The sequence below is a fragment of the Gymnoscopelus braueri genome (genome assembly GCF_963280865.1).
Source record: "Gymnoscopelus braueri genome assembly, chromosome: 8".
Classification (NCBI taxonomy): domain Eukaryota; kingdom Metazoa; phylum Chordata; class Actinopteri; order Myctophiformes; family Myctophidae; genus Gymnoscopelus; species Gymnoscopelus braueri.
In genome coordinates, this window is record NC_137609.1 from 4,866,140 (window position 1) to 5,010,318 (window position 144,179).

Consider the following 144,179-nt stretch of genomic DNA (forward strand, 5'->3'; position numbering starts at 1 on the left):
CAGCAGAGGGTAGACAGCAGACAGACAAGTTGTCGAATTTCAGTGACATCACTGTCTTTACGAGCGCCGAGCGCCGACCAGTGGGGTACCCACTGTAGAGGCAGGAGAGGCGGTCGCCTGCCCAACTAAGATCTCGCCTCCCCTAAAAAAAAAAAAAAAAAACGAAAATGTGTCATTGCGTGCTTAATGTCCTCAAAGTCACGCATCCAACAAGCTTTGAACTGAGCAGATTGGACCTTCTGTTCTCATAGAGATTGCATTGAGAGCTGCAGTTCATCGTTCTAACGGACCCCGAGTGTCAAAAGTGGGCGTGGATTTGTAGGCCTTCCGCTTCCGGCCGTGTGTCTCTATGGCAGGTCATGTCTGCCAGACAGGAAATCAGCTGACTGCCAGCACTTGTAGTTCTGTGTCAAGTGTGAAGCAGGGCGTTCCTGAAAAAGAGAAATGTCATGTTCTTTCTCAGTTATTTTCCACTAGTTGGCAAGCATTCTTACTGCAGCTGTTAGACTTAAGAAATTAAGCAGGTCATTACAACCTCTGTCAATTACTCTGTTTTGCCTTATGTGTTTTCTATAAAACAAGCCCAGCACTGAGCCTTAAGCCCAAATGCTTTCATGCCTTGAAGTTCATCGCTTTTTTACTATCCTGCTCTCATCACATGTCTGAATACAAATGAACAGGTAGCGAACAAGACTAAGAGAAGTTTACTGTACATTTTTTGTGATATCTCCCTTTTTGATGTTTGTATTTCAGTTTTACAAATGATTGTGGAGAGAAAACAGACAACAGTAGAAAAACAGTCAACTTTACTCCAGCTTCTGCGTTTCTCTTCAAGTCTTGTTTGCTACCTGTTCATTTGTATTCAGACATATGATGAGAGCAGGATAAGAAAGGTAAACAAAACAAAAAAAGGTGCGGCCAGGTTGATGCACTGCCAGGGATAACGCTGTCCCAGTCCATTTTGAAGCAATGAAGAATATCAGGCAGCAGGTCAGCCCATTAAGACAAAAAACCCATGCTGTTGGCTGCCAAAGGCCCCCCGCCCCATCTCAGCAATATTTTGTTCCAGGGACCCCCCAGAAGCAAAGATTTGAGTTAAAAATGTTAGCTCAAAAAAAAAATATATATATACATACTGTATATAGCTACATCGACTGACAGACTATTTAGTTTATTTTTAGTTTAATTTCTCTTGGTTAAATTTCCTCATGGTGTCCATGCAGCACCATCGATGGGGAGGTTGTAAACAACTATACATGCTTATCTGGGAATGTACCTGTAGAGGTCGTTGGAACTGGGTTTTTTTTTCTGTTCTGGCCCCACAGTGGTATAATGAACTCCCCACTCATGTCAAGACAGCAGAGTCACTGCCCGTCTTTCACCGCAGGCTGAAAACCCACCTCTTCAGGAAACACGACCCCCCTGACCCTTCCTCTTAGCCTTGTCTACCTGTTGTCAATTATTTGTACGAGCTCTTGTTTTATTGGATCTTGTTTACTTGATACAAATATTTGTTTTAGCTCTTGCTCATTTGATTTTCCTATTTGTCTCATCTGTTTAAGAAAGTAGGTAGCTGATATATTGCACTTTTACCTTAGCGCTAGGTATACTCTTAGTTGCTTGTTTTAGAAAAGAATGCACTTAAGACTTCACAACATAGCGGGTGACACTGGCAACCGGAACAAGCTGGACGAGGTGAGGAAAGCGGGCTCCGTCACAAGGGACCACACTGGAGGGGGTGGAGGAGGTGACTAAGGTGTCTTCAGCGAGGGCGCTGGACGCCATCATGGAAATCTAACCCCTGTGCGTTACAAATTAGATGTATTGTTATTATTATTATTATGGGGCCAGAGCTCAGCTCTGGACCTGTATTAATGTTCCCCTCTTTTTTCTTCTGCCACTTTTCGCTGTTCTGGCTGAACCGTGCATACGCTTTTTACGAAACTTGGCCATATGGTAGATGGTCATGAAAAACTATCAAGAAATAATTCTCACAATCTTTCGTCAAAAGGTGGCGCTATAGCAAAATGCCAACTTTGAACAGGTACAACTCATGCCCTGTTTGACCTACAGCCATGAAACTTCAATACACATATGCGTCTACTCATGTTGAACAACTTTCACACTCTGACTTTTGACCTCTGACCTTTAGATCTCCCACCATTTTGAATTATATGAAAAACATTTAAAACCTATCTCCTCCTGGGATTTTTTAGTAATCTGCACGAAACGTTTTACACATGAACTTTGGACCTATGCCGACAAACTGATGCAAAAGATTTTCCATAAGTGAAAAAATGAAGCTTTAATGAGCCAATGAATATTGCAGTTTTATGACAATTATTCATCTGCCCCTAACACATACATGCAGACTCACATTTCTTTGAAAAATTGCAATAATGTAGAGGGTCATTCCAAATATCACTGAAACCAATCTTACTCCAATTGGTCAAACGGGGGCGCTATAGCAATTAAAAAAAAATGCAAACTTTAAACAGGCAAAAGTCATGCCTCGTTTGGCCGACAACCATTAAACCTGCTTACACATGTGCCTTGACTCATGAGGAACACATGTATCACGTTGACCAGTAAGCTCCGCCCTTAGATTGTCCGCAATTTTGAGCAGTTTGAAAAACACTTAAACCCAGGATTTTTCAGCTATTTGCGTGAAACTGTATCATCTCTCTGATCTCTTTTTCCACAGATCTTGTCTGTTGGTCCAATGGCTTCTCCCTTAAGCGAGTGCCTCACGGCCGCAAGGTTGCCGGTTCAAGCCTCACTTGATGCAGACTCATTTAAATTGAATTGCAAAAAACATGACTGTATCAATGAATACATGTGCAAACGGTAAAGTTAACATGAAATGCTTGAATGCTATTTGCGTGAAACTGTATCATCTCTCTGATCTCTTTTTCCACAGATCTTGTCTGTTGGTCCAATGGCTTCCCGCTTAAGTGAATGTTTCACAACATCAAGGTTGCCGGTTCAAGCCTCACTTTGTGGAGTCTTCATTTAAAGTGCATTGCAAACAACAAGACTCTATTAATGAATACATATGCAATTGATAAAGATAACATGAAATGCTTATCTGAGAAGGTATGTTTTTGCAATGTATGACATACTTCATTCTGAAAATAGCCAATCTACAATCTCAAAACCTTTCAGATAACGTGTTTCTGAGCTTGTAGATCGGCTGCTTTCACTGGTTCACTTTTATATTCAACAGACAACCTCAGCCTGGACAAAGCTATAGCACTATAGGTATTGTTGCAGCCTGTCAATCCGAAGGTTAAGGGTTCGATTCCTGTTAATGGCAATAGGTTGAGATGTCCAATAAATCCATTCTGCTTCCATCTCTCTCTCTCTTCAATCTATTATGTTTCCATGTCTCTCTCTCTCTTCAATCTATTCTGTTTCCATGTCTCTCTCTCTCTCTCTCTCTCTTCAATCTATTCCGTTTCCATGTCTCTCTCTTCAATCTATTCCGTTTCTATGTCTCTCTCTCTCTCTCTCTCTCTCTCTCTCTCTCTCTATCTCTCTTGAGGGGCGGCCATAGCTGAGTGGTTAGTGAGCCCGCCTAGGGAGCCAGAGGCTCTAGTTGCCCCAGGTACGATTCCAGGCCAGGCCAGCAGATGCGTCGATGAAATGAAATTTGTCCTTGAGCAAGCCTCTTAACCCCTAATTGCTCACAGTAGGCCGTGGGCTGAGTGCCTCTATCTGCTTTAGTTTTTGAGTTGGTTGATCCCCATCAAGGAACTGGCAATTTTTTTTGTATTATGTAGATTAATTGTTTATGAACACATTATCAAATGTTTCCAACCTGAAAAGTTGCACCAGAATAATAAAACTTAGATATAATATCACTAACTAAACATTACTTATTTTCAAAAACCTGGCAACCCCATCTGAAGTATAAACCAATCAAAGCTCGCCTACTGTATTGTGCAATTCAGTTGGCCAATCACGTTCTTCGTGCCACTTGAAAAGCAGAACCAGGAAATACAGCTCAGATCAAAACAACAGAGGTAGAGGTAATATTTGTTTTGGGATGATTGTTGGACTTATTCTTATGAAAATGTGTACAATGGATGTAGACAACAGAATGAGCCGTGTTGATGACGGCACATTATGATATTAAGCATCAATATTATATCATTATAACGTTAGTTTTGCCAACAGAAGGATGGTTTGCAGATGCAAATTTCGTTTTAACAACTGCTGCAAATACTTAAGATACTATTAAGCAGTGACCAATCAATATGTACCCCTTTATAAATCTCACTATCATAAATTGGCTCTGCTACACTATTTAGCCTCATTATTTTATTCATTCCCATCTCGTATAATTTCTGTTAAGATCTCATCACTGTGCATCCATTTGTTCTGTCTCTCTTGACAAGTTCTAAGCTAAAGTTACCAGTTGTTGATGTATTTAGTTGGGTTAAATTACCTTGTCTGTCATGTAAGTGTGTGTGCACTCATGCTGCATTCGTTATTTTGTACAGTGTTTGTTATCTATCTTATGTTTGTGTGCAATAACCACAAATGATGTTTGTGTGTTGCAGGCTGTATGGAGTGGCTCAATTGCAGAGGTGCAAAAGGTGACAAACTGGATCTGGGAAATTATTGTGACATGTTTGAAGAAGAGTGGATTGTGTGTCACGTTTGCAGTCTATGAGAGATGAATCGACATGATTATGAAGATCTATGTGTTAATGATTGTGTAGAAAGTATAAAGATATATTCATAAGCTGATAGAAACTGCTCTCATTGACTTCAATGCATTCGCATGAACTTCAGGTGCCAGTTTTCCTCACAGTGAGTCTATGACACATGCTATGTTATAGTACATCTGTCCTAGTGGTTATAGGGGAAGTTCAAGGCTGATCTGATATCCACTCAAATGCAGAAAATGTACATATATGAAGTAATGTAGCTGGGCCACAGACAAGGACCTCATGGCATGTCATCCATCAATGCCACAGTTTGCTGCTGCAATGTGATACTATGTAATATCTTAACTTTGAATAAATCACTTTAAAAAAGTAACTTTTTGTACTACCTCTACTGGTTACCATACCCTACTGAATATATGCTTTTTGATGCAGTTCAAGTACTTCTTTTTAGTACAAATATTGAGATGCAAAGTGTTCAGAATATATCCATGAAATTCGCAATGTCGAATTCAAGGTTACTGGTAGTGAGTAGGTTTATTGAACCTCAGTGTAATGGACTGCATTTGATACAAACCATTTATTTGGCTACCTTTTCTAGTCTTGCATGCTCTTGAAATGTGCTCTTTATTGGTCAAGAGAATGTAAAAAAAATGCAATTTTAAACAGGCAAATATGCAAGGCTACTAAGAATCTCCATGGCAACCAGGAAGAAAACATTCTGCAAAACCATACTAATAGTTATTAATGAACTATTAGTAGCCTATGGTATAGCTGTTGCAAGTTCGTTATGAAAATCTATATTTTACGCTCATTTTAGTCTTTTTGGACCAGAAGTTTCGGTTTTACAGAATGTTTTCTTCCTGGTTGCCATGGAGATTCTTAGTAGCCCTGCATATTTGCCTGTTTAAAAGTGCATATTTTAAAATCGGTCTCTTTCATTCTGGTGCATGAATCGAAGCTGGAAACATTCGTTACAGTACTTATAAGAATTTTATATGACTACCCTGAAAAAAGAATGTAGTTCCTGAGTGGGGATCAATGCAAGTCAGAATTGGAGCACTCGGCCCACGGCCTAGGCCCTCATTGGAAACAAGACCGCAAGGACTTTCATGAACGGACCTGTTAAAGGAATTATCCTTATCTCTTCAATCTATTCCGTTTCCATCTCTCTCTCTCTCTCTCTGAGGGTGAGAGGTGGCATTGCAAAAAACATGACCTTAAGCTCAGTCTTCTATGTTTCTATGGCTTATTGTGCATATTACTTATAGTTTTGTCTCTCTTTTAATGTATGACATACTTCATTGTGAAAATAGCCGATCTACAATCTCACAACTTTTCAGATAGCAACGTTTTGTTTGCCTTTATTGGTAAATGGTTTGTGAACCAGTGATATAGAGTAGTTCGAGACACAGAGGCCTGGTTCAAAATGGACGGAAATAGTTATAAATATCATCAGACACTATCAGGGAGGCCATAGCCATATATCTAGCTCAATGAGAAGAAAGGCAGTCTTGGAGTCCGTAGGTCGCTGGTTCGATCCCTGTCCACGACAATGTATTGAGGTGATCATGATTTGGCACTATTCAGATAACACATAGTGTTTCTTGAGGATAGGCTTAGGCGTTGTTTTACTGAGGTTAGGGTTAGTGAAGGTTTAAAATGCTCATGTTAATTGCATGGTCTTCTTTCTCTCAAGTTCAGTCTTCTATGTTTCAATGGCTTATTGTGCATATTACTTATCATTGCTTCTTTCTTTTTTCTCTCTTCATTCCCTGGCCCCGCTTATCGCTGCTTGCAGCTATATTTATTATTATTATTACCCCCTCCATCTGGATATAGTGTGGCATTTGAGCAGGAGAGGAAACAACAGATTCACCTATACCCCTCACCGGGTGGAACTGTATAATGGTGCTTTTATCCAAAGTGCTTTACGTACAGTAGACTGTGCATTATATTCACCCATTCACACACACATTCACACACCGATGGCAGAGGAAACCATGCAAGGCACCAACCTGCTCATCTGGAGCATTTAGGGGTTCAATGTCTTGCCCAAGGACACTTCCACACTTACTCTGGGGGAGCCCGGGATCGAACTGGGAACCGTTCCCATCCGGCCGCTCTACCGGCCACTCTGCCAAGAATGCTAAGACTTGGCATGTACTTTGTTCAGGTAGCTATGAGGATTTTCAACGAGACACACGTTGGTCACTCTGCCAGGTCAACGGCAGTGGTGGAAAAAGTACTAAAACCTTTTGTTAAAGTACCAATACAGCAATGTAGAAATACTCTGTTAGGGCACGGCCACACCACACTTTTGTTCTACCTGTTATTGGAGTGGGATCTGCCAATGCTTTTCCAATGGGAATGGCGTGGTTTGTATATTCCAAAATGTAAACATGTTGCACAAAATCATAGGTTTAGTACGATGTACTGTAGACATTGGTCAAATATTACTCAACTACAAGTGAAAGTTGCTCTGTCAAATTTGTACTTGAGTTAAAGTATTGGAGTAGGCCTACATGCTTCTAAAAATAGTACTGAACACTACATGCTTTTGTTCTGTCTGCCTAATAGTTTATTAATGTATTGCTAAACCTTTATCCCATTTCCCTTGGCACTCTCAATAACACTGATGTGTAACATTTTGCTTTGGCCTTCCTTAAAAAAATATATAACCTGATTTCTAACGTGTGTAACTTGCTGTCTATCTGTGGTCAGGCCACTGAGGCCAGACTTTAATGATTGCTTCAATAACTGGTCTCTACTCTTTATCAGGTTTCTACAGTTTTCTAGCCTGGTAAACCACCCCGAGTGCCGAATTCAATTTCAATTTCATTCAGCTGCTGAATGAAAATGAAATTGAATTCTGTGGATTGTTTACAGGCTAACAGGTCTTCATCCATCCAGGGAGCAAGGAAACTACTTTCCCTTTCCTATGCTGTCCTCTAGTGGTGAAGGAATCCATGACCTCATTAAATTTAATGCCAGACACTTTTATAAATGTATAGAATGAATTAATATATTTTATTTTATTTTCCATTATAATAATACAATACAAGCGCATACAGTATTAAAAGAACACCAGGATAGCACTAGACTTATTTCCATTACGGCCCACAATAATAAATCCATGATAATAGACAATCCCATCAATCACTTCACCCAATCAAACATTCTCCATTTTTTTTTAAATCTCTGGGACAGCAATCTACACTGTAAAATCCTCAGTGTTAATTTAACTCTGAAAGTGTACAAATGGAACTAAATCAATGTGTACACTTTCAGACATTTGGTCCCCCGGTGGTCCACAGACCTGATATTGAGAACCAGTAAAGCTATTACTAACCTATAACTAATCATATTTATCAGTTGATTTTTTTCCCAACCCATTCTGATACTGGAGTCCCGGGAACACACAGGGAACCATTTCAGACTACTTAGTAGACGTAGTCGTCATCTGGGGAGGGCGTGGTCAACGCCTTGTCACTGATGATTGGATCACTCAAAGCTGTAACGAAACAGGTGCATTGTCAGAAATAGCAAAATTTAAACAAAGCAGACGATATGTAAAATTATCAGATATTTTATATATTATCCACAGAACTCATCATGGTCATTTAATTCTACAATCAGCAAGTCATTGATTCATTCTGTAGCCATGATGTGAACAACATGATGGAATGAAAATAAAGCTACAAATCATGTCAACATGCTTCAGAATTCATGAAGTCTATTAGTCAAGACGGCCATTCTGTGTATTCTGACATCCCGGTGAAAGTGACTGAACGTTCTCAAGATGCATTAAACTGGAATGCATGGAATGCATGCACAGGAATGCAATCAAGATGAATCTCAATTCTCTATATTTTTCTAAAGGCCTATTACTGTGTGTGTGTGTGTGTGTGTGTGTGTGTGTGTGTGTGTGTGTGTGTGTGTGTGTGTGTGTGTGTGTGTGTGTGTGTGTGTGTGTGTGTGTGTGTGTGTGTGTGTGCCCAAAGCATAACTTTAGACAATGTAGAACAGTTTTTATCTACACGTTATGGTAGATTATGCATTTTATTCACTGGTCATTAACTAAATTATGTAATATTTCCCTCGTTATTTATTCATATTTAGTCAATGAAGATGTAGGTTTGGGAGAAGAGGGGAGGCGCCAGGCCCAGTCAGGGCCGCATTAAGGCCCCTCAGGGCCGTGGAACTACACCAAATCAAAGGCCCCCCTCAACATTAATCGGACAATATTTGGTGCGTTCACGCGCACGTGCGTTTGGTGCACGTGCCACCGCCAGCACGATCGGTGCCGACACAGGCACTCGGCACAGCCTTTCCAACTTCAGTCTATGCTATAACTACAGTGTCTATCATTACAAATTACATTTATTATTAAGGAGGTTACTTTATGGTCATTACAGTCGTAGGCTACTAGACATATGGTGATGAGATGGGTAACAAATGTTTCATATTTATTTTCTTATTCTTCATAAGAAATTCAACAATTCAAGTTTAGAATTGAGAAAACAATACTCAGCAGAGATGGGAAACGTACTACTCACTTTCTTTACTTAAAACGACTTTAGTAAAAGTACTCATTCAACTAATTACTCAAGTAAAAGTACAGGCTCTGAAATGTACTTGAAAAGTTAAAGTAAAAAGATCCCCACCAAACATGTGACAATCATGCAAGTAGACCCACCTCTTTAAGTCTACCGCAGTGGTTCAACCTTTTTACCACCTCAGAAAATAATATTATGGCTCACCATTATGACTGACTGATGTTAAAATACAGTAGCGTAGACCTACTACTCCATCCTATTCAGCTATTTGCACAGTACAAATGTATTAACAATATGTCATTTAGATTTTCACAGTGTACATTATGGTAGCACTAAGACAGACAGACAGAGTCACAGAGATGACATTAACAACCGTGAGCTACATTATTCAAACACAGCACGTGAGATACAGTCTAAGCCTACTTCAAACAAACACACACACACACACACACACACATCTTCATTGTAAGATTAACTCACCATGCTGCGCCGGGGTTCAAAGAGTTTAACACACGGCACTTCCAAAGTTTGTACAATGTTTAAGTCACAGGAGCTGGTTTTCATATCGTAAATATGAACGTTGGCCCAAATCTTGCGTTTAATCCACATGGTTCTTGTTTATTTGTGTTGCTGTCACAGACCATGATAGCAGAGTCATAGCCTACTGGTTAACAGAAACAAACTTAAGCTAAAAGCGGAGGATTTCAAAATAAGAGCCGCTTCTAAAGATTAGTCGACAGTAGTTTTATTTTTTTGTCTACTTACAGGAAGTAGAAGTGACACATCAGTACCAGCCACGGTATGCAAGAGGTTTGCGTCTGTTCTGCAGCGCAAGGCGCAACATTAAAACTAAAGCAACATATGTTTCTAAATATATATAATTCACACAGCAGGGCCCGAATGTATACATTTTTATAAATAGTAATAGTAAAAATATATATAATATTATAATAAAATAATATAAATTTAAAAAAAAATAAAAATAATTTATATATTTTTTTAATACATAATTCACACAGGGCCCCTGCAGGCTCAGGCCGTGGAACACAAGTTCCACTAAGTTCCGCGGTTAATGCGGCCCTGGGCCCAGTACCCCCCCCCCACCTCTCTCTCTCTCTCTCTCTTTCTTTATTATTCCTTCTCAGCCCTTCAAGGAGTCATGCCCTCTTTTCTTCCTCCCTTCACTATCACCTCATGTCTCTGTCATCACGTCATCCCCCTTTGTGCCTTTCATTCTCTGCAGAGCCCCCCCCCCCCTCTTATCCACAGTGGCTGGGAGTTAGCATGTGGAGTCAGTGCCATGAACATTGTGCTACGATGGATAGGAAACTAGCAGGTCAAGTAGAATATAAGCCACCTGTCTTTCTCTCTTTATCAATAATTCTAACTTTGCCACTCTCTTAAAGACAAATATGTCACAGATATTTAACATGCATTGTATTGTTTTATTGTGAAGACAATCTGACCAATTGCTCCCGATGCGTTAATTAACCCTCATATTCTAAAGTTGCCCGGGGTTGACTGGGTAAAGGTAAGGCCGACGGAAAAGTGGATGCTGGATGCTAGCCTGGTTCCAGACAAATCTGCCATTGCAACAAAAAAAAAATGCCCTCGGCAGATTAGGTCTGGCCCCTCTCAATAAAGTTTGGATTTCTCTCCCACCGAAGTTGTGAGGGACCAATCAGGGCCCAGTATGCAAATATGGGGCGGGTATATCACCAGAGGCATTTTTTTTATTTGCCCCTCACGTAAATGCAGTTTCCACACAGATTCCAGACTGTCTGATATCTACACAGTGATATTAGTCTGGTCATGCCAGACTAGCTGGATGCCGCTCAAAGTGAATGTTACTCTGGTATCTAGTTTGTCGCTTGTCGGGCCGGCCCAGTAGGGCCCAGTTAGGGCCGGGCCTTAATTTTCAGGCCCAGTGAGAACTGTAAGGTGCACAGTGTGTGAGCGCAGTCTTACCAGGAGGACAGCTGCAGGCAGACAGCAGATCTCTGGCCGTCCTCACTTTAGGAAGCACCTCACTCAGCTTCTATAAGGAGACATGAACACACATGGTTACATTACTATAGTCTTCAACCCCTATAGGGGTCCTCAGAGTTAACTGCAGGGGGGGTTGCCAAATTTTTGTGTGAAAGTTTTCTTTTAAAATATACATTAATCACTTGAACCCAAGCATCCCTATTCTGAGGATAATTGTATCCATAAATAGCAGATCTACAAGCTCACAACGCCGTGCACTGCGAGGCTATTTTTGGCAAAGAGGTTTGGTGTAGAGAGGGGAAAATAGACCAAGTACAGAGTGAAAGGTCATGACATAGTTCACTAAGTATTGATGGTTTAAGTGGTTAATCCCGACATGAATGGATGACTGAATACGTGACCAAGTGGATGAATTAATCAATGGAAGGACTGGGCACTATTTGGGGGGGGAGAACTGGGCCCATTCCCTGTGTTACCGTTTAGAAAGCACATATTGTAACGGACCTGAAGGGGGGTTTCCTTGAGCACAAATATGTTGTCCCTTAGACTTTTATTTTGAAAGGCTTCCTGCCAAAACATCAGGTCTGCGAGGCTTTTACTTGAAGAGTTTCCTGCCCACAGGAACAAATCAGCTGCAATTAGAAGAATCAAGTTCACCTGGTGCTGATGCCCAGTATGGGGCTGCAGGCATAGATATATATAAAGGCTAGATGGCTCAAGGGGGCGTCGCAAGCGTAGCTCAACCGCGGCCATCTTGCAACTGTCATTCATAACATTATGTCTATGGTGCATGTACTTTGAAATAACCATAGCGTGCTCAATTTTCATCCGATTTTCAAACGGTTTGGTGTTTTGTAAACACCAAAGATGTAGTTATGATACTGCATACTTATAATTATAATCATGTTATTTTTATTTTTATAACATTACATGTATGTATATGTATATCATAAATACATCTTTGGTGTTTACAACACACCAAACCGTTTGAAAATCGGATGAAAATTGAGCACGCTATGGTTATTTCAAAGTATATGCACCAGACATAATGTTATGAATGACCGTCCCAAGATGGCCGCCATGTGGCAACGTCGTACTCCATTGGCCAGCAGCGCGGGTGAGTCATCTAGCCTTTATATATATCTGCAGGTGCCTGGCAGCAAACTATAAAATGGGCTCGGTGGTAGAGGAGCATTAAGGACTGCAGTGTTTCAAATGTTTGTTTTAAACCAATGGACCCTGGAAGGATGGGTTAAGGACGGACGGAAGGTTAAATGACAAACTATGGAACGAATGGACGCGACCTACCATGCCACTGTCTACAACTTATAATAGCCAGTGTTGTAGTGCTAATTTTTGAAGGGGGGAGCGCACCTCTGAAGCCCCCCCCCCTCCCTGCCTCGCTGCGCTGCGCTAGGTGTATGTATTTGACCTGTATTTGTTAAATGAGGTGAGATTAGCTTTATAAACCCCACAGGGTTTTCTAAATCTCACCTGCACTACACCCCTGATAATAGGGCATAGCAGTGGCGGCCATTTTCTGGTTCCACTTCAAAATATTCAATGCATTTTTCCCATTGACATTTCCAAAAATATTTATATCAATTCATTTAAGCCTAGAATCAAGCCATCCAGGGTCCTGGTGAATCATGACCATAAAACATTTTTTTCTGTGATTGTTTTTACATTTTATATTTAATTATATGATATACTATATTTAATAAATACACTTTGCCGTTTTCAAAAAAGTTTTTTCACATAATCAAACGTTTTATGGTCATGATTCACCAGGACCCTGGATGGCTTGATTCTAGGCTTAAAATAATTGATATAAATATTTTTGGAAATGTCAATGGGAAAAATGCATTGAGTATTTTGAAGTGGAACCAGAAAATGGCCGCCACTGCTATGCCCTATAGCATCTAGCTGGAAGGGGAACAAGGTATATGTCTCTGTTTAATGGTTTTGTTGCACTGTTTTCATGGTCTTATTGTTATCTGAGTGATCTTATTGTTGGTTTTTATTGTCTGAGGGTTATTGCTATAGTTGGTACCTTTTTTATGTTTTTTTCTAATAAGATGGTTTATGTAAGTTAATTTTGTGATATAGGCCCATGGGTTTTATGGGAAAATGTATTGTGCCTTTTGAGATTTGATTACCTTTATGGATTATTGTATTGATTTATGTTATGTATTTTATGTTTTCTTTGTAGTTTCTACATTGATTTAATAAAGAACCATCACAAAATCATCAGTCAGACTTCTTTTAATGTCCAGCCGGGACCACTACACTTAATCACTCTTGAACAATGAGAGGTGCATTGTAAGCATTCAGTGTGTAGCTGCAACCTTTACATCGACAGCAGGAGGCATACCCTCCATAATGGTTCCTATTTACACAATAGAGCCTATATCAGTGGCTCGATGATCAGCTTAATGTGCAACATTGTTTTCTCACGTAAACAAACCAACATACAGTATAAGTGTGTACAGGGTATCTGCACATGAGTAATACCTCTAAAATGAAAATAAACAAATAAAACCATTACTGCATAAAAAGTAATCAACCAACTATACTATAAGAAATGGCCTAACATTGGCCAAAATGTCAAATATTACCTAAGAATGAAGCAAAAAGTGTGAAAACATTTAGAAAACTTGTGAAATGGGACATTCTGCATAATGAGTACTTTAACTTTTGGTAGGCTACTTAAGTACATTTTGATGCCAATACTTTTGTACTTTTACTCAAGTAAATTTTGAATACGGGACTTTTACTTGTAACAGAGCATTTCTACATTGCAGTATTGATACTTACACTTAAGTAAAACATTTGAGTACTTTTCCCACTCACCTCTTGTTGCACAACTAGAGGGTCTCTCTTTGCGTTTCGGTGGACCCCCAGCAGCAGCAGGGTCTCCAGTCCAGCGCGCGGACCCTCGTCTCCAGACGCGCCGTGGTGCTTCTGACGTTCACGCACATCACGCACATCACGCACAACGATGCGATGCACACCACCGACAACAAGACGCACAAATTAATGGACAATAAACTGACGCTCACCGCTGACGCTGTTGACTTGTTGTTATTATCGTCTGATTTGACAGACGGCACCGACGTCCCCATGGTCTGAGAAGAAAAGAAAAGTCCTCTCCAGCTCTTTTTGTACAAAAAGGTACGAAAAAATGTCCAAAGAGTCAAAAAAGAAAAAAGAAAAAAATCAAAAATGGAAAAAAAAGTCAAAAAGAAAGAGAAGAAAAGAGAGAAAAAAAATCTAATGTCAAAAAAGTCACCTATTTTAGTTTTTACAATTTTTCATGTCCCTTAGCTCCGACGGAACCTCTCCCTCCGCTTTATAGCTCCGAGATGAGGTTCCTCGTTGTTTCCTGCCGTTTGCGGTCGACATTGTCGCACATTTTCCACTTTACATGTTTCTTACCCCTTTCTGCACATCGTATCCAAAAAGTAAAACATTTGCGCCACTCTCTCAGATGTTTTAAGTTCTAGCGGAACATAACAGCTTCCAACGAGTTGAAGAAAGTATTTAATTTGCCTCGGTTTTCATCCGGTTACATGTTTTTAAGATATTGCGCAAGAGTTGCGCCCGTAGAGATAACATTACTGATTACCCTACTGGTCAAATGTTGAATTGCATCTTCTAATGCAAAATATTATGGAACCGGATGAAAACCGAGGCAAATTAAATACTTTCTTGAACTCGTTGGAAGCTGTTATGTTCCGCTAGAACTTAAAACATCTGAGAGAGTAGCGCAAATGCTTTACTTTTTGGATACGATGTGCAGAAAGGGGTAAGAAACATGTAAAGTGGAAAATGTGCGACAATGTCGACCGCAAACGGCAGGAAACAACGAGGAACCTCATCTCGGAGCTACATAGCGGAGGGAGAGGTTCCGTAGGGGCTACATGTCCCTTTGTTAAGTTATTGTTTATGGGAAATTAGGATGAGTGTCAAAGTTTGTAACAGGAGCAGCAGAAAGTTTGAATGAGTTTATTATCCATCCATCCTCATTGTGATGGTGTCCTCCTCGCCCCCCCCAACATTTTCCCCCCTTCTTTTTGGTCGAGAAAGTGAGTTCTGCTCTAAGACCCCCCCCCCCCCCCCCCCTCTCTCTCTCTCTCTCTCTCTCTCTCTCTCTCTCTCTCTCTCTCTCTCTCTCTCTCTCTGGAGCCCCTGCCCAGGGTTGGGTATTGGCATCAACATGTACTTAAAGTACCAAAAGTATAAGTACTCATTGTGGAGTAATGTCTCATTTCACAAGTTTTCAAAATGTACTACAATTTATGAAATTCCTTTGAAAATAGCAGATCTACAAGCTCACAATTATCTGACACGTTGTGAGCTGGTAGATCGGCTATTTTCAAATAACTATTATTTTAATAGGGCTGAAGTGGTTCATGTATGTTTTGTAGTAATACTAAAACAAAATTTTTCATAGTGATGCAGTATTAAACTACTTTTGCTGGGGCTATGCTATAGGCCTAGGCTAATATCTGGTAACCATCTACATCTCAAATTGTTGTAGGAGAAATAGAATCAGTGAGTAGCATTTAAAAAAAAGATTCAAATAACCTTTATTTATCTCTTATTTCTATCTCTCAATAATTCTGCTCTGTGGAACTCTCCTTTGCATCTTATCAACACCATACATGTAGTGATTGTGTGGTTAATAAGCAATTACAGCAATTATCAACGTCAAAAAGGTTACATTAGTGCACATATAGAACATGTTAAAGAACATTCAGCACAGCACAGAAATACCAGAATGAATAGTTTGCCAATAAAACATGACATTATAACAATAAAGCAGGTCTGATAAATACAGACATAATATGAGTTGATCTACAAGTAGCCTACTGATAGATATGATATTATTGAAATGTTAAATGTCATCAGGACAGACATTAGCTGAAGATCTAACAATAAACTGTCTGCATTCTGAATATATGGACGCATTACAGTAAGAACCTGTGTGCTGGTGACCCCTGGTGGCAGAAAAGGAAACATGCATGAGAATGCATGGAAACATGAAACATGCATGAGCTGATAGAAACTCACAGAGGAAAAGTAGGATTCTCTTTCTCTCTCACACATGCACGCACGCACGCATGTGTGTGTGTGTGTGTGTGTGATTCCATTTAAAATTATTTTTTTCAAGAATGCACAACACATGTAGAAAAGAAAGAACCAAATGTAAGTGAAGCGATAAGATACTAGCTGTTGGACAGAAATCCAAGGTATTTTATACAAACACAATAATAGGCCGGGTTTGATCTTCGTCGCGGCACTAGCAACTCAACCACAGGCTGGGAAGGCGGTGCCTGTCAGCAGATGAGCCCTACAACAGCAGTGGCAACACAGAAGTGTGTGGGGAGGAATTCATTGGCATAATAACTATATTGGGAGTTGAAAAGGCGCTACTCTAAATTAAAAGAAGAATAAAAGGAAAAAGGAAACCCCAAAACAACAAAAAACCAAGAGAGAAGTGAAAACAGATAGCGTGTTCTTCAGTTCAGTGACCTCCTGCTCCACACCCCTCCTCAGTTCTTCAGCGCGACACACTTCACGTCCCTGCTGCTCTCTGATCAGCTCCCTCGCCTCAGATCGCCTTAACTCCATGGAAGAGATGAGCTCAGTAAAGATGGCGTCACTGTCCTCCACTGCTCTGTCAGCACGGTGGTTGATGGACTCCACCTCCTGGTGAAGCACCTTCACGTCCTCCTCTCTCTCCTGGATTCTCTGCCGGATGCCCTGATGAAGACTCACGCCAACGATTTCCGTCCGTCTCGCGATCCTTTGAGCCACGGCCGAGATCACGTCGTGACCCCTGCTGTGAAGCTCGGCGGAGACTGCGACCAGCCTGTGATTCTTTAAGGCAGGGTATCGATAGTGAGGCTGGAGGTGAGCGTCGCAGTAAAAGACCAGACACTGAAGACCAGGCGCGCGGGAAGTCCTTAATACCTAGGGGGGCTGTGCGTCCGGGGGGACTCCTCGCGCCCGCGCTTTGCGCGGGCGCGCGATTTCTTTGCGATTTTTGGGGGGTTTTCTGTGTTTTTCCCCACACAAAAAGGCAGAAAGACAGTGTAAACACCAGGTTGAAGTTCATCCATGACCGTAACAGACTGCTATGATCCATAAAATATATATATATTATAAAAAATAAAATAAAATAAAACTTTTTTTTTTTTTTCTTCCCATCACCAGGGGGGCTGCTCCCATCACCAGGGGGGCTGCAGCCCCCATAGCCCCCCCTTCCCGCGCCACTGCTGAAGACAAGTCTCAGTGTCTGTGCAGAAATCACAGGCCACGTCTCCAGGTCAAGCGTAGCAGTGATCAGGAGGAACATCTTGGAGTGCTGTCTTCTTCAGGCTCTCCACCACCTCAGCCAACATGGTGTTCTTCTTCAGAACGGGTCTTGGGTTAAAAGTGTCTCTGCATTGTGGACAGCTGTATCGCCCTCTCTGATCATCCTGGTTCCAGTATCCCTCGATACACCCACCGCAGTAGCTGTGTCCACAGGGAACAGCCACTGGATCCTTCAGTAGATCCAGACAGATAGAACAGCACAACTGATCCTGATCCAGTTGAACTCCCTGCTGCGCCATTTGAGTATGACTGACCGACCGACCGACCGACTGTGTGAGTGTGAAACAGGGTGTTGCTGAAAAAGAGAATTCCAAAGGTAAAACAAAAAAAGGTGCGGCCAGGTTGATGCACTGCCAGGAAACACTGTCCCAGTCCACTTTACAGTGACCGCGATGAAGAATGTCAGGTATAGGCTTATAGGTCAAACCATTAAGACCTGAGGCCCATTCTGCACATGCCTTCTAAATCCAGGTTTTCTGAAAAACCCATGTTGCTATAATACAGCAACAGTTTCAGTGGTTCTCAAACTATTTCATGTCTAGGACCCCCCCAAAATTATATGTATTTGGCCGCTATCGGTCCAGGGACCCCCCAGAAACAAAGATTTGAGTTTTAAAAAAATCTCTTTTATATTAGCCTACTGATATATATTCAAAGATTTGCTAACATTTTCACAATGTTTCAAAAATAGCAGATCTACAAACGAGCTTGTATATCTGCTATTTTTGAATAGCCAAATATATATAGCAAAAAATCTAAAATGACACAAATGCTTTCCTGGTTTTAATGGGTTAAAGTACAGTCATGAAGGAATAATACAAACACAATACACAAGAGATACACAAACATGTATTCAACTAAAAGACTTGTCAGACCTTATTGTTCAGACACAGAGGAGTAGGATGGAGGCTCTGTACGTCCTCCCGGTTGGGGCTCCTTACTGGCAGGTGAGCCAAATGAGGTACAACAGCAGTGGCAACCGACTGTCTGACCGACTAACACAGGGGTCTTCAACAGGGGGTCCGGGACCCCTAGGGGGTCCTCAGAGTTACTACAGGGGGTCCGCCAAATCTTTGTGTGATATGAAATTTTTGTTTTACCATAACCACTTGAACCCTAGCATCCCTTTTCCAAGGAGAACTTTAGCCAAAAAATAGCCGATCAACGCCTCGCACTGCGAGGCGTTGTGAGCTTAATTGTAGATCGGCTATTTTTTGGCAAAGAGGTGTTTGGTGTACAGGGAAAAAAAGAGCAGACCAAATAAACAAAAAAAGTTTAATCTGAAACACAATTTTACACAATATAGAGGGGTCCCTGCTTCATCTCTCTCTCAGCTAGGGGGTCCTTGGCCTGAAAACGTTGAAGACCCCTGGACTAACAGACTAGTTATTCTACGAAAACGTGCCATTTTGTGTCCCTCAGAACAAAACCGATTTGTAAATTTGAAAAAAAAAAAAACATAAGAACAATAAAGTTTTTGTTTTATTGTTTTAGAGTGTTATTTAAAAACGTAAAAAAAAAAGAGCATGGCCTTGGATTTATGCATAAATGGCCTGTTCCTCTGTATGATTGTTCAACTTTGACCAGATATTGAGCCCAAAGAATGTTTATGATCATAAGAAAATCGTGTCTTGAAAATGTTTTAATTTTAATTTGTTTAAAATTGTGAAAAAATATATATATTTTAGTTCTGTCCCCATGTTTTAGTCAACCCTGTTACTGTTAAAAGAAAACACCACCTTCAGAGGTCTTTTTTTTGGGTTGTTTCATTTCTTTTGGTTACATTTCCTCATGGTGTCCATGCAGCACCATCGATGGGGAGGTTGTTGTGGAGGTTGTAGACAACTATACATGTTTCTCTGGGAATGCACCTGAAGGGGTCGTTGGAACTGGTCTGACGACTCTGATGCGCTCTGAAGCAAAGGGAGGAGCGGGGTCGTTCTTCCTGAAAAGGCTCAGATATTTTGACACATGTTCTACCAGTCTGTTATGGCCTTCTCTGGAATTACGTGCTGGGTGGGGGGCGGGGGGGGGTTGGGGGTCACGCCAACGGAAAAAGCTGGACGAGGTGAGGAAAGCGGGCTCCGTCACAGGGGACCAGGAGGTGGTGGCTAAGGTGTGTACAGCGGGGACGCTGGACGCCATCATGGAAAATCTAGGAAATCTAAACCCTCCCTTGTGCATTACAAATAAAATGCATTGTTATTATTATTACCCCCTCCATCTGGATACAGTGGGGCATCTGAGCAGGAGAGGAAACAACAGATTCACCTATACGCCTCACCGGGTGGAACCGTCTGAGACACAAAGGCATGTCCTTTGTGCAGATAGCTATGAGGGTTTACATGAGACACACGTTGGTCTGGTCTCTGCCAGGTCAACTGTCATATAGTGATAGTCTCGCGTGGCCAGACTGTTGCCTCCCACAATGCTCAAATGCTTCCGGTCAGTGGTGTAAAGTAACTAAGTACATTTACTCAAGTACTGTACTTAAGTACAATTTTGAGGTATACTTTTACTAATTGGAAAGTATTTCCAATTGTCTATACTTTAACTTTTTCTCCACTACATTTCAGAGACAAATATAGTACTTTTACTCCACTACAATTATTCGAAAACTTTAGTTACTAGTTGCTTTGCAGATATAAATTATTACTATTACTATTATCATAGAACATATGAACCACTTTAGCCCTATTTTATACCTAGCCAATTTGAAAAAAGCTACAAAACTAGAAAAAGCGTCTTACAACAACAACGATTTTAGGATCCGAAGATCGGTGTGAGGCTGTGTCTGCATATTCCAAAATGTAAACATGTTGCACAAAATCATAGCTTTAGTACGATGTACTGTAGACATTGGTAAAATATTACTCAACTACAAGTGAAAGTTGCTCTGTCCATTTTGTACTTGAGTTAAAGTACTGGAGTACTTGCTTCTAAAAATAGTACTCAACACTACATGCTTTTGATTGTTCTGTCTGCCTAATAGTTTATTAATGCATTGCCAATCCTTTCTCCCATTTCCCTTGGCACTCTCAATAACACTGATGTAACATTTAGCTTTGGCCTTCCTTAAAAAAAATGTATAACCTGATTTCTGGTGTGTAACTTTCTGTCTATCTAACTTTAATGATTGCTTCAATAACTGGTTTCTACTCTCTACTCTTTATCAGGTTTCTACAGTTTTCTAGCCTGGTAAACCACCCCGGTCGCCAAATTCGGAGAGACAGCGAGATCCCAAAACGGCGTTGGCGGCCGCCACGCCTCCGCCGCGCATCTGGCACGACCGCCGCGCGTCTGGCACGAGTGCCGAGCCTCAGCCACAAGCGCCGAGCCTCTGCCTCTCCGCCACAGACCGTCAGTTCTCCGCCGCACCCGCCGCGGCGGAGACGCCACCGTCACGGCGGAACCTGCCACTGACAGCCACTGACCGCCACGGACCCGCCACAACCCGTCACTGAGCGCCACTGACAGCCACAACCGCCACTGACCGCCGCCCGCCACAAGCGCCGCCTCCCGCCACGAGTTCCGCCTCCCGCCACGAGCGCCGCCTCCCGCCACGAACGCCAAGCCTGCCGCCACGAACCGTCACTGACAGCCACTTTCCGCCACTGACCGCCACTTTCCGCCCCGACCCGCCACTCTCAGTGGCGGTCCGCCACTCTCAGTGGCGGTCCGCCACTGACAGCCACTCCTCCGCCATGACCGTGGCATATTTTGCGCATTGAGACAGAGGAGCAGTTGAGATTTCATTCGGCCAGATCTTTCTCAATTTTACTTGAATTCTTATAATTTTTATGTTTATATGATCTGTCAAGTTTATATTTTCCGGTCTATCAGTCATGAAATGATTATATATTTTTTTATAATTTATTATAATGTAAAACGATATCAAGCCGGAGTTTTCCGTGCGTAATTACGCACGTGGTCTGCTCTCCCCCCCCCCTCTACACCGATAACTCTTTGCCAAAAATAGCCTCTCCAAGCTCACACTCCGCGCATATAGTAAATAAGATGGTTATTATTATTCATATTATTATTATAATGACAAACAGTGAATGTCTGACGGACAGAAAGCCTTCTCGAATGATGCCCCGTTGAAATTATATCAAAACGAAATCAAATTGAGTGTGCTCCAACGGCCTGGGTCTGTCTTTCTGTCTGTCTGTCTGTCTGTCTGTCTGTCTGTCTGTCTATATCTGTCAAGCTCCTTGCCAAAAATAGCCTATCTACAAGCTCACAACGCCTTGCTGCGAGTGACCTTGTAGATCGGCTATTTTTGGTGTGAGTGAGTGTGCTCTAACGGGGGAACACCCTTCCACTTCGAAACACCTCCACATCGACGCACCCCCACTTCGACGCACCTGGGGTCCGACCCACCGGGGGTCCGACACATCGCTAGTCCGACCCGAAATGGATATTTCACCCCCCCACTCCGAAAGTGATTTTTCAAGTCTCTGCATATAAACTCATGCGTAAAATCGTGCGTAATATGCAGCTGTGATGCTCAGATTGACAAGCTCTACAGCTGCTCTACAGCAGATCTACAAGCTCATCGAATATTAATATTTTATTATTATTATTATTATTATTATTACAGCAGATCTACAACCTCATCAAATATTAATATTTTATTATTATTATTATTATTATTATTATTATTATTATTATTATTATTACAGCAGATCTACAAGCTCATCGAATATTAATATATTATTATTATTATTATTATTATTATTATTCAATATGTAATATTTATTATGTATTATGTATGTATTATTTATTATTATTTGGTCCCTGAGTCCTGATGAGAATATAGACGAATCCACACGCCTATATTTATTTTATTATAATGTCAATACAAATATGTATTCTATAAATATTAATATACTAAAATTTCCTGAATGAATGAACTCGGTGAAGTGTCTTGTATAGGGTCGGGGTGACATGTTGCTATAGTTGCTATTAATTACCCCAACCAACATCGAAGCACCTGCGTGCATTAATCCTTCATTAATGTCTGTCTGTCTGTCAAAAGTCCGCGCAGCGGCCGTAACACACACACACACACACACACACACACACACACACACACACACACACACACACACACACACACACACACACACACACACACACACACACACACACACACACACACACACACACACACACACACACACACACACACACACACACAATAATAATTAAATGAATAATACATTGTATTAAAACCCCCGAACCTATCTATCTATCTATCTATCTATCTATCTATCTATCTATCTATCTATCTATCTATCTATGTAAAATAGCCGATCTAAGTTGTGAGCTTTTAGATCGGCTACTTTTGGCTAAACTTCTCCTCACAAAAGGGATGCTAATGTTCAAGTGGTTATAAAGTAAAAAACAATCATATCACACAAAGATTTGGCAGACCGCTGTAGTAACTCTGAGGACCCCCCCTGTGTGTGTGTGTGTGTGTGTGTGTGTGTATGTCTCAAGGTTCATGTAATAATTTATATCTGCAAAGTGTAGGATTATTATTATTAATATTCTTTGCATATTCCAATACAAACCAATGCTTCAGTGCATGCGCCAGCGGTACGCACACAGCCTGGGTGTCTGTCTGTCTGTCTGTCTGTCTGTCTGTTTGTTTGTCTGTCTGTCTGTCTGTCTGTCTGTCTGTCTGTCTGTCTGTCTGTTCACGCCGCGACCGTAACACACACACACCACACACACACACACACACACACACACACACACACACACACACACACACACACACACACACACACACACACACACACACACACACACACACACACACACACACACACACACACACACACACACACACACGCAAGCACAGTTAACCCCGAGACTATGTTCCCCCCAAGGTGAATAAATAATAATTTAAGAAATAAAAAATGATATTAAAACCCCTAAATCTATCTATATATCTATCTATCTACCTAAAATATGTAATATAAGCTCACAACGTAAATCGGCTATTTTTGGCTAAACTTCTCCTCAGAAAAGGGATGCTAGTGTTCAAGTGGTTAAGGTAAAAAAAAAAAAAAATCACACAAAGATTGGGCGGACCCCTTTAGTAACTCTGAGGACCCCCTAGGGGTCCTACACCCCCTGTTGAAGACCCCTGAATGATCTACCTACCACCTCTGTCTGTAGCCAGACAGCTACAGGAGTGTGTGTGTGTGTGTGTGTGTGTGTGTGTGTGTGTGTGTGTGTGTGTGTGTGTGTGTGTGTGTGTGTGTGTGTGTGTGTGTGTGTGTGTGTGTGTGTGTGTGTGTGTGTGTGTGTGTGTGTGTGTGTGTGTGTGTGTGTGTGTGTGGAGCAGACGAGCGTCTCTGAGTCTGTGATGAGTCTGTCTGTTGGAATGCACTCCCCAAAACTTTCAGAGATGCGCCCACCTTCCAATCCTTCAAAACCCAGTGGTAAATTGGACACTAACGCAACAGGTTTTTGCAAACTCTCACTGGCCCATGCAGTCCTAACCGGACTGATGTTTCTCTGGAGTGGAAAGGAGCAGACGAGCATCTCTGAGTCTGTCATTCAACACGCACGCAACAGGTGGTCCCTCATTTTCCTTTGGAATGCACTCCCCAAAACTTTCAGAGATGCGCCCACCTTCCAATCCTTCAAAACCACCATCAAAACCCACCTCTTCAATATCACTAAGCTAAAAGGTGTAAAACATGAATAAATAGACCGCCTATTATTATTTCTTAATATTTCAAGAGGTTATTCAACTCTCTCCAACTATCTTTTAACTGCTCCCCATTTGCGTCATGCATGACTGACAGCAAGGCTTTAATTTGGTTCATTTAATTAGTAAAGACAGACAGGTCAGTACCATAGACAGCTCCTCGTCATCACTACCGACACACAGGCAGTTCAGCACCACAGGCAGCTACTCATCAGTGTATTAATCATACAGAGATATTCACTTTTAAGTCATGAAGTGAGGCCACAGTTCATTGACTATCAAATGATGGTAACATTGTACCTCTAAGAGAAACTGTAGGGTGTTTGAACTACAGTGATTTTTAATATTATCTTCATCTGGCATCTATCATCTAAAGACCGCTGACTGCTCTGTCTGTATATCCATGATGCTTCGGAGCTATGATGTCAGCTATATAGCTGACAGTAGCCATATATAGTATCTGATTATTAGGCAGTGCATTTGGCATGTGCGTAAATATGAATCTGGCAGCTAGGGGATAGGGATACATTAATTGACGTTCATTATATACCATATAGATATAGGTGTTTTAAGAAAATGTATTATTTCTTGAATTATTATTTGTTCACCTGGGGGGGTGGGGGCCTGTGGCAATAAAGCCTGGGTTAACTGCGTGCGTGCGTGCGTGCGTGTGTGTTAGAGCCGCAGACTTTTGATAGGCAGACAGACAGACAGGCAGACAGACAGACAGACAGACAGACAGGCAGACAGACAGACAGACAGGCAGGCAGGCAGGCAGGCAGGCAGGCAGGCTGTGCGCACTGCTGGAGCGCACTCAAGCATTAGTTGGAATTGGACTATGCAACGAATAATAATATAATAATAATCCTACACTTTGCAGATTATTATATTATAACCACTTCAGCCATATTTTATACATAGGATATAAGAAAAATAGCAGATCTACAAGCTCACAATGGGAGCTTAGATGCGCTATTTTCAAACATTGTATTACTTTCATGGGGCGGGGTGGAGGGGGGAAGGGGGGGGGTCGCGGATTGCTTCGGGACCAGTGGCGTTCCCAGGAATTACATTTAAGGCAGGCGAGATCCCCCCCCCCCCCCCCGGGGGAAAACGGAAAAACGTTAATAAAAACAATATGCAAGTATATTCAATGTATGTATTTTTATTCTAAAAAAAGGGCAGCATAACAGAAAAGGCGAACATGATGACCTGCACAAATTATTATATTTGGTAATGAATGGCTAAAGCTGCTCTCAGAGCCCCTTTTATGCCAGGTGAGTACAGGTGATGGCCCAGACCCCCCACACATGGCATTCCTGGCACCCCATGAAAACAAAGGCATACATTTGCATCATAGACGAGGGTCGCTCTACTGACTACGGTAATGATTGGCTGCCTGCCCGCGTGAATGGACGAGGAGGCGGGGGGCTAATGGCTCGACGGCCACTATTTTAATAAAAGGAGGATTAATGAAGGATTAATGCACACAGGTGCTTCGATGTTGGTTGGGGTAATTAATGACTATAGCAACATGTCATCCCGACCCTACGAGACACTTTACCAAGTTCATTCATTCATGAAATATTAGTATATTAATATTTAGAGAATACATATTTGTATTGACATTATAATAAAATAAATATAGGCGTGTGGATTCGTCTATATTCTCATCAGGACTCAGGGACCAAATAATAATAAATAATACATACATAATACATAATACATAATAAATATTACATATTGAATAATAATAATAATAATAATAATAATAATAATAATATATTAATATTCGATGAGCTTGTAGATCTGCTGTAATAATAATAATAATAATAATAATAATAATAATAATAATAATAAAATATTAATATTTGATGAGGTTGTAGATCTGCTGTAATAATAATAATAATAATAATAATAATAATAAAATATTAATATTCGATGAGCTTGTAGATCTGCTGTAGAGCAGCTGTAGAGCTTGTCAATCTGAGCATCACAGCTGCATATTACGCACGATTTTACGCATGAGTTTATATGCAGAGACTTGAAAAATCACTTTCGGAGTGGGGGGGTGAAATATCCATTTCGGGTCGGACTAGCGATGTGTCGGACCCCCGGTGGGTCGGACCCCAGGTGCGTCGAAGTGGGGGTGCGTCGATGTGGAGGTGTTTCGAAGTGGAAGGGTGTTCCCCCGTTAGAGCACACTCACTCACACCAAAAATAGCCGATCTACAAGGTCACTCGCAGCGAGGCGTTGTGAGCTTGTAGATAGGCTATTTTTGGCAAGGAGCTTGACAGATATAGACAGACAGACAGACAGACAGACAGACAGACAGACAGACAGACAGACAGACAGACCCAGGCCGTTGGAGCACACTCACTTTGATTTCGTTTTGATATAATTTCAACGGGGCATCATTCGAGAAGGCTTTCTGTCCGTCAGACATTCACTGTTTGTCATTATAATAATAATATGAATAATAATAACCATCTTATTTACTATATGCGCGGAGTGTGAGCTTGGAGATCGGCTATTTTTGGCAAAGAGTTATCGGTGTAGAGGGGGGGGGGGGAGAGCAGACCACGTGCGTAATTACGCACGGAAAACTCCGGCTTGATATCGTTTTACATTATAATAAATTATAAAAAAATATATAATCATTTCATGACTAATAGACCGGAAAATATAAACTTGACAGATCATATAAACATAAAAATTATAAGAATTCAAGTAAAATTGAGAAAGATCTGGCCGAATGAAATCTCAACTGCTCCTCTGTCTCAATGCGCAAAATATGCCACGGTCATGGCGGAGGAGTGGCTGTCAGTGGCGGACCGCCACTGAGAGTGGCGGACCGCCACTGAGAGTGGCGGGTCGGGGCGGAAAGTGGCGGTCAGTGGCGGAAAGTGGCTGTCAGTGACGGTTTGTGGCGGCAGGCTTGGCGTTCGTGGCGGGAGGCGGCGCTCGTGGCGGGAGGCGGCACTCGTGGCGGGAGGCGGCGCTTGTGGCGGGCGGCGGTCAGTGGCGGTTGTGGCTGTCAGTGGCGCTCAGTGACGGGTTGTGGCGGGTCCGTGGCGGTCAGTGGCTGTCAGTGGCAGGTTCCGCCATGACGGTGGCGTCTCCGCCGCGGCGGGTGCGGCGGAGAACTGACGGTCTGTGGCGGAGAGGCAGAGGCTCGGCGCTTGTGGCTGAGGCTCGGCACTCGTGCCAGACGCGCGGCGGTCGTGCCAGATGCGCGGCGGAGGCGTGGCGGCCGCCAACGCCGTTTTGGGATTTCGCCCCTCCTGCAAATTCGACTGGGATGGTTTACCAGGCTAACAGTTTTCATCCATCCAGGGCAAGGAAACTACTTTCCCTCTCCTACGCTGCCCTCTAGTGGTGAAGGAATCCATGACCTCATTAACTTCAGTTAAAAACACATTGCAACCAGTCTCAATGTCATTGACTAACAAATAAGGACATGTTTGCCCTATAGCCCTAGAATGTCTCTGATCTTACATACATTTCAAGTATTCAAAAAAAAAAATAACTCCGTCTGTACTCACCCAATTATTAATTCCTAAGACTTGGGAGTCATATTTTGTCCTCTAGTTTCATATCCATGTGAAAGTTCTGCCAGAAAACGTGTGTTTAGTCAAATATCTCCACTTTTCCACGAGTTGCACACGGACGACTTTCTGTACGGAGCTAGGGGGGGCGACTTGAGTGATGGACCGTTTGGGTAAATTCGGTCCGTCACTCAAGTCGCGGATTTCATGGATATGAAACTAGAGGACAAAATATGACTCCAAGTCTTAGGAATTAATTATTGGGTGAGTACAGACGGAGTTTAGAGCACTTTTATGGCCGTGCAGATCGTCACTACACAGTGGGTCGACGAGAGCGATCTATGACTGTGTATTTGGAATACTTGAAATGTATGTAAGATCACAGACATTCTAGGGCTAATGTTTGCCCCAGCAATTGCGGGGGCAAACATGTCCTTATTTGTCTCAGTGACTCTCATTTAATGCCAGACACTTTATAAATGTATAGAATGAATTAATATATGATTTTATTTCCCATTATAATAATACAATATACAAGACACTTTATAAATGTATAGAATGAATGAATATATTATTTAATTTGCCATTATAATAATACAATAAAAGCACATACAGTATTAAAAGAACACCAGGATGGCACTAGACTTATTTCCATTACGGCCCACAATAATAAATCCATGATAATACATAGACAATCCCATCAATCACTTTAGTAGAGGCCCTAGGAGGGGTCCACGCGTACCCTCTTATTTTTTTTTCTAGTTTAGATTTTTGGCATCCATAGGACCTCTAATATAGGGATTTTGATGATCCCAAGAAAAAAAGTGGTCCAAAGTGTGTTTTTTTCAATGTTTTATTACCCCTATGAGACCTGCAGGATTGCTGGCTGAAATGCCAGCGAGACTGTCTTTCGGAGACTGTGGCACGCTCAAATTTAGACGTAGCCCAAAGATAGCGATACCATTTGATTCTAGACAACCTCAGGTTTCCAATGGGACCAACCTTGTCATGCTACCTTGTCGGGAAGGGGGCTAAATACCTAAGGATTCAAAGTTAGACAACATTTTGTCGAGGGAAAAACGGCCATCACTGTTTTCCAAATGGTCCCCTGAGCTGTCACCTTGATATAAGTGAATTGAAATGGATTACATGTATACCTACAAGCCTCCCCTGTACATAAATGCCACATGTATGCCAATCTCATGCAGTTTTGGGCAAGAATCATGCAGTTTATTGCATGCAGTACAAATATGTAATTTCCGCCTATTGTAAAAAGGAGACCACTTTACTGTATCTATAGCTGTATGAGACCACTGTACTGTATCTATAGCTGTATGAGACCACTGTACTGTATCTATAGCTGTATGAGACCACTCTACTGTATCTATAGCTGTATGAGACCACTGTACTGTATCTATAGCTGTATGAGACCACTCTACTGTATCTATAGCTGTATGAGACCACTGTACTGTATCTATAGCTGTATGAGACCACTGTACTGTATCTATAGCTGTATGAGACCACTCTACTGTATCTATAGTTGTATGAGACCACTGTACTGTATCTATAGCTGTATGAGACCACTGTACTGTATCTATAGCTGTATGAGACCACTGTACTGCATCTATAGCTGTATGAGACCACTGTACTGTATCTATAGCTGTATGAGACCACTGCACTGTATCTATAGCTGTATGAGACCACTGCACTGTATCTATAGCTGTATGAGACCACTGCACTGTATCTATAGCTGTATGAGACCACTGCACTGTATCTATAGCTGTATGAGACCACTGCACTGTATCTATAGCTGTATGAGACCACTGTACTGTATCTATAGTTGTATGAGACCACTCTACTGTATCTATAGTTGTATGAGACCACTGTACTGTATCTATAGCTGTATGAGACCACAATCAAACATTCTCCATTGAGAAGTATTACTTTAAAATACAACACAAAAGCATCACTGTCTCTCACTGTTTTTCTGCCCAGACTCACCACTATACCACTGTTTCTCAGCCTCAGGCCCGGGGACCACTAGCGGTCCAAATGGACCCTTAGCGGTCAGTAACTCTCAGAGATACGGGTCCATTTGGTTTTTCCATTTGTAGGCTACACTCTGAAGAGTTAAATAAGCACTGAGGATATTTACTGTGTACATTGGGGGTTCAAATATAGTTTAGATCAGTGATTCTCAACCTTTTTCATTCCAAGGACGCCCAGTTTGAATATGCATCAGGCCACGGACCCCCATTTCATACAATTTATTTAGTTGTTGTTGTTTTTTCATCTCTGGGACTGCAATCTACACTGTAACATCCTCAGTGTTAATTTAACTCTGAAAGTGTCTAAATGGAGCCAAATCCAGTGAGTTACAGACCCCGTGAGGGTCCCTTTGGACACCCGGTGACGCTGAGAACCAGTGAAGCTATACAAACCCAATCTGGGAACCCATTCTGTAAAAAACGAATTTGGCTTAGCGGAATCTGTCTTGAGATCAGTTGTCTCCTCCCCTTTCATTCTGGTTTCCTGTGACAGTGAGAGGGACGTTCTCACTGTAGCGCTTCAAAATATCTCCACCTACAGTGACTTTATAAAAACATGTGTACTCCCCTTGGTGGGTGTGGTCTGCTGCCGGAAACAGGAAGTTGGCAGAGCGATTGACACATGGCTCTGTGTGACTGTATTTGTAGTTATAGGGTATATTAGCAAATTCGAGATAGAAGGAGCAGTTTGGGTGCTGTTGGAAATCTGGGTGCTCTTCCAGGACGAAGGGGCTGAATGGAGGGCGGAGCTTCACGGAGCAGGTGATGGTGAAGTTGGAACCCCTGAGCACCTGCAGCCCCTGCTGCTGGCCCTCAGAAACCCCGTTTATGGAGGGGAAGACACTGAGGATTGGATCACTCAAAGCTGTAACAAAACAGGTGATTGGCTGAGACAGCAGATAGGGTAAACAGAACAGACAATAAGTAGTAAAGTTATCACATAATGTATGGTTTGGGGTTTGGTTCTGTTTGGGTTCTCATCCCCAGAACTCATCCTGGTAGTTCCACTCACAGTAGCTATAGAACATTTATTTAACAAATAATGGTGTTACAAATTACACCACTTAATAAACAAAGGATTTCCTAATTATGTATTTGACTGCTTGTATTAACTGACGAAAAAATAGCTTGTAGCAGTAATAGACCTATAGAAACATATAGAACATTTTGGATGCATCTCGAGATGCATCACGATGCATCGTAGAATCGTATTTTTTATTTTATTTTATTTTACCTTTATTTAATCAGTAAAATCACATTGAGACCATTCTCTTTTACGAGTGTGCACTCGAATCAAATCGTTAAAAAGTGAATATTAATAGCTGATCTACAAGGTCACAACACGTTGCCAGCTGAGCTTGTAGATCTGCTATTTTCAAAAAATCTATTAATTTGAACTATTGTATGGAGGTCCCTGGCACAAAATATTTTCAGACGGTGTTCCGCGGCCAAATCCATTTTAAGTGTCCTTGACATGGAAATGTCTGAGAAGCATTGACTGCTCTACAGCATGTTTGTATTTATCTCCAGTTAATAACAAAAGCTCCTTTGAATTGAATTGATCAATTTGTAACGTTATGTTTGTAATTATATTTCAAGAACATACTGTACCGTTTGTTAAAGTACAAAATCACAATAATTAGGTTTAGGTTCACCAAATCAATGAATCATTTTTACAGTCAAAGAAGAGCGGTGGTGGTCCTTGTCCTGGTGTCCCCAACATGCCCCAGATAAGTCCGTACTGCCCATGGCGGTAGCGCGGTGGTTCAGGTCTACACTTTTCAACCCACACAGCAAGACGCTGAAGGAAAACAAGAGGTGTGTAGTTTGAAGTATGCAATTATAACAATAACAACATCAACAATAATAATAATTATAATAATACTACATTTGAAGACAGTTCGTACTTCATATATATATATATATATATATATATATATATATATATATATATATATATATATATATATATATATATATATATATATATATATATATATGAAGTACTACAATTCCCCTGACTTGGAATTGTAGACATTACATTTAGTTTGACTCATTTCCACAGATAAGCATTGTGAAAATAGCCGAATTACAAGCTCACAACGCCTCGCACTGCGAGCTTTTGTTATTAACTGGAGATAAATACAAACATGCTGTAGAGCAGTCAATGAGCTGGTAGATCGGCTATTTTCACAATGTTTGCCTCTTTCTTACGTAATATTTGTCAAGTTGGCCAGTATGGTATTAAAAGTCGTTAAATTGTAACTTTTGAAATGTGCAGATACCGTGTATATGTTACAGGTAAATTGGCATTCCAGGTAAATTGGAAAAGAGGCGCTTGTTTTCACCGCCCCCCAGGCAATTCTGTAGAACCAACGCTAGAGGGCAATGAATGCACACTGAATCCACACTGAATCCGCACGCATGCACATGCGTGTGTGCGTGTGCATGTGTGCGCATGCACACATGCACACTCATTTGTGCGCACGCGTGTGTGCATGTGCACACATGCACACGCACACATGTGTGTCGTCGTGGACACTGGATAGTAACCATAGACTGTATGATAGTAACCCATAAAAAGATCTATTCTCCCCCTATTGGGTTACAACTCGGACGGCGCTGATTCGACTCAGCAGACCTTCGGCCGGTCGGCGCGGGCACTCGCGCCTGGAGGCGCCTCCTCGGCCTCAAGCTCTGCTGAGTCGGCGCGCCTCCGTCATGGACAATAACTATTATCACGTGCGGTCCACGTCGCATCAAAGCCCCGCATCGCGCCTCCTCCTCCTCCTCCTCCTCGCGCCGCCTCGTATCAAAGCCCCGCTTCGCGCCTCCTCCTCCTCCTCCTCGCGCCGCCTCGTATCAAAGCCCCGCATCGCGCCTCCTCCTCCCCCTCCTCCTCGCGAGCCTCGCGTCAAAAGCCCTGTCTCGAAAAGCCCCGCATCTCAGCCCCGGCCCACGCCTAAAAACAAGCGCTCCCCTTCCAATTTACCTGGAATGCCAATTTACCTGTGACATATACACTATACTGTATGTTGTTTTGTTTAGTGAGAAAACAATGTTGCACATTAAAGGAGAGATCCGGACATTTTAAGTGTTATCTTTGATGTGTCGTTAGTCACTCACTTACGTAGAAAGTGGCGTTGAGTTTTTCCAGCGATTCCCCTGTCGTCATTTTTTCGACCCCCTCCGTTGGCATAATGGGAGCGCGTGCATGAGTGAAATTCGTCTATTATAACCGATGCAAAGTTATTTTTTTCTCTACTACTGCTCATTGTAGAGTCTCATGATACTCAAACATGCACTGAAAGTCCATGAGAAGCTAACGCTAATGCCGAATGAGCTAACACTGGTTGCTTGTTTCTCTACCTGGCACCACCAAGTTGCCAGGTTCTGGGAGAGAAACAAGCAAGTGACTAACGACACATCAAAGATAACACTTAAAATGTCCGGATCTCTCCTTTAAGCTGATCATCTGGGGACCCCCCAAAATAATTTGGGGACTCGCCTGGGGGTCCCGACCCACAGGTTGGGAACCGCTGTTATAGGCAACCACGTATTGTTCTTGTTCCTTTCTTTATTATACACAGCTTAATAAAGAACGTCGTAAATGCAGGCAGATACTGTAGCTACATTAGATAGATACATTTGAAGATTTGTTTTACCGCTCCCTCGTGTCTTCTGCGAACACAGTCGATGTAAGGATGGTCGGTGTGTGAATTCGGGCTACAGACAACACATCGAACCTGGATCTGACAGACAGACAGGATAAAACACAGACAGGTTGGAATATATTCATTTTAGAGCAAGGTTTCTCAAAGTGGGTGCCGTGACATCAGAAATACTTCCTATGTTAAAATTGGCTAATTGGTGGCTGGGGCCGCTGGCGTAGCGGTCCAGGCACCTATAGGCTACAATGTATAGCCTGACAGCGCATCGTGGGTTTGATTCCCGATCCCGATGGCCTTTGCTGCATGTCAGTTGCGTCAGTTCAGCAAAAGCTAAGGTATGGCATGGTTAGGGTTGCCAACTCCCAGAGATTCAAATAAGGGATACCTATCCTGGGCGTGCAGCAAAGCTGCGTGGCCGAAATTCTTTTTAGGGGTCAAACCCTGCATTTCGGGGGTTTTGCAGGGTTTGACCCCCAAAAAGAATTTCGACTCCCCATCTCTCTCTTCCCATATCCTGTCAGCCTACTGTCCTATTTATAATAAAGGCATAAAAAAAAAGGCTATTTGGTATGCCAGTCACTATGACTCGGATCGGAGTAGACGTAGGCCAAACCATGTTCAGTGGTTCTCAGGTCTGTAACTCTGAGAGTGTACAAATTATTTATTGTTATAGCAGGGTAGTAGCACAGCCTAGTGCAGTGAATTGGCCCTTTATGTTATTAATGCATAACCTGTCATTGTATTTGTATTTCACAAACCCTTATGAATGGACACTCAGGGCGTTGTCTGTATGGTGCCTTCTTTATGCAGATTGTTTCCCTCAAAAGCACATCTATTTTCAGATTAGGAGAGAACTACAAGAGAACAAGAAATCAATCAAACATAAACGACACATTTTATCATGTGGTTTTCATTTTTTCTCTCTTCTCAAACCGCTGTGAGATGGAACATGAAGTAAATGACAGTGCTATCCGTGTTCTATATTTATGTATATAAGGCCTAATAATAGATATGAACCAGGTTTTTAATATATGAGACCATCACAACTACACTGTCATTTAATTGCATACTAAACATTTCGTTTCTGATGTATAACAGTTGAACCACTCCACAGCTTTACGTTAGCAGCATTGTAACATTATATATAATATACAGTTGTGATCAAAAGTTTACATACATTTGTAAAGAACAAGTATGTCATGGCAGTTTTGACTTATATACATACAGCATTGCTGTATGTATATTTTGACCCTGCAGATTTGGTCACCTTTTCAGAAACTCCTAAATAAATTAATGAAAATGAAAGAAGTTTTGTGTTTTTTTTGCGTGACAAAGAAGTGTTTGCTCTAATCAACCTATCACAGAAAAACAAGAGTTGTAGAAATGATTGGACAGTCAAAACTGCCATGACATACGTGTTGTTGTTCTTTTACAAATGTATGTAAACTTGTGTTCACAACTGTATAATAACATTATAACATTATAATATATAATATATAATAACAGCTCTGATCAGTTTCAAAACACCCTCATTGTAGCTACATCCATGAAAACAATGCATGAAGAATACTATACTGATTCAAGACACTTCAATACAACGATATAGGATACATGCAACAACGTTACCTGTTCTTTGCCGTCGATGGCTTCGAAATTCAGATGGCGGAATTTAAGTCTTTGATTTGCTTTAATAATGGCCATATCCACATACTTCTTCACGCCCTCATCCAGCCAGTATTGCTGTGCTGTCGCCAGGCAGAGCACAGCCGTCAGGAACAAGGAGGACACAGTAAGTCCCCTCATCTTCTCCAACACGTAGACCTTGAAGAAGAGGAAGAATACAGAGTGTTGTGTATAGTGTAGCTGGTCTTAATATATCGTGGTGCCGACGGTCAGACTTTGGAACCAAAGGAACAAAGAGCTGCAGACGTTGCTGTGATTTCTCTGTCTGCTGGACTTCAGCCAGATGATTCAATGGGTGCTGAGTGGTCCAGAAGCATCTTGTGACAGTTAAGACTCATTGATTGATTCATCATTACTGACAGTGGTGTAAAAAGCACTCAAATGTTTTACTTAAGTAAAAGTATAAATACTGCAATGTAGGAATACTCTGTTTCAAGTAAAAGTCCGGAATTCAAAATGGACTTGAGTAAAAGTACAAAAGTATTGGTATCAAAATATACTTAAAGTACAAAAGTAAAAGTACTCGTTATGCAGAATGTCCCATTTCACAAGGTTTGAAATGTATACAAATATTTTGAAGATAGCAGATCTACAAGCTCACAATGCGTCGCATCGAGACGCATTGCGCGGCGATACTCCTTTATTCTTTATTGTTTGATCCGTGGCACCTAGCAAGGAAGTGCTGTGCACCTTTGTGTGCACCTTTGGTAACCTAAAATGCCAGTAATACCAGTTTTTGTGTGTGTGTGTGTGTGTGTGTGTGTGTGTGTGTGTGTGTGTGTGTGTGTGTGTGTGTGTGTGTGTGTGTGTGTGTGTGTGTGTGTGTGTGTGTGTGTGTGTGTGTGTGTGTGTGTGTGTGTGTGTGTGTGGGAAAAAAAAGAGTTATGTGGGAGTCTGTGTTCATTCTCTCATTCCAAAGCTCCCATAAGGACTGGTTCTCTTTGAAGCGGACAAACATGACGGTCGATAAGTTTAGCGTTGAATTCGATGCCGTCAACGATCGGAACGTCTTCACCAATGGAGATCTGATGACGGGGAGAATCATCGCGGTGACCTCGGGTCAGACCAAGGTCCAGTCCATTTCCTTCACAGCGAAGGGTAAAGCGTCTGTTCATTGGACTGAGCATCATGGACAGAACAACACGGTGCATTACAACGACAAGGAGAAGTACTACAAAGTTGAGCACTCCATGCTGGCAGGTAAAATGATTTATTGTAAAAGTGCTGTAAGTGATGTGTTTTTGGTTGAATCAAAAAAGTGTTTAAGTGATAACCACTTGTGCCCGGGTAGCTCAGTTGATAGAGCTCTTGCTCTCGCTAGGTCATGCGCTCGAACATTAGCCAAATCTTTGTGCCACGTTGTGAGCTTGTATATCTGCTATTTTAAGAGATTTGGTGTAGACAGAAAAAAACATTGGTCCAAGTACAGAGAATTATTCAGATATGCTATTGAGTGTTTGTTCAGTAACAGGGGTCTCCCCATCTCTCCAGCTCTTTAATAAACAGAAAATGCATCTTCAATTTCATCCAATCTGGAGAGAGAAACCCATTTAACAGCTTCAGTTTTATAGTGTTCAAATGTTGTTTGCTAATCTTTTGTTTCATCACTTCCAATTTCACTTGTTTATCCTAGATAGCCTGCATGAGGTCTCTCTCTCTCCTGATTGGATAAAAATGTGCATCCCGACCTGAACATGTGTGTTGTGTTTACTAAAGAGCTGGCTTGACTTTGTTTACAGTTGCCCAGGAGATTGGACCAGGGCGCCACGTGTTCCCTTTCACCTTCCAGATCCCTGACAGGTAAATACTGTAGAGCATGAAGGGTTCCCAGACTTTTACAAAATAATCATATTTGAACTGGGGACCCCCAAAATAAACACATTTGAACTGGGGACCCCCAAAATAATCACATTTGAACAGGGACCCCCCCCCCCCACACACACACACACACACACACACACACACACACACACACAGAGTTGAGGCGTTACATTTAGTTTGACTCGGTTCCACAGATACATATTGTGAAGATGCAAGCTCACAACACCTCGCAATGTGAGGAAAAAACCCCGAAATGCATAGACAACTATGCATTATACTGTACCTATAGCACAATACAAACAAAATGGTCTTCATGCATTAGGCTACTATTCATGATTTTATTCAAGGTATGCCATACCTTGCCAGGTTTATGTTGGAATGTGGCTCATGTTGGTCCACATTCCACAAAACTAATTCCCACATTACGGGTCTGTAAGCTAGTATGTAAATGGTGCATTTATATAGCCAGTGGTGTAAAGTAACTAAGTACATTTACTCAAGTACTGTACTTTTGACGTTTTACTTGAGTATTTCTAATTTTCAGTACGTTTACTTTTACTCCGCGACAGTTATTTGAAAACTTTAGTTAGTTACTTTGTAGATTTTGATTATTTTTACAAAACATACATTAACCACTTCAGCCCTATATAGACCAATTATTTGTTTACCAACATTGAGACTGGATGCACAGGTGATTGTTTCACGCAATAATTCTCAACCTGTTGTTTTGGGGTGCACTGGTTTCAGCACACCCCAACTCCCTCTTGTGTGTTGGCGAGACCTGACAGAATGGGTTTCATTGCGCACATACTGGTTGCACGCATACTTCTTATCAGTGTGACGTCGTCTGTTAAGGGGTCTATACATTTTGGCCATTTGAAAATAGCCGATCTACAAGCTCACGATGTGTCGCGATGCGACACGTTGTGAGCTTGTAGATCTGCTATTTTCAAAAGATTTTTATACATTTGAAAACTTGTGAAATGGGACATTCTGCATAATGAGTACTTCTACTTCTGGTACTTTAAGTACATTTTGATACCGTTACTTTTGTTACACAAGTACATTTTGAATTCCGGACTTTTACTTGTAACAGAGTAATTCTACATTGCAGTATTGATACTTTTACTTGACCAAAGTCGATTCTAAAAACGCCTTCTAAATCCTGTCCTATGTTTTCTGAAAAACTTCAAATATTTATTCAAAAATTACCAAAAATGTATGTTTCTATAATCTATACTGTACATAGCGACAACAACCCCAAAAGGGGTTCTCGTATTGAAAGGTATAGTTACAAATAGGGGTTCCCGCCTTAAATGGGTTAAGTCAAACATTTAAGTACATTTTCCACCACTGAGCTCTTCACAGGGTTACTTATACTGACACTGATGCTATTCATCATTCATTCATCAAAGACTCATCCAAGCGACACATGAATCTATGCATGAAAGACCAGCAGGAGACACAAAAAGTCTCCTTTTGTGTCTCCTACCGGAACCGCTGCCTACCGGTCTGCTGGTCATCAAATTATTGGCTTAGGAATGAGATGAAAAATTCAACAATTCAAGTCTCCATGGGGTGACTAATCAATAGAAAAAAATGTCATTTTGGGGGTGAACTATCCCTTTAAGTTCCAAATTGATTATTATTATTTATTATTATTATTATTATATTTATATTTTCAGGAACCACAGTACGGGTGTAAGGACAAAGACATGGTTTTATTTATTTATATATTTAGTTATATTTCAGGCACCACAGTACGGGTGTAAGGACAAAGACAGTGTTTTATTTATTTATTTATTTATTTATGTATTTAGTTATATTTCAGGCACCACAGTACGGGTGTAAGGAGAAAGACATGGTTTTATTTATTTAATATATATTTATTTATATTTCACAGTACAGGTGTAGGGACAAAGACATGGTTTTAGTTATTTATGTATTTATTTATTATTTCAGGATCCACAGTACGGGACAAAGGACAAAGACGTGGTTTTCTTTGCATCTGGAAATGTCTCTATGAACGTGTTCACGGAGAAGATGGGATACATGCAAGGTAACAATGTTTAGATGGGATACATGCAGGGTAACAATGTTTAGATGGGATATATGCAGGGTAACCATGTTTAGATGGGATACATGCACGATAACAATGTTTAGATGGGATACATGCAAGGTAACAATGTTTAGATGGGATACATGCAGGGTAACCATGTTTAGATGGGCTACATGCAGGGTAACAATGTTTAGATGGGATACATGCAAGGTAACAATGTTTAGATGGGATACATGCAGGGTAACAATGTTTAGATGGGATACATGCAGGGTAACCATGTTTAGATGGGATACATGCACGATAACAATGTTTAGATGGGATACATGCAAGGTAACAATGTTTAGATGGGATACATGCAGGGTAACAATGTTTAGATGGGATACATGCAGGATAACAATGTTTAGATGGGATACATGCAGGGTAACAATGTCTGGTGCACAGTTTGAAATGAGGGATTTGTCTTCATGTTTATTTAATGTGTTTGTAATATGCATGTATTACACATCAAAACAACAAGAACACAGGATTAACCTATTGAATTGCCATCAGTAGTGGGAAACCACGCGAAAGTACATTTAGTTTAGTCAAATACTGTACTTAAGTACAATTTTAAGACACTTTAACTTTACTTCAGTATGTACATTTTTCAATACTTTATACTAATACTCCATAAAGCACCATTCTATACTGCGTCTACTCCAAAAATCTACAAGATTGTTTAGATCTAATATTTTGGGACATTATACATAATGAGTATGGATGTTTGGTACTGTAAGTATATCGTCTCTGTCGAGTGGAAACCTCACATGTCTAACTTACTTACTTTTCAGGATTCAAATAAAGAAATGGCAAAAAGTAGCTATGATCTGCTACTTTTGATACTTTTGTGTGATGCTGTAGTATGATCAAGTAGGGGTGTTCATTTATGGAAAAAAAACAACGATACATTGATGCCAATAATTCCCCCTTCTTCCATCCCTGGAATGTATTGTCATTCTCTCTCTCTCTCTCTCTCTCTCTCTCTCTCTCTCTCTCTCTCTCTCTCTCTCTCTCCATTGACAGGAGAGGCTCTGACCATCACAGCGGAGGTGACCAACAGCTCCAGCCGCGCTGTCAAGCCCAAGTTCGTCCTGTACGAGAAGAAGAGCTTCTTTGGCAACAGCCGCTTCGGCCGCAAGAGGAAAGTGGAGACCAACGACATCCTGAAGGACAAAGACGACGCCGTTGAGTCCTCCAGCAGGAGAACTGTGTCCAAGACCATCTGCATCCCACAGGAGCTGCCCCTCACCATCCTCAACTGCTCCGTCCTCAAGCACGAGTACAGGCTGAAGGTACCTGTCTGTCTGTCTGTCTGTCTGTCTGTCTGTCTGTCTGTTGGATCTTGAATTAGAGATCTACATGGCCTTGGGTTGGGTTTTGACACGCACACACGCACGCACGCACGCACGCACGCACGCACGCACGCACACACACACTTTAACCATTTATGTCCACACAAAGGAGAGCATACAAGGACACAAATATTAGAGGTGCAATAAGGTTACGTTCACTAAATCATGGCATATGTCTTGGCATGTGTGTGTGTGTGTGTGTGTGTGTGTGTGTGTGTGTGTGTGTGTGTGTGTGTGTGTGTGTGTGCGCGTGCGGGTGTGCGCGCGTGCGTGTGGTGGCGCGTGCGTGCTTGTTTTGCAATCACTTTTTGTCTCAACGAATGATCCAGACATTTATTCTTCTTTGATTTAAATTCAAATTATTGAATCAAGGTTCACTATATACATTTCGCTGCAGGTTGTCCTGGATGTAGCGCTCACCAAGGATCCTGTGATCAAACTGCCCATCGTTGTCCTCCCCAATCTGGACGGCTTGTCTTCTCCAAAGGCTTTGGAAGCATACAAGACCAACAGCAAATGTTCTGATCACCGTTTTTAAACTCTGTATTTGAATCTGTATTCATACTGTAGTGTGTACACGTACTATTCTATGTATGTTGCTTAAATGCAGGTCTAAAAAAAAGAGTTTGACGTTAATGTGATGGAGTTTTAATTTTAGGTTACCTCTATTCAATTTCACTATTCTGCCCTGTTCTGTTCCTATTATATTGAAATATAATCCACAAGTGCATGGAGTAAAAGTATAATTTTGGCTTTGTACTTGGTCTGCTCTTTTTTCCCCTCTACACCACAGCTCTTTGCCGAAAATATGCGACACGTTGTGAGCTTGTAGATCGGCTATTTGCGGCAAATGTTCCCCACATAATTTGTATTCAAGTGGTTAAAAAACAGGTTCCTATCACACTAAGAAATTGGTGGCCCCCTGTAGTAACTTTGGGAACTCCCTAGGGGTCGTGGACCTCCTGTTGAAGACCCATGATCTAGTTTAAAGTGGCCTCCATATATTGACATCCACCCACCGTCCACAGAGATCACCGTATATGGGCATGTTACGTTTGTGACGACCTCCGGTCCACCCACAGTCAGCCGTTGATGCTCTGACCACTGTCCAATCACAGCGCTTCTCTATGTGTGACGTAACCTTTGCGTGAGAGAGTGAAGCCTTTATAAGCATGTCTAAACAGTGAATTGGCATCCTTTATTGCAGGCAAGCGAGTCTCTATCCTTTCATTTGACTATCTGTTTCTCATTCGTTGATCGACATCTTCACGATGGCAGCTCCGCATAAAGTGTGCATCATCGGCTCTGGTAACTGGGGCTCCGCCGTCGCCAAGATAGTGGGCGCCAACGCAGCTCGGAATCCAAAGTTTGACGGCACAGTGAAAATGTGGGTGTTCGAGGAGACAATAGACGGCCGTAAGCTGACGGAAATAATCAACGCCGACCACGAAAACGTCAAGTACCTTCCCGGACACAAGCTGCCGTCCAACGTGGTGGCCGTCCCGGACGTGGTGGAGGCGTCCCGCGACGCAGACATCCTGCTGTTTGTGATTCCCCACCAGTTCGTCGGCAGGGTGTGCGGCAGCATGAAGGGGAACGTCAAGGCGGACGCGCTGGGCATGTCCTTCATCAAGGGCGTGGACGAGGGGCCCGACGGTCTGAAGCTCATCTCTGACGTCATCCAGGACGCGCTGGGCATCACCATGAGCGTGCTCATGGGAGCCAACATCGCCAACGAGGTGGCGGACGAGAAGTTCTGCGAGTCGACCATCGGGTGCAAGGATAAGGATCACGGCGCCCTGCTGAAAGAACTCATGCAGACCGACAACTTCCGCATCACGGTGGTGGAGGAATATTACGTGGTGGAAATCTGCGGAGCTCTCAAGAACATCGTGGCGGTGGGCGCGGGTTTCTGTGACGGCCTGGGCTTCGGGGACAACACCAAGGCCGCGGTGATCAGGCTGGGGCTCATGGAGATGATCGCCTTCGCCCGCATGTTCTGCACCGCCGGACCCGTCTCCTCCGACACCTTCCTGGAGAGCTGCGGCGTGGCCGACCTCATCACCACCTGCTACGGCGGGCGCAACCGCAGAGTGGCCGAAGCCTTTGCTAAGACGGGCAAGTCCGTCGAGGAGCTGGAGAGCGAGATGCTGAACGGTCAGAAGCTACAGGGACCGGCGACCGCCGCCGAGGTTCACAGGATCCTGGAGGACAAAAAGCTCACCGACAAGTTCCCGCTGTTCAATGCCGTGTATCAGATCTGCTTCCAGAACCTTCCAGTCTCTGAGTTCATCAGCTGTTTGCAGAACCACCCAGAACACATGTAATGATAGACTGACAACCTTCCGAGCCGTCCGAGTTATGTAACGATAGACACATAATCGTAAATCATGTTTTGGGGTGAGCGAACACCTACTGAGCCCCGTCGGTGGTCAGTATCTCTAGACCAATCAATAGTCTGATTAAACATGATAATGTCCCATTCAGTGCATTGACAGCATCCGAAGCCGGTGATAAAAGAGGCTTTAACTCTCCGAGCTGCTCCAGTGTCTTCTCTACAGTTAGCTTGCCTCGGTTGGCTGAGGCACGCCAGTATAGACTCCCATTCTAAACAAAAGATGTACTCATGATGATCTCAGGCTCCACATGGGAACGGCACGGCTCCAATGATGCATCTCAGACTTCTTGGCCAGCCTGTGACATCAGTCATCTATCTATTGTGTCAGTCATCTTTGATATATTTATGATGAATCTGACTCCAGATTTGGACGACCCATTCGGAAATATTCGGAAATATTAAGAAAAATAAAGCAAAAATAACCAAGCCAAGCCATAAAAACATGGTACAAGTAAAAATATATTCAATGTAGTCAAGACAACATGAAGGAGTGTTAAAAGACATTTTATGAAAATGAGTTTAAAAAAAGAGGACATTGGGGTACCTTGATCGATTCCCAATTTAAAGGTGCTTTAAGTGTTATGTTTTGGTTAAAAAAAAGAAAGAGAAAATAAACTTTTATCCTGAGTTTTCTCTCCTGGTCTCATGAAACTTTAAAGAGCTGGAGCGATGGGGAAGCCCCTGTTACAAAACTCATATCACATCACCTTCAAGAGGGCAAACTGGTGTCATTTGAGACAGTTGATAATGATACGTGACATCAGTGATGTAAATTAACTAAGTACATTTACTCAAGTACTGTACTTAAGTACAATGTTGAGGTATTTTTGAGCGGTGTAGCTGCTCCTATAAGTGGGGTTGGGACCCATGACCCATCCGTCGTGAAAATTTGTCTTTCGCTGTACTGTGATTGGCTGATAAGTATGCAGACCCTTTGCTCAGTACTGTGATTGGATAGCGAGACGCATGATGAAATTCATAACCTATAAATAGCACCACGCACTTCAAAAAAAATTACTTTTTTTTAAAGTGAGCTTCCATCACTGTGATGACCACTGTTCTAAATAACACCGCTCACTTCACACTGGGTGTGATTTTTACTTTATTGGAGTATTTCCTGTTTTCAGTACTTTTACTTCTATTCCACTACATCTCAGAGGCACTTTTACTCCGCTGCAATTATTTGAAAACTTTATAGTTAAGCTAGTTCCTTTTAGATTATTATCTCTCATAGGAATGGCTCATAGGAATAGACTATGTGACAACCAGGAATAGTTTGGTGACCACAGGAGAGACTGTTGACAGCCGGAATGTAGACGGCATCCCGGGAGCAGTATGGGTTAGCGCCCCAGGCTGTGTCTTCCGTGAGGAAGAAGCCCAACAAACCCACGAGGCCTTTAGGAGGGCCATTCAAGCAATCCGCAAGTGGAGCCTGCAGTACCACCACGGCCCAAGGAACCATCACCCCAGAAGGAAATGTTTGGATCGGGGCGGTGCACCGGATCTGGCGCAGCGCTCAGGTCCTGGACCTGGTGAGACGAAGGAGGAGCCCGGCCAGGAGACAACCCACAGAGCCTAGTCCCTCCACGTGCCAGAGCCTCCCCGAGTCCCGGCAGAGTACTTCCGGAGAAGCGGACTGAGTGGCCCTGTCTTTCCCTATAGGACTGACCGTGGGTAGCTACTGGGACGTAAGTCGGGGCTTGATCAACCCTGGCTGGGTCACCTGGGCAAGGGTGTATGTTGTATGTTGCGAGACCCGAAACACCCGATGACCCCAGGCTACAACACTGATGATACGTCCCAGTTGCATCCATGTGATGTTTTCTTTATCTCAAAACAAACCACTTCAGCCCTATACTTTAGCCCAGGGGTGGGCAACTTTGTAAATGGTGAGGGCCACTAAATTTCCACACTCACTCTGGGGGGCCGCATTGAGTGACGGTGTGGGCCGCATGCGGCGCGCGGGCCGCCAGTTGCCCATCCCTGCTTTAGCCCATTTGAAAATAGCAGATCTACAAACTCACACCACGATGCTATGCATTGTGAGTTGTAAGATACATGATGTGATGGTGGCTCCCCCTGCTGGGGCAAGCTGACTCCGTATCTATAATCACCCATGTAGGGTCTATTGATACAGTACCTGCTGTGCTGCTATGTGGACCCCTACCGATGTGTTACCACTGTTGCACCTTATGTTGAACCTCATGTACATACCAGCGTTGATTTTGTCCACTACCTTTTTTCACTGATGAATTAATGCTTAATCAATGCTTAATTAATGCTTAAATAATGTATTAAAGGTAGGGTAAGTGATATTTTTGGGTTAAAACAAAAAGTATTTTGTTAAAAGGTTAAAGCACTATATTCTGATAGTAATCATTGCTGTAGAGTGTTTGTTCAGTAACAGGAGTCTCCTTGTCTCTCCAGCTCTTTAATAAACAGAAAATAAATTTTCCGGTAGGTGTCAAAATCTCAGCCAATCAGGAGAAAGTACCCATTTTTAAGCTTCATTTTTATAGTGTTCCAGTTCCAATTTTTCCTGCTCATTTCTTAGTGTCATCACTTCCAATTTCACTTGTTTAATCTATATCCTGATTGAGTTCTCTATCCTGATTGGATAAAATTGGAAATGAAACTGAAACTGAAACTGAAACGAAAATGCATTTTCTGTTTTATAAAGAGCTGGAGAGACAAGGAGACTCCTTTTACTGAACAAACACTCTATAGCAATGAGTACTATCAGAATATAGAGCTAATTAACACTTATTTTAACCAAAGAAGATCACTTACCCTACCTTTAAGTAATCATACATTAAGCGTGAATTACGGTACCTTATGAGCAAGTGTTACAATGATAATAATATAAGGACACATTCAAGTATCTGACAATGTATAAAAGTCACCATACCAACTTTGATGAGGCAGTCTTGTGTTGTTGTTTTTTCATTTCCTGAAAAGTTAATACTTTGGACATTTGCCCGACAGCAGAGATATACTGTATGTAGATGTCGTTGATTATATGCTCTCCCTCTCCCTGCCCCCTCCATCCTTTTTCTCCTTCTCCCTTTCTGAAAACAACTAAAATTATGGTTCTTATGCAAAAATGTATTTCACCCACTTCTTTACACCTGTAAACTTTGTGATGTGACAATAAAGCTGATTCTAAAATAAACGCTTCTTTAATAATCCATATATTTTAATATTCTGTGATATACTGTACATGGTTATATAATGTGTGTTGTTTTTCTTAAATACTGAATGTGCATAAATAGTATGGGGAAAAACACATCGTTATTGGTTTTCTAGATGTATTATAAAGTCTTAAAAAACTATCAGTAAAACATGCAATAGACAGACAACAGTGCTTTTGAATTATGTGTTTATTGACCGGATGAATATGAGCATTATTGGAGCTCTTTAGTAATGGTACCAGTAGCAGTGTTACATATAATAGGCCAGAACATGCACTGGACCTTATAAAGTAATGTTACCAGTAGCAGTGTTACCTAGAATTGACCAGAACATCACTGGACCTTATAAAGTAATGGTACCAGTAGCAGTGTTACATAGAATAGACCAGAACACCACTGAATGTGTTGTGGTTGGTGCCTGAGTAATCATTGAGCACGTACCCACCACGTAAACCCATGTAAACTCTGTCTCTTGCCACCAGCTCTACCACAATTCCATTAGCTATGTATTCACCGAATCCACGTTCATTGTATGCAGAGTTAAAAATGAGCTGCTGTCCATTTTTATACATGCTTATTCCCACCTCCTTCTTTCCTATCAGGTGACTTGCAGTAAATCTGAATTGATAGACTCCTTTCACTGGTGCGGTGAAGACACCTATGAGAGAACACGCACACGCACACACACGCGCACGCGCACGCACACGCACACGCACACGCACACGCACACACACACACACACACACACAATGCATACGACTGTGTGAATAAACCATCATCATATTGTGCAAAAGAAGACAGTGGTTTCAACCAAAATGTAATTCTATCATCATGTTGACACTTTTAAAACACAGTTAAGACACTGTTAACTACAATTATTAACGGCCACGTTTTTTTTTACAAGTCGACAACATGTCACATTGCAACGCGTTGTGAGTTCGAAGATTGTCAAATTGTTCCATTTTCTTTTATAAATATATTTTTGTTAATGTTTGAAAATGTTTGTCTATAATATTGACGTGCCCAATGATGACATAAAAGTTCCCTCATCCCATCCTGACTATTGATTTCAATAAGAAACACACCGTTGAATATGTATTTACATTACTGTATTTTTTTTAATAATGTTTGTTTTGGTTTCTTTGATACTCTTCCTGGGGTCCACACACAACAATATACAAACGTAATAAATGAATATATAATACATATACAAAAATATAAATACATAGTAAATGTAGCTATTAAAACAATTAAAAAGTGTGAGTGAGCACCACATCTATTCTACATAACACCTATGTACATGTGCTCAAATCATCCTAAACAATACGGTTGTGATGCATTACCAGTGAGTTTGAACTTGTTTTGTGGCCTTATTTGTGTCTGTTTGTACTTCGGAGCTGCACAGCTGGACACACAGCTGGACAGTTAGTCAAGATGAAATAGAACCAGTGTCTGGAGAACCTGGACACACATCTCCTGATAAAGCACCTTCCCAGTATTACTGATGTTTTAAGTATGTCTAACATAATAAGTTGTGTAGTTCGCGAGAGCTAATAGATTCTGTAGAGTTCATTGACATGACTTAATCACCACCACCTACCTGTAGATGAACTGTATGCATTGCCGATGTTAGAGTGGACGGTGGTGTAGACCACAGCGGCAGTGGAAGCAAATGGTCCTACTGTCCTACCCAAACCAGCAGAGAAGGCCACCTTTGGTTTATCTGTCAACACAGGAGGCATTATCAACTTTATCATACATTTCAGGACTTTTAGTTTTTGTTTTACAGTAGGCCTATATGCACATCTGGGGGATATGTTTAACAACATCAGTATTCATTTTTTAGAACATGGGTTCCCAAACTTTTCAGCTTGCGACCCCAAAATAATGCGGCCATTGACTCGCGACCCCACCCAACCCTGGAAGTAATTTATGCACATAAACGTAATACTTGTAATGTATTAAGCCTAGGACTTTTGACTGTAGGCCTACTACTTGTACTGTTAATAATCTTGTTTATATAGAATTCAATCAATCACATTTACAGTACCTAATGAGATGCGTAAAATGTACTATTTGTAATCATGTTTAGATTGTAGTTCATTCATTCTGTAAAAAATAAATAAATATATATATATGTATTTTTTTTTATGACCCTAAATAATTTTGCGACCCCGTCGTCAGTGTCCCGCGACCCCAAGTGGGGTCGTGACCCCAACTTTGGGAACCCCTGTTTTAGAACATGCTGTGTTTAATGAACATACTTACTCTGTAGTTCCTGCACTTGGTCCTCACTAGCGCTTAGCCTGGTCTCTACGGTGGACAGCTGAGCGAGGTGGGCTGGAAATTGTCAATATATTTAGTCTTAGTTTTAGTCATCATAGCTTAGTTTTTATTTAGTTTTTGTTTAGTTTTCGTCAGTTTAAAAAGGTAGTCGACCAACATTTTTCGTCATAGTTGTATTCGACAAAATTAACACTGGACCCAACATACTTCTGTTCAAATTACCTTCACTTTCTTCTTTCAAGTCCTCAACATTGTTGTCAGTGACATTGAGTATTGTCTGAAGGACTCCGACTTGGTCTTCACTGGCACTTAATTTGGCAGCCATTTCTGAAAAATATCGCAGAGAAATTACATGTTAAAGGCCCACACACGGGGCAATATGTTTTTGTTGCCTACCTATGAAAATCCTGGTGTTTCTTTGCACTCTGCAGTACATCTAATATATTATTATTATCTATATATTTTTTTACCACAAAAATCTGGTTTTGAGATCGCCACTCACTGAAAACCGAAAAGGCATACTATTCAGTCGAGGTGCAACATCACTCACCCAACACCAACCAAAGCCTATCATTAAAGACATAAACACCTGATATGCACGTCTTGTCAGCCTCTGATTGGACAACAGACCAGCGTGGGGCTGCCAGACTAACAGGAAGTAAACAAAGCTACATTGTGCACGTGACACAGTGTTGTTGTATCCGCCTGGCCAGACGGCCGAAGGCCGGAGGCTATATGTTTTATATATGTCCGTCCGCGTGTGTGTTTGTGTTTTCTTTCGTCTGTTTGTCTGTGAACAGCCAATCACCGGCAGCGTTGGACCGATCGGTGTGAGACTTTGCATGCACAGTCCCAGGCGAACAGGGAAGAACCTCTGCCCCAAATGCTTCACATCGGCCTGTTATTATTATAGCGTCACCAGGAGGCAGATCTTTGCATAACACTCAATTACGTGTGTGTGTGTGTGTGTGTGTGTGTGTGTGTGTGTGTGTGTGCGCGCGCGCTGCCTGCCTGCCTGTCTGCCTGCCTGTCACACAGACAGACAGGCTGACAGGAGTGAAAACACAATCCCTTGCCAGATAATAAATGTTGAAGCAGATTTTATCAGTAGTTAGTTTCACATCCAACACAAACTGAATGTATAGCGTTCAGTGAGCTGTGTGTATTTACATTAGACCTGTTGTGTAAACACATCTAATGGATATTATCTCCAAATTGTTATTTTTTGTGAAAAAAGTGTTCTCTTTTGGGGGTCTTTGGCATAGCTTTTCAAATGGGGGTCCGTGGGCTAATAAGTGTCAATTGAAAAAGTTTGAGAACCATGCCTTACGTATGTAGGCGAAAGAGTGCCGGCACACACAAATTCACATACCCCCCCCCCCCCCCTTCACTCACTGACTAGTTAGTAAGTGAGTGGCTCGCTGCCCGATCACACACATTACATAAACCAAAGCAAGGAAATCAGCAGTGGTGGAAAAAGTACTCACATGTTTTACTTTTACTTAAAGGTAGGGTAAGTGATATTTTTGGGTTAAAACAAAAAGTATTTTGTTAAAAGGTTAAAGCACTATATTCTGATAGTAATCATTGCTATAGAGTGTTTTTTCAGTAACAGGAGTCTCCCCGTCTCTCCAGCTCTTTAATAAACAGAAAATAAATTTTCCGGTAGGTGTCAAAATCTCAGCCAATCAGGAGAAAGTACCCATTTTTAAGCTTCATTTTTATATTGTTCCAGTTCCCATTTTGCCTGCTCATTTCTTAGTGTCATCACTTCCAATTTCACTTGTTTAATCTATATCCTGATTGAGTTCTCTATCCTGATTGGATAAAATTGGAAATGAAACTGAAACTGAAACGAAAATGCATTTTCTGTTTTATAAAGAGCTGGAGAGACAAGGAGACCCCTTTTACTGAACAAACACTCTATAGCAATGAGTACTATCAGAATATAGAGCTATTTAACACTTATTTTAACCAAAGAAAATCACTTACCCTACCTTTAAGTATCAATACTGCAATATAGAAATACTCTACTATAAGTAAAAGTCCGGAATTCAAAATGTAAAAGTAGAAAAGTATTGGCATCAAAATGTACTTTAAGCACCAAAAGTAAAAGTACTCATTAGGCAGAAATTATGTCCCATTGCAAGTTTTCAAATGTATACTCATCTTTTTAAAATAGCTGATCTACAATCTCACAATGCATCGCGACGCATTGTGAGCTTGTAGATCGGCTATTTTCAAATGGCCGAATTGTATACAGGGCAGAAGTGGTTCATGTATGTTTTGTAATAATAATCAAACTCTACAAAGTAACTAGTAACTAAAGTTTTCAAATAATTGTAGTGGAGTGAAAGTACAATATTTGCCTCTGAGATGTACTGAAGTAAAAGAAAAAGTATTGGAAATTGGAAATACTCAAGCAAAGTAAAATACCTCAAAATCTTACTTAAGTACAGCACTTAAGTACTTTGTTACTTTCCACCACTGACAATACCTTCCATCTCATGTTTGGTGGTGGTCAGCTCTGCCCGAAGCTCAGCCACTAAGTTCCTCTGCTCCTGGGCTTCTTCCTCGCTGGCTGCCACCCTGGCCTCCATGTCCCCCAGCCTGTTTGATTGATTGAATATTTTATTAGGCAAACAATGTAAAACAGCACAATTACATTTATAATACTTTGTCTAAAAGGTCCGTCCAAAAAAGTCCTTGCGGTCTTGTTTCCATTGAGGTCCTTGGTATTCAATTCATAGTCATATATAGTAGCAACCAAACAGTTCAAATATCAACACAAAAATAAAGAACAAATAATAATAAATAAAATGTACAAACAAAAAAAAAATGCAGGAAAAAAAGGGGGGTCGTCTGTCTAACGGGAAAATGGTACTACCTCCTCTTTTGGCCTCCAGAAAGGTGCATTTTTAGGGCTGTTTTAAATGAGGATGGGGTTAGACTTTTCCAAACCTGGGTGGCAGTGCTGTAGAAGGAGAATTTGCCCATGTTTGTTTTATGGGTGGGTGGTACCAGATCGTTGTTAACGCTCCCTCCTGAGCTTTTTGCGTCACTAACCTGTCTCTCTGTGCCTCCACGGTGTCTTCCAGGCCGTGCACCATGTCTCTCTGTGCCTCCACGGTGTCTTCCAGGCCGTGCACCATGTCTCTCACAAACTTCAGCTCGGCCCAGATCTCTGGCGGCTCGAACTTGCTCGCTCCGTCGCTGACCGATCCGCCGCTACCGCTCTCTCCCCGAGCCCCGTCGCCCTCAGACACGCAGAGCAGTAAAACGAGCAAAGCCCAACCTGCACCCTTCATTCTGACACAGAGTCACTAGAGAAGTCACGCAGTCAGCTTTTATAATCACCCTCCTCTATTAGACTAACATTGGAACACGTGGAAAGTTCATGGATAAGCTGGACAGCAGAGGTGTTAAGTAAATAAGTGCATTTACTCAAGTACAATTTTGAGGTATCTTATTATTTCCAATTTTCAATACTTTTACCTCTACTCCACTGCATCTCAGAGGCAAATGTTATACTTTTATAACACTACAATTACACTACTCCACTACAATTATTTGAAAACGTACTAGTTACTAGTTACTTTTTAGATTTGGATTATTATTGCAAAACGTACATTACCCACTTCAACCCTACAGCATATAGACTTTGGAAATAGTCTATATACTTTGAAAATAGCCGATCTACAAGTTCACAACGCGTCGCATTGCGACGCGTTGTGAGCTTGTAGATTTGCTATTTTCAAATGATGTTATACATTTAGAAAACATGAAATGAAAGATTTCTGCATAATGAGTACTTTTACTTTTGGTTCTTTAAGTATATTTTGATGGAATACTTTTGTACTTTAACTCGTAAATTCTGAATACCGGACTTGTAGGCCTACTTGTAACAGATTTCTGCATTGCAGTATTGATACTTTTATTTAAGTAAAAAGTGTGAGTACTTTTTCCTGGATAGTAAATAAAGTCAAGGACCGGCTTGAGAGATCCAACATGTGGCACACGATAAGAGTTGGCAAGGTTGTATATCCTGGCTCTGAAAAGAGCGGCTGTGAATATAAGTAATGTAATCAGCTGCTGTTATTAAACGCAAATGTAGAAGTGTTGTTTTCTGGTGTGGTGTGGTGTGGTGTGGTGTGGTGTGGTGTAAAGTAACTAAGTACATTTACTCAAGTACTGTACTTATGTACACTTTTGAGGAATTTTGACTTTACAGGAGTATTTCCCATTTTCAATACTTTTACTCCACTACTTCTCAGAGGCAAATATTGTACTTTTACTCCACACATTTATTTGACAGCTTTAGCTACTAGTTACTTTGCAGATTTAGATTATTATCACAAAACATACATTAACCCCTTCAGCCCTACACAGTATATATTTTGGCAATTTGAAAATAGCAGATCTACAAGCTCACATGTGTCGCGATGCAACGCATTGTGAGCTTGTAGATCTGCTATTTTCAAAAGATTTGTATACATTATGTATACAAATGTATACATGTGAAATGGGACATTCTGCACAATGAGTACTTTTACCTTTGGTAATTTAAGTATATTTTGATGCCAATACTTTTGTACTTTTACTCAAGTACATTTTTATTACCGGACTCTTACTTGTAACAGAGTATTTCTGCACTGCAGTATTGATACTTTTACTTTTACTTTACGTAAGTTTTTTACTTTTTCCACCACCGGTGGTGTGCCTCAATGAGTTTAGAGCATTGGGATGTTCAGATAAAGAAAATGATCTCTTAAAAATAAATAGACATTTCTTCGATAGACACACATATACATCACACATGTTTTCTGTTGGTGCACATTGTCCCTGTCTAAAGGTGTTTGTGTCAAGGCCAGGATTTAAAGGTTCTATGACTTTCATTTTCTCTTTTTTAATTTTTTATGTTTTTTGGGAGGTTTTGTGACCTCAATTGACCCCAAAAAACTGAACTTTGAACATTCAGTGGAACATTCTGGGGTTTTCTGAATAATTAGGCTGAAAAGTAATCTGTGATTGGCCCCTTGACTTAGATGTCACAGTCGATAAATCCCGCCCCCTCTCCTCTCCGCCCCTCCCCTCCCCTATCAATTCCTTTGGGGGGCGGAGCAGAGGCGATGATTGAGAGTCAAAATCCCTCAACAGCGACACCCGCAGGCAAAGATAATTTTTTTCACTGCAGTTGAAAAGGCTTTAGAAATCAGAGAGAAAAAATCCTGCCATGGATCACTGGAGTGGATTTTTCAGTTAAAACTTGTAATACACGTTTGAAGGACCATGATAAATACTTTTAATTTGTTGTAAGACTGAATGTCATGAAACCTTTAAACTCTCCACTGATCTAAGAAAAAAGTAAAAAGCGTACTTTATTGTTCTTTAGGTTTTCACTACATGTTACTGAGAGTGTCAGTCGGTCAGTGTTAGATCATTCAGGATCATTTCAAACTTTTCCGTATGTATCCATTCGTGTATATCCTTTGTGATCCAGATGTCAACATCTGCATGTCCCTTCTACTGTATGTCCCTTCTATGACGAAAGGGGGACAGACTTTTTTGGCTGGGGCCGGGGGACAAAGTCACATAGCATGTATGGAGAAAACAGATACAAAGCCTCATGTAAGCCCGACCCCTTGGGTCTGGCAAAAAACAGTTTTAGTATCTCTGCGTTACGTGAGTATTTGTATTTGCAGTGAGCAGCCTCGGCTGAATCAACTAATTAGCTCAGAGTTGATGCTCCGACTCACTGTCCAATCACAGCGCTTTTTTCTGTGTGACGTAGGCATTTACGCAAGAGGGTGAGCCTTCATAAGCGTTTCTGAGCTGGAAATGGAATCATCAATCAAAGTGTTCTTGCCTTGATTTGTAATGATGAGTGATCCACACTCCATCATACGCCAGGTTCTCTACGACCTCACTGCATCACCTGGGACCGGTGAGCTGTCGGTCTTCAAGGGGGAGGCCATCACGATCACAAATCAGAACGTTAGAGATGGTTGGATAGAGGTACGGAATTCCCAAGGGGAAGTTGGCCTAGTGCCAGATAGTCATCTGGCAGCACCTCTGGGTGGAAATCCATTCTCGGAAGCTGAAAACACAACAGCAGATTCTCCAAGCGTAGAAGTAGAAATTATGGCGTATCAGGACCTGCTAGAACTGTCTTTCATTGAACCCTCCGCCCCGTCGCCTGCACCTGACGCTGACCCAGACCCTACTGCACCTGACGCTGCGCCTGAACCTGGCCTTGCGCTTGCACTCGTACCCGCGGCTGCACCTGCACCTGCACCTGCATTCGGTCTCGCCCCCGCGCCTGCGTTGGTGTGGAACGCTGACACCACCGGTACTTTGCGGTACTTTGCGCAAAATGCTGGTGATAGCAAGTTTGCGCGTTTCTCCAAATCGGGGCTAGAGCGCTACCTCCTGTGTACTATGTTTGGAAAGGTCAAAGAGAAGATATCGATCTATGTGGGAGATTTTGGTCCAATGTGGTCCTACCAAGAGACCACGCTGGACTGTACGGTGTCCAGCCCCAAGAAGAACCCCACACTATACGGGCTGAAGAGCTACAAAGAGTATCTGGTCACACCCAACACCACCAACAGACCCGTCACACACAAGTACAATCACTTTGAGTGGTTGTACAATAGGCTTTTGCACAAATATGGGGCAGTCGTCCCCATTGCTTCCTTACCGGATAAGGCAGTGAAAGGGCGTTCTGAGGTGGAGAGCCATAAGATTCGTGTGGAGCGACTGCAGTCCTGGATGACCAGGATGTGCAAGCACCCGGTCATCTCCACCAGCGACGTGTTCCAGCACTTCCTGATGTTCAAGAACGACTCGCACTGGAAGCTGGGCAAGAGAAAAGCAGAGGAGGACAAGAACGTGGGAATCATGATCTTCTCAACTCTGGAGCCTCAAGGTCCCGATCTGGAGTCCATAGAGATAGAAATGAAGTGCGAGAAGTACATCAGGTTTACCAAAACCATGAGTGAAGGAATCAAGGTGATCATCACGGTGTGCCAGGAGCACTGGAAAAGATGCATAGGACCGTTTGCCAGAGAGTACGATAGAATCGCCCATGCCCTCCAAATCGTCTCAAACGTCTTCGACACCACTGGATTCGGTGGAGAGGCCACCCTGCCTAAGGCCTTGAGAACAACAGTAAACACATACGAAGAGATAGCTCAGCTGGTTGGAGAGCAGCCTAGCCTTCACTACGTCATGGAACTCAACTACGAATATAAGAATTTTCTGGCCTGCATCCCGCAAACCCTTGCAGTCCATAAGACCGCCATAGATAATCTGAGGGAAGGTGACAAGCTGGTGAAGACCGCCAGAATCTCCCCCGAGGAGAGAGTCACACTGTCTCAACGTGTCAGCACCATGTCATACGCACTACAGGCAGAGATCTACCACTTCCATAGCAACCGTTGCTACGACTACAACAAAGTCATGTACCTTTACCTGGGGCAGCAAATTGAATTTTATGAGACGATTGCTGCCAAGCTGAGGAAAGCACAAGCTAGCTTTACTTCGCCGTCTATATGAATACGTTTGAAAAAATAAAAAATAAACTACAGTGATTGATAATCAGAAACGGGCTTGCAAAATCACTTTGCCGGAGGTATTCAGGGTACACAGAGGGCTCTGCATTCTCACATTGTGCAACAGAGTATTTCTACATTGCAGTATTGATACTTTTACTTAAGTAAATAATTTGAGTACTTTTTCCACCATTGTGCACACACACACACACACACACACACACACACACACACACACACACACACACACACACACACACACACACACACACACACACACACACACACACACACAACACACACACACAGGTGAAAACATGATAGAGTTGTGTCTCACATCCTATATTTATTTTACTTGGCAATAACAATTTTCAGGTGAAAATCTGAATATATCAGGTCTGGGCTGAGACCCCAGAGTTTCAATACTGCCCCTGCTCTAAACAGCTCTTGCAAGTTAGCAGCAAACACCAGTTTTTTTTTGTATCTGCACCTTACACGAGTATTTGTATTTTTTTATCCTTATGTTATGACTTTGGCTCCGAGCTCATCATTTCAAAGACAAATATTGTACTTCTGACTCCACCACCTTTCTAGGAAGGGAAAAGGGTACATTACAAATTAACCACTGAAGCCCTATTTCAAATAAATGGCAACGCATTGTGAGCTTGCAGATCTGCTATTTTCCCCATTTTCAAAAACAATGTTTGCTTATAATGACATGCATGCCAGGGGACGCCAGTGTTAAAGTGGCTAAGAATCAGATTTTATATTGCATCAAATCCTTAGCACTTAACTGTAGAGCCGAGTTAGCCTGGGACCAGACGAATCTGCGAGTGCAAAGAAAAATTGCGCTCTGCGATTTGGGTCTGCACTGCTCCATAGACAATCAATTTCCTGCTCGAAGACGAGGGGGACCAATCAGGGCCCAGTATTCGAATATGGGAGACGGTAGTTGGTTGTAGGTCTAACCAATTGCATCGAGGGCCATTGTTTTGATCCCGCCCCTTGGGAAAAAAAACTTCCTCATGGAAGCACCAGACTCATATCCACGCAGTGATATAGTCTGGCTACGCGAGGCTAGAGCCGAGTTACTTAGGTGTATGTGAATCATGTACTCTTTACATGGTTCTGATTCCAGATAGGCCATGCCCCCTCACCCACTGCAAGTGAGCAGCCTCGGTTGAATCAACCTATTAGCTCAGACTTGATGCTCCGACCCACTGTCCAATCACAGCGCTTCTGTCTGTGTGACGTAGGCGTTTACGCAAGAGGGTGGGCCTTCATAAGCGTGTCTGAGCTGAAAATGTAATCATCAATCAAAGTGTTTCTCTTCATGATTTGTAATGATGAGTGATCCACACTCCATCATGCGCCTGGTTCTCTACGACTTCACTGCATCACCTGGGACCGGTGAGCTGTCGGTCGTTGAGGGGGAGGCCATCACGATCACAAATCAGAACGTTGAAGATGGCTGGATAGAGGTACAGAATTCTCAAGGGGAAGTTGGCCTAGTGCCAGATAGTCATCTGGCAGCACCTCTGGGTGGAAATCCATTCTCGGAAGCTGAAAACACAACAGCATATTCTCCAAGTGAAGAAGTGGAAATTCCAGCGTATCCGGACCTGCCAGAACTGTCGGAACTGTCTTTCATTGAACCGTCCGCCCCGTCGCCTGCACCTGACGCTGACACAGACCCTATTGCACCTGACGCTGAACCTGGCCTCGCGCTTGCACTCGTACCCGCGGCTGCACCTGCACTTGCACTCGCACTCGTCCCCGCGCCTGCGTTGGTGTGGAACGCCACCGCCGGGCGCCACTCAGGGCAGAATGCTGCTGATAGCAAGTTCTCGCGTTTCTCCAAATCGGGGCTAGAGCGCTACCTCCTACCCACTGTGTTTGGAAAGGTCAAAGAGAAGATATCGATCTATGTGGGAGATTTTGGTCCAATGTGGGCCTACCAAGAGACCACGCTGGACTGTACGGTTTCCAACCCCAAGAAGGGCAAACTATACGGGCTGAAGAGCTACACCGAGTATCTGGTCACACCCAACACCACAAACAAACCTGTCAAACACAAGTACAATCACTTTGAGTGGTTGTACAATAGGCTTTTGCACAAATATGGGGCAGCCGTCCCCATTGCTTCCTTACCGGACAAGGCAGTGAGAGGGCGTTCTGAGGAGGAAAGCGGTAGGATTCGTTTGGAGCGACTGCAGTCCTGGATGACCAGGATGTGTAAGCACCCGGTCATCTCCACCAGCAACGTGTTCCAGCACTTCCTGATGTTCAAGAACGACTCGGACTGGAAGCTGGGCAAGAGAAAAGCAGAGGAGGACGAGAAGGTGGGAATCATGATCTTCTCAACTTTGGAGCCTCAAGGTCCCGATCTGGAGTCCATAGAGATAGAAATGAAGTGCGAGAAGTACAGCAGGTTTACCAAAACCATGAGTGAAGGAATCAAGGAGATCATCACGGTGTGCCAGGAGCACTGGAAAAGATGCATAGGACCGTTGGCCAAAGAGTACGATAGAATCGCCCACGCCTTCCAAATCATCTCGAACGTCTTCGACACCACTGGATTTGGTGGAGAGGCCACCCTGCCTAAGGCCTTGAGAACAACAGCAAACACATACGAAGAGATAGCTCAGCTGGTTGGAGAGCAGCCTAGCCTTCACTACGTCATGGAACTCAACTACGAATATAAGAATTTTCTGGCCTGCATCCCGCAAACCCTTGCAGTCCATAAGACCGCCATAGACAATCTGAAGGAAGGTGACAAGCTGGTGTCGACCGCCAGAATCTCCCCCGAGGAGAGAGTCACACTGGCTCAACGTGTCAGCACCATGTCATACGCACTACAAGCAGAGATGAACCACTTCCATAGCAACCGTTGCTACGACTACAACAAAGTCATGTACCTTTACCTGGGGCAGCAAATTGAATTTTATGAGACGATTGCTGCCAAGCTGAGGAAAGCACAAGCTAGCTTTACTCCGCCGTCTATATGAATATGTTTGAAAAACAAAGAATAAACTGCATTGATTGATAATAAGAAACAGTCTTGCAAAATCATGCTTTTCCAGAGGTATTCAGGGTAGACAGAGGCTCTGCATTCTCACATTGAGCACTCTAGCAGAGAGTCGCACTCAACTGTGTCTTGACTCAAACACACTGGACATCCCCAGATGCCAAACTGAGAGATAAGAAATCATCAATCCCATGTATGTGAAGACTCGTAAAGTGACAGATAGATTTTAGATTTGCCTATGAGGTCATTTGATTTTTGACTTTGAGCTTAGATAATTGCACATTTTAGTTAGAATTTTTTGATTCTGGACTTTTTATTGATATTGAGGTTTTCTTTTTAATGGCCCCTGTTCTTTTAAACTTGTGACCATGCTAAAAGCTGAATAAACATAACATAATCAGAGGGGACAGTAAAGGATGAACACCAACATTATGTCCCCAAGTTGTGACCTAGGAAGTGAAGCTTCAGATTGCTGACATGTATTATCCATCACAGTGTCATTGGGTTAACCCTCGGAGATTCTGTACCTTTACACAGATGAGAGTTCTGCAGAAAATATGTTTTGTGAATTTGTCATGCTTTATCACATGTGCAGCTTCCAGTTCAAGAGCCCAGAAGACTCGACAGACTTAAAACGGACCGTAACGGCCCAAAAATAAACGTTTTGAGAAACGTTTTGATCGCAATTATTTTCTTTTCTTTTTCTTTTTTGAGTAAAAAAGAAAGACAATTTGGCAGAAAGCAAGAAAGATGTTAACATTGTCTTTGTTTTTTTGTGATGAACTCACTGTTTTGTTTTGTTTTTATTTGTTTTTAGTTTTTTAATAGAGAGAAGGAACCAACTTGACTCCTTGTCATTCTGACATTACGCCTGGTTTTCGCCAGACGTCAAACATCATCATTTTCATTAAACTAGAAATGTTATTTTACACATTGGGGTGTTTTTGTTTCTCTTTCCTTCTGTGTGATGTTGCTGTCAATATGTCCCCAACCCAAACCTGCTGCATACCTGGTTGTTTGCGCAGTTGGGGCGGCAGTGGCTCAGAGGTGGAGTGGCCGGTAGCGAGGTTCCCAGTTCGATCCCAGGCTCCCCCAGAGCTAGTGTTGAAGTGTCCTTTAGCAAGACGCTGAACCCCTAATTGCTCCTGATGAGCAGGTTGGTACCTTGCATGGTTTCCTCCGCCATCGGTGTGTGAATGGGTGAATGTAATGCACAATCTATGTAAAGTGCTTTGGATGAAAGCACTATATAAATGCACCATTTACCATTTATTTGTTAATGCCAGTAGCCCAGAAACAGACACATGCACAGCCGAGTTAGTATAGTTTTTTAATTTGTTTTATTCATTTTTATTTTGTTTTCACAGGTTGGTGTTGGATTTCAGTGCGTAAGTAGTTTTTAGGAGCTACTTTTTATTTTTATTTTGTTTTAGTCTTGCTTTTAGCTTTTGAGCTATTACGAGGAAAGCCTTGATTTATAGAAGCTGAATACATGACCACAGGATACGATGGCGGAAATAAATAATACATTTACATGCATTTCTACTTTGATTTAGTTACAGTTTTAGTTTTGCATTGTTCATGTTAGTTTTTTATTTAGTTTTCATTCTTTTTAAACTCATTTAGTTTTTATTTTTGTTTTGGTAAACAAAACAATGTTTTCCTTTTTTAGTTTGAGTCTTGCAGTAGTATGGTAGTAATAATCACTGTTGCACAAACAGGAACTATTGTAGCCTTTCTCCATGCACTGAATACATTGCTGTCCCACACTAACCTACCTGACCTGTGCACTTTTTAGTTTCACCCTGTTTCAGGCAGCTCTGTTCACAGCTATTTTTGCTATTTGTCAAGTATATAGGGCTTAAGGGAAAATGTTTAGAATCAGAATCAACTTTATTGTCACATAACAGTTTACAGGTGTAAAACATTGTGGCTGAAATTCCATCGTTTTGGTCGTTTCCGTAAGAGAAAGGGAAGAAGAAGAAGGGGGGGGAGGCAGAGAGATCAATAAATAAATAAATATCTTGTCCGTTAAGTAGGCCTACCTGAGGTAAGACATAAGGTGTGTGAGCATAGCAGCAGATATAAACTGTATGTAATAATAACAAGACCAGGAGACCTGGTTCTGCCAGACCCAGACTTCACATGACGTGTCAGCCTGTGTCTATGCCCATGTATGGACGAAAGGGGGACAGACTTTTATGGCTGGGGCCTAAGGACAAAGTGACCAAAACCTGTTTTTTGCCCATGTATGGAGAAAACAGGTACAAAACATGCCCGTGTATGGACGAAAGGGGGACAGACTTTTATGGCTGGGGCCTAAGGACAAAGTGACCATGCCCATGTATGGACGAAACAGGTACAAAGCCTCATGTAAGCCGACCCCTTGGGTCTGGCAATAAAGGTGTGTGAGCATAGCAGCAGATATATAATGTATGTAATAATAATAACTAGAAAGTACTGTTCCTGAAGAAACAGTGTGGGATCGCTAAGGATGAATGTTGATAGTATCACATTAGAAAGTACTGTTCCTGATTAATTCTGTCTTACCTATTTATATTACATTACATTGGTGACTTTAACACAGACATGCTCCGTAAGGAAGCGTCAGTGTGTAAGTCATTCAAGGGGTTTTGTCATCGGCACTCACTCCACCAGCTAATCACCCAGCCCACAAGGCTGTGTGTTTCCACTCAAACTACCATAGATCTCATTCTAACAACGGACAAGGACAAAATCCTCAATAGTGGTGTTTCTACCTGTGGCATATCTGATCATAACATGATCTTCTGCACCAGAAAGAAACGTAAACCTAAGAACGGTTACCACAAATCAGTCACGATCAGAGACCTCAAAAACTATAAGAGTGAGGACTTAGATCACAGGCTAGAGGAACTGGACTGGTCCGACGTACTAAACAGCACACAGGTAGACGAATCTTGGCTTGGTTTCAAAACCAAATTCATTCAAATTTTGGACAGTGTGGCTCCCATGAAAACCATCAGGGTCAAAACCCGCCCGGTACCATGGATGAATTCAGACATCCTTACTGCCATGAAGGTCAGAAACAAAAAGTGTTCTGAGCTTCATAAAGGTAGGATCAAACTCGCCAGGTGTTTTAACAAAGGTCTCGAATCCCACGTAGCTAAACTTGTAAAAGAAAGAAACAAGCTAAGAAACAAGGTTAATCGCATGCTCGAATTAGCAGAAAAAAGCTTCCTCGATGACAAAATTGAGGAAAATAAAAGCAAACCACGAGAGCTTTGGAAGCTATTCAACAACCTACTAGGCTGCAGCAAGAAATTGAAAACCAGGTTTACAAACATAAGCCTCAAGGTGAATGACATTCTCATCACATCCAAACATGAAGTGAGTAAAATCCTCAACATATTCTTCACGACCATAGCCTCAGATTTGGTTGAAAAACTACCCCCTCACTCTGGGTGCTATGGTGAAGAGCATGTTGACTCATTTTACGAAAAACAGGGTGTACGGAAAGATGATTTTAAACTCTCCCCTGTGAAAACAGAAGAGGTGTTTAAAAAATTGAGTGCTCTTCATCAACACAAAGCCACAGGCCTCGACAATATCCCCGCCAAATTTCTAAAAGACTCGGCCGCCTCCATTGCTCCAATTATTACCCACATAATAAACCTCTCCATCATACAGGGACGGGTCCCTAACGATTTCAAAAAAGCAAGGGTGACCCCTCTGTACAAAAAAGGAAACAAATTAGACCCTGGCAACTACCGCCCTATTTCTATTCTTAGCTCCATCTCGAAAGTCATGGAAAAAATAGTCTATGAACAGGTCAATAAGTATCTTGCCAAAAAAAATCTAATCTACAAATTCCAATCTGGTTTCAGAACAAACCACTCCACTGACACATGCCTTCTCTATTTGAACGACTCTATCAAACAAGATGTCGACAAGGGCAAATATTGCGGCATGGTCATGCTGGACCTCCAGAAGGCCTTTGACACCGTCAATCACCCAATTATGATCAATAAGCTCAAAGCAATAGGTTTTGATGATACGTCAGTGAACTGGATGAGATCCTACCTGGAAGGGAGGGAGCAAGTGGTGGAAGTAAACAGCATCCAGTCCCCCCCCCTCCCTGTGACTTGTGGTGTCCCACAAGGAAGTATACTAGGACCTTTACTGTTCCTGATATATGTGAATGACATGTCATCGGCCTGCGACTGCAAGCTGTTCCTGTTCGCAGATGACTCGGCCCTGCTAGTCTCGGACAGGGACAGGCTGCAGGTTGAGAAAACTCTCAGCTCCGAACTCAACAAGATCTGCATCTGGCTCTCTGATAACAAACTTTCATTACACCTGGGTAAAACTGAATCCATCCTCTTTGGGTCCAGTCCTAACCTTAGCAAGGCAGAGAGTTTCACGATCAAAGTGGGTGATGATGTCATCAAAAGAAAGGATGAAATTACCTACCTGGGCTCCATCTTGGAGGCAAACCTCTCTGGTAACAAAAACGCAGAAAAAGTGATCAAAAATGTCAACCGAACAACACGCTATTTGTGGAGGATTGATCGCCTAGTCAGTAAGAATACTCTGAAGATTCTTGCAGGGGCCCTCATTCAAGGTCATTATGATTATGCATGCACTTCATGGTATCACAACACCTCCAAGGCCTTAAAAACAAGGCTCCAAACATCCCAAAACAAACTTGTAAGGCTACTTCTTGGCCTCAATCACAGAACCCATCTAACCCCTGCTCATTTTGCTAGGATTGGATGGCTTAGGGTTGAGGACAGAGTACAGCAACTTGCTATGGGCCTGGTCTTCAAGATACACCACAACATTGGGATCCCCCTGTATTTGTCAAAATACTTCCAAAATGTTAATGAAGTCCATGATCATAACACCAGAGGCAGCTCCACTGATCATGTTCAACCCAGATTTGGCTCAACTAAGGGTATGAACTCGTTCTCATGCTATTCAGCAAAAATGTGGAATGCCCTACCAAAAGGAGTAAAGGAGTGTAAAACCCTACTCACTTTCAAAACTGCCCTAAAGATACACCTTCAGGAGGCTGCAATTCGAAAATGGCCCCTGTCTAAGTCTTAACCTGTATTGTATTTATAACGCACTTAACATTTTTGGAAATCACAAAGTGCTATATGATATGCTATGGACGTTAGTTAAGGACGTATATATATATATATATATATATATATATATATATATATATATATATATATATATATATATATATATATATATATCTGTGCACACAACTGTTCAAACAGAGCTGTTATCATTGGAAACTCCAGTGAAATGTTTATTCAGGCCTTCTCTTCCACACATGGGTCTCAGTCAGTGAGCTTGTAGAGAATTTAGATTCTAAAATTACAATGTTATAGAGCACCGAAGTCCTGACGTCACTCGTTCATCCCCAGGTTTGCGGAAGTAATTTCTCTATGTAGAATAACATTGGGTCATCTTAGAATCGTCTCATATAAGAATTGTGGTCCAAAAATAAACACCGCGTGTCGGCGTTATTGTCAGGGAGGAGGTTCTGTATAGTTTATGATAGTCAGTCACTTATATTTGATACAGTCTGTTTCTGGCGAAAATGTAACTAATTTGGCGGAAGTAACATTAGCGTTTTCTCACCGTCAGTTGATGCTTCATATCCATAAGAGTCAACCCGCCGTGGTCATTTGTTTATTTTTGGAACACAGTTCTTATTTGACGCGATATTAAATACGTCTATGGGATTCAGAACGGGGGTGGAAAACTGCGAACCAGGTAGACAAACAAAGGATGTGTAAATGACGTCAGACTTCGGCGGTCTATTGATGCCATTTTATACCCATAAGGCAGTGTTTCCGTGTGCATTCTGTGGCAATGCCACCCACCTACACTTAAACAGTTGGAAACACCTAAACTTTTAAAAATGTAGGTGGCAATTTGTTGATTTCATTTTATATACATTTTACTTGAGTAAATGTTGAGGTATTTTTTTTACTTTCCCAGAGTATTTCCAATTTTATGTACTTTTACTTCTACTCCACTACATATCAAAAAATATTATACATTTTACTCCATGACAATTATTTGAAAACTTTAGTTACTAGTTACTTTGTAGATTTTTATTATTATTTATCACAAAACATGCAAACATTCAGCCCTATATACATTTCGGCCATTTGAAAATAGCCGATCTTGTATATCTGCTATTCTAATACTTATTTTGTAGATCTGCTATTTTCACTATCTTTCTATAGAACCGAGTCAAACTAAATGTAATGCCTCAACTCTCACAATTCCAAGTGCTTGTCAGGGTGCTGCTATTTTTGAAAAATCAAAGGCAAATATTATACATTTTACTCCATGACAATTATTTGAAAACTTTAGTTACTGGTTACTTTGTAGATTTTTATTATTATTTATCACAAAACATGCAAACATTCAGCCCTATATACATTTCGGCCATTTGAAAATAGCCGATCTTGTATATCTGCTATTCTAATACATATTAATATTTTAATACATTTTACACATTTGAAAACTTGTGATATGGGAGATTCTGCAGAATGAGTACTTTCTACTTTTGGTTACTTTAAAGTACATTTTAATACCAATACTTTTGTACTTTTACTCAAGTACATTTTTAATTCCAGACTTTTACTTCTAAACAGGGTATTTCTACTTTGCATTATTGATACTTTTACTCAAGTAAAAAAAAAAGTACTTCTTGCACCACTGAATGTGAGCCTGGAGCGTTAATGACTACAAAATGACGTATCTTCAACATTTGTTGTCACCCTACTTCTTCCGCCTACAAAAATATGTCATCCCTGGACCACATCTCCCATGATGCTCCGTGTCTTGTCTTGTCGGTGGATCCTTGAACTTCCGCTTCCGGGGCTTGTGCGCATGCGTACCCTGCTCGGCTAACAACGGTAGGTAAGTTTTATGTAAATATGTGTCTAAATAGAGTTAAATATGTTATATAAGGTATTTATACAGGCTGTAATATAACTAAAGATGCTAATACTAGCCGCTAACCATCTGCTAATGTATTCTTAATGCTAAACTGCACTGATTAGCTGCTAACGCTAGGCTAACAACAAGTAACGGCTAGCTGGGGTAAAGTTTACAAACACACTTGTACATCAACATAGCAGATCTACAAGCTCACAACCGTGAAAATAACGCTTCGAAATAGCAGATCTACAAGCTCGATCACAACGTGTCAACATAGCAGATCTAAAAGCTCTCAATGCATCACAATAGCAGATCTACAAGCTCACAACGCGTCACAATAGCAGATCTACAAGCTCACAACGCGTCAACATAGCTGATCTACAAGTTCGATCACAACGTGTCAACATAGCAGATCTAAAAGCTCTCGATGCATCACAATAGCAGATCTACAAGCTCACAACGTGTCAACATAGTTGATCTACAAGCTCATGTCAAAATAGCAGATCTACAAGCTCACAACATAGCAGATCTACAAGCTCTCAACGCGTCGCCTGTTTTTGCCGAGCGTTCTCTTGTTCCATATTGATTGATGTTTCTCTAAGAATCAACTGTTTAACCACTTAACCATATAGTTGACCCGAGTCCCTCAGGGCTCAATACTAGTGTCTGTAACCTTTTCTGTTATTGTGGGGAAAGCTTTCGCTAAAAATAGCCGATCGACAAGCTCACAACGGCATATCCCCACATCCGTATCCCCATGAAAATACCTATGCTGGGGTTTAAGTGGTTAAGTGGTAAAGTGGTAGGGTTCATGTGGTTATAATGTGGACTATGATTATATCCGCCAATAACCACAATAATACATGTTAGATATTTAAAAATGATCAATAACTTGAAGGTAGGACCTCTGGTAGGTAGAGATTTGCTGCTTGACACATTATTATTATTTGTTATATCTTCAGTGTCTAACAACAACGACTTATTATGACCTTGTTCCATTAAACATTATTTTGATTATTTTGTAGATCTGCTATTTTCACTATCTTTCTATAGAACCGAGTCTAACTAAATGTAATGCCTCAACTCTCACAATTCCAAGTGCTTGTCAGGGTGCTGCTATTTTTGAAAAATCATGAACATTTGTGCAAATCTTTGAATATATATATATATTATTTATTTAAAGCGAAGTTGTTTAATAACTCAAACCTTTGCTTCTGGGATCTCAAAATATTTTGAGATGGGGGTCCGTAGCCAAATGCATATAATTTTGGGGGTCCTTGACATGAAAAAAGTTTGTCCTTGACATGAAAACACTTTTGGCTATTAAAAAATAGCAGATATACAAGCTCATAGCGTGGCACCGAGTGCGCTTGTAGATCTGCTATTTTTTTTAAATCGTGAAAATGTGTGCAAATCTTTGAATATATATTCTTTTAAAGCGAACATTTTTAACTCAAATCTTTCCTTCTGGGGGGTCCCTGGAACAAAATATTTTGAGATGGGGGTCCGCGGCCAAATACATACAATTTTGGGAGACCTTGACATGAAAAAGTTTGAGCACCACTGATATAGAAACATACGTTTTTCAGAAAACTGTTGGGATTTAGAAGACATTTGTAGAATCGGCTTCAGGTCTTCATGGGTTAAGACCAGGAACACATGATCTGTGTAATTTTAGATAGAAACTTAAAGGAGTAGTTCACCCAAAAAATGACTTATTTTCTATCAGTTGCACACCCCATGAAGCCTTGAATTCATGGATTTGTTTTTGTTTTTGTCGCATTCCTAAGCCAATAATTTGATGACCGGGTGTATTTCCGGTAGGAGACACAAAGAGTCTACTTTGTGTCTCCTACCGGATACATTAGCATCTTTCCGCCGGTAATGAAATTATTGGCTTAGGAATGCGACAAAAAATTAATAAATCCACAAATTCAAGGCTTCATGGGGTGTGTAATTGATAGAAAATAAATCATTTTATGGGTGAACTACTCCTTTAGTTTTTCAGAAACCTTTTTTAGAAGAAACTTGTAGATGCGTCCCTGGATTGAATGGTTAGCAGATATACAAGCTCGAGCTTGTAGATCTGCTATTTTTTTTATAATCCAGAAAATGTGGTGTAAATCTTTGAATATATATATATTTTTAAAGCGATTATTTTGAACTCAAATCTTTGCTTCTGGGGGGTCCCTGGAACAAAATATTTTACAAATGTTTGCTTAATTTTTTTTTGATGATTTTTCAAAAAAGAATTGCAGAATTACAAGCTCATAGCGCGGTGCTTGTATATCTGCAATTTTTTGAATAGCCAAAGAAATCTGAACATTTCGTTCACGGTCTTAAAGGGTTAATCCATGAGGGCTGGAATTACACTTTTATTTCAGTATTCCTCCGTATCTTACAGTTTGGGTACGGTACAGTTACAGTACAGTACAGTACAGTACAGTACAGTACAGTACAGGTCTAGCTGTTCTTCTTGCAGCACGATTACAAATTTGACGATTAATTGTCATTCAAATAACTGCGATTAACGATGTAATTGTATATTTTGCATTGAACATCGGAACATATGAAGACATTTTTAATTTCTGTTTGCATTTTAGGCTTCGTAATAAAAATGTCACAAGCAGATATGACAAATAATTAAATATACAAAGAAATTATTTACATTATTTAAAAATGTTATACATTTAAAAACAATGCAGAAATAGCTGATCTACAAGCTTACAATGCGTCACGTTGTAAGCTTGTAGATCAGCTATTTCTGCTTTTTTTTTATATCTAAAAATGTGTGAAAAATTTTCAACATGGAAGCGATTATGACAATTATGCAAAAATAATTGCGACTACACGATTATGTAATAATTGTGACAGGCCTACTTGCAGCCACCATGTTCCAAGTGTTGACTATGGGTGGAGGAAACGGGAGAGCCCTTGTGGTCGGGGTCGAGGGGTCAGAGCCTGAGATGGAGCCTCCGGCTCCGGGGTCCCTTTTCACTGCAGCTGGCTTGGAGCTTTTTACTACCAAGATGCACCCCAGGAATGTACCCCGAGGGTTGTAATGTTTTATTACACCGTATGAAGTTTCTCTCTCTCGCTGCATGGCCCTGCTTTGGCAGATCATGCACAGCGTTGCCAAGTCTGCTTATTATAAGCGACTTTGGGCTTGTTTTTTTCTCCAAAGTTGCTGGTAAATATTGGTGGTTACGGGTTTTTATGAGCTTGTTTCTAAAGTGTAGTTGCTTTATTTGGGCTTGTTTACTAATGTTGTTTAAACCAGTGGTTCTCAGACATTTTCATGTCAAGGACCCCCAAATTAATACGTATTTGTCCACCGACCCGCCCTCCCCCCCATCAAAAAATATTTTGCGCCAGGGACCCCCATACCAGATTTGTGATGTTAAAATGTTTCACTTTTTTCCAGATTTTCTTTTGAAAATAGCAGATCTACAAGCTCACAATGCGTCGCGTTGTGAGCTTGTTGATCGGCTATTTTTAAATAGCCGACGTATGTGGGGTTTAAAGTGCTCGTGTGGTCGCTTCTTTTGGGCTTGTTTTCATAGACCTGCTTGCTTATTTCCCTTGCTGAATCTGGCAACAGTGCATCATGCGGCGCAGCAAGCGCCTGCACTCCCCCGGCGGAGGAGGAAGAGGAGGAGGAGGAGGAAGAGGAGGTGGATGGGAGGAGGAGGTGAAGAAGGCGAAGGTCCTCAAGCCTCTGCGGAGGAGCTGCTCACAAGGAGAGGAAGCCGAGGAGCAGAGGAGCACCAGGAGGAACCACCACCACAAGACCTACGAAAGGTAGCGTACCATGCAGCACCATTAAGCTTATTATAGATGTGCGTTCCTTTTGACTTCAATTTCTTGTTTTTTTTTGTTTTAGTTTGTTTTTTATTCATTTTAGTGTTAAAGGGAATATTTCACTTTAAAAAAAAAATTGGGTTATTTAATCGTCTACTCAGGCTTGTGTGAGCCCACCGTACAGTTTTTAAGTTGCTTGATTCAGTATTTAGATATTTGATATTCATTTTATCAAACACACCCCCTTCCTATACAAACCCATTGTAACTTCCAACTCTATTTTTAACATGTTAGATTCAGCAAAAACTCCCGTCCTTGGTTCTGGTGACTCATCCTGCCCTCCTAATACGCGAGGGGCCCGTGTTTTTCGATTACTTTTTTCATTTATTTTATTTAATATTTTTATTGTATTACATTTTTTTCATTTTTCCAAAAAATATATAAAAAATAAATGAAAAGAGTAATTGAAAAAAACACGGTCTCCTCACGTATTAGAAAGACAATGTCAGTCACCAGAACCAAGGACGGGTGTTGAAGTTACAATGGGTTTGTCAGGGGTGAGATTTGAGAAGGTCATTAGAAGTATTGTGTACTTATAAACATACCATTTAAAATATTGAATTCACAGTACAAAAACAAAGGTTTAACGACCTTGCTGAGCGCCACCATAGTGTTGTTTTATCACAGAGAACAGTAAACATACAGGAATTAGTCTCAATGTTGTTGATACAGTGACATAGTGACTGTTTTCTGATGGTCACAAACGATACTCTCACAGGAAGGGCAGCGTATTATGGACGCTAATCCATTAAGACCGGGAACGCATCTGTGTCATTTTAAAATTTCTTTGGCTATTTTTGGGGGGAAATCGTGACAAATTGTGCAAAACTTTGAATATATATATATTTTTTTAACTCCAATATCTGCTCCTGGGGGTCCCTGGAACAACATATTTTGAGATGGGGGTCCGCGGCCAAATACATATAATTTTGGATGGTCCTTGACATGAAAAAGTTGGAGCACCACTGATATAGCAACATACTGTTAGGATTTAGAAAAAAAGAATTGGCCGCAGACCCCCATCTAAAAATATTCTGTTCCAGGGACCCCCCCAGAAGCAAAGATTTGAGTTAAACATTTTCCCTTTAAAAAAATATATATATTGAAAGATTTGCACACATTTTCACATTTATTTTTCAAAAATAGCAGATCTACAAGCTCTAGCGCTATGAGCTTGTATATCTGCTATTTTTGAATATCCAAAGCAATCTAAAGTGACACAGATGTGTTCCCGGGTTTAGTGGGTTAAGGACCGTAGACTTCTTATCAATAGTACATACATATTAGTAGTAAGTACACAACATATAATATTCAATATTTTACAAGCTCACCTACTTGTTGCCAGTATTGGCTCAACTTGAGGATTCTTATTCAAGAGACACACACACACACACACACACACACACACACACACACACACACACACACACACACACACACACACACACACACACACACACACACACACACACACACACACACACACACACACACACACACACACACATAAACATACACTAGGGCTGTCCACTTTCCTCAGAAATGATATTCGAATATTGGTCTTAAAATTGGCAGATATTTGAATATATTCGAATATCTTATCTTATCTTACTACTATAATTGACAAAAGCTCTGAAAGTTCGTCCGGGATTCGCAAGCACAGGATCACTCCACATGCCTCCAAGACCCGCCACAGACTGTTGATCAGAGCTATGGCTATGATTTAGACATCTTACCCCACCTCGATCAGTGATCAGACTCTCGGCTTGATTGATTCTCTGATTTGCCTATCAGACCCTCAGCCTGATCTGGCAGGTTGCCATAGCAACCAGATACAGGAAGTCTGACCTCTTTATCACATGACCGAGGTTGGGAGGTTGGGACCATAGATATAGAAACCTAGATACCTCATTGGCCTCTGCAGTTCATTGGAGCGACTGGTATCAAAATACAAGGCTCTTCCGCAGGGCTACTTGACTACTGGCCAATCACAGCGCCTTGACTACTGGCCAATCACAGCGCGTCTAACTGACTAGTTCCTGCGCGGCTGCCTCTTAAGAAAAGACCTGCCCCACCTGCCTCTGATTGGCCTACCGAACGCCCCCCTTCTGTGACGCACACGGAAGTTTCTAGCTTGCCCTGCTGAAGCGGAAGGAAGTGGAAGCACGGCCGAGATACGCACGCCTCAGAGCCGAAGGAGGCGTCTACCTTTATATGTCTATGGTTGGGACTAGAGGTTAGGGCCGCAAAGCAAAGCGGGGAGGGAGGAGAGGAGAGGAGAGGCCAGAGGGGCCGGACTTCGCATGACGTGTGTGCAGAGTGACTAGGCCAGTGCTGTCTGGACCAACCTCGGATCGGGCCTAGATGTGAGGGCCGCGAAGCGGCCCTGACATCTAGTTATTATTATTATTATTATTATTATTAAAAAATATATTATTTTTCAACAAAAAAAATTCGTGTATCGAGTGCTCAGATCCAATAAAACATATATTTTGTTTGTTTTTATAACTTGAGACACAAAACAAATCATATGTATATAACCTCTTTTGTCAATTATAGTAGTAAGATTGACAGACATCAAGAGTGTCTTACAAATCAAATTGACTGGTGATATAAACATAAGCTGACACAAGTTTTAATATCCAGACTTGACGGCAAAAGTATTGCGCTTTATGTTTAATTTGGCTATATTTAAAGAGTTCAATTCTTGAGGAGGCAGAACATTAGGATACATTAAATGTGCAAAAAAATAATATATACAGTACATCGTCCAAAACATCGCCTAATAAAAACATTAGACGATTGGACTCATCCAATCAACCGACTGCTGATATATTTGTCCGATCGCCAAACTGGGGATCTATAATAAGTAACTGTATTCTATAAAAGTGTTGTTGTGGATATCCAGTATTTTATTTTCAGTCGTAAACTTTATTTTATCTTTTATCCGCCACCCTATAAATGATCTGGCAGCGGTACGAGGCGCGTTGGGGGGGACTCTGCTCTGCGGTCAGGACACTGAGTGCTAGAAGGCGTTAAGCGGTCAGCCACTGAGTGCTAGAAGACGTTAAGTGAGTGACTTCTGTTGCCGCGTGTTATTGTCAGCTGCTGTGTGATATCCTGAGAGGAGATTTACAGCTTGAACCGCAGACAGCTGGAGGCATGGCGTATACACTCCTCACATGAGATATGAGACAGGAGAGATTACGACCTGACCCCATGCCACATTTATCTGGGTCCCGACACCCATCCTGGATTTTTTTGGAGAGTCCATGACTCAACGATTACTGACGTTTCGAGCGATATTTTTAAAAATGTTTTTAAAAAAGTGCAAAATCCATTTGAAAAACGTAAGGTTTTGATTGACCTTCTGGTCAAAAATACGAGTCAAACCAGAAACGGGATCGTGTCAAAGGTCGTGGGGGCGATTTCAGCGATGGGGCGAGAGAGACGTGTGAACAGGGGGCGAGAGAGAGAGACGTGTGAACAGGGGGCGAGGGAGTGAGAAGAGAGCAAAAAATTGCTGAGGAGACAGGAGGAGGTGACTGAGAGAGAGAGAGAGAGAGAGAGAGAGAGAGAGAGAGAGAGAGAGAGAGAGAGAGAGAGAGAGAGAGAGAGAGAGAGAGAGAGAGAGAGAGAGAGAGAGAGAGAGAGAGAGAGAGAGAGAGAGAGAGAGAGAGAGAGAGAGAGAGAGAGAGAGAGAGAGAGAGAGAGAGAGAGAGAGAGAGAGAGAGAGAGAGAGACAGAGAGACAGAGAGACAGAGAGACAGAGAGACAGACAGACAGACAGACAGACAGACAGACAGACATGGTGCGTTCACACGGGCAGATTAAAAGATACACTCTACCATTCATTTTCAATGGAAACCAGCGACATGGAGAGACAAAGATACATCCGACGTTTGTAGCTGTAGCTCTAGCGACAAAGATACAAAGCAACAAACTCAAGTTGAGCTGGGTTCAACTTCCAGATACAAAGCAGCAAAACTACAGCTGGAGCTCCGATGACGCAGTGAAGCGAGAACCAATCAAATACATTCGGTTTTTATTTTTTTCACCCCCCCGCTTTTTTCAAGCCAGAATTACAAACACAATGGGACAGGAGGACGAACTGATCTTCGCCATCAGCCAACATCCAGTAATATGGAATAAAACTCTTTATATGTACAGAAAGATAGACAAGAAGGATGCAGCGTGGAGAAAAGTCCAGGAAATTACGGGAGTACCAGGTATGGACATTTTAAACTCACAATGGCAGCTCTGTCTGTTTATTTTGGGTAGCTATGCTATGCTAGCGTTAGCTTCTAGCAAACTCACTCGACTTTTTAACACACAACTTATTGGTGACAAAATTGACAGCATTTGCACGTTGAAAGACAGGTATTGAGTAAAATAATCATTGTTTATTGTAGTTATGGTTAAGTTAAAAACAAGCGAGGGTCTCCTAACCTCTGCTTGTACTTTACTGGGCAGTGGTGTAAAGTAACTAAGTACATTTACTCATTTTAAGTACCGTACTTTTTTTCGGTACTTTTACTTCCAATTTCAGTGTTTTTACTGCTACTCCACTTCATCGGAGACGAATGTACTTTTACTCCACTACAATTATTTGACAACTAGTTACTAGTTACTTTGTAGATTTAGATTATTATTACAAAACATACTGTAACCACATCAGCCCTATATACATTTCGGCCATTTGAAAATAGCAGATCTACAAGCTCACAATGCGTCGCCATGCAACGCATTGTGAGCTTGTAGATCAGCTATTTTCAAAATATTTGTATACATTTGAAAACTTGTGAAACGGGACCTTCTGCATAATGAGTAGGCCTACTTATACTTTTGGTACTTTTACTCAAGTACATTTTGAATTCTGGACTTTTACTTGTAACAGAGTATTTCTACATTGCAGTATTGATACTTTTACTTAAGTACAAAAAAATAGTACATTTTGCACCACTGTTGCAGACGTGAGGAGATCCTCTCTTGAGTGCACTAAAGTAAACAAACACACACACGTGTAGTGTACAATGCATGTTTTCTATTATTGCATGTTTTCTATTATTAATTCTCTTTAGAGGAGGATTGTCGGAGGAAATGGAAAATCCTCTGTGATCAGCACAGAAGAGCTAAAAAAAATGAAAAAGATAGGAAGAAAAGTGGGTCTGCTGGAGGAAGTCCAGTGAAATGGAAGTACTCCACAGTAATGAGTTTCATGGACCCAGTTGTAGAGAGCAGGAAAACGTCCTCAAATGTAGGCAGTGAGTGGACAGGAGCTCCAGACATTGAGGAACAAGAATGTGGGGTTCCAGATCAAGAGGTAATTTACATGGGAGCGTGTCTATGTTCCCCTGGTTCTATGTTCCCCGCCTACCTAACCCTGAACCTAAACCTAACCCTAACCTTAGTGGGGGAACATTGAACCCAGGGAACATAGGGATGACCCCATTTAGATCAGTCAGCAGCCCCAAGTTGATACACATGATGTTGTGTAGCTGATAACAGAGAGAAAGTTAAATTTGTCAGAACAGGCAGACAAAGATGATTAATCTATCTTATCTAGTAAATGGAAAATACTGTTGTCATGTGTGTTCTGTGTGTATGTACATATATCATGTGTGTGTGTGTGTGTGTGTGTGTGTGTGTGTGTGTGTGTGTGTGTGTGTGTGTGTGTGTGTGTGTGTGTGTGTGTGTATATAAAATATGTATAAAACATTTAAAATATTTATATATATATATAATATATGTATAAAATATATATAGTTTTTATGACATATTTGAGTTGACAATTTATTTGTTTGTTCAGCTGGAAGCCACAGTGAGTGGCTTGTCTCAATCTCAGCTTAATGAGATGCTGACACTGGTACCCTGCGACGGCCCTTTGCAGCTGGACAACACTGCTCAGCAGATGACTGTGGAGCTCGTGGAGGGCCCTCTTCAGACTCAGAGGAAGGCTTCCTCTTCCTCTGAACAGGTTCAGAGGAAGACTGTTCCGCAGAAGGGGAAGGCTAGGCGGAAGACTGTGCAGCCAGATGTCATCACTCAGGAGCAGAATTCTGGTGATTAGTAGTTTCCTTTCCTACCTATTAGTCCATGAGCCAGACAAGATTTCATTATCGAAAGAGTGGGCAAAACCATACATATATTAAATTGTTCATAGGGTCAATACGAGTAAATAAATATATAATAACCTCTCCACAGGAGCAGCTTTTTCATGGTTATCACACATTTTGTTATTTTCCCCATACAAAATTTAAAAAAGAGTTATCATAATTAAACTTCCTGAGTTGATTACTTACATGAAGACAATGATTTATCGTATTACAAGTTATCTGAAATTGTATATTTAAATATGCAAATTAGGCATTTAGTCCATGAGCCAGAGCCCCAAAATTTAGCCAGATATTGAATATTCCCTCGTTAAAAACCTTTGACTCCAACATCTTAACAAAATGAAATAAGTATGTTGACTCTGGCTTTGTCCAATGTTCCAATGTTGATTCTGGAAAATTTGGGCATATTTTCCTAATGCCTAATTTGCATATTTAAAAATACAATTTCAGAAAACGTGTAATACGATAAATCATTGTCTTCATGTAAGTAATCAACTCAGGAAGTTTCATTATGATAACTCTTTTTTTAATTTTTTAATTTTTTCACCTGTCATGTACGTATGGGGAAAATAACAAAATGTGTGATAACCATGAAAAAGCTGCTCCTGTGGGAAGGTTATCATATATTTATTTACTCGTATTGACCCTATGAACAATTTAATATAGGTTTGGTTTTGCCCACTCTTTCGATAATCATTGCTCAATTTTGGGGCTCTGGCTCATGGACTATATGTTGAATGGACTTATTGTAAGTCACTTTGGATAAAAGCATCTGCTAAATGACTGCAATGTAATGTAATGTAATTCTGGTCCTATAGAACCTGATGCCAGCACTCAGCAGCAGAATTCTGGTAAGTAGTAGTTTCCTTGCCTACCTATGTTGAATGGACTTATTTGTAAGTCGCTTTGGATAAAAGTGTCCGCTAAATGACTGCAATGTAATGTAATGTCATTCTGGTCCTATAGAACCTGAATGCACCACCCGGCAGCAGACTCCGTGTCCTGTGCCTCTTGGGCGCTCCACGCAGCAGCAGAATCCGGGCCCCTCATCACTTGGGGGATCCACTCAGCAGAATACTCAGCGAATACTCAGCCAGCAGAAGAATAATCCGCGGAAGCGTCACTCCGCGACACCATTCGAAACACAATTTGAGAAACATCTCCTGGAAGCTGTGGATAAGGTTGGTTCTCAAACCTCTCATCCCACAAAGTCCCCAGATGATGAGGACGAGCTTTTCCTCAAGAGCTTACTACCAGCACTAAAGAGGCTGCCTGGCGCCAGAAAAGCAGAGCTGAAGATGAAAGTGCTCCAGGACTTCTATGTTGCTGAGTTTGATCCTGAACGACCCCTTATTACTTATTAAATTACATATTTTCTATCAATTACACACCCCATGAAGCCTTGAATGAATGGAGATTTTAATTTTTATCGCATTCCTGATCCAATAATTTGATGGCCAGGTCATCGGTCAGTAGGAGACTCAGATTATTGGCTTGGGAATGCGACAAAAACAAAAAGATCTCCCTGATTTCAAGGCTTCATGGGGTGTGTAATTGATAGAAAATAAGTTATTTTTTGGGCTAACTGCTCCTTCAATATATGTGTTCAACCTTCAGTGAGAATGGATGCTTATTTATTTTATTTATTTTATTTATTTTATTTATTTTATTTATTTTATTTATTTTATTTATTTTATTTATTTTATTTATTTTATTTATTTTATTTATTTTATTTATTTTATTTATTTTATTTATTTTATTTATTTTATTTATTTTATTTATTTTATTTATTTTATTTATTTTATTTATTTTATTTATTTTATTTATTTTATTTATTTTATTTATTTTATTTATTTTATTTATTTTATTTATTTTATTTATTTTATTTATTATTTTGTCTTGGTACGGGTACAGGGTTGAAGTGCTCCAGGACTTCTACGTGGCCGAGTTTCATCCTGAGCGACCCCTTATTACATATTTTCTATCAATTACACACCCCATGAAGCCTTGAATGAATGGAGATTTTAGTTTTTGTCGCATTCCTGATCCAATAATTTGATGGCCAGGTCATCGGTCAGTAGGAGACTCAGATTATTGGCTTGGGAATGCGACAAAAACAAAAAGATCTCCCTGATTTCAAGGCTTCATTGGGGTGTGTAATTGATAGAAAATAAGTTATTTTTTGGGCCAACTGCTCCTTCAATATATTGGTACGTTGTTTGGTACGGGTACAGGGTTGGCCGGGTGTTAACGATCACCAAAAAACAGACTATGCTGAAGAGTGCTACAGGACTCGATATGAGGCAAGGCAGTTTAATTGACTGACAGTTGAAGTCAGTTTGATCGCATTTGTATCTCTACTATACTTTGTGCTTTCCGGGCGCTTTCCAGATGCACATGCAGTCATGACTGCCACTCACAGAGATCTGCCCGTGTGAACGCACCATTAGATTTTACAAATAATTTCCAGTCAATTCTGTTCAATTTGCCTTAAATATGTTGAGAAACGCTGTGCAGAAGAGCCTGAGTGCACGTCTTCACATTCGCAGAATACAGGTGAATTTTGTTTGTTACAAGTACAATAGAAATATGTTTAAAAATGAATAACTGAGGTGAATTTGTTTCAGAATCAGTCTGAAAAGCATTGTCAGCAGTCATATTTGTTTTCTGTGGCTGTCTCTGTGTGTCAATGCCTCTGTCTGTAGCGGTACCACTGCACGGCTGCCCTTCAGAGCAGGTGTAGTGTTTGTATTGTGTCCCGTCTCCCTCACAAGGTCAAAGGAATAAATATTTTCTTTTTGTAACTATCCTGTTTTGTACTACTGTTGTAGCATTTCTCCATGGGGATAAATAAATCCAGTTATAAAAGACAGTTCTCATTACCTTGAAGATGTAATAACAATGATTGATCCAGGAATATGTATACATTTTTCAGTGCAAAGGGTGGACAAGATTATAGTCGATTGAATATCCAAGTACAAATATTGCCAGGAACATTTCTCTTTATCAATGCATTGCTGTTCTTAAATGTAGAACATTTCCTGTGTGTGTGTATATATATATATATATATATACACACACACACACACACACACACACACACACACACACACACACTATACACACACACTATACACACACAAAATGGAGTGAAAGTGAAAATAGCTGATCTATAAGCTCACAACGCGTCAATTTGTTGTGAGCTTGTAGATCAGTTATTTTTACTATATTCTAAAGTGGTTCATTCATATTTTCTGTAAATTTGGGTCCTAAGATTACCTTCATAGAAATATTCTTGAGTCAAAAGTACAATATTTCTATTTGAAATGTATCAGTGTTCTGTACTAGTGGTCTCCCTGTCTTTCCAGCACCTTTTTTCAGGTTGTGATTCAGGTGAGAGAATTCATACATGTGAAATAGGAACACTATAAAATAGAAGCTGATAAATGGGTACTCTCTCCTGATTGGGTGAAATTGATCCACATGAAAATGTATTTTCTGTTTAATGAGCTGGAGAGACGGGGAGATCCCTGTTACTGAACAAACACACTATAGCAATGATTACTATCACAATATAGAGCTTTAACCTTTTAACATTACTTTTTGTTTTAACCCAAAAATATTAAATCCTAATGGAGGAAGAATGGAGGAAGAGGTTGGGGAGGTGCTGGGAGTTTCATCACTGTTGGCAGCAAAACAACGTTGATCATGAATCGGAATACAAGTTTAATTTATTCTCACATCACAGGTGAAAGGGAGAGGAGGAGCAGCAGTGGTAAATACTAAAATGTTTTACTTAAACATTTACTTACTTACGTACAAAAGTATTGGTATAAAAATGTACTTGAAGTACCAAAAGTAGAAAGTACTTTTATGCAGAATATCCCATTTCACCAAAATCTTTTGGAAAATAGCAGATCTACAAGCTCAATGTGTCGCATGGCGATGCATTGTGAGCTTGTAAATGGGCTGATGTGGTTACTAAACATTTCAAATGATTGCAGTGGAGTAAAAGTACAATATTTGCATCTGAGATGTAGTGGAGTAGAAGTAAAAGTACTGAAAATTGGTAAAGAAAAACTCATTATTTATTTACATTAGACATCTTGATAATTGGCAGTCTGATAGAAGTAGACAAAACAGTGGAAATGCTGTCTTTATGCAGGTGTTGTGAGCTTGTAGATTATTGTGACCTTGTAGATTTGCAATTCCCCCCCCCCACAAATTGCATGGAGTGGATTTCCTAAGCAATAGCCATTATGTAGGGTGAACAATAGACCAAGCAATTGCAAATGAGCCACGATTATTGCTAAGGCTTGTTGACTTGTTCCTTCCACACAAAACGATGGAAAGCAGGCCTTTAGTGATGATAATGTGCTCATTCACAGGTGATACAGCTATTCAATGCCAGGTAATAGGTGGCCATTAGCAGGTAGGTTTGATCGCATCATTTGTATATGCAAATACATTGAAAGAATGAGCATGAATGGAACAACCACTGAAACATTGTCTTTACATATGAGACACACATTTAGCATCTATCATCATTGTTAATAAAGTATTCAATCTCACAGGCAGTGCACCATTCAGTGCACCTAGTGGCCAGTCTCCCGGGGGCCCACATGTCCCTAGTGCCCACTCGTTCAAGGTGCCCAGTTAGCCCTAGTGCCCAGATTTTTTGGGTGCCCACCTAGCCTGTTACCATAGAAACGCAGCATTAGTAGACCTTTGAACAACTTCCAGCAGGCTACATGTAGTGCTTTAAGTAATAATAAAGACCATGCATAAGAAGCAGGAGTGAATGTCACTGTTTATTGCAGAAGTGCAAGACGTATGTATGTACATCCACACAGTGGGAAACAACTCAAGATATGTGGTGTGATTACATAAAGTACTTCCTTTGTTGTGTACCTAATAAAATGACCATGTGGTCTCCGTTGCGTGGGTAAAACTAATTGACCACTTCTGATGCGCATCAGTGAACATCGCAGCAATATTAGGTGTGGTGATGAGTGCATCCCATGTGGCAGACCATTTAAAAAAAAGCAGGGCACCACATCAGCTGTCTACATTATGTGGGCATAGAAAAAGTAGACAAGCCTCCTAGTGAGGGCAACCATGAACATCTGCTTTTACAACGTGAAGCAAACCACATCCATACCCTCAATACATTGGCTCCTATAACAGCCTAAATAAGGAAAATGGCATTAAGCCATTCCTGTGACTTTGTCTCTTAATTTTTTAATTGATTTTAACTCTGCTTTTAATGGGGTTAATTCTGGCTGCGGAGTGTTCTGTATTGACAGTTTTTATTTCTATTTGTCCTTAGTTTTTGTACAAGAGAACAGAGACATTTGTATCTGTCGATGACGCTCTATTCAGAGATAGCGAGAATGTTTTTTCTAAATGTATAATATTCTGGCCTACCTACACATCTGAATACTTCAACAGCTTTAGCACCAAATGTTCAATATCCCCCAGCCTTATGCTGTAATTACCATGGTATCCCTATATTGACTGATGTGATACTATTTGCACTTGCCTCCAATCACAGATTGCATGCAGGTGTTAGCTAACCTCTGATTGTGGGTACTGCCCATCCTCAAATCTATCTACACCCATTGTCACATGTTCTCTCATCCATGTATACTTCGTAGGAAACATACATTCTTTAATGAAATCATTTATAATGGTGTGCGGATACTCTTTTTGTATTTTTGCACTGTTTGTTGCAGAAACGGCCCCCCCTCCCACCAAATTACACATTTACAAAATGCAAAAGTGTAAATCAGTGTATGTCATAGAAACACAGTTTTTCCGGCAGCTTCCTCTGGTCCTGACGGCTGCAACCCATGACTTATGCAGCCCTCGCCTTGTGGAGCGACCCTTTCTACTCTCATGACAAATGATAAAGTTATGGTGTACAGTAAGTAGGCCTACGCTCCTATGCCACAGAAAGTAGCCTACTCACATGCAGGCTCTTCACCTCACTTCACCCCCCAAACTAATACATTCATAATAATTAATCAGATTAAAAGATTACATGAGATAAGGTCAGTGGTGGTGGCACTGGTGGTGGTGGTGGTATTATGAATTGTTTTTGTATGGTTGTGTGTGTGTGTGTGTGTGTGTGTGTGTGTGTGTGTGTGTGTGTGTGTGTGTGTGTGTGTGTGTGTGTGTGTGTGTGTGTGTGTGTGTGTGTGTGTGTACAATAGCCTATAGCAATTTGGTTAAACTTGAGTTAACTTTGGAATCAATACTCTTAATGTAAATATTGTCTCGGTGCCATAATAAAAAATAACAAGAAAGAAAGAAAAAATGTCGTCTCCTCTGACAACCAACTAGCCAATCACAGCACGACCGTCCCTCCGGCTTATGGGATCCAGACAGAGGAGTGGACAGAGCATGGGACAGAGAGAGGAGACAGCCAGCCAGGCAGCCAGCAGAGAGAGAGAGAGTAACATTAGCGGCAGTGCTAAGTTTGATAAACAGGTACACTATAGTTTTAACAGACTACGGGGAGCTTGTTTACGTGTTCCTCCTCCTCGCTCACTGCGCAGTGCGCTCTCCTCATGCTGTTAAAAAGCAGCACTGGAGGAGAGGGGGGGAGTTGTTTGTTTTTGACAGACAGTTTGAGGATCCAATGGAGTTGGGAGTTTTTGTCAGAGACGTAAAGGGTGTTCAATAGCATTGATTTATGAAAAAAAAAAAATGATGAGAATGGAGTTAGCTGGTTTGTCCTGGACACCGACGATATACAGTAAATGTTCTCAGTTTATTGCCCCATCTTGCCAGGGCACTGCTCCCTCTGCAGAAAAGTATGCAGCAAAGGTGTCCCTCACAGCCATCGCCCTCCGAGAGGCGTTATTGCTCCCCATCCTCTGGACGTCAAAGAGCCCTGCTGGAGGATCCTCTCTGTCGGGGTGATGTGGACCAGGTGGATCCCTTGAAGTCCTCTGCAGATAGTTGTGCAGAATGCACGTGGCCTTCACACATGCCTCTGTGTTCTCTGGGCTGATACCACCAACACGCTTATACATGCGCCACTGGGAAGCGAGGATGCCAAAAGAGTTTTCCACCACCATCCTGATGTATGGGAAAAGAAAACAAGATGAGATTAGATGCAGAGTAAAGCGTGGTTATTTTAAAACTACTTTAAAAACAGACATTATCTATTCTGATGAACAGAACTTAAAGCAAATTACAAAGGTAGTTTAAACTTGGAAACCCTAGCCACTCATACTGTGTTCCATACTGGATAGTAGATTTTCATTTATTTGATTTGCACAGCAGAATATATCATATGCGTAATATACTACTTCTTTCCTGGGGGAAAAAAATAGAAAAATGGAGATAGCTTGTTTCTGCCCGAGAGCAATGATATAAAAGTACATACTGAGCCGAAAAGACAAAAACACATTTTGTACCATTTTCTTTCTTGGGATCATCAAAAGACTAATATAGATGCCACAAATCCAGGCAAGAAAAAAAAAAACTAGGAAGATGCACGTGGACCCCTCCTACGGCCTCTACTAATTTGATAGAGAACTGCGCCCAGGTGGTCTTACATAGTGGGACATGAATGAAAACTGGAATTTGGCTGGAAGTACTATTTGAAATGGTCTGGGAGTGGATGCTCTGATATTTTGTGTTGTAGGTGAAAATACATGTTTGGAGGATATTTATATTGAAGATAGCTAGTATATTGAGGGCTGAAAATAGATGATAAATCATAAATAATTAAATGGCATGCATAGAGGTATGTGCTGAATTATCACAACAAACCTGGCACGTGACAAACGGTAGTTGTGAATCCTCTCCTCTTTGGGGAGGTTTTTGCCAGAATAGGGCCGCATCAGGTTTGTGCGCAGGGGAAAGGCCTCATCTCCAATGAACACAGGAGGCTGCGGTCCTCTGTGTTCCCCTCCTGGCAATGGAGTGTCCTCTGGGAGGTTGAGGGTCCCTCCACTGAGGGCGGTGCCGAAGGCAGAGTTGGCCAAGGTTCCCCCATCCGGGCTTCCCCCGTAAGCTCCAACATCAATTACCCTAAAGCAGCGACTGGCATAGAGGTGAATTGACAGTTATTAGACAGTGGTTATGTATTATTCTGAGGTGTTTATACTGAACTCCAACATATACAGTGCACATCATTAACTACATTACACACCTGGCATCCACAACTGCTAAGAGAACAATTGAGTACGTTCCCTTGTAATTGAAGTACATGGATCCAGAGTTGAGGGGGGCCTCAATAACCACGTGCTTCCCGTCAATGGCTCCAACACAGTTGGGGAAGTTCCACCGGTCCCTGAAACCTGCAGCGATGGTCCTCCAGTCTTCCTGAGATGGTACAGGCATGTACTCATCCACCAGGGCGTTCCATATTTCCCTTGCCACCTCAGTGATAATACCAGACACAGTGGAGATTCCAACTCTGTAGTTGTCTGCAATCTGCCGATATGAATCACCCGTAGCAAGGAATCTATAATATGAATAAGATTTGAGAAAAACACAATGAAATTAAATTGAGAACATACCATTCTAATGGGAAATTGTACGTTTCACATCCAACTTTGAGGACCCCCTGTTGAAGACCCAGTCTAGAGAGCAAAATCAACTACAACTACTTGGGTAACTAGAATAGTGGGCATCTGAGAATTATGGGCACCATTTTTTAATTTATGTTATATTTGCATTTATTTTATAAATGAGGGTCAAATACATACAAAAAAATTGCCAGTATGGCCTAATATTGCTACAAACTGTGGATATCCTTTATTTTGGGCATAAACAAGAAGTTGAAGGGTACATTTTGGTCTGATAATGGTAACATGCATTTTAAATCGTGTATACTTTACATTATTTCCAGTGATAAAAAAAATAAAAGTGAAAGTCCAGAATTCAAGATGTACTTGAGTAAAAGTACAAAACAAGTATTGGTATAAAAATGTACTTAATGTATCTAAAGTAAAAGTACTAAAATGTTTGAAAATAGCCGATCTACAAGCTCACAATGAGCTTGTAGATCGACAATTTTCAAATAGTGCAGGTATAAAATAGGGCTAAAATAATGTAGTGTAGTAGAAGTAAAAGTATAAACAATTGGAAATACTCTCACAGGGGTCTTCAACATTTTCAGGCCAAGGACCCCTACATCATATTGTATAAAATTGTGTTGCAGGTTAAAAATGTTCATAGATTTCATAGTTTCATAGACTTTGACAGCACTGTCATCAGTGTATATTTGATTAATGTCTTTTCAGATATTTAACCACTTGAACCATCAATACTTTGTCTGCTCTTTCCCCCCCCTCTACAGCAAACCTCGTTGCCAAAAATAGCCGATCTACAAGTTCACAGGCGTTGTGAGCTTGTAGATCTGCTATTTTTGGCTATTGTTCCACTCAGAATAGGGATGCTAGGGTTCAAGTGGTTAGTGTACAAAACATGATCCTATAAAATAAAAAAAAATGCCGGCCCCCCTGTAGTAACTCTGGGGACCCCCTAGGGGTCTCGGACCCCCTGTTGAAGACCCCTGGTAAGTAAAAGAAATACCTCAAAATTGTACTTGAGTACAGTACTTGAGTAAATGTACTAAGTTTACACCACTGACTACTAGTAGCTGCATAAACAAACACAAGAAGCTACCCGTCGCTGCCTGCAACAGTGGTTTTGGTTCAAGGACAAGTAGATAATAAGTAGTAGTATTAATTAATAATGAACAATAAACTCACCGAAGGCAAATGGCAAGTCGTTGGCCTGGAGATATGGCCTCGCGCATAGTAGTGTCTTCCTTGGCAATTCGGGGCCCTACCATGGACAGTACGTGATCAAACTGGCTAACATTTAGCCTAAAATAGCGTTTGAACCTGGGTTCGTACACTCGCATTTCCTGCACGAGATGGTGGAATTCGCCTTGTTGTTGGCGTCTGTACAGTATTGGATGGACCCAGAACTCGCGACGTCTTTTTCTGCTCTTGGTGAACTTCTTCCAATGCATATAAATAATGCCTAGCTCCACAAGAGCTCTCAGTTGGTTTTCATTCTCCATTCTTGCAGAAGTCGCGCCAACAGCACACGTTGTTGTTGTTGTTGTTGTGGAAGTCGCGCCAACTCTTCCGTCGCTCCGCCTCCGCCTCCAACAGACGTCACCGCGTATGCGCGCATGATGACGTCACCGACGTGTTGAGCAAAAAGATGCAAAGCAACACAGCGACAAAGATGCAGTGAATTTTTGTAGCTTTGTATCTTTTAATCTGCCCGTGTGAACGCACCAACAGACAGACAGACAGACAGACAGACAGACAGACAGACAGACAGAGAGAGAGAGACAGACAGACAGACAGACAGACAGACAGACAGACAGACAGACAGACAGACAGACAGACAGACAGACAGACAGACAGACAGACAGACAGACAGACAGAGAGAGAGAGAGAGAGAGACAGACAGACAGACAGACAGACAGACAGACAGACAGACAGACAGACAGACAGACAGACAGACAGACAGACAGACAGACAGACAGACAGACAGACAGACAGACAGACAGACAGACAGACAGACAGACAGACAGACAGACAGACAGACAGACAGACAGACAGACAGACAGACAGACAGACAGACAGACAGACAGACAGACAGACAGACAGACAGACAGACAGACAGACAGACAGACAGACAGACAGACAGACAGACAGACAGACAGACAGACAGACAGACAGACAGACAGACAGACAGACAGACAGACAGACAGACAGACAGACAGACAGACAGACAGACAGACAGACAGACAGACAGACAGACAGACAGACAGACAGACAGACAGACAGACAGACAGACAGACAGACAGACAGACAGACAGACAGACAGACAGACAGACAGACAGACAGACAGACAGACAGACAGACAGACAGACAGACAGACAGACAGACAGACAGACAGACAGACAGACAGACAGACAGACAGAGTGTGCAGTGGTGGCTTATCCAACGGGTTTGAGGTGCTGAAGCACAGGGCACCAACCTGGGGGGGGCACCAAACGGCGTAAAGAAAAACGGCGGAGCGCTACAACATTGACCCCCCCCGTTGACAAAATGGTCCCGGGGGCACCGCGCCAAAAATGTGTGGGTAGCGCCCAAAAATTATTTGCCAAAATCCAATGCAATATTGTTCCGTTGGCATTCACTCTTGTTTTGAGCTTTAAGTGCTGGCAGGTGTGTGCCAGTCACAGGTGTGTGCCTGGCACCTGAGCAGTGTTGAAATTTGTATTTAGTCATTTTGAATAAAATTCCAGTTTAGTTTGTCATATTTTAGACATCTGAAATGTTTTAGTTTTAGTCTAGTTTTAGTCGACTAAATATAAGATTTTAGAAATCTAAATCTACAGTTGATTTAGTTGACTGAAATGTTAATGTATGTTGGCGGTGCCTTGATGGCGTCGTAATGGCTTCTTTTACACTTGGCTGCATGCTGAAAATAGCCAATCTACAAGCTCACAACACGTCGCAGAGTGACACGTTGTGAGCTTGTAGATCTGCTATTTTCAGAGCGTGACACCCTAGCGCAACCAAACATAAAATGACTTGTCTTTTAGTTCTACTGGATCTCTTCTCCACTAGTCCCTCACTAACATTTTAGTCTAGTTTTGATTTGTTTGTCAATGTATTTAGTCTTAGTTTTAGTCATCATAGCTTAGTTTTTATTGAGTTTTCGTTTAGTTTTCGTCAGTGAAAAAAGGTAGTCGACGATCATTTTTCGTCATAGTTCTAGTCGACAAAATCAACACTGGCACCTGAGCAAGGGTCCAGCAACTTTGTTGAGTTTGTGTTTATGCTCCAAGCAGCAACACCGGTGGAAAGATGCCACGTTTGATAAGGCCCATGGTGCAATAGGGCAACTGGAAGCTGGTGTTCCAGCATACAGAGTGGCAGCATTACTTGGGGGTCAGCCCTGGTACCATTTCCAAACTTAGGACCAAGTTCCGTGAGACTGCTGAAGTCAAAGACGGACCGCAAAGTGGCCGTCCCAGGAATTTGGGAGTGGAGAGGATGGAATGGCCTGCCGTGAGTCCAAACCTCAACCCAATTGAACACTTGTGGGATCAGCTTGGGTTTAATATAGTTAGTTAATATAGCGTCACAATCATTTTAACGACTTTAACCATACATTTTGTACTTTTTGCCATTCAAAAATAGAAGATATACCGTGCTATGATTTATGTTTTAAACTCAAATCTTTGCTTCTGAGGATTCTACAAATGCCTTCTAAATCCTAACAGTTTTTTGAAAAAACGCATGTCGCTATAATCAGTGGTTCTCAAGCTTTTTCATGTCAAGGACCACCCAAAATGATATGTATTTGGCCGCCAACCCCCATCCCAAAGAGTGCAATCATTCAATCCACCAAGCAACTCAAAACAAGGGTGAATACCTGCAGAACAATATTGCAGGGGATTTTGGCAAAAAGAAATTTGGGCGCTACCCGCTACGTTTAGCTCTGTTGATCATTCCACGACCTCGTTGTAAAGGTGACCCGAGTGTGGCGTTTCAACTTTCAGCACTCTTCGGGCGTCCAGTGTATTTTGGCGGAGCACCCCGGGGTTCTCCAGTAGAGCATAGTTCACATTTTGGAGAGGAGCTTATCAACATCAAATGTTTTTTTTTCTCGACTGACCAATCAAAATGGAGGAGAGGCTTTGACTAAGTGGAAAACTGTCACCAAATGTTACCATAAACCATGGAGATGGATGGAAAGTATTCTCATTTGGGGACATGAGGACAAGTGCCTCTATGAATAGCTCTGGAAGAAGAGAAAGGCCTGGTCAGGGTTGTAGAGGGGAAACCTTTGCCCTTAGATCCGGGGGTTGTGGAGGGAGGAGTGCATAAATATAAAACCCAGAGAGAGAGAGAGAGAGAGAGCAAGACACCGTTTGTCAGTTTTACTACCACACTGACGGCTCATCCAGCGTCAGTGAGTCAACTCCCGACACCCTCCAGTTCAACAACAACCAGCGTCGGAACAACAAATCGGCGGCATTGCAAAGTCGAAGACTCTTTGACCTTTCCTGGCGGTGACCTTTATTAACAGTAGCTGTGTTTGACCTCCAGACGCCGTGCGTGTAGTGGCGCTCTCATCTTGGTGCCTTTTTAGAGACTTTGTTACGCGGTGAAACCGTGGAGAACGTTGAAAGAAATGTCTGCCGTGACTTTGCTGAGTCCCTCCCAGTCTGAATCATGGTACATGACTGCAGCGTGTTGATCCGTTGACTGTTAAAAATTACTGCGTTCTCTTTTAATTTACTTTTAATTTGTTTCATTATTTGCTGTTGTACATTGTGTTTCTTCCTCTTCATTTCACTCTTAATCATTATTGCTTTTATTCAAAGGTGTAAAACTGTAAATTATGTTTTCACTTGTTTGTCCTGTGTGACTTCATTCTATGAACATGTATTTTCTGTAAAAGAGCTGGAGGGACGGGGAGACCCTTGTTGTTACTGAACAAACACTCTGTCTGTAGCAGTGATCGCTATCGGAATATAGAGCTATTTAACCCATTCAATCCGGGAACACATCTGTGTCATTTTTAGATTTATTTGGCTATTCAAAGATAGCTGATATATTGCTATTTAAAAAAAAAAGAAAAACAATGTGTGCAAATCTTTGAATATATATATATATATATATATATATATATATATATATATATATATATATATATATATATATATATATATATATATATATATATATATATATATATATATATGGGGGTCCCTGGAACAACATATTTTCAGATAGGGCGGCTCTGCAGACAAATCATTTTGGGTGGTCCTTGACATGAAAAAAGTTTGAGAACCACTGATCTTACAGCAACATCATTTTTTTTCTTCCCAAAAGACATTTGTAGAATCTTCCAGAAGCAAATAATTGAGTCAAACATATTCGCTTTAAAAACATGTATATGTATTCAAAGATTTGCTCACATTTTCACGATTTTTCAAAGATATGTATATCTGCTATTTTTGAATTGCCCAAAGTATAAAATAATGGTTATAGCTAAAAATCTAAAATGACACGGTATATGCGTTCCCGGATTGAATGGGTTAACACACAAAACAAAAGCACTTTACAGCAGCTTTTTCTAATGAGTTTCTGTCACTCATGTTCCCCCAGGAGTGGTCCGATCCCCAGGAGGCTGGACCAGAGGCAGCATGGCGGGGCGGCGGTGCCCAGCGGAGGGGAGAGCAGAGCTGGGTGCAAGACGGAGGCTGACCGCTCCCTGCTCAGGAACAACCACAAGAGAGGTCAGTGTGTATTGGCTTTAACCACTCGAACCCCAGCATACTGCGGGGGGAGGGGGGGGGGGGGGGGGGGGCGGTTGATAGATCTACCATCTGCAAGCTCAAAATGAGATGCTATTTTTGACGAAGACATTTGGCTGTGGACGAGATTTTTTTTATTTATATATCAAGTCTCTAAAATTAGATTTTTAATTACTTCCTGTAAACACAAAATAGAGATTAACTCATTGACTGCCAGAGTTAAAACCTCGTTCATAGCTGCCCTTGCCAGCGATTTTCGTGTTTTTTTTGTTTCGTTATTTTGTTATTTATTACGATGTGATACACGACGGGGATGACTGTTCGTCACCCAGACCATAGATTATAGGAGGGGAGGTCTCCGATTGTTTTTTATACCGTGTGAAAAACAGTTTGTTTCCCTATTATGGTCGAAAATGTCTGGGGGAAAAAAAATTAAAACCGGAAACGGAACCCAAGTCATGAAACCGGATGCAGTGGTGGGTGAAGTAAGTGGAACCTGAAACTTAAAAGTGATTCATTACAGAATAGCGTGATCAGAGCATAAAGATCAAAAAAGACCATGGATCGCATTAATGCGATCTTGCCGGCCAGGCGCGCTATTTATTAGATCGCATTAATGGCGGCCTATGAGTTAAAGGGACTACACCATGAATTTGAACTTTTTCTTCTTTTTTGTGTGTTTTTGGTCTCCCCTACCTCTCTTCTATCCCCAAAAATACCCCAGTTTGAACACTCAGGCTTTCACAGCAAATCTTTTTTTTTTTTTTCACACAGAACCAGGAGATAACATGCATACAAACTGGCTCCGTGCCAAACAGGACAATGTGGTATTGCAGGTGAAAGTGCTTTATAAGCCAGAGAGAAGTTAGTTGGAATGAGTATATCTGAGGCTTGATTTAGGCTCAAACCTTTTGAAAAACGTTTGAGGAACATTTGAGGGACATAAACAATATGATATTAAATATTATTATTATTTTTTAAATTCATGGTGTAGATCTTTTAAATAAATATTACACCCATACTAGGTATCCTCTAAAATGTAGTTACTATGGTCAGGGTTTGGATGACAATATAACCTTTGCAACAGATTTTTATAATATATTTAAATGTTTAATATTTTTTAATATTAAATTTTTATCCTAAAAACGATTATTCTAATATTCGATTATTCTGACCCATCCCTAATGTATTCCTTCCTGCTGGTAGAAAACGGGGTTCCTGACGGTGTCGGCAGCACCACCAACGGAGACGGGTTCAAGCACAGCCAGCCTCCGAACTCCACAACGCAGCCGCGCTCCTCGCACGCACGCTCACGGAGAAGCAGCTCCCGCAGTCGAAGCACCAGCTCGGTATGACGATGCACACACTTTGCCTCTCTCCTTTTCTCTGTTTTATTTTCAGGAACCAAATGGACCCTAACGGGTCTGTAACTCAGAGAGTGTACAAAAGGAACCAAATGGACCCTAACGGGTCTGTAACTCTGAGAGTGTACTAATGGAACCAAATGGACTGTAACTGGTCTGTAACTCAGAGAGTGTACAAATTCTCTTAGTTAGTTAGTTAAATTTACATTGATGTTACAATATAAATTGGGGAGATAAAAATGCAATGAAATGGGGGTCCGTAGCCCTAATGCATGTCAAACTGGGGGTCCTTGGAATTAAAATGGTTGAGAATCACTGCTAGAGCCGTAAAAATCTTCTCTTATAGGGGTCCTTGGCATATCTTTTCAAATGGGGGTCCGCTGGCTAATATATGTAAATTGTAGATCTACAAGCTCACAACGCGTTGTGAGCTTGTAGATCTGCAATTTTTTGGAAGTTGTGCTGAATTTGCAGCTCAGCAAAAGCTAATTCATCCTAGTGTGTATGATGGTGGACAATTTTCACGAAAATATCTGCGATGCGATTATTGTGAGTGTTTTTTTTATCACGATAATAACTACATAAACGATAATAACGACTATCGTTCCATCCCTAATGCACTCTGCTCACCAACATCCCCCTTGTCTCTCCATCTATGCGCGGCTCGACCTGCCCCGACGACCTGGGACCCCGTCTCTGGCTTTGAACCTGATGACAATAATAAATGACGATGATGACGAACGCCGTGGACGCCACAGAGGGGTCACCGGAGGAAGAGCGGCAGTTGCGAGGACGACGACGAGGGTCACCTGGTCTATCACACCGGCCTCGTACTGAGAGAACGATGTAACTCAACCGCTTAACCAAATTAAGACCTGAGGCGATTCTTAAAAATGTTTTCTAAATCCTAACAGTTTTTTGAAAAAAAAAGAAGAAGAAATGTTTTCAAGATTTTTCAAAAATAGCAGATTTACAAGCTCATAGCGCGGCACTCGGTGCCGCGCTATGAGCTTGTATATCTTCTATTTTTGAATAGCCAAAGAAATCTAAAGTGACACAGATGCGTTCCAGGTCTTAATGGGTTAATCTTTATCGTTTATGTGTCTGTTCTGTCCCCCCCTGTCATAATAGCTACCAGTGGTGGAAAAAAGTACCCACATGTTTTACTTAAAGTAACCGTATCAATACTGCAATGTAGAAATACTCTGTTACAAGTGAAAGTCCGGAATGTCAAAATGTACTTGAGTAAAAGTACAAGAGTATTGGTATCAAAAAGTACCAAAAGTAGAAAGTACTCATTATGCAGAATGTCCCATTTCACAAGTTGACAAATGTATAAAAATGTTTCGAAAATAGCCGATCTACAAGCTCACACTGCATTGTGAGCTTGTAGATCGGCTATTTTCAAATGGCCAAAATGTATATGGCCTAGGGTTGAAGTGGTTAATGCCTGTCATCAAAATGTACAAAGTAACTAGTAACTAAAGTTTTCAAATAATTGTAGTGGAGTAAAAGTAGAAAATTTACCTCTGAGATGGAGGTGGAAGTGGAGTAGAAGTAAAAGTATAGACAATTGGAAATACTCCAGTAAAGTAAAAATACCTCAAAACTGTACCTAAGTACAGTGCTTGAGTAAATGTACTTAGTTACTTTACACCACTGATAACTACTGTACACTTGGGGTTCTATAGCTAATAACACAAGTTTCAGGGGCAGCGCAGTGTATAAACGTGTAACTGTAAAACAGTGCAGTTCTTCTTTTAAAGGGGGTTTAAGTGATATTTTTACATTAACAGTATTCAGCACAACAGAGTAGCACCATACTTTTTATTCTTTTTTTTTTTACAAAAGCATCACTTACATTCCCTTTAACATACATTGCTAGTAAAGTTATTGATAGAGCTAGTCAGTGCTAGTCTTGAGTGTGTTGCTGTCGTCCTGTACACACTGTTAACAGTCATTTCTCTGCCTGCCTGTCTGTCTGTCTCTCTGTCTATCTCTCTCTCTGTCCGTCCGTCCGTCCGTCTGTTTCCAGTCGAGGTGGTCTCCACCCTGGGAGAGGGAGCGTTTGCCAAGGTGGTCCGCTGTATTGACCGGCACAAGTGAGTGTCTTTAGTGGTCAAGAGGTGCACGCACATCCAAACATTTCGAGTTTGACGGGTGCTGGATCAAAATAGATAAACTGTGCACAAAAGGAGAAGGTCCGCACTCCATCTTGATGCTCCCAAAGTAATTTAACAATGGAGCGGATCAAAAAAGAACAACTCAGTAATTCTTTGACCGCTCTATTGTAAAATTATTTTGGGAGCATCAAGACGGTGTGCGGACCTTCTCCTTTTTGTTCACAAGTAAGTGTCTTTACCGCTGGGCTGAAGGGAACATAATTGGCCAGTTTGAGTTGATTGCAAATGCGGTTTTGACTGTTTTAGCAGCAGACACACACTTTCTTATCCAGAGAGACACAGATCAGACTAAATGTCAACAAGCATCGTTGTCCTTTAGATCTGTTGGTGTTTTTACTCCAGCGGTTCCCAAACCTTTTTAGCTCAAGAAAGGCCCCAAAAATATCCTTTTGCCCCGGGACCCAAGCTAGTGAAAATAGCAGATCTACAAGCTCATCAACACGACGCTTTGCGCCGCCATGTTGCGAGCTTGTAAGATCTGCTATTTAATATAATAATAAAAGGGGGAAGTTGGTAAATTGGCCCGTGACCCAAACAGGAGTCCTGACTCAGAAAGACTTGGTTTTTAAAGACATTTATACGACTGTTTTACTCTGTCAGGAGTCCTGACTCAGAAAGACTTAGTTTTTAAAGACATTTATACGACTGTGTGTGTGTGTGTGTGTGTGTGTGTGTGTGTGTGTGTGTGTGTGTGTGTGTGTGTGTGTGTCCGTCCAGCAGGGGTAGTGACGTGGCCCTGAAGGTCATTAAGAGCATTGACCGGTACCGGGAGGCGGCCAGGTCTGAGGTAGAAGTCCTGGAGGAGATCAAGAAGCTGGACGATGACAACAGATTGTAAGTGACATTTTCAAATGGGGGTCCGCGGCCAAATGTATATAAATGTAGGGGTCCTTGGCATGAAAAAGGTTGAAAACCACTGATCTAGTGGCTTTACATTTACAGTAGAATAATGTAAGCTCTCTCTCTCTCTCTCTCTCTCTCTCTCTCTCTCTCTCTCTCACCCCCCCCCCCCCTCCTCTCCATGGCAGTGCCTGTGTGAAGATGTTGGACTGGTTCGACCACCACGGTCACGTCTGTATCGTCTTTGAGCTGCTGGGTCTCAGCACCTTCGACTTCCTCAAAGAGAACGACTTCCTGCCCTTCACCGTCGACCAGATCAGACACATGGCCTTCCAGATCGTCAAAGCTGTCTGCTGTGAGTACCACACTAGTGTGTCTGCTGTGAGTACCACACTAGTGTGTCTGCTGTGAGTACCACACTAGTGTGTCTGCTGTGAGTACCACACTAGTGTGTCTGCTGTGAGTACCACACTAGTCTGTCTGCTGTGAGTACCACACTAGTCTGTCTGCTGTGAGTACCACACTAGTCTATATAGCTACTAGATGTAACTATAGTACAACACTAGTCTACTAGCTACTAGATGTAACTATAGTACCACACTAGTCTGCTATCTACTAGATGTAACTATAGTACCACACTAGTCTGCTATCTACTAGATGTAACTATTGTATCTGCTGTGAGTACCACACTAGTCTTGTATCTGCTGTGAGTACCACACTAGTCTGGTGAGTACCAGACCAGAGGACTCAAATGACGGTTGAATGGTTTGTTGTTTTCAGTCCTGCATCGCAACAAGCTGACGCACACGGACCTGAAGCCAGAGAACATCCTGTTTGTCTGCTCTGAATACAACATGGAACACAACGCCAAGATGGTAAACATCATCATCTCCTCTCCAATGAGCTCCATCCACTGCAGTGTGACTAAAAACACACCTAAAACAATAACACCGCTGATAGATGTGCTGTGTAAGGGGCACGGTGGCACAGTCGGTAGCGCTGTCACCTCATAGCTAGAAGGTCTTGGGTTCGATTCCCGCCGGGACACACTGGGGGCGTGTCCCCCAGTGTGTTTGCATGTTCTCCCCGTGTCGCTACCCTCACAAAAAAAAAAGCAGTAATCCTGGTCGCTATATCGCTATACCGCCTGATGGAGGGGAAAGGAACTGGTTGGAATGACGTGTTCCTTCCACGCGCTACGTCCTACCGGGGAAACTCCCCCTATCAGGTGATAAGAAGCGGTCTGCTCACTCCTCATGCATTGAAGGAAACATGAGCTCAGTTCAGGGCTCTCCCCAGGCTGGCAGAGCTTAGGCATTGGCACTGGGTGAAAAAATAGGGTTACAAAATCGTGGAATAAAAAAAAAGATGTGCTGTGTAACTATACTATGTAACCCACACACGTCAGTAAACTGTAGCAGTAGTTGTAATAAAAGGTACATAGAGTTTAAGTAATCAATGAATTGGTAATAATTTGGTGTGTGTGTGTGCCTGTCTGTCTGTCTGTCTGTCAGAAGCGAGACGAGAGGACGTTGAGGAGTCTGGACGTGAAGGTGGTGGACTTTGGCAACGCCATCTTTGACCACGAGCACCACACCTCTGTGGTGTCCACAAGGCACTACCGCGCCCCGGAGGTCATTCTGGGTATGCACGCACACACACACGCACACGCACATAGCTGTAACCACATGAACCCTAGGTCTAAGAGCTCATAACGCATGGGTCAGAATCAGCTTTATTGTCACATCACAGGTTTACAGAAGTAAAAAAAGTGGGTAAAATGTTTTTTTTTTTGGTGCAAGTTCCATTGTTTTTGTTATTTCCATAGAAAAAAAGAAAGGGAAGAAGAAGAAACAAATGATCTACCGGTACATATTTACACAGTGCCTGAGATAAGATATAAAGGTGTGTGAGCATAGCAGCAGATGTATACTGTACATGATATACTATGGAGTGGACGTTAGTTAAGGTGCGAGAAAAACACACACAAAAAAAGTCTGCAGATTCGTCCATGAGGAAGAGCAAAATACAAACAAAAAAACATGGTCTACCAGCATGGGTCTACAAGCTCACAACGCATTGCAATGCGTTGTGAGCTTGTAGATCAGCTATTTTTGGCAAAGACCTTTTCACTTGGGGGGGTTTGTTTAAGTGTTCAGCTGGCAGCATACTTCAAATTAAAGTTTCTTCCCTGAGTTATATGTATGTAAAATGATATGTGTATTTGATCGCGGACCCCCATCTCAAAATCTTTTGCCCCAGGGAACCCCCCCCCCCCAGAAGCAAAGATTTGAGTTACAAATGTTCGCTTTAAAAATGTATATATTCAAAGATTTGCCCAAAAAATCATGATTTAAAAAGAATAGCAGATCTACAAGCTCATAGTGCCGCACTCTGTGCCGCGCTATGAGCTTGTAGATCTGTAGATTTTTGAATAGCCAAAGTGATAAAATAATGGCTATAGCTAAAATCAAAAATGGCACGGATGCGCTTCCGGATTGAATGGGTTAAATATCTTTGCCGAAAAATTGCAAAACCAACAATATCACAACGGGCCACGTTGGGTTCATGTGGTTATTGGTTGAAGGGGGCGTATTGTCACATACTGTACATTATAGGTCCAGATACCGTACTATACAGTTGGTAGCAACGCTGTAGAGACAGACAGTGACATTCTTGTCCTTGGAGCTTTCCTCAACCTACAGCCGGCATTGAGACGGCAGCAACACATGTGTACAGAATGTGTGAGAGAGCGTGTATAAATAGAATGTACACACTTTGATTGCTCTGTGTGTGTGTGTGTGTGTGTGTGTGTGTGTGTGTGTGTGTGTGTGTGTGTGTGTGTGTGTGTGTGTGTGTGTGTGTGTGTGTGTGTGTGTGTGTGTGTGTTTGTGTGTGTCTCTCTCTCTACAGATCTGGGTTGGAACCAGGCGTGTGATGTGTGGAGTATGGGATGTATCCTCATGGAGTTCTACCTGGGCCTCATGATGTTCCAGGTACGCGCGCGCGCGCACACACACACACACACACACCAATATACAGACTCAAACATTTAGACACACCACGTTCATAATCTCCTATATCGTTGCTGTCGGGCAGAAACCTCTTATCTACATTTTTTAATTTGTTGTGTTTTCTCGTAAATTAACTACGTGATCACACTACAGCGTCATACAAAATGATCAAAAGTAGCAGATCTACATGCTCAAAACGCGGCGCGAAGCGTTTGAATCCTGAAAACCAACAGTTTTGTACATATGAGGAGGTTTCCACCCGACAGAGACAAGATCTTATTTCTGTCACACAAATGTCAAATATACACACACACACACACACACACACACACACACACAGAGATACAGACATGCATGCATACATACATGCATACTGCACACAAAGTTCCCTGTTGGGGAATCTGCAGGGCAATGATACATTGGCCTTCCCATCCTTTCACGTATGTGACAGTCGTTTCTCTGTGTGCCAGGAAATCACGTACCGGGGCCACATTTTCCCTGACAATCTCCACCATGATAGAGATATCTCCAGACAGTTCCGCAAACGTTATGCCCCCCGCCAATATGCTGCTTCGTAGGTTCAGTATGTGTTCAGGGTCCTGCCAAGTGTGCACTTTTTTTTAAAGCATTCTGCACTCCCATGAATACAGCTTTCCTGTGGTGCACATACAAGAAAGGTAGCATGCAGACAATGATGCCCTGATGATACTACTTAAAGTCCCTAGATGGCATGGTGCCAGTCACTTGTTTGTAACATGTGGAATCCACACTTGTGAGCCTCTCTTAAGGCACTCCATGTATGGATTCATGTCTCGACTGGATGAGTCCCGGAACATTGAGGATATAGTCAATCCTGGGAAGAGCTGTCTCCGGTACTCGTCCAGGCTGCGTAAACACTGGAGAGTCAGCCTCTATTTTTTACTATAATTATTTTTTATTGTATAATTAGTTTTGTGATGTTGATGATTTGTATGTACTCTATGGACCCCATGTGTGTCTGTAATAAAGTTTGAATTGAATTGCATTACAAAAAGACATTGATAAAGACATAATGAATGCAATATACCAAAGAGCGTAGCATCATATTATTGCAGTGAATATAGCCTTGCATTGCTGTGTAGAATACAATGTTTTAACTTGTTGGTCTCCTGTCTGTTGCTTTCCAGACTCATGACAGTAAAGAACACCTGGCCATGATGGAGAGAATCCTGGGCCCCATTCCACCTCATCTCCTCAACAAAACCAAGTACGTTGTTATTATTATTATTATTATTATTATGGAATATGAAAATTTAGCCGACCTACAAAACTCATGATCTGACGCGTTCGTGAGCTTGTAGTTTGGCTCTTTTTGATGCGTCACACGGCGCACAACCAAATATAATTAAGTCATTATTTATAGCAGCAATTGCTGCACGTCCCGTTCCGTTTTAACTTTACATTGTCAGATTGATATTTATATAGCCAGTGGTGACTGGTGGAGAAAGTACTCACATTTTTTACTTAAAGAAAAGTATCAATACTGCAAAGTAGAAATACTAGTAAAAGTCTGGTAATCAAAATTTACTTGAATAAAAGTGCAAAAGTATTGGCATCAAATCTATAAAAAAAATATGTTTGAAAATAGCCGATCTACAAGCTCACATTGTGAGCTTAGATCGGCTATCTTCAAATGGCCAAAATGCATAGGCTGCAGTGGTTCATGTAGGTTTTGTGATCTAAATCAGCAAAGTAATTAGTAACTAAAGTTGTCAAATCATTGTAGTGGAGGAAAAGTACAATATTTGCCTCTGAGATGTATTGGAGTAGAAGTAAGAGAAATGTATTGGAAATGGGAAATACTCCAGTAAAGTAAAAAATCCTCAAAAGTGTACTTAAAAGGATATTTCACTTTCAAAACAACTTTTGGTCATTTTATCGTACTCAGGCTTTTGTGAGCCCCCCAGACCGTTTTTAAGTTGCTTGATTCAGTATTTAGATATTTGATATTCATTTTATCAGACACGCCCCCTTCCTATACAAACCCATTATAACTTCAAACTCCATTTTTAACATGCTAGATTCATCAAAAACATCCGTCCTTGGTTCTGGTGACTCACCCTGCCCTCCTAATACGCCAGGGGGCCACGTTTTTTCGATAACTTTTTTCATTTATTTTTAATATTTTTTTGGAAAATGAAAAAAAATTAAATACAATAAAAAAATTAAATAAGATACAGTACTTGAGTAAATGTACTTAGTACTTAATGTACTTTTACACCACTGTATGTAGAGATATCATGTTTGATTACTTCTGAATGATAAAATAAATAACTTATTGTGAATGATTCTTGATAAGTTCAGATTACTACCTCCAGTATTGGATGTTTACAAATTGCCCTGAGTGATATGATATAATGTTCTTTAACAGAAATGATAGGTCAAGTGATTTCACTGTTTTTCTAGCATTTTAAGAATTTTATAAGCGACGCGCTAATATCGTGATAATATCGTATATCGTGATATTTTTGGCCACAACTATCGTGACATGAAATGTTCATATCGTCCCACCCCTAATTATGTGTTTGTACTGGTTATGTCTTCAGGAAGCAGCATTATGTGTATGTACTGGTTTGTCTTTTAAGCAGCATATGTGTTTGTACTGGTTATGTCTTCAGGAAGCAGCATTATGTGTTTGTACTGGTTACGTCTTCAGGAAACAACATTATGTGTTTGTACTGGTTATGTCTTCAGGAAACAGCATTATGTGTTTGTACTGGTTATGTCTTCAGGAAACAGCATTATGTGTTTGTACTGGTTATGTCTTCAGGAAACAGCATTATGTGTTTGTACTGGTTATGTCTTCAGGAAACATTATTATGTGTTTGTACTGGTTATGTCTTCAGGAAACAACATTATGTGTTTGTACTGGTTATGTCTTTAGGAAACAACATTATGTGTTTGTACTGGTTATGTCTTCAGGAAACAACATTATGTGGTTGTACTGGTTATGTCTTCAGGAAACAACATTATGTGTTTGTACTGGTTATGTCTTCAGGAAACAACATTATGTGGTTGTACTGGTTATGTCTTCAGGAAACAACATTATGTGTTTGTACTGGTTATGTCTTTAGGAAACAACATTACGTGCACGCAGAGCGCCTGGACTGGGATGAAAACAGCTCCAAAGGGCGATACGTCAGGAAGAACTGCAAACCACTGAAGGTACACCAGCTTCTGTCAGCAGTAGCCTGGGTCAACCATGAGGGGGCAGCGAAAGCCAACGTTGGTGTCAGGAATACACCGTGTGATGATATGAAATCTAAAGTCTAAATCTAAAAATGACACGGATGCGTTCCCAGTCTCAATGGGTTAACTCCTGAAGTTGAAGATATACTGTATAGTTTACTCCTCCTCTTCTTTTTGATTGATTGATTGAATACTTGTATTAGTCAGACATTCAGTGGTGGAAAGTAACTAAGTACATTTACTTTTTTGATGTATTTGTACTTTACTTGAGTATTTCCAATTTCCAATACTTTTACTGCACTACATCTCAGAGGCAAATGTTGTACTTTTACTCCACTACAATTATTTGAAAACGTTAATTACTAGTTACTTTGCAGATATAAATCAGTACATTATAAAACACACATTAACCACTTTAGCCCTATTTTATACCTCGGCTATTTGAAAATAGCAGATCTACAAGCTACAAGCTGAGCTTGTAGATCTGCTATTTTCAAACATTTGAGTACTTTTACATTTTGATACCAATACTTGCGTAATTTTACTCAAGTAACATTTTGAATTCGGGACTTTTACTTAACGGAGTACTTCTACGTTGCAGTGTTGATACTATTACTTAAGTAAAATATTTGAGTACTTCTTCCACCACTGGTCAGTAAATGGCACGTGGTCCAGTGCATGTGGTCCAGTGCACGTGGTCCAGTGCACGTGGTCCAGTGCGCGTGGTCCAGTGCACGTGGTCCAGTGCGCGTGGTCCAGTGCACGTGGTCCAGTGCGCGTGGTCCAGTGCACGTGGTCCAGTGCGCGTGGTCCAGTGCGCGTGGTCCAGTGCACGTGGTCCAGTGCGCGTGGTCCAGTGCGCGTGGTCCAGTGCACGTGGTCCAGTGCGCGTGGTCCAGTCCGCGTGGTCCATTGCGCGTGGTCCAGTGCGCGTGGTCCAGTCAGACACTAAAGCTCTCCTCTCCCCTCCCAGCAATACATGCAGAGTAAGAGCATGGAGCACGAGACCCTGTTTGACCTGATGAAGAGCATGATGGAGTATGATGTGTCCAGAAGGATCACCATGGAGGAGGCTCTGTGGCACCCCTTCTTCACCCCTCTGAGGAAGACCCGCACATAACACACACACACTCACACACACACACACACACACACACACACACACCTTCTTCACCCCTCTGAGGAAGACCTGCACATAACACACACACACACACACACACACACACACACACACACACACACACACACACACACCTTCTTCACCCCTCTGAGGAAGACCCGCACATCACACACACACACACACACACACACACACACACACACACACACACACACACACACACACACACACACACACAGAGTGTGTAGTATAGACTGTATCAGTCCTGCTGCCATAAACGGGTTTATTATTATTCTGATGAATCGGGTTCAGTAGCTCTACACTGACCTTTGACCTTTACCTCAGGATGGGTGGATGAATATGCATACGTATAATAATCAGGGACATGTTCGTGTCTTAAAGTGCCTTAAAGTACCTTCAATGCAATTTATATTGTATTTATTAAATTCGTATTTGTATTTTGATTTTTAATTTGATGTTTTACCCCTTCTCCCCAATTCAGTCGTTATGCCGTTCTATTCCTCCCCACACACATGTCTGTGTGTTGTCACTGTTGTTGTATCCTACTGACTCACCTGCCAGTGAGGAGCCCCCAACGGGAGGACGTAGAGCCTTCGCCCTGCTCCTCACGCTCAACACTCCCTGCTGACAGGCTCCCCCCCCACACCCCATAGGAGTACATGCAGTGACAAATATCACCCTCCTCCTCCGCCCCGGCTTCCCACCTCCGAACACGGGCGTTGTATAGACTGGTGGTTCTTAACCTGTGGGTCGGGACCCCAGGGGGGTCCCCATATGAAAAAAACGAAAGAAAAGAAAAAGACCATTACTGCAACAAAAGTAATCAACAAACTATACTATAAAACATTGGCCAAATTGTCAAATAATATAAGAAAGAGGCAAACATATTGTGAAAATAGTCGATCTACAAGTTCACAACGCCTCGCAACGCGAGGCGTTGTGAGCTTGTAGATCGACTATTTTCACAATATTTATCTGTGGAACAGAATCAAACAAAATGGGCATCCCCAGTTCAAATATGATTATTTTGGGGGGTCGTGTCCTGAAAAGGTTGAAAACCACTGGTATAGACCGCTCGACAAAGCCGGATGCACCACGGTGGATTCGAACCCCCAGACCCCCCCCGTGGTGGTGGGCAGTTACTTTTTACCACTGCACCACTCGAGCGCCTTTTTATTTATTTTTAACTTATTATTATTTGTTTTTTGCTGGTCCTGTTGCATGAAACCTCCTGCGTTGAGATTTCCCTTTAAAAATGCACGAAGACTTCCGTGGAATACATTTCTAGCTTTGTGAAATCGTTACATCGTTAAAAAAGACAAACTAAGGCGGTTTGTCACTGCTGCGTATTCACTCGGCTACTCAGGGAGTTAAGACACTTTCCTGCCCTGTTTCATGTGTACTGTTTTATTTTATTATTTGACTTAATTTATGTATTGTATCCTGTTGTATTGGCTCGGACATCTTCTAATTGAGTTTGTCGAAAATATTACGTCAATCCAATACCCAGGTGTTTTATAACAATGCTGATTGCTGGTTGAGATATATATATATATATATATATATATATATATATATATATATATATATATATATATATATATATATATATATATATATATATATATATATATATATATATATATATATATATATATATATATATATATATATGCCCACAAAACCATTTTCAATTTTGGAAATTAGAAAGTGGAACTAAAGACACTGTTTTTATTGATTTTATTTATCAGTAGAGGTTTACAGGCAGATTCGGTAAGCTGTTTCTGTTCGTGGCATATTTTCATATTTCATAGTGGTTCATAGTCTGTTGAGATGCTTTCCTTATTCATTTAATTAAGGGTGATGGGACCTAACAATCCCATCGATTTATATTAAAGGAGTATTTCACCCAGTGAACTACTCCTTTAAGGACTTGCTGTCTTCCTTGCCCTTGTTGAATTCCTGTTCCTGTTTGCTTTTGTCTGTAGCTTCTCCCAGATGTTTGAAAGGATTCCACGACGTGTCGTTAACAAATACCTCAGGCTTTGGTCCGGAGATATTTATTTTGTATTTATTATTTATGCATTTACTGTTTTTGAAAAGAGACTTCATTTTGTGTCTCTGGTTCGTTCTTGTTCATGACTATTTTTTGACCCGTTTGATAATAAAGACGATGTGATGTTTGTTAGAATGGCTGTTCTTCTTAACAAAGTGTTACCTGGTAGTTATAATGTGCTGTTTCACTGAGTTTATAATGCCTCCAGCTCTTATAAATTATATTGTTATAAGTCAGAATACTTCATAAACCTTGTCATAAGTTGTTATGCATAATTATAATCATTTAAAACAAGTATTATAATGCCTTAAGTGCTTAAGTAAGTGCATTATAATCCATTATAAATGTGGTCATAACACATTATAGACCCGACCTTAATATAAAGTCTTACTCCTCTAACTATATTGTTATCACCAGTAATGCTGAACCAATGAGCAATGAGTAGGAACTGTAACTAGATGCTACTGGACAACTCAGGCGGTCATTGAACCTTCTGGCCAAAGCCAAGAACGACAAACAGATAAATCACACAAACATCATGTTGCTCTTTGTCCCGTGGTCTGAAGTTTGATCAGCTGCACTGCAATATATTCTCCTCTTCAAGGTCTAAGTGTTGGAGAAGACCAGCTACACTACAATATTATTGTTCTCTTCAAGGTCTAAGTGTTGGAGAAGATGAAGAGACTTGTCGTGTCCACGTTGTTCCTGACCGCTGTGGTCTGCCTGGCGACAGCACAGCAACATAACTACTGGCTGGATGACAGCGTGAAGAAGTTTGTGGATATGGCTATTAATACAGCAAATAACCAATTTAAGTATGGCCATCTGAATTTCGAAGAAATTGGGGGGGCACAGGTAACGTGTGTGTGTGTGTTTGTGTATATATATATATATATATATATATATATATATATATATATATATATATATATATATATATATCCTTTGTAACAAGCTAAACTTAAAGCTGTGGAATTGTTCAGCAGACATCAGGAATATAAGAAAAGAAACTTGAAGAAACTAAATGTTTTAGTACGGTGTACTGTGGGAGCAAAGACAGATAAATATGTAGGTAGACATTATACACAGAATCAGCTGCATGTGTCACATCACATGTTTAAAGTTGTAAAGAAGTGGGTGAAATTACCTTTTTTTCCACCGTCATGTCCACCATATTATCCAGTAATGAAAGAAGTACTCACATGTTTTACTTAAGTAAAAGTATCAATACTACAATGTAGATAAACTCTGTTACAAGTACAAGTCCCTTATTCAAAATGTACTTCAGTAAAAGTACAAAGGTAACGGCATCAAAATATACTTAAAGTACCAAAAGTAAAAGTACTCATTGTGCAGAATGTGCCCATTTCACAAGTTTCCAAATGTTTAAAAAATCTTTTGAAAAATCCGATCTACAAACTCACAATGCCTTGCCTTGCATCGCGACACATTGTGAGCTTGTAGTTCTGCTATTTTCAAATGGCTGAAATATATATATAGGGCTGAAGTGGTGAGTGAGTTTTGTAATAATATTCAAAATCTACAAAGTAACTGGTAACTAAAGTTTTCATATAATTGTAGTGGAGTAAAAGTACAGTATTTTCCTCTGAGATGCAGTTATCATGTTCCATCTCACAGCGGCTTGAGAAGTGTGATAAATGTGTCGTTTACGTTGATTTAGGTTCATTTCTTGTTCCCTTGCAGGTCGATATTTGGCAGGTGAAAATAGATGTGCGTTTAAGGGCAACGACCTGCAGAAAGGCTAGCGGTGGTGAACCCCACAGACATCGCCCTGAGTGTCCATTCAAAAGGGTTGGTGAAATCAGTGTAACAAGTTACTTAGTTTTAATATATTTAATACTGTGATATTATTATTTTACCCAGTAACGAATAGTGTAAGATATTACTCTGTCAAAACAGTAATATTATACCATATTAAAAATATATATGCATATTACATATGATATTACTCAGGTTTTTGTGCTATTTTATAGCCTTTTTGGCTGATCGGTGACTCTTATTAATATTATTATTTAAAAAAAATAGATTCAGTTCTAAACAGGGTTTTGTGTTGTTGTCCATCTCTCTCTTTTTGCAGGTGACCATGCCCCCAAGCGGGGGGTCTGGGGTGGCCCCCCCAGGACATCTTTAACAGAGTAGATGTAATTTCCATTATTCTGGTGGATTTTGGGAGTTAGACACTTTTAGCAGGCTTTACTTACATTGGATACATTAAAAAGTTGCAATAAAAGAGCCATATTTAATAATAACCACTAATTATGGTCACTCACACCTTCTCACACCTTCCAACAAAAAGAACAATCAAATACTGCCATCGTGATTAGCATATCAAAAACTCAAGGAACTAGCAAATTAACATGAATAGCCGTGGCTGCATATCAGTGAGGGTCCACACAAAAAGGGTGGAATCCCCCAAAGCAGGAGAAAAACAGGAGAACAGGCGTCTCCTTGTAAAAACAGGAGAGTTGGCAGGTCACCTCCTTCATGTCCTTGCACGCCGAGTTGGTTCTCCTGACTCACTCACACACACTCAGAGATTTAGTGCAGTTATAGAAGGATATTATCTCCCATTAACTTTCTAAACAGATTTTCAGTAGAAGACAGTTCATAGATATTGGAATCATGTGTGAGATGATATACAGATTAAACCAGCAGTGTTGAAAGAGGCTGTTTTTAGTATTGCTACATCAGTAATGTACAATCTGTCTGTGTTTTATCCTGTCTGTCATTTATCCTGTCTGCCTGTCTGTCTGTCTGTCTGTCTGACAGCTCCAGGTTCGATGCTTTGTTTGTAGCCAGGATCCACACACCAACAATCCTTTCATTGATTGTGTTCGCAAGAAAGACGAGAATATGGTAAACATGTGTTTTTGTTTTTTTTTCAGAATAAAAGCACTACAGCTTTTGAGAGCTGCAGACACAAAAAAAATCTCTGAAATGTTATTTTCTAGTTGTTGTTAATATTGTTATTATAATTACATAATTGTACTTAAACGTATTTAACACATTTACCTTTTGTTTTCTTCCAGCATCATGCTATATGGGATCAAAACTGTAAGGCTAAACCACTCCCTGGGGAGTTCTCACTTAGTTCACAAATGAGAGAACCATCTCATACTTCACCTCCACTAACCTTCCTTCAGATGGGTATGAGAGAACCATCTCATACTTCACCTCCACTAACCTTCCTTCAGATGGGTATGTTCTGAGTGAATGTGAAGCTCTTTCTGCTATAAATATGCATCCATGCGTTCTGGGTGCCTGTCGGCGGCCAAACCGGTTTTCAAATGGTCCTCATTTACAATTCGGCCGATTGCAAATGAGCCTCATTTGAAAACAAAGGCGACTTGCTGTGGTTGGCTACAACAGAAGAGGGTGAGGGGCTGCTAATGTTGTTATGTTGATTTTTTGTTTTTTCCCCCTGGCGCCCCCCTTTGGCCAATTGGAGTAAGATTGGTTTCAGCGATATTTGGAATGACCCTATACATTACTGCAAAGTTTCAAAGAAATGTGAGTCTGCATGTATGTGTTAGGGGCAGATGAATAATTGTCATAAAACTGCAATATTCATTGGCTCATTAAAGCTTCATTTTTTCACTTATGGATAATCCGCCACTACGTTTTTGTCGGCATGGGTCCAAAGTTCATGTGTAAAATGTTTTGTGCAGATTGCTAAAAAATCCGAGGAGGAGATAGATTTGAACTGTTTTTCATATAATTCAAAATGGTGGGAGATCTAAAGGTCAGAGGTCAAAAGTCAGAGTGTGAAAGTTGTTCATCATGAGTAGACGCATGTGTGTATCGAAGTTTCATGGCTGTTGGTCAAACAGGGCATGAGTTGTACCTGTTCAAAGTTGGCACTTTCAATTGAGTTCTATAGCGCCACCTTTTGACGAAAGATTGTGAGATTAATTTCTTGATAGTTTTTCATGACCATCTACCATATGACCGAGTTTCGTACGGTAGGATGTAGTGATGCGCGGGTCGGGTTTTTTCATGACCCGCCCCGCCCCGCCACGGAACCCAACCCGCCTCAACCCGCCCCGCGAACCCATATATAAATCTATGGCTCAACCCGCCCGCGACCCGGGTTGAGCCCCGCGGGTCGTACCTATAATTCTGTAAAATCATGGTTAGAAAATAATCCCCAAGTGTATTCAAACTGTTTTATTGTTATTATTCTTATTCTTATTAGGAATAAAGACGTGCGTGCGTGCGTGCGTGCGTGCGTGCGTGCGTGCGTGCGTGCGTGCGTGCGTGCGCAGTGGTGTGCACAGACATTTTGAGGGGCAGGTGCTCAAGTGAAAAAAAAGGGCACCTCAAGTGAAAAAAAAGGGCACCTTGTGTGGCGCGTGGAACCGCAGACTGCCTAGTAGTGTAATATTTATTACACGCACATCTTGTACGTCGTAATTACATATGTATTTATTTCAATAGCCATATGCTGTCTGATGCAGAGGTTTAATAATATTCAACAGGATGGTTTCTGCTGTAACAATTCAATATAACATAAATAAGTAGGCTTAGGCTACTACTATTCTTAATGTACCTGTACAGAAGATTGAAATACCACCTTGAACTGAGCATTATTCACTATCAGAGGTGTCAGTCAGTGGACTCGTTGTTTTACCATTCTGCCTCGGACGGCGCTGAGTCGGCTGAAGGTGACTTTGCAACGCTGGCTCGGCGGTGCCTCTCGTGGCTCAAGTCACCTTCAGACAGCGTGCCTCGGTGCACCTTTTTCAATCTGACTCATTCAGCATACATGGTGTACAAGTCTAAGGGTCAAGTCAAATCAGGCTGATCATTGTCATGTTTTAATGTTTTTCTTCTCATTCAGGGGATTCAGTGAGGCTGGTCGGTGGTTCAAACTGTTCAGGCAGAGTGGAGGTGTACTACCGTGGCAGATGGGGGACGGTGTGTGATGATGAGTGGGATCTGGATGATGCCCAGGTTGTGTGTAGACAGCTAGGCTGTGGAGAGGCTGTGTCAGCACCAGGGGAAGCCCATTTCGGACAGGGTGGTGGATACATAACCCTGTTATTTTTCAGGTGTTCAGGCAGTGAGTCACAGCTTTCACAGTGCAGCCAAAGGGGGATTGGAGAGCACAGCTGTTATCCCAATGAAGATGCTGGTGTTGTTTGTTCAGCAGGTAAATATGAATTGTATTGCAATTAATAATGATGTTTATATGCGTGTTGTCATCCTATCCTATATTCAAATTGACTAAAGGGAGGACGGGCCGGCGGCCTGGCCGGCCGGCCGGCAGGCAGACCTCTGACGTCACACTCATGTCACCATGACTCCATATAAGGAGTTCCCAATGCAGCTACGCCCAATGTTGAGCTCATAGGACTAGATAGTACAATCTCTTAGATTAATCAGCACTAGCCATGGTTCACATGACGCTCGTCTGCCACATGGAACCGAGAGTTCCTGGTTTTCGATTTACATTAAATGAGTTACATCTACAACTCTCACATGTACATAAACATTCAGATTTCAAATATAAACCCGCGTGCCACGGATGTTACAAGGCGATCCGTACCGCGATAAGTACGTATCTCCCGTATTGTTCAATAAAAAGCATTTTAATCCCATCGCCGGCCATTTTCTCCAAATTTTCTCCGATGCTTTCAACTATGCGACACTAATGGTTGGAAGGTGTATTGCACTCTGATACATTACACAAAAAACAAATAAATAAATAAATGGCCAGCGATCGGATTAAAATGCTTTTTATTGAACAATACGGGAGATACGGGTGCTTATCGTGGTACGGATCGCCTTGTAACATCCGTGGCACATGGGTGAGCACTTTATATTTGAAACCTGAACGTTTATGTACATGTGAGAGTTGTAAAGGTCAAAAAATCGAAGACCAGGAACTCTGGGCTCCATGACTGTCATGGTATGACATGACTGTCATGGTATGACAGTCATGTTTCAGGGCTAAATCAGCACTTGGTATTGAGTGGGGTAGGGGTAAACGCTTCACTGGGGTCTTCAGGTGGGCACCCTCCTTCATATTGGTGTTTTGTTGATAGGCCCACGACACCTCCACAGGGCTCAACGGCGACACTTTTTAGCATCATCATCATCATCATCATCCTCATCATCATCATCATCATCAGCAGCCAGTATTTAAGTTCTACTGGCTGCTGGAATCAGAGTCAATTTGTCTTTTTTGGCTTCAGTTCAAATGTGGTCACTACCTCTCCACCAGAGCTACATGCCTCTTGGGATAATAAGATGAATGCATATTGTTCAGTCCATTGCCCATTTTCAGTGTACTGAAAATGGGCAACTTTGAACGAACTTTAAACATTGTATTTTCATTCACATTGGGAATCCAGGCTTCTACTGTTGCAAAACCTGCTGCAAAAAACATTAAAAGTAAAAGTGGGCACTCTGAACTCTCAATGACCCCAATCAACAACCTGCCGACTCCTCAACGAGCTGTTGTCACGGAGATGACAGCCCATTGAGCCATAATACAAGTGTAGGACTACACAGAGAAGCAGTCTCATGTAAACAGAGATGAGTCTTTTCAACTCTTTTGAGTTTGCGCGGGGCCGGGAAGGAGAGGAGATGTGTGGGTGTGGCTGCTGTAGCGCACCTCTGTAGACCCGCCCCCTTTGCGCGCTGCACGTTCACACCGCGGGCACATGTAGGGGGATGTCTGGCAAAATTACGACACACATTTGGGCAATTGTTAATATATTAGAAGCTTTTAATTGATCGATCACCATTGACCACATACTGTAGGCTACACTGTAAAAAAAAAAAGAAGTAAAACTGTAAAAAAAAAAATAATAATAATCATAAGGACACTTGCTTGTCCAGAGGGCAAAACGGCAGGTGCTCTAGCACCACCTATCTGTGCACGTCCCTGCGGTTATGCCAGAACTGCGAAAAGTGGCAGAAGAGGGAGAAGAAAAATAATGCCAATATCAAAACGGAGCCATGCTTGTGCCTGTCCCCGTAATAAATATGAACATGAAAGCCTCATTCAACTGGTTGCTTGTTATATATATCAGGGGCGGACGCACTGTAGGCCGAGTCAGGCCTGTGCCTTACCTCTAATACACTGTGCCTTCCCTCCGCCAGACAGCTTTTTGTGTATTTACTATGAATATCGCCCCCTATACTTAAGGCCGACAAACAGCTTATACACATCCATTCTCTCTCTACGTCCTGCGTGTCTGGAGGATGTTGAGTCTTTTGAGCCAATGTACATAAACACACAATATAAACACCACACACAATGTCCAGGCTGGACTCGTTCTCTTCATTTTTTATTCTTGAGACAGCAGAGAGACAGCAATGGCACCGGCGTAAAAAAAAAAAAGTTTGTCCGGAGCAAACTCATCGACGCGAGGACGCCTAAACGAACGGCCGCCACCGCGACCGCCTAAACCGCATTCAGGACGAGCTGCTTGAGGCTGCAGCATCAGTCCTGCTTGGTAAAATAAAAGCTGAACTCAGTGGACAATTCGCCTACTCGCGGATGAGTATAAAGATCTTTCCAAACGGGAACTAGTTGCAGTTTGTATTCGATTCATGGATGGAGGACTCATGAAAGAGCAGGCAGTAGGATTTATTGACACCGCGGATTTGACTGCATGGGGAATCACAAAAAAAGTTAATTTTGGAAATTATTGAACCCCCTCGAGTTGGATCAAAACCATGTATCTGCCTGGCCTTACTCATAGAGAGATCCTGCATCCGCCACTGACATATATATATGCTTATATGTATTATATATTAGGATGTTGATATTTATTCTTCTTCTTCCCAGTTAATGCGTTTCCATAGATATGTGTGTATGTGTGTGTGTGTGTGTGTGTGTGTGTGTGTGTGTGTGTGTGTGTGTGTGTGTGTGTGTGTGTGTCTCTCTCTCTCTCTCTCTCTCTCTCTCTCTCTCTCTCTCTCTCTCTCTCTCTCTCTCTCTCTCTCTCTCTCTCTCTCTCTCTCTCTCTCTCTCTCTCTCTCTCTCTCACACACACACACACACACACACACACACACACACACACACACACACACACACACACACACACACACACACACACACACACACACTGACAGTAGAGGAAACTATGCAAGGCACTAACCTGAACAATTGGGGGTTCAGTGTCTTGCTCAAGGACACCTCAACACTAACGCAGGGGGAGCCGGGGATCGAACCGGTCACCTGCCATTTCCCAAACGGCCGCTCTCGTGGAACACATGTTTTGTTACAGATCTGCTGTTTCAGCCAATCCCCTCTGTTCTTGTTAACACAGGTATGAGGCCAATCATCAGTGTCTTCCCCTCCATGAGCAGGGTTTCTGAGGGCCAGCAGCAGGGGCTGCAGGTGTTGAAGGGTTCCAACTTCACCATCAGCTGCTCCGTCCAGCAACAGCATCCACACAGCTCCTTCTACCTCCAGCGTCATGCTGAATCCACCATCACATACAGCCACACCCTGCCATGTGTCAATCGCTCTGCCGACTTCCTGTTTCACGCAGCAGACCACGCCCACCAGGGGGAGTACAGGTGTGTTTATGACGTCGTCCTGATAAACGTGGCGTCAAACGCAACGTCAAACACTGACGATCGTCGTGTCGCTGATGATTACGTTGTCACTTATGATTATGATGCCACCGATGCTGACGTTGTCACTGATGATCATGTTGTCACTGAACGAAAGCCGATCAGTTTTCATAAAAGCTACAGCTTAAGGAGCACGTCCATCTCTCTCACTGTCATAGAAAACCCTGAATGAAAAGGACTCCATGTAAAAGAGAATAGCATGAATCCCTGTTCACATCACGTCTGACACCATCCATGTGACATGTTCTCTTTCCCTGTTGTGTTTTCATATGTTCCTTGTTTCCTAGTTTCAGTCAGTGCTTTACTTTTCAGTTGTGTACCTTTTATGTTGTAGTAATGGTATAGTGCCCTGGTTTCCTCTGTTACTGCTGTTACCGGTCTTGTCTCACCAGTCCTGTGATTCGCTAGTGTTTCCACCTGTGTCATTTTAGCTCCTTTATCTCCTGACTACAGTTCCTTGAATAGTCCTTGTGGCATCGATCTATTCAATATGTCCTTGTGTTCTTAGTGTGCTTCCACAGAGTTTTAGTTTGTATTCCTAGTTTTTGAGTTATTAAACACTTTGAAACGACCTGCTCTGCCTCTGCCTCATCCTGCATTTGGTACCTATACATTTTCTTCTCTTTATCTTTGGAACAGAGTCAAAGAATAAAATATGTATATTTAAAGTTTTGTAAAATACCAAAAGTAGCTGACCGACAAGCTCACAGGAATTCATTCAGCAGCTGAATGAAAATGAAATTGAATTTGGCGACCGGGGTGGTTTACCAGGCTAGAAAACTGTAGAAACCTGATGAAGAGTCAGTGGTGGAAAAAGTACTCAAATGTTTCACTTAAGTAAAAGTATCAATACTGTAATGTAGAAGTACTCCGTTACAAGTAAAAGTCCGGAATTCAAAATTGACTTGAGTAAAAGTACAAAAGTATTGGTACCAAAAGTAGAAAGTACTCATTATGCAGAATGTCCAATTTCACAAGTTTTCAAATGTATAAAAAATGTATAAAAATCTTCTGAAAATAGCAGATCTACAAGCTCACAATGCGTCGCATCGCGACGCATTGTGAGCTTGTAGATCGGCTATATTCGGCTATATTCAAATGGCTGAAATGTATATAGGGCTGAAGTGGGTAATGTGTGTTTTGTAATAATAATCCAAATTTACAAAGTAACTAGTAGCTAATGTTTTCAAATAAATATAGTACTACCCTTCCTCTTTGCCTGGCCTATTTGTTGTTAACTAGTTGCACGAACGCTTGTTTTATTGTTTTATTGGATCTTGTTGTAGTCGATACAATTATTTGTTTTAGCTCCTGCTCATTTGATTTAGCTTTTTTGCCTCATCTGTTTAAGGAAATAGGTAGCTGATATATTGCACTTTTACCTTACCGCTAGGTATACTCTTGGTTGCTTGTTTTTGCAGAAAATGCACTTAAGACTTCTGGTGATTAGTAGTTTTCGTTCCCTACCTATGTTGAATGCACTTATTGTAAGTCGCTTTGGATAAAAGCGTCTGCTAAATGACTGTAATGTAATGTAATGTAATGTAATGTAATAGTGGAGTAAAAGTACAATATTTGGATCCGAGATGTAGTGGAGTAGAAGTAAAAGTATTGGATATTGGAAATACTCAAGTAAAGTACAAATACAAAATTGTACTTAAGTACAGTACTTAAGTAAATGTACTTAGTTACTTTCCACCACTGTGAAGAGTAGAGACCAGTAATTGAAGCAATCATTTAAGTCTGGCCTCAGTGGGCTGACCACAGATAAACAGAAAGTTACACACATTAGCAATCAGGTTATACGTTTTTTTAAGGAAGTCCAAAGCTAAATGTTACATCAGTGTTATAGAGAGTGCCAAGGGAAATGGGAGAAAGGTTTGGCAATACATTAATAAACTATTAGGCAGACAGAATAATCAAAAGCATGTCGTGTTGAGTACTATTTTTAGAAGCAAGTACTCCAGTACTTTAACTCAAGTACAAATTTGACAACAACTTTCCCTTGTAGTTGAGTAATATTTGACCAATGTCTACAGTACATCGTACTAAAGCTATGATTTTGTGCAACATGTTTACATTTTGGACTTTACAGACACAGCCTCACGCTGATCTTTGGATCCTAAACTCGTTGTTGTAAGACGCTTTTTGTAGTTTTGTAGCTTTTCGAAGTTCTTGATTCTGACAAAGTTTGCATCCATGTTTATCAGGATATGACAGTAAACAGCCATGGATAGGCTGAGTGAGAAATGACTATTATATGTTTTATGTATTCAAGTGGAATTTGTTGGATAGGATAATATCCTGACAAGTTTCATATTTATGTTATATGATATCACACTTTAATTTAATTATAAATGCATGTTCACCACATTAATAAAATGTGTCACGGTTTGTCTTTTTTATGTTTAAAATAAAGCTAAAATAGTTGATCTATAAGGTCACAGTCCATCGCTTCATTGAATTTCTGTTTGTATAAATATTTGTGTATAAATACCAGGAACTTCTGTCCTGGCATGTAAACTGCATGGAGCCCAACAGCGGTGAGCGTGTAGATCTGCTATTTTCACTATTATTGAAATATGTCTTAAAGGGCAAAACCACTTTGGTAGAGGTTTGGGTTGTGTAGTTACCTTGCCATGACGTAACTCCAAAGGTGGAGTAATTGCTCCATTGATTAGAAATGGATAATTCAAAATATGCTCCTCATTGGCTTGAGGGGTAAAACAGCTCTCAAAGTCACAATTTTAGCCCGTAAACGAACACAGACAAAGCTGATTCAGACAATATACAACATCACCAAACCCAGTACTGCTTATTTTTTTTATGTAAATGTCAACTTCCTGCTGATTTTACTATTTGAAGATCCGGATCCACGGATCCAGTCTGCGCTTTCTTCTTAAAGGAGAATTCCGGACAAATTAAGTGTTGTCTTTGATGTCTCGTTACTCACCTACCGACGTGAAAAGTGGCGTTCTTTTTTTCCATAGATTCCCCTGTCGTCATTTTTTAAACCCCCTCCGTTGTCATAATGGGAGCGCGTGGGTTAGGGAGATTCGTCTATTATAACCGATGCAAAGTTGTTTTTTTCTCTACTGCTAGTCATTGTGGAGTCTCATGATAGTCAAACATGCGCTGAAACTTCCTGCGAGGCCACCGTTAATGGCGAACGATTTAACACTGGATGCTTGTTTCTTTCCAGTGATGCTTGTTTCTTTCCAGTGTTGCCAGGTTCTGGAAACATTTTTCTCCTTTAATAAAAATAGCAAAATCAACAGGAAGTTGACAGTTTTATTTAAAAAAAAAAAACTTTTTACAGGCATTTACGGGCTAAAAGAGTGAGCTGTTTTACTACAATATAAGTCAAAGAGGAGCACATTTTGAATTATCAATTTCTAATCAATGGAGCAATTATCTTTTTCTTTCCCACCTTTAGAGTTACATAATGGCAAGGTAACTTATACAACCCAAACCTCTACCAAAGTGGTCTTGCCCTTTAAGTGATTCTTTCATTTATTTTAAATTTGCATGCAGGGGAGACACAAAACTTCTCTTTAGGGTCTGCTGGAAAGGTTGGAATAACCTCTGGTGCAATATTGTTTATCAGTAATGTTTAAAGGTTGTGTAACCCCCTATATTGTTGTTATCACCAGTAATGAACCAATGAGTATGAACTGTCCCACTGAGCATTTTCCAGGCTATTTACGTTTAGACGTTTCTAGGCTAAGCCTAGACATTGAAACGTCATTTCAACGGCTATATATAGACGGTCTATATACTGTATAGATGCTTAAAAAACAGCTAATCAACTGAAAAACTTTCACTGATAGACCAGTTACAACCCGGTTTAGACAGACGTCTAATAGCCGACTATGGCTCACTGGGGTAACTAGATGCTCCTGGCCAACTCAGGCAGTCATTGAACCTTCTGGCCAAAGCCAGAAACAACAAACAGAGAAATCACACAAACGTCATGTTGCTCTTTGTCCCGTGGTCTGCAGTTTGATCAGCTGCACTAATATATGTTCTCCTCTTCAAGGTGTTAAGGTCCTTACACACCGGGGCGATTTTTTCGTGCGAATAATACGCTTTTTTAAAAAACCTTATAAAGTCAATGCAAGCGTACATGGCGCGAAAAAGCGGAAAAGCGAAGCCAAAAGCGTCTTTTAATTATTCGGAACGAGTCCGAATTTTGCGTATATTCGCACATTCGCCGGTGTGTAAGGACCTTAAGTGTTGGAGAAGATGAAGAGACTTGTCGTGTCCACGTTGTTCCTGACCGCTGTGGTCTGCCTGGCGACAGCACAGCAACACAACAACTACTATACTGGGTGGATCACAGCCTGAAGAAGTTTGTGGATATGGCTATTAATAGAGCAAACCACCAATTTAATTATGGCCATCTGAATTTCGAAGAAATTGGCGGGGCACAGCAGGTAACACATATATATATACATATATATATATATATATATATATATATATATTGTAAAAAAGGTAAAAGACCTTCAAAGAAGGGACTGCACACTCTAGGGAACAGATGGACAACTTACTAGACAAGGACAAGTTATCCGACAAGATCAGCTCTGATGAATTCACTAACCTAGATCACAAATTGAGAGAAGATCTCATGAAGTTTGAGAGTGAACTCAAAGCTCTTAAAAGGAGCAAGTTCGAACTACATGCCCAAGACTACAAAGAAGGAACTGTCTACAACTGGCACCAAGAAGGGGGGAAAAAACGCCGCCAAGCCACACACCACCAGAGGAGACGCTGGCCACGTAAGACATGGAACCCAGAACATGTGAATCTGACCGAAGAATCTGATCCCGGTCTATCAAGCGACTCGACCTACTCCCAAGATGAGCGTTTTTTAGACGTACAAACAAGGGATACCCCACGACAGCACAGCTACCACCAACGAGGTGGAGCCAGGGGAAGAGGACGAGGCGGGGCAAGAAGAAACGCCATCCCGCACACAGTGGTCACCCGCAGCCAGAGCAACAGACGGTAATAAATATATCTGACTGTCATCTCTCCCCTGCTCAGCAATCAGTCTTAAGTAAAGGACTTTCATTTGTACCTACAAACAAAGTCAATGCATTTAAGCTAAAAGTGGACTGTTATAAATTCTTTAGACTATTGCATCTTAAAAACCACTTCAGAAATGTTGACCAATCTGTACCGATTAATCCTGTGAATAAATTAAAGAAATCATCTAAGTTTTGTCCCACCAGCACTTTGAATCCAACCTTGGTCACCTTTAGTAAAATGGTAGAGCAGGATATCCAGAAACTTGTCATATCATCAGATAAAGTAAATAAACGCCAAAATGTGACTGCTTTGGAGAGAAAAGCTCTCGAGGAACTTAGTAAAAATGACAAGATCATTATTAAGTCTGCTGACAAAGGCGGTTCTATTGTTGTTCAAAATACTAAAGATTATATTGCTGAAGCCATGCGACAGCTTGATAATACTTCTTTTTATAAACGTCTTCCCCAAAATCCAATTGAACAACTGATGAATGACAGGGACAAGATTCTGGATGCTGCTCTCCGTGACAATTGTATAACAAAACATCAATTTGAGTTTCTTAAGGTTGATTTTCCAGTTACTCCCGTTCTTTATTTATTACCCAAAATTCATAAAGGTTTGACAAATCCGCCAGGACGACCCATCGTCTCAGGTAATAATTCACTATCAGAGCCATTGAGCCAATTTGTTGATTTCTTTATTAAAGATACTGTCAAAATATTACCTTCATACGTAGCGGACACCAGGGATGTAATCAAGTCATTAGACATTACTATCCCACATGGTGCCTATTTGGTATCTTTTGATGTAGAAAGTCTATATACCAATATACCTCACGACGATGGCCTGGCGGCAATGTCTTATTTTTTGGGCACAAGAGGTGATATCCCCTCAGAATGTTTACTAAGTTTAACAAACTTCATTTTGAAATCCAACTATTTTATGTTTGACAATAAGTTCTTTATTCAAACCCAGGGTACTGCTATGGGGTCTACATTTGCGCCTAATTATGCCAATTTATTTATGGGTCATTGGGAATCCCGTTTTATCCAAAACCAAGCCGCTTCTCCATTGCTGAAAAAGGTGATATACTGGAAAAGATATATAGATGATATCCTGATGGTTTTTACTGGCCAAGAAAACGAGCTGGTGGAATTCAAGAATTACATTAATGGGACACATCCCACGTTAAAATTTACTATGGTACACAGCAAAGATCACATAGACTTTTTGGATTTACGAATCTCAGTAGAATCTGATGGACTTCTCAAAACGACCATTTACCGTAAACCGACAGATCGAAACAGTGTACTACACGCTCAGAGTTACCACCCCAAACGGTTAGTAGAAAATATTCCATATGGACAGTTCTTGCGCCTTAAGCGCATTTGTAGTGACCCTGCAGATTTTAAGATAAAGGCAGACGAAATGCACAATAGATTTCGACAGAGGGGCTACAAGAAATCCATTATACATAAAGCAGAAAGCAAAACTAAAACTGTAAAAAGAGAGACACTTTTGGAACCCGCGAACAAAAGCATTTCAGATAATAGAGTCACCTTTGTCTCCGAGTTTAACACCTCGTCTCAAGAAATTAAGAACATCATCCACAAGCATTGGAATATGCTGAAATGCGACCCAAATTTGAAAAATATAGCAACACTATCACCTAGATTTTGTTTTAAAAGAGGCAAAAACATTAGAGACTCTGTTGTCACATCTATGTATAAAGCACCCAGTAGGCCTACTGGCACTAATTGGTTAAGTGAGGAGATATGTGGCAATTATCCCTGTGGTAGATGTACCCACTGTTCCAACACCAGTACCACTAAGATTTTCTATCATCCACAGACCGGACGGGTACATAAAATAAAAGGATTCATTAATTGTAACACAACTCATGTGGTTTACATGTTAAAGTGTCCATGCGGGATGGTCTATATTGGTCAAACGAAACGCAACCTGAAAATAAGAATAGCTGAACACAAAGCCGCTATCAGAAACGGCAACATGGATTATGCCATTGCACGACACTACAAGGAGAGGGCGCATGGATCAGCAGCCACATTGAAATTTATTGGCATAGAGAAGGTGAACCTGCCACCTAGGGGTGGCGACATGATAAAACTGCTATTGCAGAGAGAAGCTCACTGGATTTTTACCTTAAACACAATGGAACCTAATGGCCTAAATGAGAATTTGGACCTCAGTCCTTTTCTATAAATCTTAAAAGTTATTAATGTGCTATTACCACACTGCGCTTTTTTGTACAAATATGTTCGCACCGCCCCTTATATTCAAATTAACAGTCCAAAAAGTTTTCACTAACTGACCTGGCCTGATCCATGCTTAACCCACATCCTGACCGTTTTGATTGTGCCTATACCATGATATTTGTTTCAATTTATAAGTTTTTAACTCAAAGACTTAATGTATAAACGGGTTGCCTTACATCTGTATGGGATTTCCTGTCAGTACTAGAGATATTCCTTCTGATGTGTGTATGTATGTATGTATATATATATATGTGCATTTATATTATCCTTTTTTTTGTTTTCTCCTTAAATGTGTTCTTATTTGATCTGTTTGTTTATTGGTGTTTTTGCATACAGCATCTTTTGTCTACCCTCTCCTGTACTGAAATGTATTTAAATAATTGAATGATTTATACCACGCCTGGAGGGGTGGAACTGTCTAATGAATGGCACTATATATGTGTCACTGTATCAAACACTCACACTTTTGTATAGCACCTGACGAAGCTCACGGCGAAACGCGTCGTGCTAATAAAATACTATAATGCAGTAGTAAGTTGTCCATCTGTTCCCTAGAGTGTGCAGTCCCTTCTTTGAAGGTCTTTTACCTTTTTTACAATTTATATGCCTGCTGACTAGACTTGCACCTCCAACAGGGTTTTTTTGGATGTGCAGGAGTCCCCTTTTTTGTTATATATATATATATATATATATATATATATATATATATATATATATATATATAGAGCTGTTTTAATGTTATGGTATGTTATGCAAAAACACTTGAAGAAACTATGTGTTTTAGTACGGTGTACTGTGGACATTGAAGCCAAAGTTGTAGAGCAAAGATGTAGGTAGACATTATACACAGAATCAGCTTTATTTTTCACATTTTTACAGGTGTGAAGAAGTGAAATTACTTTTTTTCCGTGCATACAACATCCATAGAGAGCACCGTCATGTCCACCATATTATCCAGTGATGGAAGAAGTACCCACATGTTTTACTAAAAGTATCAATACTGCAATGTAGATAAACTCTGTTACAAGTCCCGAATTCAAAATGTACTTGAGTAAAAGTACAAAAGTATCAGCATCAAAATATACTTAAAAGTACCAAAAGTAAAAGTACCCATTGTGCAGAATGTCCCCATTTCGCAAGTTTCCAAAAAAAAAGCCGATCTACAAGCATTAATTGCGACGCATTGTGAGCTTGTAGTCCTGCTATTTTCAAATGGCTGAAATATACAAAGGGCTGAAGTGGTTGACGTGTTGTGTAATAATAATAATAAAAATCTACAAAGTAAAGTTTTCATATAATTGTGGTGGAGTAAAAGTAGAAGTATTTTCCTCTGAGATGTAGTTATCATGTTCCATCTATCATGTTCCATCTCACAGCGGCTTGAGAAGAGAGAAGGAAAAATGAAAACCACACGATAAATGTGTCGTTTACGTTGATTTAGGTTCATTTCTTGTTCCCTTGCAGGTCGATCGTTGGCAGGTGAAAATAGATGTGCGTTTAAGGGCAACGACCTGCAGAAAGGCTAGCGGTGGTGAACCCCACAGACATCGCCCCGAGTGTCCATTCAAAAGGGTTGGTGAAATACACTCTGACATCCTGTAAGACTCTAACTGTACCAAAACACAATGACATATTATGCATTTCATACAGCAGGGGTCTTTAACGTTTTCAGTCCAAGGACCCCTTGGGTGAGAGAGAGATGAAGCAGGGACCCCCCCCCCCCCCCCACTACATATTGTATTCATGTTGAATGTGTGTTTTTTAAACACTTAAACCCCCAATACTTTGTAAACTTGACCTTTGGCTCTGTACTTGGTCTGCTCTTTTCTCCCCCTCTATACACCAAACCTCTACACCGAGAATAGCAGGCCGAAAATAGCAGACCGCTCACAACGCGTTGTGAGCTTGTATATCTGCTATTTTCGGTGAATGTTCCCCCCAGAATAGGGATGCTACAGTAGGGTTCCAAAATAAAAATACAATTCCTGTCACATAAAGATTTGGCGGTCCCCCTGCCGTATCTCTGAGGACCCCCTAGGGGTCCCGGACCTATAGGTTGAAGACCCATTTCCTACAGTACCTTCATATTGATGACTTCAGGGTACTCAGTTGGGGATTTGTCGATATGTTTTTGGACGCCCAGTGGTGGAAAAAGTACTCAAATTCTTTACTTGAGTAAAAGTAGCAATACGGCAATATAGAAGTAGGCTACTCTGTTAAAAGTAAAAGTCCAGAATTAAAAATTTACTTGAGTAAACGTACAAAAGTATTGGCATCAAAATGCACTTAAAGTACCAAAAGTAAAAGTACTAAAATATTTGAAAATAGCCGATCTACAAGCGACGCGGTGTGAGCTTGTAGATCTGCTATTTTCAAATGCCTAGTTATGAAATAGGGCTGAAGTGGTTAATGTATGTTTCATAATATCATAATTTATATCGGCAAAGTAACTAGTAACTAAAGTTTTCAAATAATTGTAGTGGAGTAAAAGTACAATATTTTCCGCTGAGATGTAGTGGAGTGGAAGTAAAAGTACTGAAAATTAGAAATACTCCAGTAAAGTAAAATACCTCAAAACTGTACTAAGTATATTACTTGAGTAAATGTTCTTAGTTACTTTACACCACTGCTCAGTACATCATTCCTTCAGGTCCTTGCATGCCGAGTCCATCGGTTGGACAGTTGGTTCTCCAGACACACTCAAAGCTTACACACACACACGTGTGTGAGAGATTTAGTGCATTTATAGAAGGATATTATCTCCCATTAACTTGCTAAACAGATGTGTCCGTAAAAGACAGTTCATATTGGAATCATGTGTAAGATGATGTACAGATTAAACCAGCAGTGTTGAAAGAGGCTGTTTTTACCTTTTTTCTACATCAGTAATCCACAATCTGTCTGTGTTTTATCCTGTCTGTCTGTCTGTCTGTCTGTCTGTCTGTCTGTCTGTCTGACAGCTCCAGGTTCGATGCTTTGTTTGTAGCCAGGATCCACACACCAACAATCCTTTCATTGATTGTGTTCGCAAGAAAGACGAGCATACGGTAAACATATGTTTTTTGTTTGTTCAAAATAAAAGCACGATAGCATATGAGAGCTGCAGACACACTCAACATTTCTGTGAAATGTACATTTCTAGTTGTCGTTAATATTGTTATAATAATTACATATTGTACTTAAACATATTTAACACATTTACCTTTTGTTTTCTTTCAGCATCATGCTATATGGGATGAAAACTGTAAGGCTAAACCACTCCCTGGGACGCATGGTGGCCACTCAGGTGAGTCAGGTCCCCCCGGGCCCCCTCGAGTTAGACCACCCTCAACACCACCACCCATCCTTCAGGGTAATTCATTCATTCATTCATTCATCAAGATTTTTGGGAACCGAATTATTGTGAGTTTTTAACAAACGGAATCTTCTTGAAATATCATTATCAATACATGTATAACATTATTTAACTGGATAGAAATATAAACTGAAAATAAATATGAACATGTAAGCCTCATGCAGCTGGGTTGCTTGTTTTATTTTTTTATTAGGATGTTGATACTTAGTATTCTTCCTCCCAGATAATACGTTTCCATTAAGTTATTTGTGAAAATATTAATAAAGAGAATAAAGACCTTTATTTTTTAGCCCTGTGTGTGTGTGTGTGTGTGTGTGTGTGTGTGTGTGTGTGTGTGTGTGTGTGTGTGTGTGTGTGTGTCTCTCACACTCAACCGTCGAACTGGAACAACCTGCCCTTGTCAATTAGATAAATTTCTTCTTTTAATGCCTTGTAAGCAAAGCACTTCTTTGCTGGTTCACCTTACATCTAACTGTTCCTGTTTCTGATTGTATTTATTTACTTATTTATTACATTTTAAGATGATCCTATATTGGCATCATGTTTGTTTATTTGAATTGATTGTTTTATTTTTATAAAACATTTATTTAAATGTTATTTTATGTAAATTTAAATAATTTCTAAAGGTTACTAGTATACTGACGTAGTGGGGTTTGAGACGTGGAAGAACCTTTATAATAATAATAATAACTTTATTTGTATAGCACCTTTCATACAAAATTGCAACCCAAAGTGCTTCACATCAAGACAATAAACAGTAGAATGCCAGAAAAGGAATTGGCAAACAGAAATATAACTAAACAATGTAGTTAAACTAAAAATCAAGTAAACATAGGGCAGATTTATACACAATCAAAAATAGAAATAGCAATACAAAATAAAATAATAAAAACAAAACGTGAACACAAGATGAATTTAAATAAATGCCATATTAAAAAGATAGGTTTTTAGTTTACTCTTAAAAATACTGAGAGAGCTTGCCTTTTTAAGCTCTAGTGGTAATGTATTCCACAACTTAGGGCCATAGACCCAGAAAGCAGCCTCACCAGTATTTTTATGAGAAGCATCGGGAACCTCTAGTAGGAGAGCGGAGGAGGACCTGAGTGTTCTGGTTGGAACATAAAATTGTATAGACTCCTTGATGTATAAAGGTGCTAAGTTATTTCGTGCTTTGTAAACAAATAAAAGTGCTTTAAAATCAATTCTAAAAGATACAGGTAGCCAGTGTAGTGTTGATAAGACTGGACTAATGTGATCTCTTCTTCTAGTGTTTGTTAAAATTCTAGCTGCCGTATTTTGAATTAGTTGTAATTTTCTAATGGATTTCTTTGGTAGCCCTGTAAAAAGAGAGTTGCAGTAATCTAGCCGGCTAGTTATAAAAGCATGGATAAGGACTTCTGCATCTCTCTGATTTAAAAAAGGTCTTACCTTAGCCATGTTTCTTAAATGGAGAAAGGCTGTTCTTGTGACCTTGTTAAAATGGGAATTAAAATTTAGGTCGGAGTCCAAGATCACACCCAGGTCTGTGACCTCTGTTTTGACCAGTCTGGCCAGAGAGCCAAGCATTGCCTGTAATTTCTCTCTCTCTGATTTGGGGCCAGTAAGGAGGATCTCAGTTTTTGCCTCGTTGAGTTTTAAAAGGTTTTTACCCATCCAAAGATGTATCTCATTGAGGCAGGAATTGAGATCACTTAAGGCATTGGGGTCGTCTGGTGAGACAGATATGTGAAGCTGGGTATCATCTGCGTAGCAGTGGTAGTTAATATTATGGCGTTTAATGATGTGACCAAGTGGCAACATATATAGTGAGAAGAGGATGGGTCCTAAAATACTTCCTTGGGGAATCCCATACTCTGTCTCAACTGGATCCGATACAAAATCACCTAGGGAGACAGAGAACTGTCGTTCAGCTAGATACGATCGGAACCAGTTAAGGACACTACCAGAGAGACCTACCCATTTTTCTAGTCTGTCAATTAAAATACAGTGATCAATAGTGTCAAATGCAGCACTTAAATCTAGAAGGATGAGGACAGACACTTTATTTTTATCACTTGCTGATCTAAGGTCACTGACTACTTTCAGTAGTGCTGTCTCAGTACTATGCTGGGATCGGAAACCTGATTGAAATTTGTCAAGAATGCTGTTATTGTTAAGATGATTAATAAGTTGATTAAAAACCGTCTTCTCAAGGAGTTTACTGAGGAAGGGGAGGTTGGATATGGGTCTATAGTTGTGCAAATCAGTGCTGTCCAGATTAGGCTTCTTAAGCAGAGGTTTTACGAGGGCCATTTTGAAGGATTTGGGGAATATACCTGATTGAATGGAAGAGTTTATTATATTAGTTGTATCCTGGGAAAGATAGTGGGAGGTAGCTTTGAAAAGCTTGGTTGGGATGGGATCAAGGGCACAGGTACATGACTTCATTTTTCCAATCAAAGTGTTGACATAGTCAACACTGACAGGCTCGAATGAAGTCATCGCAGATGTAGGCCCCCGCCCAGGGAGATCCCATTGAGTACCTAAGGGGGAGTTAGAGATGAAATTATGAATGGGATTAACAATTTCAGCTCTGATATTGACAATCTTATCCCTAAAGAATAATGCAAAATCATTACATTTCAAAGCAAGTGCTTGATCATTTAAAACTGTAGTGGGCCTAGGATTTAAAAGGCTGTTGATGGTGGAAAAGAGGACTTTATGATTATTTTGGTTTCCATTAATTATGTCTGAGAAATGGGTTTGTCTCGCCTTTCTGACAGCAGTGTTATAATAATGTAGGTGTTCTTTAAACTTTTCAAGATGGACATCTAGTTTATTTTTCCTCCATTTTCGCTCAGCTTTGCGGCAATTTCTTTTTAGCTGACAGAGGGCGGCATTATTCCATGGTGTTTTATGGCTTTTATACCTTTTCTTAATTTGTAGAGGAGCCACTGTATCTAGGGAGTGTCTTAATTTGTCATTGAGATAATCTACAAGATTATCAACTGAGGTCATGTTAGATGGAGTAGGAGTGCTCATTAAATCAGAAAATTTTGCTATGGCTGTATCATCAAGATTTCGCTTTTTAAAAACAGTTTCAGAGCGATCTCTTGATGTTAAAACTGTGGCATTAAAATATATACAGCAATGATCAGATACAGGACTTTCAGAGATTGATGAGATGTTAATATCTATTCCCTTTGTGAAAATCAAATCTAACGTGTTTCCATGGTCATGGGTGCTGCCAGTTACATGTTGGACTAGGTCAAAGCTTGCAGCGAGGTCCATGAATTCCATAGCCCTTGAATTAGTGCAGTCATTAATATGGAAGTTAAAATCACCAATTAGGATCAGTCTATCATAACTGGTGAGAACAATGGACATAAGGTCAGAAAAATCAGATAAAAAATTGGTGTCATACTTAGGTGGCCGATAAACAGTAACAATAAGTACAGACTGCTGCGCTTTTATGATTGTTGCCAGATATTCAAAGGTAGGGAAATCCCCAAAAGTGCATTTAGTGCAGGTGAAATCATTAGAGAAAACTGTAGCAATTCCACCTCCTTTTTTCCCCTGTCTAATGGAATATAGGAAACTGTAATTTGGTGGGGAAACCTCTAACAGTGTGGCTGATGCAGCAGATGACAGCCAACATTCAGTTAAAAACAAAAAGCTTAGGCCATGATTAGAGATCAAATCATTAATATAAGAAATCTTCTTGATGGACAGCGATCTTATATTCAAAAGTGCAAAATACAATATGTTAGGTTTGTAATGTGCAGAGACAGATTCTGTCTGGCTAATCTTTATTAGATTATGTGGGTTACTGCCAGTGAGTGAGCCTACGCTGAGACCAAGATTGCACCTAGGTGTGATGAGAACTGGAATAGTGGAGGTGGTGTGAAAGGAGCTGGTGGTAGGTGGTACTGGTAGTATACTCAATTGTGGTAACTGGCGTCACTTTTTGGGGAGGTAACTGGAGATGTGATTGGCCAGCACTTCAATGCCATCATTGTTGGGGTGTAAAGTATCACGGTATAGTGAGGGGGTTTTCCAAAACAGATCGAAATTACTTGAGTAGCCATAACCACAGGCTAGGCAGAAATTGCGCAACCAATTGTCAGCACTGTAGATGCGGCTAAAGATTTCAGGGCTTTTATGAAGGGTGGGAATTAAACCAGAGAAAAAACAACACTTTCCAAGGCGTTCAATTTCATTTGCCAGGACCTCATAATCGCTGTACAATTTAGCGGATTGTATGCACCTGGACCTTATGTCATTAAGGCCAGCATGAACAATCACTGTGTGAACTGAGGGGTGACGTGAGAGGATATGTGGAATGTGGTCCCGTAGATCCAAAATTTTTGCGCCGGAGAAAGAATAGGTGATACAGTTTGTGATGGAAGCATAACGGACTATGGAGTCACCTAGTAGAAGGTATTCGGGACCAGATGGCGGAGGGGTGTGGGGGGAATCTAACTCATCCATGGAGATAGACGCTGCAGACCTCGTGAGGAGAGAAACATCACAAACCAACGGGGAAAGGGGCGGTGACCTGTGGCCGGGAGCAGTGGTCACCCTGCCTCGCACTGGACAGCTAGCCACAGGGGAGACTCGTTGCTCGGGTGTGCTGTGTGCAAGACGGCGTCGTTTCCCCCCATGAGCGCCGGGTTTGGGGGTCGAGGTAAGGGAATGGGTCGACGACCCAGAGGAATCGGGACCGGATCGTTTTCCCGGGCGGGAGCCTAAACGCTGAGGAACCTTGATGTTGATGATGTGTTTGTCCTTGATTAGTTTTTTTTCTGTGTTGTTGGATTGTTTTCTTGTTTTGTGTTGTGCTTTGAGGACCCCCTCGAAAACGAGATGCTGCATCTCAAGGGGCTTATCCTCCAGTGAATTTCAAAATAAAAACTATGCAAGGCACTAACCTGCTTGCCAGGAAAACATGAAGGGTTCAGTGTCTTGCTCAAGGACACCTCAACATCGAACCGTCACCTTCCATTTCCCAAACGGCTGCTTTGGTGTAACACATGTTTTGTTACAGCAGATCTGCTGTTTCAGCCAATCCCCTCTGTTCTTGTTACAGGTCTGAGGTCAATCATCAGTGTCTTCCCCTCCATGAACAGGGTTTCTGAGGGCCAGCAGCAGGGGCTGCAGGTGTTGAAGGGTTCCAACTTCACCATCAGCTGCTCCTTCCAGCAACAGCATCCACACAGCTCCTTCTACCTCCAGCATCTTGCTGAATCCACCATTACATACAGCCACACCCAGCCATGTGTCAATCGCTCCGCCGACTTCCTGTTTCACGCAGCAGACCACGCCAACCAGGGGGAGTATTGGTGTGTTTATGCCGTCGTCCTGATAAACAACACGTTTATCACGACGGCGGCGTCAACCACTGTCGTCGCTGACGATCGTCGCGTCGCTGATGATTACGTTGTCATTTATGATTATGATGCTGACGTTGTCACTGATGATCATGTTGTCACTGATGATGTCACTGCTGGTCATCAAACCACAGGTTTGAGGCGGAGCACGTCCATCTCTCTCACTGTTACTGAAAACCAAGGGGCCAGCTTCTGAGTTGTATATTGAGGCTGTATAGGAAGTGACAGTTGATATGAATGGCCTGTAGTCTCGCTGTTTTACCCCTGCTGGTGTCAGAAAGAATTAGGCTCCATTCAAGCGGATGGGTTTTTGCTGAACTTTACACTTGATTTTATTACCTTAATACACATTGTCATAAATACTATATGCTTCCAGTCGCTAGTTTAAAGTCTTCTTTCAATCACCATGGTCCCATTTAGTTTAAAATTGATGATTAAGTAGGGTATGCTGTAGGAGGGGTGTGGCCACCTTGTGATGATTTGATTGAGAAGCTACACAACCAATAGCATTCATTCCCCATCCTCACTCTGGTCCCAACCAATAGTATTAATTGATTTCCAGTTTCTTATTTGCATATTCGGACCGGATATGGAACGACGGCGGATTTGAAATTGTTGAAAAATAGGCTTAATTTACGGTCTGTAGAGTCTATGGGTGTAATTTTGTCCATTTCTTTTTTACAGTCTATGCTGAAAACCTAGACTGAAAAGGACTTCATGTAAAGAGACAGTTTGAACCCGTGTTCACATCACGTCAGACACAGTATCCGTGATGCGTTCTGTCTCCCCGTTATGTTTTCATAATCCTTGTTTCCTAGTTTCAGTCAGTGTTTTAGCCTACTTTTCAGTTGTGTACCTTTATTTTGTAGTAATGGTGTATAGTGCCCTGGTTTCCTCTGTAACTGCTGTTACCTCAGACCCATAGAGAGAGAGAGTTATGACATGCTGCAAAGCGGCCCACTATGGGCTATAGTTTCCAAACTATCACATTGAGATAGAACGAGCATTTCCGCATTCCATTCTTACGATGGGAGTCGACGCTAGTGTCGTCACTCTCATTTTAGATCACGCTGTGCTGTGTTACCTGTCTTGTCTCACCAGTCCTGTGATTCGCCGGTGTTTCCATCTGTGTCCTCTTAGTCCCCCCAGCCTATCCCAGTGTTGATTGTCCAGTTGAGTCCACCTGTGTCTGGTTAGTCCTTTGTGTGTTCATACCAAAGATTGTTAATTTAGCAAGATACACAATCTCCATTGGAGCCACTAGAGGCGCAGTAGTACACAAATCCTACAAATGGTCTCCTAAGTAGGCGTGGTGCTTCTACCCCATTTCACGTACTATATTCAGAATCTCAGTTTATCAGTTTTTAGAACATCTCATGGGGACAGAGCATAGAGTTAAAATCTAATCTAATAATAAAATATAATATAAGGGACAGAGCCCTCTATGTCTCGTCCGTCAGACTGCAGATGGACCCTTCAGATATCTTCCCAAATCTCGCAAGAGTGTGTTGCTGGGATAGAGAAAAGTCGATAACAAAGCAGATTTTCTCCTCATTTGTGTCTCTAAAAAAAAAGCAATTTTAGTATGAAAATCTTGTACATATGTGTCTTGTGACGATCGGGTCCAATATTTAGTTCAGTGACCATGGAGTTAAAGAATGGTTCAGAAGCTGTGTTCACGTTCAGTCTTCCATTGGAATTAATAGACGGGAAGTAAACCGGAGATCGTGTATCTTGCTAAATTAACAATCTTTGTTCATACACCCCTGTTCCCAGTGTCTCCTTGCTATGTCATTGTGACATGTCACGTGTCTTATGTTTTGACCAGTTCCTTGAATATTCCTTGTGGCTTAGACCGGTGGTTCTCAACCTTTTCAGGCCGTGACCCCCCAAAATAATCGTATTTGAACTGGGGACCCCATAACTAGATAATACGATACGATACGATAATACTTTATTGTCAGTTCACACTGAAATTTGTCTTGCGACCCAGCAGCCATGTATGCAACAATAAACAATAAACAGTACACACATTTGACATGACACAAGAAAACAAAACAAAACAAAATACATACATAAAGACATACAAAGACAAGAGCAATGTCCACCTCTCAGCCTACCCCAAGCCTACAACTCCTGATTAAGCCTCAATGTCGTCTGATGGACAAAGGACCTCTTCAGTTTGACCTTATTGTATGTAGGAACACTGTATCTCCTTCCTGAAGGCAGCAACCTATATTCTCCATACAAAGCATGGCTAGTGTTTGAAGTGATATTCCTTGCCAACCTTATCATACTGTCATTATACGTAGATGTATAGAGCCTCTGAATAATTAACATATCAAGTTTAAAGAGCATGTCTCCATACAGTATATATATGGGCATGTTTGTGAATTAAAAAAGCCAATCTATAGTACAAGATCAGAATACTGTACTGTACATTGCATTGCAATGCAAGCTTGTAGATCTGCTATTTTCATAATTTTTGAAAGAATAATTGAAAATGTATTTACAGATTTTATTAAGTTTTGTTTTAATTTCTGAAAATCATTATTCAGTCCACATATTCCAATGTATATAATTGTACTATGCGTATATCATACAACGCAATAAAGCCAGCAGCTTGTTGCGGTCCTTTCACATGTAGGCTACTGCATAAGACTATGTGCATTCTCTTTAGTTACATGTAGTTACTCAATCAGCTGAAGCTCTATAATTCGGCATTATGAAAATGTGTCTCTCTTCAACAAACTGAGAACGCGTTCAACAACGCGCTCAACAGTGCTTAGCAATGTTTTTTTGTTTGTGTGTGTGTGTGTGTGTGTGTGTGTGTGTGTGTGTGTGTGTGTGTGTGTGTGTGTGTGTGTGTGTGTGTGTGTGTGTGTGTGTGTGTGTGTGTGTGTGTGTAGGGATGGGTCAGAACAATCGAATAATCGATTATAACAAATAAACTTTGTAACTAATAATGGGCTGTTCCACTGCTCTGCTCACTTCATGTGGGACAAAAATTCAAAAATTGTCAGTAATGCTCCACGGCTTCCTTTATCTCTGAAATGCCTATTGAAAGGCAAAATTTAGAACAAAGTTTGTTGCAGTGTCGCGCGTTAATGGCATTGATTGAGCACAACTGGTGAGACGAGGGGGAGAGAGTTGCTAAGAGTGACGATCGTAGGCCAGGTGCTGTTGGAGCTTCAGGATCATATTGAGCGACATGGATATGACCTAACTCTTAGCTTCAATCTGGTTACATGTCATTGTTCCGACATGTCATTGTTCCGTGTGACAGTATGACCACACACTGTCCCTGTTTGACACATGGCCTATCAATGGTGCACAATTGTAAGATTGTATGGACAAACAGAAACCACCAAAAGCAGAGTTTAAGGTTATTTATTCAAACACAAACAAATCATTCTCTCTCACCGTAGCTCTTCACTGGATCCTAAAAGAGTCAGGGTGGGGTTCAAATCAATGTATAGGTTTGTCAGGAGACACACCTGCAACCACTCATTGGGACCAAATTGGGCCAAACCATTTGGCCATAGGTCCAAGAGGGTTTTCTGTGTCAAAGAAGGACACTGAACATTGCATTGAAGGCAAAAGCAGAGATCTACAAGTTTGACAAAAGCAGAGATCTACAAGTAAATGGAATGTGCATAATGTGTTTCATGTCTTATAGCGTGAACAGAAGGACAGTATCAAAGATCACCCTGAGTATTTGGTTCGTTCTGGTGGGAGGGGCCATGGGGCTATATAGAGCATCGCAGTTCCCGCCCCTTCCGGGTTCCACTGCAAAATACTCAATGCATTTTTCCCATTGACATTTCCAAAAATATTTATATCAATTAATTTAAGCCTAGAATCAAGCCATCCAGGGTCCTGGTGAATCATGACCATAAAACGTTTGATTCTGTGAAAAAACTTTTTTGAAAACGGCAAAACAGAGGGTATTTATTAAAGTTGTACAATGCAGAATCTCAAATAACGATTTTTAGCAACCTCTGCTGGTCACTACCGTCACTGCATACAATTTCCCTAGTCCTCGATTACCCAGAATTCCATTCGTTTTCACCGGAAGCCGGAAGCGTTTCAAAAAGCGATCTTTTAATTGTTTTATACTATCTACGGATCGTTTCTCTTAGCCAGTGGAGCATTAGTTACCATGAGCTGTGCTTTCTTTTTCTGTTCTTTTTCGATCTTCCAATCCTACATTATCTTAAAATCAGCGTGAGGTTCCTTTTTGTTAATAGCGCGGTAGTTCCTGGCCAAACAGGAAACCGTTGCGGTAGTTCCTGAGGACGTCGGCCACGACGTCATGACGTTGGCCAGGAACGTCATTTTCCCGGGAAAGTCCCCCCCGTACACGTTCAATAGAAAATATATAAATAAAAGGCTTCCGGGGGTGAAATTCACGGAGTGGGTGTTGTGAAACTTTTGCCACTCGCAAAAGATATACAATTTAACTTTAGTTTTGTTGAAAACGTTACCTAGTATTACTTTAAATATAGTATATCATATAATTAAATATAAAATAAAAAAAATCACAGAAAAAAACGTTTTATGGTCATGATTCACCAGGACCGTGCCTTTCTGCGTGCTTCGCCATCCTTATTGAATATGTCTGATAATACTTGAAAGTACTAGGGTTACGTACTACCCTCACCCAACCTGGGGTGTGACATTCCGACATTACTAACCCTATCAGTGGGATGTCGGACTTATGAGCAGTCACCCTTCAAATCTCCCTCAGCCAATCCCGCTGTCATTCAACCACATAATCTTTGTTAGGCAGGTCGTCGCAGACCCCAAGCGAATGCTTCGTGGAACCCCCGCGGACACCAAATGTGACCTGTGTGTGTGTGTGTGTGTGTGTGTGTGACAACCAACGTGGAATTGTTGCTACCACACAACCATGAGAAGTTGATGTTTAAGCTGTTTGAGCTAAGCTATGTGTGCTAACACAACCTGGATTCGAACAGTGCACGTGTTAATCTGCGTGCTAGTGCTATGAAGATGATACCCCCCCACACCCGCTCATAAAACGCAGTGTGTCTGTGTGGACACGGGCTGTAAATGAAAGTCCTTTATAAGTGTGCGGCATGTGTGTGTGTTCTACCGTTTTGTCTGTGTGACCGTTTTTAGCTAGAGATGATCCCATAGCTTGTAGGGCTATAACCATGGCGACGACAGATCCCATAGGCCGAACTCAGAATCTCCGGTGTTTACACAAACTCTGATAAAGAGCTCACATTTTGGGAAAGTGAAAAACAGGCGTCGTAGTTGTGTGCATATGCTAATGGTCAATGCCTGTGTGCAAGTTCAGATCAATTGCTGAAGCCACTGAGGAGAACCGTGCGGAACAGACAGGTTTTGATGACAGGTTTCCTTATTATATACTGTAGTATGATAGGATTTTTATTTTCTGTTATTTTATTGTGTTGTGTTGTATAATTGTGATATAGCTCTCCCTGGGTCTGAAATAAAGATTGAATTGATAGGTTAGTAGGATAATGCTGCCAGTTTCAATGTCAGTGACTAACTGTTGCTGGCGAAATTGTTTGTAAGTGACCGCTGTTCAGTGACTCACATATAATGCCAGACACTTTATAAATGTATCAAATGAATGAATGAATATTAATATATGATTTTATTTGCCATTGTTATAATACAATATGTAAGTGCATACAGTATTAAAAGAACACCAGGATAGCACAAAAAAAAGTCATGAGACTCATTTCCATTACGGTCCACAATAATAAATACATGATAATACATAGACAATCCCATCAATCACTTCACCCAATCAAACATTCTCCATAGAGAAGCATTACTTTAAAATACAACACAAAAGCATCATTGTCTCTCACTGTTTTTCTGTCCAGACCAAGGGGCCAGCCTGAGATTTTTACAGTGACGCCAATATGGAAGAGACAGTTCATATGAATGGCCTGTAGTTTCGCTGTTTTACCCCTGCTGGTGTCAGAAATAATTTATTTTAACGCAAGCGGATGGGTTTTTTACAAACTTTAGACTAGATTTTCTTACCTTAATAACAATTGTCATAAATACTATATGCTTCCAGTCGCTAGTTTAAAGTCTCCTGTCAATCATCATGACATGCTTTTTGATAAACTATGGTCACATTTATTTTAAAATTGACGATAAGGTAGGTTATGCTCTGGGGGGTGGCGGGATGATTTGATTGACAAGCTACCCAACCAATAATGGTCTGGTGTCATTCTGCAGGATATGACACGATATTGAAAGGTGGCGGATTGCACACAGCTGAACAATCGGCTTCATTTACGGTCTGTAGAGTCTAGGCCCATAACGCTGTCCATTCATTTTATACAGTCTATGGTCCAGAGACTAACCCCTATACCCCTGTTTCTCAGCATCAGGCCCAGGGACCACTAGCGGTCCAAATGGACCCTTAGAGGTCAGTAACTCTGAGAGATACGGGTCCATTTGTCCATTTGTAGGCTACACTCTAGAGAGTTAAATAAGCACTGAGGATTTTACAGTGTACATTGTGGGTTCAAATATAGTTTAGATCAGTGATTCTCAACCTTTTTCTTTCCAACGACCCCAAGTTTGATATGCATCAGGCCACGGACCCCCATTTCATACCAATTTATTTTCTTTTTTTAATCTCTGGGACAGCAATCGACACTGTAAAATCCTCAGTGTTAATTTAACTCTGAAAGTGTACAAATGGAACCAAATCCATTTGTACACTTTCGGACCCCGTAAGGGTCCATTGGGTCCCCTGGTGGTCCCCGGACCTGATAAAGAGAACCATTGAAGCCTATAACTAATCATTTGTATCAGTTGATTTTTTCCCAACCCATTTTGACACTTTATTTTAGGATTGCCTTTTTTTTCGTATTACTTTTTTATTTGTCAACAATTCAGTCATTGCCAAGTTGAACTGTGTGTTCCCTGTAATTGTTCTAGTAGCCGTAGTCGTCTTCTGGGAAGGGCATGGTCAACACCTCGAGAGGGACGTACTCACTAGAGCGCTTGAAACTATCTCGACCTACAGTGACTTCGTAATGACACTTGTACTCCCCTTGGTGGGTGTGGTCCGCTGCCGGAAACAGGAAGTTGGCAGAGCGACTGACACATGGCTTGGTGTGACTGTATTCTGGAACGTTATCAACAAATTCAAGATGGAAGGAGCAGTTTGGGTGCTGTTGGTACTCTGGGTGCTCTTCTAGGACAAAGGGGCTGAATGGGGGGCGAAGCTTCACGGAGCAGCTGATGGTGAATTCGGAACCCTTGAACACCTGCAGCCCCTGCTGCTGGCCCTCAGAAACCCCGTTTATGGAGGGGAAGACACTGATGATTGGAACACTCAAAGCTGTAACAAAACAGGAGCATTGTCAGAAATAGCATAATGTAAACAAAGCAGACGATATGCAAAGTTATCAGATATTTTATATATTATCCACAGAACTCATCCTGGTCATTTAATTCTACAATCAGCAAGTCATTCATTCTGTAGCCATGATGTGAACAACATGATGGAATTAATTTGTTCATCAATTAATGCAAGCAGTCAAATACATATTATGAACTCTTTTGCTATATTAAGTGGTGTAATTTGTAAACTAAATTAAATGAACGACCTAGCTTCCTATTGTTCAGTCATTCAGTCACTTTCACCTGGATATAGGTCGCCAGAATATAGAATGGCCGTCTTGACTCTAGACAAGGGGTCTTCAATGTTTTCAGGCCAAGGACCCCCTAGCTGAGAGAGAGATGAAGCAGGGACCCCCTCTATATTGTATAAAATTGTGTTTCAGATCAAACTTTTTTTGTTTACTTGGTCTGCTCTTTTTTCCCTCTACACATAAACCTCTTTGCCAAAAATAGCTCACAACGCCTCGCGCTGCGAGGCATTGTGAGCTTGTAGATCGGCTATTTTTGGGTAAAGTTCTCCTCAGAAAAGGGATGATAGGGTTCAAGTGGGCAAGGTAAACAAAAAAGTCATATCACTCAAAGATTTGGCGGACCCCCTGTAGTAACTCCATAGGGGTCCTGGACCCCCTGTTGAAGACCCCTGCTCTAGACTACATGAAACCTTTGTTTTCATTCCATCAGGCTGTTCACACCATGGCTACAGAACGAATGACTTTGTCAGCGTGCTGATTGTAGAGTGAAAGGACCAGGATGAGTAGAATCAAATCAAATCATTAACAAGTGAATTGTAATAGCTGATCTACAAGGCGTTGTGACCTTTTAACAACACACATACTGTATGGAGGTCCCCAGATGGTGGTCCGTGGCCAAATACAGTATGTAAGGGTCCTTGACGCGTGCTTTCTAATCACACCGCACTCTATCCGAGGTGCCTTTTAGATCGCCTTTTAAAACACCATTCTGTTTGCTGCTGCTTTTACACATTCCACGCCAGAGTTTACTATCATAATGTACTCACCAGTGCCAGCGATTTATAGTTTTTTTTTCACGTCGCCACAGATCTCGCTAAATACCTTAAGATCGCGCGTTCAACTGTTTGTAGACACACAGGGTAGCTGTGTGAATGGCCCAGAGAAGACCGTTTCAATCGGCGAATGTGTCACTGCGAGGGAGGCCTACAATGAAATGTGTCACTGCGAGAAAAAAAATAAATATACCACTTCGCGTAGAACTACGCGACTGGCACGCTGCGCAATTATGTAGGTTCGCGTAGAACTACGCGATTGGCACGCAATGTGTTAACAGTTATTATTTCCCCCCTTTCTGATCGCCTTTAAAACACCTATATTTAATCAAATTAGATTTATTTTTATTCTACTGATTTATTTAAAGGACCCCAATGGAAACAAGCCATAGTGCTATATACAATACTATGCTAATAAACGAGTAGAAATCGAAAATAAAAATATGTACAGTTACAGTAAACAGTTCGATTAGACTTCCATTCATAGGAAAATCATCCAGAAGAGAAAGGGGGGAAATAACTAACTAATATTATGAAATATAATAATTGCGTTGTAATCGCTATAGATAGATAGCCTGCAGGAAACAGAATGCTGTTTTAAAAGGCGATCTAAAAGGCCCTACGGATAGAGTGCGGTGTGATTCGAAAGCACGCGTCCTTGACATGTCTGAGAACCACTGACCGCTCTACAGCGCCTCACAGTGTTAGTTCAGCTGCATGAGGCTTACATGTTCATAATGTATCTCCAGTTATACAATGTTATGTATGTGTTTATATTTCAACAACATTCTGTTTGTTAAAAAAACAAAATCACAATAATTAGGTTTAGGTTCCCCAAATGAATGAATAATAATTACAGTCAAAGAAGCGTGGTGGTGGTCTTAGTGGTGGTCTTGGTGGATAATTCATTAATATGAACTTCCCATGGCGGATGCGCGGTGGTTCAGGTTGACAGTTTTTAGCCCACACAGCAAGACGCTGAAGGAAAACAAGGTGTGTAGTTTGAAGTATGCAACAATAACAATAATAATTACAACAATAATAATAATAATGATAATAATGCATTTAAAGGCAGTTCATATATATATATATATATATATATATATATATATATATATATATATATATATATATATATATATATATATATATATATATATATATATATATATATATGTATGCATGTACAGTATGTGTAGGAGGTGGTTGCTACGGTAACCAGGCAGTTGCTAGGGTGTATAAAGTAGGTGGTAGGGTCTAACAAATGGTTGCTGGGGTGTTGCTGTGATCTAACAGGTGGTTGATGGGGTTTATTAGACTGCTGCTAGGGTAAAACAGGTGCATATTAGAGGCAACCACATTCTTGTTCCTTTCTTTATTATACACAGCTTAGTAAAGAACGTTGTAAATGCAGGCAGATACTGTACATACATTAGATAGATACATTTGAAGATTTGTTTTACCGTTCCCTCGTGTCTTCTGCGAACACAGTCGATGTAAGGATGGTTGGTGTATGGATCCAGGCTACAAATAGCACATCGAACCTGGATCTGACAGACAGACGAAAGAGGAGAAAACACAGACAGGTTGGAATATATTCATTTTAGAGCATACAGTAGTAGTAGTGTACATGGGCAACTGGCGGACCGGGGGCCACATGCGGCCCCCACCCTCACTTAATGTGGCCCACAGGTTAATATCAGAATACCGTTATATTATTGATCTCAGCTGTTACAATTCCAAACATGCAAACATGACCCGCTTTAATTACTTCAGTCTATATTAGTAGCTTAATGACTACAGTAGTATTCAAATTCTATTGTCTTTTTTATGTCCAATGTATTTGCATTTAAGTTCATACAATTTACTAAGTATAACTACATGCATTTGAAATTGAATAAAAATCTTACTTTTCAGGATTCCAATTAAACAATTGCAAAAAAATAAATCAGGATTCCAATTTAAAAAATAGCAAAAATAGCAGATCTACAAGCTCAAAACTGCGACGCGTTTTGAGCTTGTAGATTGGCTATTTTCGCTACTTTTGTGTGACATAGAATGGCGATGTATACGGCATTAATTTACAAGAAAAGTTAAAATACGTAGATAAGAGGTGTCTGCCCGACGTTATATGGAGTGAGTGTGGAAATATATAGTGGCCCTCTCCATCATCAAAGTTGCATCACCCCTGTTTTAGAGCAAGGTTTCTCAAAGTTGGTGCCACGTGGCACCAGTCGGCCGGTGCCACGGAATACCTCCTTTTAAATTGGCTTATCGGCTAATCGGCCCGTCACTATGACTCTGATTGGAGTAGACGTAGACCGCTAGTTCAGTGGTGCTCAATGTGGGGTCGGGGGACCCCCAGGGGTCCTTGATGGGCTAAATGATTGATAGTGAGAAAAGTGGAGTGTACAAATGGAACAGCCTACTTAGTGCAGTGAATTGTCCCTCCAGTTATGAATGCATAACATCAGTGGTGGAAAGTAACTAAGTACATTTACTCAAGTACTGTACTTAAGTACAATTTTGAGGTCTTTTTACTTGAGTGCTTCCAATTTTCAATACTTTTACTTCTACTCCACAACATCTCAGAGGCAAATATTGTACTTTTACTCCACTACAATTATTTGAAAACTTTAGTTTGTTACGTTGTATATTTTGATTATTATTACAAAACATACATTAACCACTTCAGCCCTGTATACATTTTGACCATTTGAATATAGCCGATCTACAAGTTCACAATGCGTCACATCGCGACACATTGTGAACTTGTAGATCGGTTATTTTCAAAAGATTTGTATACATTTGAAAACTTGTAAAATGGGACATTCTGCATGATGAATACTTTCACTTTTGTACTACTTTGTATATTTTGATAGCAATAGATTTGTACTTTTACAATTACAATTTTGAATTTCGGACTTTTACTTGTAACAGAGTATTTCTACATTGCAGTATTGGCACTTTTACTTAAGTAAAACATCTTAGTACTTTTTCCACCACTGCCAGTTATTAATGCATAACATGTCATTGTGTTTTGCCATGGTCAGAGCTCCATACAGAATGTATTTCACAAACCTTTTTGAATGGACACTCAGGGTGGTGTCTGTACGGTGCCTTCTTTCTGCAGGTTGTTTCCCTCAAACGCACATCTATTTTCAGATTAGGAGACAACTACAAGAGAACAAGAAATTCATCAAACATAAACAACACATTTTATCATGTGGTTTTCATTTTCTTCTCTCTTCTCAAACCGCTGTGAGATGGAACATGATGTAAATGACAGTGCTATCCGTGTTCTACAGTGGTAGCCAGTTGGTTTCTTCACCATTTTCAAACCAGTACCTTTTTCACCCCCAGGTACCTTTTTCGGCCACACCCCCAGATTCTCAGACACGCCCCCCAGACGTATTATATCTAATTTCAACATGTAGTGTGGCCATTCAGCCACAGGGTGGCGCGTTCACACTGAGCACCATCACAGTGACTGTATCTCCTTCCACATTTATCTACAATCTACAAACTCACTGTGAGCTTGTAGATCTGCTATTTTCAATCGGCTGAAATATATTTAGGGCTGAAGTGGTTTGTGTGTTTTGTAATTGTAATCAAAATCTACAAAGTAACTAGTAGTAACCAAAAGTTTTCATTTAATTGTAGTGGAGTAAAAGTACAATATTTTCCTCTGAGATGTAGTGGAGTAGAAGTAAAAGTATTAAATACTCCAGTAAAGTAAAAGTACCTCAAAATAATTATTGTACTTAAGCACAGTACTTGCGTAAATGTACTTAGTTACTTTCCTACACAATAAAAAATGGCAGATGTACAAGATAGAATAGTGGATCTTTCAACTATGAAGAGTGCGTTCTCAATGGCCTGATGGTCCAGGCCGTGGACTCGCAGTCTAATAGTTGGGGTTTGATTCCAACATAAGGCGATAATTTTAATTTAGCCTTTTTTAGCTTTTGCAAAGTAGAAATACTCCGTTACAAGTAAAAGTGAGGAAATAAAAATGTACTTGAGTAAAGTACAAAAGTATTGGTATCAAAATGTACTTAAAGTACAAAAGTAGAAAGTACTCATTATGTAGAATGTCCCATTTCACAACTTTTCAAATGTATAAAATGTATACAAATCTTTTGAAAATAGCAGATCTACAAGCTCTACAAGTAATCTAAATCTACAACGTAACTAGTATAACCTCAAAATTGTACTTAAGCACAGTACTTGCTTAAATGTACTTAGTTACTTTCCTACACAACAAAAAATAGCAGATGTACAAGCTTGCATCGTGGCACGAAGTGGCATGTTGTGAGCTGTACATCTGCATATATTACAGCTATGTCGGGTAGGGTTAATTATCAGATATTTCAAATTTTAAAAGTGAGGTATCAGTGGCCTGACGGTCCAGGCTGTGGACTCTCCGTTTAGTGGTCGGAGTTCGATTCCAGCTTAGGACAAAGATTATAATTTTGCTTTTCTAGCTTTTGCTTGCATCATGGCACGAAAATGCTATGTTTTTAATGTGGTTTTCTTTTGTGGTTTTCTTTACACTTTTCAAATGTATAAAATGTATACGATTTTTTTTGGAAATAGCAGATCCACAATACCACAATATAAAAACACTCTGTTACAACTAAAAGGCCGGTGTTCAAAATGTACCAAAAGTAAAAGTACAAAAATGTTTGAAAATAGCCGAACTACAAGCTCACAACGCGTCGCAATGTGACGTGTTGTGAGCTTGTAGATCGGCTATATTATACTTTTACTCCACTACAATTATTTGACAGCTTTATTTACTAGTTACATTGCAGATTTAGATTTATGATTGAAAAACAGAGTATTTCTTTATAAACAACAATGTTTAACACATTAAACCATATTAGACAAACTAAACACAAAAACATCGGAAACAACAGTTTCACAAAATTACTCCTATACCAAACTGTATTTGAACCTTGGTCTGTAAATTATAAGACAACTCTCTACTCCACTCCACTATCTGCCATCTTTACTGTTCTGAGCTGTGTGTGTCCGTGTGTGTTTGGGGGTGGGGTGGGGGGTCACACTGAGGTGGGGGCTCCTGAGTCCGTTGTGATGGCCTAAGTTTGGTTGAAACAAACAAAAGCCCATGGCCAAGGTGCCAAAGTTAATTTGCATGTCATTGTCTGAAACCTTTACTTTATTTAGAAGTTTGCAGACAAAAAGCAAGCACTTAATCCAGAGAGATTTACAGTAGGCAAGGTAAACACGAGGTAATTTCAAATGCATATAGAAATAATAATTTAGGATCATAGGTAAACCAAGAACCTATCATCAGTCTAAACTGTATAATATCGGCATCATCTATCTTCTTCATTGAGAGTTTATACTGTTAACTGTTAAAACGTCACTCTTATTTATCAGTGTTAATTTAACTCCAAGAGTTCCAGGGTCAAATCACTGCTTTCAATCAATGCGCATCAGAGAAAGAGACAGAGAGAGACAGAGAAAGAGAGACAGAGAGAGAGAGAGAGAAAGATAGAGAGGGGGAGGGGGAGAGAGAGACATCAATGAGAGAGCTGAGCAGTTGATGCGCACACACACACACACACACACACACACACACACACACACACACACACACACACACACACACACACACACACACACACACACACACACACACACACACACACACACACACACACACACACACACTAAATACATTTTGATTTCCTAACTTTTACTTGTAAGTTAACAGAGTATTTCTACTTGTGATAGTTAAACCTCCCCCTCCCCCCGCTACCTCAATAGGTGTTTCTCTCTGTCTTGCGCCCTCTCTCTCTCCCCCCCTCTCTCTCTCCCTCTTTCTCTCTCCCTCCCTCTCCCTCTTCCTCAATTATTTGAAAACTTTGGTTACTAGTCACTTAGATTTTGATTAAAATCACAGAACACACTAACCACTTCAGCCATATATTTTGAGCCATTATTATTATTAAAAGAAAAGATATATATATAGTGTTTGCATGTAATGCATGTGAACACATGCAAAACATTGACAAATTGCCTCCATTAGGATATAAGGCCTAACAATAGATATGAACCACGTTTTTAATATATGAGACCATCACAACTACACTGCCATTTAATTGCATAATAAACATTCAGTCTTTTTCCATATTTCTGATGTATAACAGCTGAAACACTCCACAGCTTTAAGTTAGCAGCATTATAACATCATATATATAACATTATAACATAATATAGAATATATAATAACATTATAACAGCTCTGATCAGCTTCAGAAGAAGACACACTCATTGTTGTCATATGAAGCTACATCCATGAAAACAATTATATACACCATGCATGGGCAACTGGCGGCCCGGGGGCCACATGCGGCCCCCACCTTCACTTAATGTAGCCCGCAGGTTAATATGGGAATACTGACCTATTATTGATTTCAGCTGTTACAGTTCCAAACATGCAAACATCACCCGCTTTAATTACTTCAGTCTATATTATAGTAATAACTAATAATAATAATGTAATAATGGCTAGTATAAAAATGCTATTGTCTTTTTTATGTCCAATGTATTTGTACTAAAGTAAAGTTCAGAAAGTTAACATAAGTATAACTAAATGCATTTTAAATGAAATAAAAATGGTACTTTTCAGGATTCCAATTAAAAATAGCAACAAAAAAAAAATCAGGATTCCAATTAAAAAATAGTAAAAATAGCAGATGGCGACGGTTTTGAGCTTGTAGATCGGCTATTTTTGCTACTTTTGTGTGACATAGAATGGTCGAAGTATGGCATTCATTTACGAAAAAAGTTAAAATACGGAGATGTCTGCCCGACAGTACAGTGCAATGTGTCCCTCTGGAGTGAGTGTGGAAATAATAGTGGCCCTCTCCATCATCAAAGTTGCATCACCCCTGATATACACCAACACCATGCATATGAATAATGATTCAAGACACTTCAATACAGCGA

The 144,179-nt window shown here is 41.0% G+C and overlaps 7 protein-coding genes across 8 annotated transcripts; 6 read left to right on the plus strand and 1 right to left on the minus strand.

The window, feature by feature from the left end:
* Positions 1-36,242: 36,242 nt before the first annotated feature.
* Positions 36,243-41,095, plus strand: LOC308090112 (arrestin domain-containing protein 3-like; the record flags this gene model as incomplete). Its single annotated transcript, XM_080435138.1, has 6 exons — positions 36,243-36,486; positions 37,026-37,086; positions 38,928-38,946; positions 39,070-39,166; positions 40,229-40,497; positions 40,955-41,095. 6 exons carry the CDS (start codon positions 36,243-36,245, stop codon positions 41,093-41,095), a joined length of 831 nt encoding a protein of 276 aa, XP_080291264.1.
* A 733-nt stretch (positions 41,096-41,828) lies between these two features.
* LOC308089839 (glycerol-3-phosphate dehydrogenase [NAD(+)], cytoplasmic-like) lies at positions 41,829-42,884 on the plus strand (the record flags this gene model as incomplete). The annotated part of the gene is made up of 1 exon (XM_080434770.1): positions 41,829-42,884. One exon carries the CDS (start codon positions 41,829-41,831, stop codon positions 42,882-42,884), a length of 1,056 nt encoding a protein of 351 aa, XP_080290896.1.
* Positions 42,885-54,312: 11,428 nt separating this feature from the next.
* Positions 54,313-55,989, plus strand: LOC308090113 (sorting nexin-9-like; the record flags this gene model as incomplete). Its single annotated transcript, XM_080435139.1, has 1 exon — positions 54,313-55,989. One exon carries the CDS (start codon positions 54,313-54,315, stop codon positions 55,987-55,989), a length of 1,677 nt encoding a protein of 558 aa, XP_080291265.1.
* A 1,342-nt stretch (positions 55,990-57,331) lies between these two features.
* Positions 57,332-58,993, plus strand: LOC308090114 (sorting nexin-9-like; the record flags this gene model as incomplete). The annotated part of the gene is made up of 1 exon (XM_080435140.1): positions 57,332-58,993. One exon carries the CDS (start codon positions 57,332-57,334, stop codon positions 58,991-58,993), a length of 1,662 nt encoding a protein of 553 aa, XP_080291266.1.
* Positions 58,994-69,631: 10,638 nt separating this feature from the next.
* On the plus strand, positions 69,632-102,956 carry LOC308090147 (dual specificity protein kinase CLK4-like). 2 transcript variants are annotated; one of them, XM_080435201.1, is made up of 13 exons: positions 69,632-69,768; positions 90,119-90,249; positions 91,474-91,616; positions 92,390-92,477; positions 93,667-93,733; positions 94,532-94,648; positions 94,843-95,009; positions 95,435-95,529; positions 96,169-96,298; positions 97,568-97,650; positions 98,835-98,914; positions 100,782-100,872; positions 101,870-102,956. In XM_080435201.1, exons 7-13 carry the CDS (start codon positions 94,856-94,858, stop codon positions 102,014-102,016), a joined length of 780 nt encoding a protein of 259 aa, XP_080291327.1. In that variant the 5' UTR covers positions 69,632-69,768; positions 90,119-90,249; positions 91,474-91,616; positions 92,390-92,477; positions 93,667-93,733; positions 94,532-94,648; positions 94,843-94,855; the 3' UTR covers positions 102,017-102,956. The 2 variants fall into 2 exon arrangements, with proteins under 2 accessions (XP_080291327.1, XP_080291326.1); XM_080435200.1 differs by lacking the exon at positions 69,632-69,768 and adding an exon at positions 89,032-89,182 and having other exon boundaries at positions 94,535-94,648.
* LOC308090525 (uncharacterized protein) lies at positions 73,918-77,647 on the plus strand. The gene is made up of 4 exons (XM_080435737.1): positions 73,918-74,057; positions 75,638-75,890; positions 76,763-76,795; positions 76,911-77,647. The coding sequence occupies exons 1-4, from the start codon at positions 74,016-74,018 to the stop codon at positions 77,306-77,308; spliced, it is 726 nt and encodes a 241-aa protein (XP_080291863.1). The 5' UTR covers positions 73,918-74,015; the 3' UTR covers positions 77,309-77,647.
* LOC308090115 (uncharacterized protein) lies at positions 82,651-85,995 on the minus strand (the record flags this gene model as incomplete). Its single annotated transcript, XM_080435141.1, has 4 exons — positions 82,651-83,030; positions 83,730-84,002; positions 84,112-84,426; positions 85,679-85,995. The coding sequence occupies 4 exons, from the start codon at positions 85,993-85,995 to the stop codon at positions 82,715-82,717; spliced, it is 1,221 nt and encodes a 406-aa protein (XP_080291267.1). The 3' UTR covers positions 82,651-82,714.
* Positions 102,957-144,179: the final 41,223 nt, after the last annotated feature.

Bases quoted from the DNA above. Each gene is read 5' to 3' on its own strand.
- LOC308090525 (XM_080435737.1), top strand. From the start codon at position 74,016: ATGCAGCGTGGAGAAAAGTCCAGGAAATTACGGGAGTACCAG. The intron at 75,891-76,762 runs GTGATTAGTAGT...CTGGTCCTATAG, and splicing joins CACTCAGGAGCAGAATTCTG to AACCTGATGCCAGCACTCAG. The intron at 76,796-76,910 runs GTAAGTAGTAGT...CTGGTCCTATAG, and splicing joins CACTCAGCAGCAGAATTCTG to AACCTGAATGCACCACCCGG.
- LOC308090147 (XM_080435200.1), top strand. From the start codon at position 89,139: ATGTCTGCCGTGACTTTGCTGAGTCCCTCCCAGTCTGAATCATG. The intron at 93,734-94,534 runs GTGAGTGTCTTT...TCCGTCCAGCAG, and splicing joins CGCTGTATTGACCGGCACAA to GGGTAGTGACGTGGCCCTGA. The intron at 96,299-97,567 runs GTATGCACGCAC...CTCTCTCTACAG, and splicing joins CGCCCCGGAGGTCATTCTGG to ATCTGGGTTGGAACCAGGCG.